The following is a 144,179-nucleotide window of genomic DNA, read 5'->3' as shown; positions in this document are numbered from 1 at the left end:
TGGGGTACACTCTTGTACTCATCATCAAATACCTTCCCAGAGCCCATTGATAGGGTTGTCCTTCTGTGTATATATTTATTTTATTGGTTAATAAATAAAACACTGTTGGCCAATAAGGCAGGAAGATCAGTGAGACTAGGAGAGGAGGAGAATTCTGGGAAGTGTAGGCAGAGAGGAGTCACCATGCTGCCAAAGGAGTAATAACATGCTGGGGCATTACCAGGTAAGCCACAGCCTCATGGAAATACATAGGTTGATAGAAATTGGTTAATAATTAAGACAGAGCTAGCCACTAAGAAGCCCTAGTCATTGCTCAACAGTTTCATAATTAATATATGACTCTGTGTGTTTATTTGGGGGCTCCAGGGTGGCAGGACCCTGATGGGTCACAAAACTCATGCTTTTAGCCCATGCAGATGCGTCAATAACACTTGGTCTTGCATCTCAGTAGAAGAGCTTACTAAATGCACCATCCTCTGAGGAAGGATAACAGCAGGAAAGAGACATGAACATCCTGGAGTGGAAGGTGAGGGAGCTACAGTCATGCAGAAGAGAAGAGATTAGATAATGCCAGGGAGATTCAGGCTCAGAGGTGGGCAGTGAGCTTGTGGTCATCTCTGAGGAGAATGCTAGCTCACCTGCCACAAGAGCATGGTATGAACCCAAGGTCATATGCTGTGGGATCATCTTTTTGAAACTATGAAGATGTACTGTGTTTAACCTCATCTGTCAGGGCACCTTCTGATTGGTTTAATAAAGAGCTGAACAGCCAATAGCTAGGCAGGAGAGAATAGGTTGGACTTCCAGGCAGAGACAGGAACTCTGGGAAAGAATCAGAGAGGTGGAGATTCACCAGATAAATGTGAAAGAAGTTGGATGTGCAGTACTGAAGAGAGGTAATGAGCCACGTGGCAAAATGTAGGTTAATATAAATAGGTTAATTTTAAGTTTTAAGAGCTAGCTGGGAACAAGCCTAAGCTAAGGCCAAGCTTTAATACTCAATAAAAAGTCTCTGTGTCATTATTCAGGAACTGGTGGTCTAAAGAAAGTCAGAGTACAGCCATAGCTGCTCTTCCCAACTGACATGCTGATTATCTTCCTACTTTATCAGGGCCCTCACTCTGGAGAAGGACCCAGGAGATCTCAATGGCTGCATCCCTCTGTCACACTATCAGTCTTGGCCTAGCCTGTTCTACAAAATACGGAGGTGTTCAGAATGCCATAAGAATTTGAGCGATGGTGTAAAATATCCTTGACTTTTAAGTTGATGAAAATTCTCAGTCTACATAGGAGCCACCAAAGGTAAGTAAAAAAAAAAATAAAAATCCAATGTGTTAGCAAATCCCTGAAGTCTGCATGAGTGTCCCTCTCTGTTCCTACCTTAGCAATGATACTAAGCAGAACACGCAGGCCTACAGCCTGGGAAGCACCTAAGCAGGCATACTCAGAAATCAGCAGTGCTTTAGGATGGATAGTACTATGCCTCTCAGTATGCTTTTTATTAAACATAGAGTCTTTAAACGCATTCACAAAATCAGTTGTACCCTTCCCATAAAGATGCCACTTGCTCCCGTAATGCAAAACTCTACGATTTCCACAAAGCCTTTGTAGGAGCTGTGGCAGTAACAACCAAAGACATGCCTCTCTCCCCTGCAGTGTTTTATCTCAGGGTGAAGTCTCAGAAGACCTTCTGCCCCTGCAGTGGAGGGTGAGGTCACACCAATGCCTGCAGACAAACTCCAGGAGTTTGAATTAAAAGAGGGATGCAACCTGAGGAAGATATGACAGAACAAGACTTGGGAAAATTCAGTAGATGCAGCTACAGATCTTAAATCAGTTGCCATCCAGAAGACTCAAAGGTGAGTGATGTGGCAGAAACTGTAGTCAAGACAACCAATCTCCAGTGTGGGGAGCAAAATAAACTGGAGGCACCCCAGCCTGATGTAACATTATCCAGTGCTTTCCAAGACAGGAGAGGAGACTGGAGATTCTACTCTGTTGACTGTTCTTGGCACTGCCAATGTATCCAGGATGTCTGGAGTAAAGATTTTCCCAGACAATGAACCAAGAGAAGCAAATTGTCCTTGAGGACAGTGGCCTTTGAGAGGGAAAGGAATTCCACCAAGGGCAAGGAAACCCCTTTGAAGAGTAGACACCGACCTCACTATCTCCTGTGTCTTTCAGTTGAAGCTGCTCTGGAGCCAGAACAGGGGCGGGTGCCACACAGAGCTTGCATTGTGATATTCTGTCTACAGGCTCATTCTTCTAAGTGTACAGTTTGCTAAGATGTATAAACCATTAGGAGTTTTTTTCTCCTTTATCTTGGATGGTACTAATCCCCAGAACCACAAAATTTGCCAGTAGACCTTCCATTATAAAAGAATAACTTTCTCTCTATACTCATGTGTAAATGTGCATAATTTCCAGAACTGTCTTCTTGATCCTCATTTCTCTATCAATCATTGGCTATTGAATGTTCTTCTGAAATTCCCTCTCCAGGTCTGCAGCATTGAAGCTATTGTCTATTCTTAGCATTAAGTTAAGATATATGAGCCTGTAAGCAAGTGAAATCACTGTGCTGTCCATGCCTGGGTGCTCCCTCTTTACTTAGCTGTCTATTTGCTATTTGAACAAATCATGGACCCTTCACTTTATAACAAGTGTCCAAGGAAAACAATGCTGTCAAGGAGAAAGAATCAAGAAACAATTACTACCCAGAAACAATCACTCTTAGGCCAGCCATCCCACCGCAAACATTCTGATACCCTAATCAGAGTTACAGGATACACAGTTGCCTTCCTGAGGTGGCCACAAGACTAGAATCCCAGGTCCCACATCACAATGGTCAAGGTCATATTAAATAGCCCCCTCCATGAGTGTCTTCATGTCTTTCCTCCTCCACCATCCCTCTTCGCTCATTCCACTTGCAGGTCACTTCTACAGACACATGGAAGTAAATAACGTCATCGACTCTCAGGCCCGCTTTAAACTAGATCCTCCACTAAACTCCACAAGTTTCCCGCCTTCTCTCCCATCATCCAGAGCAATGGGACCAATCTGTGCTTTTGCTAGGAGAATATTCCAATGGAATCCCTGACCTACCATGCATGAATGACTATTTATAATCCATCAAGTGTGGTCTTAATGATATAATCCTCAGAAGCATGGCTGCCTCCAGACACCACCATATGACTCTCTCCCTCCCACCACATGCTTCTTTTCCCATTGGGCTCTGGGCCCTTCCTGAACTATTCAGTGTTGCCATCTTGACTCAGAAAAGCCACCTGGATGGGCAGGGCAGCTGTTCCTATGGGATGATGGGAGACAGGGAAAGATGCCTGCCTCCATTTTCTCTAGCACTAGTCTCCTACTAGCCCTTCAGCAGCTGTCTTGAAGACTACAGGGATGCCTACCAAGGGATCTGCTAGGTATGAAGCTGGGGGCTTTCAGAGCATAAGCTGATGTCATCTGCAGCTGCCTCACCTTGCTGCTTCCTTTATTCTCACCACTGCTAATGAATCTGCATCTCACACCTCTGTTCTCCTGAGGACCCAGGATGAGACCAAAGTGCTGCCTGGTAATGCAAAGGTCCCTTCTCAGCTATGGGGCTTTGGGGCACACAGGCTAAGCTGTGGGAGGATCCAGCTTCTCTGGATCCACACACCCTATCCTGTTGCAGAGATGTCTTGTAGGGAGGGAGCAAGAATGAGGACTCTCACTAGCTTCAACATTCTCATCCTGATCTCAGATTTTGGAACTGTGAGAAAATGAATCCCTGCTGTTTAACCCACATGTGGAATTTTGTTAGGGCAGCACATGCTGAGGCACCCGCTTCTCAGAGGAGGAGACTGAAGCCCCTGAGGGATTAATTATCATTGTCTGGGCGCACAGCCAAGGAAGGACTGGGCTACTCATTCCCTCTATGTTAGCCAACATTCGAACAACCAATTAAGCTGAAGTGGATAGAAGCATTCAATTTCTATTAACTTTAGATAAAAATCACTTGATTTTATGTGAGGGATTTTGATCCACTTTAAACAGACTTTTTACAAGGTGAGAGATAGGGATCTAGTTTGGTTCTTCTGCATATGGATATCTAGCTTAATGCATAAAGAGCAGTCCATATACACAGAGGAGCTTTATTAAGCCATGAAAGACTGTCATGAAATGGATGTCATGAAATGGAAAATGGATAAAACCGGACACTGTCATGTTAAGCAAACTAAGCCATCTTGGAAAGCAGGGCTGCACATATAGGATACATCCAAACAAGACCGTGGCAACTAACCCCATTAGTTTGTAGCCTACTTTTTAAAAATAAGTTAATAAGATCACTTGGTATTCTAGCTGATTCATTCACATTGAGTTTTTCAATTTTGAAATAGACTTTAAAGGAATTTTGGGGCCGAGGCTATAGCTTGATGGAAGAAAACACTTGCTTAGCACAGTGTGAGGCTCTGTTTTCATCCCAATGGCAAAACCAAGAAAGTCAGCAAAGATCTTTCTCTGCCCCATTCTTTCATGAGTTTCAAATGTTCATTTGGGGATAGTATTAGATTTTTAGCGTTACAAAGACTTTCCAGGAGACTTCGAACCGACTTGCCCCCATGTAATCAGCCTGCAAAACTGTAGAGGTTTATTAAGTAGGAAAGTGGTATGAAAAGTGAAATGACAATATATATATATATATATATATATATATATATATATATATATATATCATAATCAAGCCCATCTCTTTGTATGAGACCTTAAATTAATGCAGATCCTCAAAAAAAGAAACACTGACAAGGAAATCAGAGAAGGAAGAGCATGGTGTCTCAATTACAGACTCCCAGGGTTTCACCTGCTTTGCCACTTTTCACTTCCATCCCAGGATGGAATCCAGGCACCACAGAGCCAGGGTAGCCTTCTGAATGTCAGCCCCCAATGTGAAGCCCAACCATTCTTCATGCTGCGTTTGGTCCTGCTTCTCTCATATCCCAATCTACATTCCCTCCAACTTGATAGTTCTAGGGTGTCATGGCCATCATTGTCCTTCAGCTTAGATCTGCAGGATGCTTTTTCGTGGTTGGATTAGAATAGATAGATGATTTGGAGATGCTATAGGCATGTGTTTGCATGTACATATATATTTTATACAATAATATATATATATAATTACATGTAATATATGTTATATATAGTTTTATATGTATATGAGTACAAAAATTTTATATATATATATATATATATATATGTAAAATTGCTTTTTAGTTGAAGTGAAACAATGTCAACAAAAACAATGTTTAAAAAAATGACATTGTGAGGCACGGAAAAAACGCCATTCTTTACAAATGCACTCTTCCTTGAGTAACAAAAATAACCTATGCCTGTGGATTTTGCCAGTCTCTGCCAGTTTGCTTATGCTGAGACAAAAGGTGTGGAGTCACCCACCTCCACCAGCACAGCTCAGTGCCACTTAGGCCATTCCCAGCCTTCCAGCCATGCACTCTCTCAGCAGAATGTTTCTTTCTGCCTCCCGCTGTCTGTAAGGAGACCCCATATATGCTAAGCAGTGGCTCCTGTCTCACCGGACCTACTTTCTGGATTTGGAAATTTACCTGCCTGGATACTTCCATGTAAACAAAATAAGAATATTTTTCCTTTTGTGTCTGGCTTACTGTCCCAGCATAAGGCTTTTGAGGTTAATTGACACCATGGCACAGAACGGCTTTTCATCCCTTGTAGGCATTGCGCAGATATATCCATACAATGTTTCCCTGGTCCCTGTTAAGGAGCGTTGGTGGCGTTCCACCCTATGACTGAGGAGTACTCCTCCTATGTTTTGTTCCCACCCCTGCTTTCAGTTTCAGTTTTGGGGTTTTAGGCTCCTGAGTAACATTCCAATTCACTCTAATAGGAGATTTTGAACCTTCAGTCACATGAGAAGAGTTACAATAGTTACCACCAGAAGGACCTTCTGAATCACACAGTAAAAGTGGGACTAGAGAACTTCCAGGATGGTTAGACATAGAGGACGGCACAACCCATCACCAAAACTTCCTGTGGGCCTCCCACTGTCTGTAAAAGGATAAAATAAAATAGATTAGGTTGTCACCTCAGAGCTGTGTCTTCCCCAAGCTCTCTGAGAAGAGCCGCTGTGGGACTATGTCAGGGAAAGAGCCACTCTACCATGGGGACAACAAATCACACCTCTCGTGCTGCACGTTTCCACTCTACTCCTGCCCAAGCAGGAAAGAGACAAAGCACACCAGGAAGGTGTCATGGTGGTCACTGTAACTGATTCTCCAAGACAAGTAAGCAAGTCACTCCTTTCCAGGGAATCTGAGTAAAGCTGCTTAGTCATATTTGGTCACCACAGCCACTGACTGCTTAAGGTATGCTTTGATCTCCATAGCCACTGATTGCTTAGTCATAAGAAAAAAAAATCTAGATTTCAATGTGTACTTTGCTAACCATCACTGTGAGCCATGGGGCCCACATCTAGCTTGCAGAGACTCTTCTGGTGTTCTTGGATGTGGAACTTTTCAATTGCCAAGAGTAGTAACATGAAAGAATTTGTCGTGAAATGCTGAGTGGAAGGCAGACTCTGGTCTTCTAAGTACATCTGAAAACTTTTATGATGTAAATACACAATGTCATTTCTTTACTGAATTTTTCAATTCCCAGCTATCCCTCACCAGGATACCTGGTGTTGTAACAGAAGGCAGAGCCATTTGCCTAGTAATCCCAATCTAGCACATCATTTCCTAAAGGAAAACTTAGCAGATCTGAATCCCCTCTGTCTCCCAAGGAGAGCTATTCTCTGTCTACTGAACAAGGTGCTGGGCCTGCCTTCCATCAGTCAGCAGGAGAAGGGCTCAGACCTTTGTTCCAGGGAGTGTGGTGATATCTTGCTTGTACAAATAAAGCCTGTCTGAAGGTCAGAGAATGGAGTTTGCCAGTAGTTAACCATAGAGGTCTGGAGGTCTGTACAAACAGACAGGAAGTGAGATGGCTAGGTGGAGAGAGAAAAAAGAGAAAAGGGAAGAAGGAAGTAAAGGTGGCAGTGACTTGCTCCTTTGCTCTCTCAGCATTTCCTCTATATCTGACTCCGGGTTTTCATTATTTAAACCAATTAAGAACTTGATTTATAAGGGAGCCCACCTGGTTGCTCTAACCATGCATTTCTGGAATTTATTTGATCACAAGTTGCTTTAATCAAGAAATGACTCCCAGGAGCCCCAGGGAGGATCTAAAGATTCTTTGTAGTGAGAACTTAGATACTTTTCATGAAGTTCAACTTTACCAAGGATTTTTTTTAACTCTAAGATAAACAAACTCAACAAGGCATAGGAAATTCAAACAAAAGTGGGCACACACCAAAGCACATTCACATGGACAACTAAACTTAAGGGCATCCCAGGAACAGCATAACATGAGGATCACACATTTACTATGACTTTTTTCCCCTTAACTAAGTGCCCATCATTCACTTTCAAGTCATTCCTAGGCAATCCAGAAGATTCCCCAGAAATTAGACCAGCATCCCCCCAGAAGAAACCAATGTTTTGCCAAAATAAATGTGCAAAACCTGAAACAAAAGTTGGTGACTGTTGATGTCTTGATTGGCAAACAAAGTCATATTTCACTGGAAGAAAGCCAGACTGTTGATATGATGATTCCTTCACATTTCCTCATTTCTAAGCAAAAACATTAAATAGTAAATAAAGTAAAATAGCAAGTTCGAACCATGTGTTTGGCACAACAACTTGTTGGCAAAGACTTAAGCAGCAACAAGAAGCCTGCTTCTCTCGGTGATGATCCCTGGGAGGGCAAGTGACCATTCACAGAAAGACAGTGGGTGGATGCATTAAAAAAAATGGAAAGTCACCAGAAAAATGGGGAGATAGATCTCAACAAACTGTTCTTCAAAAGACACTCCTTTATTGATGAACAGTGGCCAGGGAACAGCCACAGTAAGAGTGATATCCTCATGCATGGTCAACCAAATCAATTGAATATGCTGGATGGCAAGACTCAGAAAACCCAGCGTGACCCAGAGAGGGTGAGCACCCTTCAGAGGGTGAGGGTGAGCACCCTTCAGAGGGAAGTCCAGTGAGCCAAGGTTCGGAGCCCAGGAGGAGCTGTCAAGCCAAGCAGGGTGCCATATTGTCCTGCTGTGCCCTTGACCTAATGTAACTGTTAAGGTAAGCCACAGCCATGAGATGTTGAGAGAGCTTCAGTGGAGGGGGTAGGTGGGGGGAGAAGTCATGATAGTTAACCAGTAGAGGTGAGCTATTATCTGAGCTGTTTCCTCATTGCTGTGATAAAACACCCCAACAAAATCAGCAGGGGAGACACAGCAGCAGGCAGGGAAGTCTTGAAGGAGGTTGCAGGAAGGCTGCCTGCCAAAGTGCCTCTGTACTGTGGCAGCCAAGAGCAAACAGGATGTAACTAATGCTGAATTATAAAGTCTCTGGGTTCACCACAAGTATGCTGGTAGATCCAGGCTCAGTGTCCTAGGGGCTTCTCACCCTTTCCATATAGCAGTACCACCTGGGGACCCAAGTGTTCAGTCAGTGAACCTATGGGAGATTTCATATTCAAGTCACTCCAGATATGCCCTGGGAGTTAATCACCATTTTAAGGATGTCTCTGCCTGTGGACAAGTATGGAAACCTTGGAGTCTCCAGATTCCCAGGTTGATACCACTGCCGGTGCCCACTCTTTTCCGCAGGACCCACTGGCAGATTTTCAGAGTGGAAACAGAACAGCAACACCCTTCTCCAGCCTGAAACTGCGGCTTCCAGAGGCATGAGCAACTTCACTGTCTCCAGGAGGGATGTGATGCTGGAGGGTGGACATGGCCCTAGGAGTAGCAGTCTGGACCCATGCACACAGAGCCTGGCTGGCCACCTGAAGGAGTTAGTGTGTGAGCTGCTGTCAGGCCATCTGCCTAACCCTGATCATCCTCCTGGGCTTTAATTGCTGTGGTCTTCAGCACACACCTACTATTCCACTGTGGGTCCTAACTATCCTTCAGACAGCTGGAAGGAAGAGTGTTATGATAAATCTTTCCACCAAAAGCCGCCGAGCCCCACTGCCACATGTGCGCTTTACGCCAGCTGCCTGCCCAAGTTAGGGCCCCAAATAATGCACAGAAAGACTTGTATTAGGTTCAAAGCTGCTTGGCCAATGATTAGCACTTCTCATCTGTTAGCTCAGTCTTAATTATCATAAATCTATATATGTTATAAGACTTATCTCTATAGAGGATGCCTTTAGCTGGCACCCTCTCTTGTCGGTGGCTCACATCCTGCCGCTGGAGGATGTGAAGGGGGAAAAGGGACACTTCCTGTTTCTCTTTGCTTAAATATGAGTCTCCTTGCTATGTCACTTCCAGCCTGGATCACCACTTCTCTACTACATTTCCCAGAATCTTCTTTGAATCCTAGTCCTGTCTAACTTGCTGTCTCATTGGCCAAACTGTATTTTATTCAATAATCAATAAGATGAATATACACAGTACATTTCCCCATCATCTCCTCTTTTCTGTCTAAATAAAAAGAAGGATAACTTATCTTTTATAATAACTGAAGAAAACTATAACCATAATTATTTGCCTTCAACTCTATCAAAGACCACAGAAGGATAATATATAAACTCTAGAATTGACAGAGACATCTCACTACCTGGACAGTCACCCAAAGTTCCTCTGTAACGTTGGGGCATCCATCTTCAGCCCATAGGCCACAGTGTGTCTAGCACACTTCTCCATTTCAACAGGAACCCTTCAGTACTGTCTTGTTTTATAAGTTTAGCAGTCACTTTCTTGTGGGTCCTGTATGTCCAGTTTATACAGCAACAAACAGTCAAGGCAAGAGCAGTTTCTTGCCCAAATGGCTAATCTTGCCATGTTGAAAGTAAACTCCATAACGAGTTTTTCGATGCCCATCCTCCTTTCTGACGTAATTGGTGTGCCATTAACAGTTGTGTCTCATTGCCAAGATAAACCTTAAACCATTTAAATGCCATATTTCTGTAGGGCTTTGAAAGGTTTGAAGAATACCTATCTTAAATATATCTCTGTTTATCTAGAAAACCTAACTAACCTAATTATAAGTTCTGACTATCATAGGTGACTATATAACTTGTATTTAATTATGTCTATCATTTTAAAATATCTGTATAAACACAATACCTAAACAAGAGGAAACATACATATCACAAAATTGACCTTAAAGTTGTATCAATAAATGAAAATCCATATCAATGCAAAGTATTCATTCCTATATCCTATTTCCCCTTTTCTTCTTTAAAAAGAGATTGACTATGCTCATTATTATTTATAACCAACCCCATTTAAATGAAAACAAACATTTGTAAACAATATTTGGGGATTTGGGCGTCGTTCCTTCTAAACTGCTTTCTGTTGATTGGGGACAATGTTCATATACCATAGGGATCATGATAAAACATAGAAACCTGACCAAGTCCTTGTTTTTGTAGTCTGTAAGGCTGTATCGTCTCAGCTTCAGGGGGTCTTGCTTGATCAAACCATATTAGTCTGGAAGGAATCCATAGCTTTTTATTTTCTGTAGAAACATAAACAGAAATTCTTTTTTCAAGTATCCTGTCCTTAGACTTAAATTTTGAAGTCAAAGCATTTTTAAAATGTGTAAGTTGGATTGATTTAGCAGCATTTATAATCAAATGTATTTAACAGCAATAAGTCTTTACTCCGCAATCAAGCAATTTAAAGACAATAATATGGCATAAAGTATCCAGATTCTCTGTGTATTTTTTATCTTTTTTTTTTCAACACAGGGTTTCTCTGTGTAGCTTTGGAGGCTGTCCTGGCACTCACTCTGGAGACCAGGCTGGCCTTGAACTCACAGAGATCCACCTGCCTCTGCCTCCCAAGTGCTGGAATTAAAGGCGTACACCACCAACGCCCGGCTATTTTTTATCTTTATGTGGCTTTTTTATTACTTTATTTTTACTTTTCTTTGTTTCTTTTTTCCCAAGACAGGGTTTCTCTGTGAAAATCTGCCTGCCTCTGCTTCCTTCAGCAAATCCTACCGGCATTGGCCACCACAATCAGCTACTCTATTTCCTCTTGTTATTTTTTCTCTCACAAGCCTAAATATATTTTTAAATGTAGCGTAAACCTTTAGAGGTTTTTCTTTACCTAGATCTGTCTTTATCATCTCGATAGTGCCGAATCCAACGCCCAAGAGCACCCTGACAGCGTGAGCATATGGAAGCTGCTCCAATGTCTCTTAGTGGCCCGACAGGGCAGGCTGTGGCGGCAGGTTTCCCTCTATCTCTGGGAACCTTGGGGCTTAGAGTCATCCCACTCCTGACACCATTCTGTTACGATAAATCTTTCTGCCAAAAGCCTCTGAGCCCTACCACCATGTGGGCAGTCTCCGCCAGCCGCCCAAGTGAAGAGAGAAACCACAAACCCCCTTCATAGACAGGTATCCCAAGAAGGTAGACATACTGCATCTCACGTTGTACCTGACCAAACAAGACCTGTTCACTTGACCATAACAAGCTTAGGGGGAAATTGGGGAATGTAGTTTTTATTTAAGGTGGCTACATGCACAAAGAATTAAAAACAAGGCTCCTATTACTTAGGAAGAAAAACGCAACCCCCCCCCCACACACACACACTGGTTTGCTTGAAAATGATTTTGGACAAACACTTAAACCTTTTCAATATTGCTATACTCTGACAACTTATACACTGATGTGCGATAGCTACTCAGCTGACAGAGAAACCCCAGCATTGCCCCCTAAAAACCAACATTGAGTGGATGTGGTAAGCACACTCTGCCTCATGTCTCTTTCTGTTACCACATAGAACGCTTGGCTGCAGAGGCCCAGCTGTACCTCTCCAGGCAAGGCCCTTATAGCCCTGTCCTCTCAACCCACCAGCAGCTCCCTGCCAGGTTGGCAGCTGAGGAACTGGCTTGCTCAGAAGCCTGTATTACAATTGTCACTGATGAGCCAGCCACCTTTCTGACTATCCCAATGTTCATTGTACAAGGATGAGGGAGTCAGCTACCAGGGGAGGAGAATGGAGTTTCCAGCACGATCCATGCAGGGGGCCCTGAAAACTTTAGAGGGGGACCAGTGTGTACTTTGTGTAAACCTGCAGTTACTTAGTGACGGGGCAGTCAATGGAACCGTGGAAAACACCACTTGGGGTTAGAAATAACTCATGTGATGAGTAAATGGTTAACCCAGCCTTGAGTAGCACCCTTCTCTTCGGTGTGCTAATATTATTGAACCAAGCGATTCAGCCATGGCTAAGGTAGGAGACTCTCCCTTACAAGGTCTGTGCTTAAGGGCTGTAAGAAGCCAACATCGGCATGCTATGCCACATATTTTCCCACTCACGTACTGGGTGATGTCACCCTGCAGGCAGCACTAAAATCCTGTTCAGGGACTGAAGAGATGGCCCCACAATTAAAGTGCTTGCCGTGCAAGTGTGAAGGGCAAGGTTCCGATCCCCATACACCGGTGTAAATGCCAGGTGGATGTGGTGGCCTGCCTGTAATTGCAACCTCAGAGGGCAGAGACCAGGGATACCCAGATCAAGCTGGGTGGCAGGACTGAACACATGAGCGATCTCTGTGTTTGAGAAACTCCACATCAATGATTAAGATGGAAAAGCATGGATGATATTCCTGACTCAACTCAGGCTTCCACATGTGCATACGTCCACACAGATGGAGGACACATACAAACATGCACATGTGTATAAATACACAAAAAAGTGAAGAAGGCCATTGAATCGCATGGATTCTTTTCCTTAAAGGTGTTACATGTTTGGTAAAGTTATTTCCTCAGTCACATTTTACAGATGTGACAGTGAGGCCTGAAGATGTTTAACTCTTGGTTCATTCAAGTTGTCATAAGTGATGCTGTAGGGAGCTGGTCGTTCAGTTTGTGCAATATGAATTCTGAGCCATAGTTCCACTTCTACTCTTTCTCATAGCTTTGAAACAATGCCGAACTAAAATGAACCACTAGCAAGATGTCACAGGATTTACCCAGGCCAATTCCCCATAAGCAAGGTCATATCAAGGTGATCGTGGCATCCTACCCAAACCACTAATCATCTTCTCTCTGCTGTGGTGTCCCAAAGTCAGTGGTGGATTCGTTCATGGCTCCTACACATGCTCATCTTCTCATCAGATTTCTATGTTGGAAGAAGATTTCCTTTCATTGTAGGAAGCATATTTTTAATATGCTATGCATATGTCTGTGAATGGGAGTATAGAAGTGATAACAACAGTCTCTGGAATCTGCAAGTGTTGTGTTTTTTCCACGCCTGGTTACGGGTTGTAAGCTGCCTGATGTGGTTTCTGGGAATCGAACTCAGGTCTTCTGCAAGGGTAATATGAATTTCTAACTGCTGAGTCAGGTCTCTAGCCTGAAGTATTTTTTGTGTGTGTGTGTGGGGGGGGTGTAGAAGTTGGTTCTGTCCTTCCATTATTTGAATCCTTATAGTTGAACTCAGGTCATCAATCTTGGCAGCAGAAGCCTTTCGCTCATTGAACCATCTCACAAGTTCTTCTGAAAGCACATCTTTAATATGTGTTTTTTGTCTTGTTAAGTGTGTTGTTTGGCATGTCCAATGTTTGTAATACAATTTGATAACACCTGCCTTCCATCTCCTCTTATCCCCCTGCTGTCTCAACTCTCCCTCTTCTCCACAGCTGCCCCCACTGTTTTATGTCTGTTTTTGCTGTGACCACTGAGGTTTTTTTTGAGACATTCTTGTGTGACCATGGATATGGAGTTAGCCACTGGGGTGTGATTAACTGACCAGTAGGATCATTACTGGGTATAACTGACTCTCCCTCCCCTGGACAATCCTCGGTGGCTTTGTAGTCTCACATGTCAGATTGACAAGGCTCCAAAGTCAGGACCTAGGCCTCTATGATTGTCACAATGAAAGTATATCTATAGATACAGTTGACTACAGCTTAGCAAAATAAATGAAGAAACTGTATCTATAACTATAAGCATGGCTTATAAAAATAATAAATATGAGGAAATTAAGAGAAAAAAGTACACATTTTCAGTCATTTTATATGCAAAGGTCTTCATTTTTGCCATTAGGAATCTTAAGAGATTAATTAGCCTTTCCAAATGCAAAACAAGGGTCCCACAAATAGACATCTAAAGTCATCTAACCATGTGTTGGCTATTCTGGACAGAAAATATGAGACCTATGTTTGATAGAGCCAGTTGGCAAGCCTGAAGATACAAAAGGATCTCTGACACAGATGGGAGGGCATGTTCATGAATTACCAGAAATGATCTTTCCATATCTATCCATGGATTTCTGTGTCTCTCACTGATGGCTGGGCCACCAGGATTAATTCTGAAACATTATAATATAGAGGGGTCTCAATCCAGGCAATTGATAGGCAGGGCTCCCATGTACAGTAAAGGTGTCCATGTAAACTTGAAGCCAGCTGGGTCCTTGGCTGACCTCTGATAACACCATCATGTGAGACTTATGTCCTGCCTCTTAGAGAAGCCTTGATGGTTCTGTCACAATAGTGACAAACTAGAGAACTTTTACATATGGACACAGCTCTAGAAGATCATAGCTGCCTTGATGGATTCAAGAAACCAAGGTGCTTCATGTGCTGGGAGGTACTGTACACACAGCAAGGGCATTTCTTCAACAGGCAGTTCCTAGAACTGATTCCCTCAGAAGACACAACCTCCAAAGGGACCTTGAAAAGAAAACAGGCATCTCCTGGCCTCCCATGAGCCTAGGCTTAACTCTGTGGATATGTATATGGAGGTGTGATCACTCAGCTTCTAGGGGTGTTGGTATTTTGTAGTTTTGCTTTGGGGGATTTAGAATACTCAGCCCCCTTCTCTAAGAAATTCTCCATAAAATCTATTTGTATATTTCAATAATTCTTAATGGATATATTTTGAGCCAGATTTAATGATGTTATTTTCATTATTTTGTACTATGCAGTTTTCATGTGCTTTTATATGCTAGAAAACTACCCACTAATGCTGAAACTCAAACATCAAAGAGAAGAAAACTTGAGCCAACATTGTGAAGTGGCCATGTGCCAACATGAACTCAGAATCCCATTTGCTAAAGGCAAACTGGGCATAGCAGGGAGCATGCAGATCAATTGGCCAGAAATTGGTTAGCAACTCATGCAAGAACTTGCCCCGTTATCTGTTCCTTGAAATTTTTTCTAGCAATTTATTCTATACACACACACACACACACACACACACACACACACACACACACACACCTTACAAAAGTCTCTATGTTATTGTAAATGAATTCAAGTTTAAAAGATCTTGCTTCAACCACCACCCCTATTTAAATTGTTTTTTGCAGACTGTGTTTTGGCTCTCTACTGACCACAGGCAAGTGGATTTAAATACCTCCTTAAGTAACTTGTTTGCAGGTAAGAAAATGGTACTCACTGTATCCGATTCCAGAATTTGCTCCTCTTTTACTGTAACTTTCAGCTGATGGTTACATATTACAGAATCTCAACAAACCCATAAAACTAACAAGGTGATTCCATTCACCCCCTCTTTTCTCTGATGGGACTAGGGCGAGTAGGGGAACCCCTACTAAATTGCCATAATGGGATGGTTACTTTGAAATGTTAACATGCCACAACCTAGAAATTCCTGGGAAGAAGATAACCTCAACAAAATGTTATCTAAATCAGGTTGGCTTGTAGGCCAATTCTTGAGGGATTGTCTTGGCCGTTAATTGATGCAGGAAGACCAAGTCCACTGTGGGCAGCACTATTCCCTAGGCTGGGCCTTGAACAGTGTAAGAATGAGGAAAGTTAACACACAAGTAGGTAGGCAGCATGGCTGACTATTTTATCTCAGCTCTTTATTCAGAATGTGATGTTTTAAATTTGATGTTTAATATCCAAGCAATAACTGGACCCTAACTTGGAGTGTTAAGCCAAATAGATCCTTTAATTCCTTTTTTTTTCCTCCAGGATATTTAAAACAGCAACAGAATTGAAACTAGTTCATACATTTCTATGCCGATATTTTTCATTAGTTTTCCCAAAGAACTGACTGTAAGACAAGAGGTCAAATACAGAGAGCTTGTAGGCAGGTTGAAAAACGTACTGGCAGGGAAGCCTGGAACACAGAGAGAAGACTAAGAAAGGCAGTTAATATGTGAGCCAAGAGGTTCCCAGTGGGGTGACTGCACTAACTCCAGCATTTCTGAACATTTCTGTGGAGCCCACACCACAGGGAACCTCCTCAGGAAATGGGAAATCTCAGCATCTGCCCTGGACAACTCACCAGTCAGCAGGGGCACATGTAACTGCCCACCACCCCTCTCCCAAGCACTGCACATGAGTGGTTTGCTGATAGGGCAGGGTACCAGTTCCATGACTCCACTTCTGCTCCACACAGGTGTGTGTGTGTGTGTGTGTGTGTGTGTGTGTGTGTGTGTGTGTGTGTGTGTGTCCTGGGTGCTTTTCAGCTATACAGAAAATCAATTGTCACAATACCAGTGGGGCACTTGAGCTGAAAAAGCCTGCAGAAAAAAACATTGTCCAGATCCAGCCATGTTCTACTTGCACTATCTCCTGCTGGCTTCAGCTAAATAAGTCAAGGGGACAAAAGCTTTGGCCATTGCCCAAGTGTGTACAGTTCAGGGATGCCCTGAAAGCAGACTGGCTTTCATCTCCTGCTTGGTCCCTGGCAGGAACTAGAGATGAAAAAAGTTCCAGACATTGCTGTGCCCTCAGGGATGGTAGCTGGGGGAACCCAAAATCCTATTCCCTGGGGAATTTAGCAAAGAAGAATAACACTACAGATCCTATTGGCAATACACCTAGGTGGTGCCATGGGTCCTGCTGTGATCCTGTGGAACACACAGGCCTGTACCATTATCTAATCAGAGAGAATATCCTTTAGGTGTTTCACCACCCCTACCACCAGTATCATAGTTCCTTTAATTAACAAAGCCAGTGTTAACAGGGCTTGAGGAGACACTCATCGCTAATGGAGACTACCATCCCCCATCATCACCAAATGATGTGGATTCCCCATGCAGCATGTCCATACCACAGCTTCCTGGATACATTGGCACATAGTGGATGTTCCAACCCTGACACATTATACTCTGTACTTAAACAATTAAACTCATCTATAGGGATACTACCCTAAGGTGCCAGGTTGACAAGAAAGTCTTCTTTGTTGCTTAACAAATTGGTACCCAGGAAACACCTTTGGGACAAAGTCATTTGGAAACACCTTTGGGACAAAGTCACTTAAGAAGGAATCTATTCCATAAAACTAGTGGACATATCCAGTCTACCAAATATGCAAGTCTCAAGACATGTAAGAACTGGCGAGCAAGGTAAGAGGACAAGGAAAAAGTTACCTACAAAAGATTAAAGCTCACTGGAAACAGTTCCAAAAGAAATTTAGGTTAGGGGGATAAACATTCAAGAGAGCAGTGTTATACTGTATACCTATAATCCTCTCAGGACTTGGAAAACTGGAGTCAGAAGATTGTGAATCTAAATCTTTACACTCTACACCGCAAGACCCAGAGATAAAAAAAATACACAAAGAAAACAAAAAATGATTTTAAAAAGACCTATAGAATGTAAGAAGATTTGGTTAAATAAAATTAAGAAAACTACAAAATGTGAATGAGAAAGCCACGATGCTCTTTGACAAGGAACCAAATGGAAACCTTCTAAATGAAGAGCTCAATATGTCAAACCAGAATTTCAGGTGAAAGTCTCAGCAACAGGTGCTGCAAATAATAGGAAATGGAACTTGAAGTCAAGTATTTGTAAATACAAGGTAAGAAAGAGTTTTGAAGATATTTGCAAAAATATTAGAAGATAGAATATCTACATAGGTGGAATATCTAATTTAAAGCAAGAAGATAGAGGATAGTAGCATAGAAAACAATTCCATAAAACAAAAACAAAATTACTTCATCTTGAGAAAAACATACATATCATGTGTAAGAGGTTTGTGGAACTTCTAATAGACAAGGCCACCAGAATCAGGAAAGATCTCTCCACCATCACAGATTACAACACAACTGACAAATGTGTGGGACAAAGAAAGAATCTTAAATCATAAAAGAGAAATACGCCCAGGGAATCCTCAACATTCCTAATACTTCGACCCTTTAATACAGCTCCTTATATTATGGTGACCCTCAACCATAAAATTATTTTTATTGTTACTTCATAACTGTAATTTTGCTACTGTTATGGATCAAAATGCAAATACCCATGCTTTCTGATGGTCTTAGGAAACCCTGTGAAAGGGTCATTTGACCCCCAAAGGGGTCATGAACCACAATTTGAGAATAGTTGCCTTAGACTAAGAACAGATTTTTCAGTTAAAATTCTGAAAGGCTAGAAGGAAAAGTAATGACAGAATTATAGCTTCTCAAAAAAAAAAATAAAGTCAATCTGAATTTTCATACTCTGTAATGTTATCCTTCAAAAATAAAAGTTAAAGACCTTCCAAGATGAGCAGAACCAGAGGGAAATTATAACCTCTAAGCCATTTTACAGAGGATACTTAGCAGGGGTGGGGGGCATACAGAAGTGACAGGAAGAGAGCTAACCTCGTGGTGATGGTTTTTGAAAGGATAAAAAGACAATATATCGACAGACATTCAAGTGAGAAAGGATTGAACACTCTAAGTCATTCAAATAAGAAGAAAAGGGGGGAAGATCCTACAGACTAGAAGAAAAGAAACCAAATGAATTAATTGTGACTTTCCAGAAAGAACCTTGAACAACAGTGCCATAGATCATATAAGAAATACAGGTTTAACTAAACCAATTTTACAAATGATTCATCACTATGTTTCCAGCAAGAAACCCAACTCACTAGTGAAATCACTCAGGCTGAGTGTTCATGGCAAGACAATTAGATCCTAAAGTGAGCAGTTGTAGCTAGCTACACTTAAGACCTAAAAAAGCAACTTCAAGGAAAAACTATAGACAGTTTTGTAATCACAAGAGTGGATTCATTAGTAAGACAGAACAGTTGTGAATCTCAATGCACCTAACAGCATGAAGTATATACAATAAACAGCCTTAGACCTAGAAGGAGACCAATGCACAGAGGGAGACTTCAGTTACCCACACTGATCAATGACCACATCATCCATACAAAAACAATCAACATGGAAACAGCACAGTTAGGGCTGGGAAAGGGGACGTGAGTGGGGAGAATGGAAGGAGAGGAGGGATACTTCAGTTGAGGTGTAAGAACAATAATAAATAAACAAGTAAATAAACAAAAAGGAAGAAAGGGAGGGAAGAAGAGAGAGAAAGGAAGGAAGGAAGGAAGGAAGGAAGGAAGGAAGGAAGGAAGGAAGGAAGGAAGGAAGGAAGGAAGGAAGAAAGAAAGAAAGAAAGAAAAGAAAGAGGGTTGGATAAACAATAGGGAATAAGCTAGTAAGCAGCACTCCTCCAGAGCCTCTGCACAGCTTCTGCCTCCAGGTTGCTGCCTTGAGATCCTTCACTGAATTTACATAGTGACAGACTGTGATCAGAACACATGTAAGCTGAAAAGAACACTTTCCTCCTACCGTTACTTTGGGTTATGATATTTATCACAGCAGTATAAACCATAAGACATCTACACACACACACACACACACACACACACACACACACACACACACACACACACACACTTATCCAAGTAAGACTGTTAAGGCGTCAACAGATTTGATCAAGTGGCAGGACAAAAATCCAATATATTCTTTAGGATACCAGCAAATTCAAAATGCTGAGCAAGAACTAGTGGACAGAAACCTATTCAAAATGATTAGAAAATACAAAAGACCTAGAAGCAAATTTGTAAGTAAAATTGCAAAACCCTGATGAAAAGAACCAAAAAAAATACTAAAAGGTGGCAAGACATTCCTCATATTAATGGGTAACTACAGTCAATATTGTTAAAGTATCTTTATTATTCAAAGTATTATCCTTATGATCCATTCAGTTCAGACACTATCACAAGCACCAGTTGTATTATTTACAGAACTAGAGAAAAACACTGCTAAAATCCATGTGTGAAACACAAAGGCCTTGGGCAGTCAAAGTGATCATCGGAAAACAAAATCAAAGTGAGAGGTATCACACCAAATTATTTTAAATCATACTGTAACATCACCGTTACATGGCAGGCATGGTGCTGACAGCAACCAGGTTATGGACAAATGGAGCAGAATACAGAGCCCAGAAATAAACACATGCATTTACAGCTAGCTGATGAGACAAAGTCGCCAAAACAATACAGGATAAAAGACAGCCTCTTTGCAGGAGGTGCTAGGAAAAAATGGATAGGTACATGTGGACTGAAGGTTGACTCCATTCGCTCACTCTGTTAACAAAAAAAAAAGTAAATTATTGCCTTAAGGCATGAGCACTGAGAATCAATGATGCTCAGAGTAAAATTCTGAAGCCTTAGCCATGTCCTCTGGCTGGTATTATGGATTTGCCTGGCCCTTTGTGTGTTCTTTCTCCTCCTCAGGCTGCACAGCACCTCAAGCTCCATAGCTTAACCCACAGAATATCTTTCCTTCTTTTTCCCTTTATTCTTGAAAACTCATACAGGCATATAATGTGGTTTGAGCAAATCTCACATCATTTCTTTTCCTCCAATCTGTCCCTTATCTTTCCCATGATTTTTCCCTCCCAACTTCATATACTCTTTTAAAAAAGAGAGATGGGGGAGAAGGAGGGAGGGAGGGAGGGAGGGAGGAAGGGAGGTAGAGAGGGAGGGAGGGAGGAGGGAGGGAGGGAGGAGGGAGGGAGGGAGGGAGGGAGAGAAGGTGAGAAAAAGAAAAAAGAAAGAAAGAAGAGAAAGGGAAGGAAGAAATAAAAAAGAGAAAAGGAAGGAAGAATAAAGAGAGAAAGAAAGAAAGAAAGAAAGAAAGAAAGAAAGAAAGAAAGAAAGAAAGAAAGAAAGAAAGAGAAAAGGAAGGAGGAAGGAAGGAAGGAAGGAAGGAAGGAAGGAAGGAAGGAAGGAATTCTCTGAGTTAGTGCTGCATGTATGTTCATGAGTAGTGGACCATCAGCTTCAACATGGTAGTTTTTGGAGGTCTGGAGTCCTGAAGAAAACTTACTCTCCCTCCTCCAAATGCAATCAGTCACCAATAGCTCCTCATCTGCCAATAGTTTCATTAGTCTCTCCCCCCATCCATACCAGGGTCTTGGGCAGGTCTTTAGCATGCAGTCTTAGCTGTTATGAGCTTCACTGTAGACATATCTGACCTTAGGCTCTTACAATTGTTTTGCTGTCTTTTGATCCATGAGCCTTGGGGAGGAGAGATGTGACATAGAGATCACATTTAGAGCTGAGAACTCCACAGGCTTATTCTCTACATTTTGGGCATTTGTGGGTCTCTACTATTCTCCATTTACTGCAAAAACATAAGCTTTTCCAGTGAGGGCTGAAAGATCCACTGATATATTGGTATAAAGACAAGAACGTAAGAGCAGGTTATCACTATGTCCATTTAGCAGAAAAATTGTGCTAGATTCTCCCCTAGGGCACATGACTCAGCCAGTCACAGGGTTTTGGCTCAATAAACAGTACAAGGCATGAGCTCTGAGTTTTTGGTGTGAGCTTTCAATCCAATCAGAAAATGGTTGGTTACTTCCATCATGTCTGTGTCGATGTTCTCCAGTGGAACTTCTTACCAGACCAACATCCAAGCATCAAAAATCACTGCAACATTATTAAATACTTATATTTCTTGGGCTAGAAGACCGAGATAAAGGCATAATGGGATTATGGTGTCTGGTTTTTTTTCTGGTTTTTCAGAAGACCACTATTAAGTGTGCTCTCAGCTCATGTACAGAAATAAGGGAAGGTCTTATGTTTCTCCCTGTTCATATGGTGGCTCCACCTGTATCTTTTGATGGCCCATCCTTGAGACAACAATAAGCTTTCACCAGCTCACATATCCTGTACAGCTACATTAGTGGACTGGGCTTTAACATTGGGAAAGCATGTTTAGTCCATAGAATTCTATTCTTGGACCCCATAATGCACGTCCTTCTTGAATGTCGGGTGCAGTCGCTCCATCCCAACATCCCCCACATGTTGACTCCCCAAAATATTGATTGTCCAGTATCAACTCTAAAGTTAAACACCTCGTTTAAACATTACCTAAGTCAGAAATACATGATAATCTTGTAGCATGGATCTCCCAGGGCTTGAGACCCAGTGGGTCACTGTGTAAACAGAACCCAGCACAACTGAACCCAGCACAGGTAAATGAGGCAAGCTTCCAGGAACCTGTCAGAGCCAATAAGGTCTGTGGGGCTTAACCATCTGAGATAAGTGACCTTGTATCCCTCCCCTCCATTTTCTGGGATGCTTGAGAAATCAGGTAGCTTGTCCTCAAATGGTCATCGCCCATCCAAGCTTACCTTGCTACAATTCCTCGTGTTATAAAATGAGAGCCAGACCCTGTAACACAGTGTTGACATTTTTTATTCTTCTCAAAGATATCAGAAAATATATTCTCTGAAGCTAAATAAGTAAATTAATGAAAAAAGAAACAACACAGAAGCTGGCAGGCTACACCACAATTGTAATTCACCTGATATGGGTTTGTAGTGTTCCAATGGGGGTATCTAGCTTATTACAGAGAGTGTGATTACTCACTATAGAGAGGCATAGGGAGTTCACTTTTTGTTACAATAAAAATGTAAATATATAAAGGAATTGATGAGCACAGGAATGAAGAGCCCACATTATGTTTGTAGGACAGACATAAGCACACTGACAAGAGCTGAGTTTAAGTGACCTCAGAGCCACTTTGGGGGGAGGAAAGGCCTCCTGTTGTGTTCTGCATCACAGCCTTTGCCCTGCCTGTGAATTCCAGAATGTCCACTGAGAAATCATGGAATGTCCCAATGTGTCATCCTTGGGAATATTTTACTTCAAGCATATACTGTGGGAAATCAATGGGGCTAGAAATAGAAAGACAAAACGTGATATTTCAGTAAATAGAAAATTATATGCACCCCAGCTATGTCTTCAGTAATCCAAATATGTAAAACATTATATATATACATATATATATATATATATATATATATATATATATATATATGTGTGTATAACAGAGGAGATAACATGACAATAATAGAGAACAAATCTCCACCAACTGATCCCTTGTTGAACCTTACTGATGTTCACATGAGTGAGAGTCAAAGACCTCCCCTCTCTGCTGCCACAAAGGCATTCATACCTGCCCAGATGGGAGCAATAAAGAACAGGTGGACATCGCCAGTGTAACAGCTTGGCCTTTGGCAACTCCAATTGTCAGCCACTTATCTCTACTCCACACTTAGCAGTCATTAGCTTCTACCCATCTCACCTGTCAGTCACCAATATCTGCTCATCCCACTTGTCAATCACAAACCTCTACCACAAGTACACATATATTACTCACTAATGCCACCTCGCCTGTCAGTCATTAGCCTGTGGCCACTTATCTCTTCGTGACAGATTTACAACTGACCACAATTCCCAATGTGCATAAACGAAATGGGACTTCAATCGTTGTCCATATTTGAATTCTCCTCATGCCTCAACTGCTTGGCTAATTGTAATAATAAAAGAAAATCACACTAAGTATAGTCCTGTGTTGTAAATGCATTTATCTCTTAATTTAAAACAAAGTTCCCAGTCCCCATCAAGCAGCCCCTCCTGTTGTCTTTCTCACTTGCTCAAGGTGGCAACCAAGTTTTGGCGCTAGAGGCATTGTTGCAGTAACCTAACCTGGGGTTCCTGAAGTACCCAGGAAATGCTCTCTTCCCTGTGAGTTCCCTGGGCTCCTTAGGTATACTTATCCTTCTAGCCCTGACAGTATGGGCTTTAGGGTGTAACGACTGACTCTGAGTTCCCCCTCCAGGCCAGGGCTGGTCCCAGTCCCTTGTAGGCAAGAGGAATTCTTTGTGCATTAGCCTAGGATGTTCCCCTTCTCCAACGTTTAGGCTGAGGCCTGTGTACACTGCTTCTAGCAGTGACAGCACAGTTTCCTGACTCTTTGAGGAAGATCATCTCTCCCAATAACTGAATTTCAGCCTGAGTATGGTGACTGCACTTTTATAATCCTATCAACTGTGAGGATGAAGTAATAAGGTTGCTGGGAATTTAAAAATCAACCTGGGTGCCTCTCTTCTCTTCTCTTGTCTTCTCTTCTCTTGTCTTCTCTTCTCTTGCCTTCTCTTCTCTCTCCTCTCCTCTCCTCTCCTCTCTTCTTTTCTCTTCTCTTCTTGTCTCCAGTTCCTAATCAGACACTTTCTGTTCCATAGCCTAGACTCTCTAAGCCCAGTACCACAGACATTCTTTATCAGCCCATGGGTGCCAGGTGCTACCAGCAGGTATGCCTACTGATATTCATACATGACAAGTGGCTTCAAATGACTGCAGGGCCACTGTGATCACCTCAGCCCATTGCAGAGCCACCATCAGGTTTCCTCAGGATTGGTGGCCTAGGCTGAGGGTTCAGTAACCTCATAGGCCACCTCCATTCTAGACATCTTCAACTCCATTTTGGTACTGCTGACTGAGGGTAGCACAGTTTCTCTCCAAGCTGACATATGGCTCACCCAGCAAGGACCTAGATCACAGTCCTACCTACATCTTTCTGGGAGTGGAGCCCCTTGACTGATGCCAGATCTTGAGAGCAGTCTGTGGACTCCATTTTCTAAAGTTGACTTTCTGTAGCAAGCATACACTCTGTTTCTCAGTAGTGACACTCTGCCCCTATCAAGCATACTGTTGTCTTCTAGGGAAATCTCTGATCATAGTAGTGTGCCTGGGTGACAAAACAAGTCAGTCTTTTTGACATAGACTCCTTATTGGTATCTGCCAGGCTTTGCCTGTAACAAAGCTGACTCACATCTCTGTCTGTCTAGTCTTTCTAACCCAAGCTGGAGGGTAAGGGTTGGATTTGACACACCATTACCCAGAACTCTCTCAAGCTCTTGAAGCTCGGACCCTCAGAGCTCTTAGCAGTTTGGATGTGGGGTGGCTGTACCAGGTCAGGGCTGGCTTCTCAGTCCCTTAGCCATCACACAAAACTGGCCATGACACCAGCAAGAATTCATTCACATTCACACATAGAGATTTGGGGGTATACATTTTTCTCAGCCAGAGCTCCCAGAAGACAGCTCATAAAACACATACAATTAGCACTTCCTACTCAGAGTGATTGAATAATTGAATGGTGGGGCTCAGGAGATCTGTCCTCACTCTCAAAACCCATGAATTATTATTAATTTTCTTGATAGGCATACTGAAATAAAGATTTTGAGAGAAAAACCCCATACTTGGCTGTTGTCTTAACGTAAGTTATTTTATTACCAATAAAGACTTAGGAGTCAGATATTGGGGTAAAAACCTGATAGAACAAGGAAGTAGCAGAGGAGCAACTATCTGGCCTCAGTAGGCATGCCTCTCCACATGTCTCAGACCAAAAATAGAACACAAATCTTTAAATCCTTCCCTATTCCTCCCTGTGCTTCTCTATCCATCTCCCTGGGTCCTCCATACTCTCTACTGCTAATTCTTGTCAACCATTCACTGACTCCACCCCCTGATCCAAGGTTAATTTTATTAACACAGTCTCAGAGTTTCACAGTGCGGTCAAATGTCCCACAACAGTTGGTCACCTGGTCTGTATAGGCACAAGATACAATCACTGATGCCCTTAAGAAAGGGAGGCAGAAGGATCAGGCCTAAACCAAGGAATTCTGGTTGGCTACTGGGCACTACTAAGGATAACAAACAGGATTTCCCTGGAGCCCATGGTGACATTTCCATTTCAGTGACACAACACTTCTTGAACCTGTGGCTTTTGGAACTATTAGGGAATGAATGTGAGACACTTACAACCATTGAAGGTGTCACCATTTGTTACTGCATTCTCAGGGAGGGGGAAATGTGTTTATATGCAAGAGCCAGTGTAGTCCTCTGGATGACTCAATGGGCTTCTATCACCATCCCTAGCAGTTCTGAGGTGTATAAAATGAAACCCAGGGAGTCCCAGAGCCAGGACTAACACTCAGGCCATCTGTTATAAAACATCTGAGGTCAAAACATCTGAGGCCTGGGTAGAGATACCTCAGGGCCAGGTCTAGTGTTGCCTGTTGAACCCATCCTGTCCCTGTGTATCCACATGGTTCTGAACATTTGAGACTACAGAAGCAGACTACCCAGGGTCTAAACTCATAAAAAGCTTTGGTACCTCTCCAGCTGCCCCAACCAGCCACAGCATCCTCTTGAGAAGCACGGATTAATTTGTCATTTCTGTACAGAGGAAGAGCAGGCACATAGGAGAGATTTGGTGAGCTGATATGTTACAAATGACATATTGTGGCTTTCAGCTTGTGGAATGTCAGAGTGTAGGACACCCACAGAGTCTAGTAGACCCTTGGGAACACAGACATTATCCAACTGCCAATGGAGTTTCACCCAATAAAGAAACATCTGCTTCCTTAGTATTGCCTTATCTCAACCCATGGTCCCACAGAAGCAGACTTATTGTAAAAGCCCAACACCCCCCCCCCACACACACACACTAAGGAACAATGTTCACTTTGTAACTTCCAGGTCTGTAAGGAGTGTGCTGGCCAGAACTGTCTGGAGAGAGACGTAAGTCATTAGACACTGGCCTATGAAGGGTACTCATACACCCAGCGGAGATTATTGACCATGAACTTTAGGACCTCGTAACAACATTGTGTGTGATGCTGCAGTGGGTGTAGGTACTGTGAATGAAAACCCACCCAGCTATAGGAACCCTATGTACATTGAGAGCTACATCAAAGACCACAGGTAATCTCAGAGATGGAGGTAGACAGTGGAAGAAATTGCTGACTACGAGTGTAGCCTCAGCCTCACTGTCACTTCACTGAAACCCTAGGACACATCAAAGACAATATGGCCTTTTCTGGATAGCTGTCATCTGTCCCAGGCAGGAAGGTGCTCATGGCTCAGACCTCCCCTTTGCTCAGAGTTTGGGATCAGCATCTGCCTGTGCTTGAGTGTTCCATCTTAGACTTGGACGGCTCCTGCCCTTTGACCCTGCATCATGGCTATTTTGTGTGTAACTTGGTTGTGTTTATTGTAACCAAAGAGTCCTTGTCAGACACCTGCTCAAGTCTGCAAGTAGATTGGAACCCTTGAAGCTACACAATGTTTTTTTTTTCTCTTTTTGTCAATCTACCTTGAAGATGACAAGGGTGAAATCTAAATGACAGGAAATAAGTGGATATAGAGTAGATTGGAGGGCTTAAATTTGTTTCTTGTTCTAAAACATGAAGGTCCAACCTAACTGCTGAGGGTATATGGATGGAAGAGACCAAGAGTGCAGGTGAGGGAAGGGGCCAGGGATTAAATACCTGCAGTTAAGACACATCCCACCAGAGAAATGTCTTCCACGCTAGCCCTTTGGGGGCAAAGGAGCTTCAAGCAGTCTACACACTAGCTCTGTGTGTTATGGAAGCATCTTGAAGACATCCTGAGCAATACCAACCTTTCCTTTTTAAATATAACATTTTATTATGTATTGGAGAATATATCACATTATATATTTTTATCGTTTTCAACCATCACTCCTCCCCAACTCCTCCAGTTCCTCCTCCCACACATGTCTAGCTCTGTACACACACACACACACACACACACACACACACACACACACACACACACAAAGGATCTATTGGCTACTTCCCAGGGAAGGGAACACTTGACTTTTATTATTTTTGTTGTTGTTGTTGTTTTAGTGATATAGGAGGTGACTTGACTTCAGACCTTTTCTGACATCCAGGCAAAGAGCAGGTAGGGTTCATTCTATATAAAAGAGAACAAGGATCAAAGGATTCTGAGATAAGCTCAGTAATAAATGAGGAGGCAGTGATCCTGTGTAGTAGAAGAGCAATGAGGAAAATAGATCAGGATAAGGAGTGGGTGGATTATTCATAAAAAACAAGCAATTAATCAAACCCTGGGCTTAGAAAGAACTTGGGAAAATGAGAATGCCATCGCCCGTGGCAGTTTCACGAAGGGTAACTAACTGAGGAAAAATGATCTCTTTTTCAGGGTTTGGCTTAAGGGTAGCTTAAGAATTCAGAATTTCTGATTTGTTAAGAATGGTATGCCCCAGTTGCTTCAGGGAAGAATAGAAGAAAGGGTATGTGATAGGTAGCCTTTTAGTTGGGAGGGGTGTTAGAGGAGGATGGGAGGGAGAAGGGAACTGGGATTGTCATGTAATTCAATCTTGTGTCTAATTCAAATAAGAAAATGATAAAAAAAATAGTGTTATGCTGAGTATTTGAGTGAGAAAAATTGTTAAAGAGGCATAATCTACATTTCCACTAATTTTCCTTGTTTTAATTGCTATATGATCAACTACTTTCCAATTCTAGGTTACATTATAGGACATTTTAAGACCTGGATGTCAAGCATGCTGGTCAAATATGTTCATCATCTTGACAGCAGAGTCATAGAAAACTGGAGCTGCTGTGTTTCAGGTAAGATACTAGAACTGAGTGGGTGAATTTCTCAGGAAATCATGTCTCAGTTAACAGAAGTCAACAAAATTTGCATATTTAAGGGACTTTTGCAGATAATTTTTCTCACAAAGAAGCATGAACAATGAGGGGGAGTAGGATTTATATAGAGAGCAGGATAGAGAGAGAGGAAGAGAAGGAGATGGAAAGGGAAAGGGAGGAAGGAGAGTGAAGGGTAGGGAAAGAAAGAGGGAGGAGAGTCAGTCCCAGGCTTGTCTCCAACATACAGCAAGTGCTGGGATTTTGATGTGAACACTCTTTTCATCATGCCCATTATAGAGATGAGAAAATGAAGACTCCTCCTGGGACGTAAAAATTTATCCAGGGCTATGTCCCATTCTCCACTGTCCTGTTCTCCACTTTACCTGGCAAATGAGTTTAGTGTTCCTGGACAATTTTCTTATATCTTCCTAACAAAATGCAAATTAACATTTACTATTGTTTAACAATATCCCACATTGTTCAGTAATGTGCATTTTAATATATGATTAAATTTTGCATCTGAAATGAAATCTAAGACCTTTAAGATACTCTACTTCTTGAATCAGACCCAACAGTGCTTAAACATCCTCTGTCCACAACCTTGCCTATTTTTGTTTTTTGTTTCCTATTTTGCTGCCTTGTGTTTTATTACTAAAAAAAATCTCTTCATGCTTTTATCTTCCACATATTCTGTGTGTCTTCTTTAATTACTGTGGGGAGTTATTCCCAATCAGGGGTTGAAGGCTGAGCTCAAGTTAAGATATCACCCAGGAAGAACACTGTGGGTTAGTATCAGTGTTAATTTTAAGATGAATTTTAGTCGATTCCTCGGGTTCTTAAGCTTTACAATGCAGCTCTTTAATAGGAATTTGAGTTCTCATTTCTGCCTCCTCTTCCCTTGCTGAGTCTTGAAAGCATTTTAGGAAATAATAAGCACAGCATTTTATTGACCTTGTTTATTCATACGCTCATAAGTATCATGGTTATCTCAGTAACTGCCCTGGTCATTTTAGGGTTTCACTAGTATCTACTCTCTAGTTTATCGATCACTATTCACCATCTAATGCTATCCCTCCCCAACAACAAACATGCCCATGTGTAAAAGAATGGTTCCCAAGAAGGAGGGACAGGATCTGAGCACAGAGTGTGACCTTAAGACATTCTGGGCAAAAGTGATGGCAAGATAGTCCACCAGACCCATCCTGAAAAGCTAAAACTCAAAGCTGATTGAGAACTCTCTGACTTATCAACAAAACTATAAAGGCTTGATTACATCCAGGTTTTCCTTCCACCAAAGTAGGGGCACGGGGGTGAACAAGGACATCTCTGTGAAAAAGGCAACAAGGTCTGGAGTTTTTATTCTGAGTCAAGTTTTTGGTGGTTGGGATGTAGGAAGGAATACACACAGAGAACCGCAGCACCAAATGTAACCCTGTTCAAGGATGGGGTTATTTAACAAAACATGGTAGGTTGGAGGTGAGAAGAACCCCTCCTCTTCACCCTCTTCTTCCACATGAACCTCCACTGCAAAGCCATAGTGTACATCCCCCTGCATCAGGGCAGCTTGTGAGAATCCCTTGGTCAGCAGCATGTGGCAGAGTAGCAGTGTGACAGCCTCCAACTGAAGCCACTCATGTCTCTCATGCAGCTACTTCCAGGGAACCTGGCAACCACCCAACAACATTCCCATGCCAGTCTGCAGGGTAGGACCCGAACCACAGGCCAAAATGAAATGCAAGAGAGTGAGCCAGATGTCCTCTCATGGGAGGCTCTTTCACATCCTGATGGTTTCTGTGTGGCGGCAGCTGAGTGACAGCCAAGACTGCCCAGTCACTGCTGCCTCTGGGCCCAGTGGAATAAAGAAGGTCGGCTAAAGGCCCCAGTGTGGTGGACTACCGGCTTGGCTTGGGTGAGTTTTCACTTCCAAGGTGTCTTAGCGACAGCTCTATTAGAGAGTCCACATTGTGGGAGGTGGATTGAAGACATCACTACAAGAGAAAGTGGAACGGTGACACATTATTTCATGTGTGATAGTGGGTATCTCAATTTATGATGACAAATTAGTACAATAACTGCGATATGTGAGAAAGAGGAAATACAGGGGACAAACACAGGAAAGAGGAGGAACCCTCAATCCGGAGTCCGATTGTGGCATCTCACCAGCTGGGTGTCAACAATGGCTGTACAGTTCAGTTAGTGTTTGCCGTGAAGGCTATCAGCATGGACAATAATACTCTTTTCATACAGAGATGTTTCCTAACAAGAATGTTAAAACAGCAGTGAATCACACCTAATGCCAGGTCTTGCATGACCTTGAGTGTGACCTTTCTCCTTTCCCAGATATTTATTTTTATGAACCTCACAATCACAAGGTTACATTGAATATATCTTAACTTCCTGCACACCCTTAGTGATGCAGCATTTTACCTTGTCAGGCATAATTCTGAGCTGGCCCCTGCTCCTTGGGCACCGTCCTGTGAACTCATCCAAATCCTAGCAGGCTTTTAAAGACAATAGCTTCAGAACCCATCAAAATCATGTATGTCACTAATACAAAGACAATCAAGTGTGACCCTAGTTGGAACATGATTTTGTGCAAATCCTGTTCCTCTACCAAGAGCCTCCCTTCCTAGAAACCATACCCCTCTCACACCAAAATCTATGTGCAAAAACAAAAAACAAAACCAAAAAACCTCTCTTTAATAAACTCGAACTCTACTTCAGGCTGACACATTCTGAAATTTCTTTCTGTAGTGAAATAATGAATCCCAGTTTCACCTGAGTGGAGGCCTTGTTCAGGACTGTGGGGCTGTTGTCTCCTACTACACCATTGCTTATATGATCAAAAATTATATACGTTTACTATAAATACTTATAGATTGACAATATGCAGTTACTATTACAGATAGTGTAAATCGAAGGGGTAGTATACCACAGTGTAAATTGTGATTCTTATCAGTTAATCCTCACCATACTTAATAAGGAAAGTAGATCACAAGTGAACAGCCCAAGCCCCAATATCATTTGTCTTTTGTTTTCCATTTTCCTTCCCTCTGCCGACTTTCCTTTCCTTTCCTTTGCAAACTGTGACATCTCAAAGAGATGTGGAATGAGAGACTTGCTGAATGGAGAGCAGCAGATGTCAGAAATCCAGTATGGTTCTCCACTCACCTCTCAGCCATCAGCACAATTCTGGTTTGCCCCCAGAGGCCCAGGGACCACTATCCTGTCACCACTGCTGTGGCCAGGTTGAACAAGGTATCTTGACAGGATGTAGATCTGGGGTAGCACTCTCCTTCTGGTGCACCTTGATCTCCAAAGCTAAACTCTGTGCTCACAGGAAGCCCTAATTGATAAGATACAAGGGACCAACCCTTATTTTCTCCCAGACTGAAATTTCAAATTTTCTTCCATATATCTAAAAATTATTTCTTATTATACTTAATTTTCATAATGGAGGAAAATTCTATTCCCAGTTCTAGAAATCACCCTCTGGTAGGGTCAAAGGAATGGTTGGGGTAGAAGTGAAGGTAGACCTGGTCCCACCCTTCCATGGCACAGTAGAGTCAGGTAGTGTCAGGTATTGTCACTTGAATTGCTTTGGTTCCTCTGCAGGACAGCTGCTCACCTGTGACATGCAAGGAGGAGCCTGACACATATGTCTGTGCCAAGGGAATTGTGCTCTTCCAATCTGCACAATGTGCTAAGTACTGCCACAAATATTTCAGAAAGAACATGAACTTCAAGTTTTTCCATCATCACCTTTCATTGGGTCCCCCCTTGGAGTACCCATGACCACTGAGATCCCAGTTACAGGGCAGACTTCTGTGCCAGATAAACCAGGAACCACAGTACAGGCTCATCAGCCCTCGTACACACACACACACACACACACACACACACAGCCCTCTGTCAAGTCAGTTGTGTGAATGTAAATGGCAGTTTTGTCTTCTAGGTAATATGTCTATACTGGCTCGTATTATTTGAGTTCAAGCTTATTTGCTTCACCAAAACCTAATGACCAAGTTAACTCCTAATTTAAAATGCTGTTTCCTCATTTTAAAAATGCCTCTGCTTCTCCAGTCTGGAAAGGGTTAATCAGCATGGGGGAAAAAAACTTCAGCACCTTGCAGCCCTCTTACGCCAGAAGCTTGCCTAAGCACTTTCTATTTTTCTCTTTTCCATTCTCTTAAAGGACTGTTTCCCATAAGGCTAAGAATGGAACCTGTAGCCTCCCACATGGTAGGCAATGTCTACATTGAGGTACATCACCAGTCCATCACAAGGACTTCTTAAATGAGCCCCTGATGTCAGGAGGGAGAGGATGTCACATGTGATTAGAAGAAGCAAGGCATGGGCATCGTTCTTCCTCAAAGCACCCACAGTAAGCCCACTGGGATCCACAGGCCTCTGATGTTAACTGCAGTCAAAGACAGTTTGTAAACCAATGGGCCAAGTTCCAAAACACCTGTAGTCCCAAACCAAGTGGCAAGGCAGATTCTATCCAGGCTGCAGCATATTGGCCTGCTGCTGAACAGACGTAACAGAACGCCCCCTAAACACGGACCACAGCCTGTCAAGTGCTGACTTCTCAGGAACCTGCAAGGTGAAGACTGTTTGGGTCCTGGAATATGTGTCCCCAATGATTTGAGTTGGGACATTTACATAATAGAGCAATTCACATTCTGATTTGCACTGTATCTTCTCTATATACATTTACAAGACCTGGCCCCAATAGTTAGTGTAAGGCCAAACCTCACGAAATGTGGCCATTGAATCCCACCCATCCCTTTGGAGGAGGACCTGTTTCCACTGTTTGCCCACCCTTCCCTGTGGCTCCTCCTAAGACTGAGGGTTGGGTAACTGCACTGCAACCTATGACCTTCTGCTTTTCTTGGTCTCAATCTGCCCACGTGCTGTCCCAATAGACTGGTTCTAGGATGAAGACTAGATTCCTTGCACAGCCAAGGGAAACAAAAGGGACCCCCCTGTCCTTGTAAAAAGTATTTCATCTTACTTCACAGTGGAAAGAGTCTCATTAAGACTTCGTTAGGTTACATTGTAAGACTGAATGCTTAATGTCAGCCATTCATCCTTCTTTGTGACTGTTGGAACTTGTGGAAGAAAGCCCCAGGCATCTACCACAGGACAGTCTGGTTCCCTTCATGTTGCCCTGGACAAGACTGGGGATAAATAGAAACCCCACTTACCAAACACATGAGGATCTGCACCCAGAAGAAAGAAAACTTCTCCTCTTTATGGGGAACCTTTTGGAGAACTTCAGGCACTGCCCACCTTAGTCTGTCCCTACCGATGGATGAGAGTGTATCTCTGAGGTGCAAACTAGGACAGACACCCTCATGGCACTGAGGGAGAAGGCAGAGAGGAGTGACAGGTGTGTTTTTAAGGCCAGTCTCAAACTCAGATCTTTATATAAAAGTACAAACATTTATTGTGACTAAGGATGAGAATATTCTGTGGGTTTGCAGGCTGGCTTTAACTCAAAACAAATTGGAGCCACCTGGGAAGAGGGAATCTCAACTGATAAAATGCCCCCAGATTGGCCTATGGAAAAGCCTGTACTATATTTTCTTGGTAGATAATTAAGGTGAGAAAGACAAACTCTGTAGGCAGAGCCACTCCTGGGCTGACAATTGTGCTTGCTATAAGTAGGCAGGCTGAGCAAGCCGTGGAGAGCAAGCCAATAGGGCAACATCCTCCCTCCATGGCTTCTACACCAGTTCCTGACTCCAGATTCCTGCCCTGACTTCCCCAGATGAAGGCAGTTTGACACTCTGTCCGTTTAGCAGTAGTAGGTCCCTTCCTGAGGCCTCTGAAAGCCCCAGCTGTGAGTTGTGACCCACTTTATATTATCAGGTATGAGTTCCTCCTGTGGAGTGGGTCTACAACCCAACAAGAAAGCACGTGATTATCCCCATAGCAGTCATGCCTCCATTGCCCCAGTGGGTAATTCATTCCTGACAGGCAGACCAGTATTAGGAACTCATTACATCAGTGGCTGCTTACATGAAACCTTCTTTAGACTGGGTCCATCAATGTTCCACCACACACAAATCTTATGGGCACCTCCTCTCCCAGAGGAACTGGACAGTTAAAGGTTGCACGAGTGAGGGACTCATATTCCTCCATGACACAGCCACTGGGACATTGTTCATGCTTCAATGAATAAGCTCCATGTTCATTCAGGTAACCCTAATTAAATGCAGTGGATCTCTCTGTCTCTCTCTGTCTCTGTCTCTGTCTCTGTCTCTCTCTCTCTGTCTCTCTCTCTGTCTCTCTCTCTCTCTCTCTCTCTCTCTCTCTCACACACACACACACACACACACACACACACACACACACGTGTGGAGGGAGTAGGTGGGAGACAGGAATAATGGGAACAAGGGTGATCTGGAGGAATGGGGGATTAAGAGAAGATAATGGGGAGCTTTGATAAAAGATCATAGTATATGTGCATGAAATTATAAAAGAATGAAAGAATAAAACAAAACTTCTGAGGAGATTTCCATGTGTGACACAGAGAAAAAGAGAGCAACTATGAAAGAGGAGAGAGCGGGAGAGAGGGCTGGCAGTATGAGTACGCCTACATAGACACATCAGTCCATCTCTGTCCTGCTCTGTCCTTTCTGCAATGTCTGACACTTCAGGCTGATAAAGATCCATCCTGGGGAGCCCCAGATCAATGTAGGCCTGGGCAAGCATCCTGCAAGTCACAGCCACTACTGCCCATGCATCCCGCCCACCTTTACAGACCAAGCAAGGTCAGTCCAACCGCAAACAAGGGACTGTAAACTCAAGGTGTATGGGAGCCTGGGACCTGGGACCTGCAGAAAGTAAGTGGCAGGCAGATGTTGGGGTGGGCAGTCGTTGGGGGTCACATATGTGCAAACACCTATCTATGCACTCAGGGCTGTATGTATCTGTACCCACACTGCAGCAGACACCATCAGTCATTGTTGGGCACACATGATCAAAAACATACACAGGTCATGGGAGGACGGGAACACAGCCCCCAGAGGGAGAACATTCACTGGTTGCCTTGGTCTTGTCTAGGTTAGGGTGCCTAGAGTTCCTAATGGGATGCCCTGGTAACCCAGTCAGCCCTCATCTGCTCTCTCAATAGGCCAGCCAAATGCTAAGGTGAACCTGAAACCAGCCATTGCTGCCCAATACCATAATTAATGACTTGGGAGACCCAGCTTCCTCAATAGCTTGCCTTGCCCTGCCCTGCCCTGCCCTGCTCTGCCCTGCCTTGCCCTGCCCTACCCTGCCCTGTCCTATCTTGCCCCATTCACCCCTTCACTTCACATGCCCCAGGACAGTTAAGGACTCTCATTCATAAACAGATCCACCCCTCCCTCCCTGTACCTCCCCCATCAAAAGGGAAGGCAGGCTCCGGGTTGGGCAATGGCCAGGGAAGGGCAATAAGCGCCCTGCCCCTAGGCTGTGCAGCAATCCTGTCCTTAGGTGAGAAATCCCATGGAGCTGCAATAATAGCATAGCACTTGGAAGTCCCACACCAGGACAATTAGCCACAAAGGCACAGGGGCAAATGGCTGGCTATACAGTCCTGGCTTCCATGTAGGTGGACAAAACACCCCTGTGCTTCGTTGTATGCGAGAAGGATGCCCACTCCCTTCCGTGGATCTCCTGTGTCTCCATCTCTCCGCCCTGCCACTCCTCCCTGGCCTTTTTCCTCCTGGTACCCCTCCTCCCAGCTTCACTCCCTCCTTTCTCCCCCCTCTCCTCTCCTTTGCCCTCCCTCGCCCTGCCCTCTCCTTCCCTGCCCTCCTCCCTGCTGTCCCATGGTTGGGGCGGGTGCTCCACCGCCCCCGCCACCACTGCCACTCCACCCCTGGTGCAGCGGGAGGCTACAGTGATAACTGTTGTCGCTGCCTGGAATCCCTGTGCTTCTGTGGATCCGGTCCTCTGCTCCCTAGCACGCTGCTCGCACCGGGACCATCCGGTGACCCTGCTGCCTGCTGAGACCCGCTTAGCTGAGTCCTTTGAGCCCTCCGGGCGGTGGGGCCATGCAACCCCCTGGTTGTGCAGCGCTCTGGGTGCTGCTGCTGGCTCAGGTCAGTGAGCAGGTGAGTAGCTCAGGGACCAGCAGAGTAGCTGATGGTGGGAAGTGCATTCCTCAGGTGGCTGGGCTCTCCAGTCCCTCATTCTCTCTGAGGTGCTCTCTCACTTCTTCTGGCAGACACCTGCGTGTGCCCTGGGACCCTCAGCTGCAGTCTCTGGGAGTCCAGGAGACCAGCAGCCTCCGCCATCCTCCCGGACGGACTGGCTGGAAAGGCTGGAAGCCGAAGGTAAGTTCGCGAGGTGGGGAGCTCTCGGATCCTGGCAGGTAAGCACTGGTTCTGCAACCCCCTGAAACTGGTCTGTAAGTCCCTGGGGGCTCAGAGCTTTAAAGATGCGATCTTGCTTTTTCTTTACACTGTGAGTTCCTGCTCACAGATGACCTGGTACCAATATCTGCATCATGTTTTCCCGCAAAACGGTAATGACTTGCCAGCGTTACAATGGAGAAAGGGTTAATATATCTGAATGTAGGCAGACTCCAGATCACCTTATATATTAACATAACAAACCTATCCTAGGCAGCATAGCCCCCCTTCCCCCTTCGTTTCTTTCCCACCGAAGCCTTCTCCCCTTTTGACTGTCACTGCGGGAGACAGAAGGTGACCACATTAGTATCACTAGCAGGAGGACTTCCCAAGGCATGTTCATTCCCTGGGCTACCTGGGGCATGAACTCGAGTCCTAGTCTTCTGCAAGGTACAGCTGCCCGGTGTGGTTCACAAGTGGCTTTGGCTTGTGAGGTGTCTCAACAATGACGCCTGGTAACTGAGAAAGCAGGCTAGCACTGGTCGTTAGGAGGTTCTAGTCCGCACTGGTTTCGCAGCAGCACCAGCAGGATGTTACCCTTATAGTGTCCTTTGCCGGGACGAATTAGCTCGAGGGTGTTAGCAGGACTGGCGAGCAGCGGGGTAGCCAGGTTTAATCTTCTTGGTGGGTTTTCGGAAATTTTACAGGATTAAACAATCGACACTTTGAAAGTGCTCGCCATCGCTTTCTTCAACATGGTAAACATACAAGAACTGAATGTGCACTTTGGATGCTGAAATCCTCCCTTCTGAATACGGAGGGGGCAGTTAGGACTCTGAGCACCACTGGAGGGCGCCAGACGCAAACAGTCCAGTGCGTTAGAGCAGTTTTCTCAGAGCCTTTGCCCTAAGAAAGTTGTGTTTGAAGCCCACCTTCTGTCACCTTTATTTCCACCTTGCTTCTGCCTCTCTCCGCATTCTGCAGCATCATGACCTATTGGAGGTGTTACTGCTCTAACTCCGGACTTTGCTCTATTTTCAGAATAAAATCATGAAAATTCCATAGGGACTCGTGACGTTTTCGGCATTTATTTTATTGTGTGTGGAGGGTGCAGGGTGCTGTGGAGGTCAGAAGGCAACTTGTGGGAGTCCAGAGATCAAACTCTGGTTGTCAGGCTTAGCGTGGAGCAGGCTAGGCAATCCAGCCAGCACACCTGGGACATGTTTATTGCACTAATGAAGGCTTTTCTTAGATGATAACATTGTAGACAGAGCACTATTCAGGAAGAGAAGATGAGCTCACTGCCTGAGGCTACAAGCCTCTCCCTGCCTGGCATCTTAGTTCAGGATCCTAAGGGCAGTGTTTCCATGGCAGACACTTACGGACCTGATCAGAGCATCCAACAACAAGAGTGTGAGTGATTGCCAGGGTGGTGCTAACTTAGTGGAGACAGGACGCCTGCACACCTCCCTCCTGGTGCTGTCACCCCTTAGTTATCAGAAGACAAAGTGAGAGAATGGACAGCAGTCACACAGCAGAAGCAAGATGTGGCAGAACAGAGTAAGAGGGCCAAGAGCACTGCATGACCTTCCGGTCTGCATGTGGTGGAAAGCCCGGTCTCTATGATTCCTGCTGATTGTTTAACTAACTCCTTAGAGCTATGAGTTTGGCCAATTGTGAGACTTGTAAGGGTTCTTGCTACTTTGCTGGGTGTGTGAAACAATTATGCAGTAGGAAAGAGAGCCTCACGTGATCCTCGAGGCAATGATGAATAACTAAAATGAGATAAATCTGATCATCAAACCCGAATGTATTGATTTACTTTTTTGATGACTACTGCTTTTTATTATTTTTATTGCTCAATGGTTTTCTTACATATTTGTCTTTGTAATAACATCCATGGTTACCCTCAAGAGCATAGCATAGATTTTTTAGCTCTTAAAAAATCCTTGGGCTTCCAGATCCAAGGCAAAGTTCAGAAGTTCTTTAGCATTTTAAAGGGAAGGGTTGCTAGAGAGATGGCTTCCAAACTATCCAAGTGTTACTGCTTTTCCAAAGGTCCTGAGTTGGGTTCCAACAACCTAGGTGGCTCACAGCTACCTATAATGTCAGCTCCAGAGAATCTATCAATCTATCAATCCTCTTCTGGCACCTGCACTCACAGGATACTCTCTCTTCTCTCTCTCTCTCTCTCTCTCTCTCTCTCTCTCTCTCTCTCTCTCTCTCTCTCTCTTCTCTCTCTCACACACACACACACACACACACACACACACACGTGCATGCACAAAAAAATACTTTTTTTAAAAGCACTTTACCAAACTAGACATAAAAGATACATGTTTGTGCTTGTATATTCTACGTTTACAAGACTTATTGTAAACTTTTAGACCTATTGATCCTGAGATAGAGCAAGTCCAGGCTGTGCTCATGAAGTTTTTGAGGCTTACAGCAGGGCATGGGGCTCTGACTCATGGTGTGTGTGATTCCTGTGCGTGGATATTTCTACTATGGCCAATTTCAAACAACCCGTGTGAACACATGTGAGGAGTGGGTATTCCAGACCAGCCTTCATAGGAGTGTTTGCTGTCCTCTCTACTGGGTGTCCTCTGCTGACCTGGCACACTCACTGGTATGCCTGAACTTCATGCCATCATTCCCAGATGGGAGCCTCCTCACACTTAAGGTTGTGCTCAAGAAACCTCTTGTGTTCAAGCCACAGGGGTTCTGAGTCAGGGAGCCCTTTGTGAGCTTTTCCTCGTGGTGAACATCTGCACAGACCAGGCATTATTTAAAAGATTATCAAACTGCAGGAATCTTGTCTCTTTTTAAATCACAAGTTGTTGGTTTGGGGAGTGATTATCTTCACACATTAAACAGTAAGTTAGGTTATACCTTTCATTTCCCTGCGGTTATTCTTTGGCTTCTCTGATCCAGCAAGTACAGACCACCACTGCATCCCTTACCCATTCACATGCATTTGCAAGTATATGATTCTAGGCATGACTTTCTTGATAAAATTAAGGTTTTTCAAGCCCTGGCGGGAGGAACACTTTGCTCTTGAGGGCCTATACTGTCAATGCTCATCGTCCACCAGCCTCCATAGATGCAAGAGCAGAATTCTCCTTTTCCCCCTTTTGTGACAGCTAAGACCATCTCCACAGAGAGCAGGTCACTTTCCTGAAAGCAGCAGCCTTGGTGAGACCACTCTGCTACCTGGAAGGCAGATCCCAGCCACAGCAAAACATTCTGTCCCAGGTCCAGCACACAGTTTCTCCTGAGTCCTGGCACTGACCATTCCAGAGAGTTAAATAGAATGAAATGAACTGTATTTAAAAACAATTATTAAATATCAAAATGCTCAAGGTCTACAACCTAAAAGTTTGGGAACATTTAAAGCTCCCTTGATGCTTAAGTTAATGAGCCCGTGGTGTTTATATCAGGGTTCTCCTGGATGCTTTTTCTCCCTGGTGTCACACTGGTCATTAAATCTTCTCCAGTGGGAGTGTTTGCAAATGTTTATCAATGCTACACACCAGGCCACTCACCCCAGGCAGCTGGTTGTCAGACATTTATCAAAACAAGGCTTGTTTATATAAAAGGAAATTATCAATAGTTGCAGGACACAATACTATGTGCCCCCTTCTCAAATGAAACATATTATCTCTCCTCCAAAATAAAGGCCACAAGAATATAGGTTTTATCATTGGAGAGTTCTTCACACTGTTAGACAATGGTCACTTCCTTATCTATTGAGTGGCATATTTTCATCATATCTACTGGTGGGCTTCACAAGGGCTTTTGCACGTGAGTGTACACAGTCACTCTCTCACCCGCTCCTTTCTACCATCTCTGCCTCTCACCAGTCTCATTCAATGCCCAAGGTAGTCTCACTTCTAACTTAAATATTATATATGAATATAAGAGCTACACATCTGTGGAAAATATAGGCTCCACATTAGAGAAAATATGGTGTATTTGTTTTTCTGGGTGTATTTATTTTACTTATTGTGATGATCTATGGTTACACACACACATTGTCTTGCAAGCAAATAGCTGTTTTGTTTTTTTTTTACCTCTTCTCGTGTGTGTGTGTGTGTGTGTGTGTGTGTGTGTGTGTGTGTACATGTGTCTATCATTTTCCATATCTGTTCACTGGGTGGCCAAGATGTAAGCTGATTGTGTGAAAAGTGTTTGGTGTCTCTGAAGTATGCTGGCTGAGAACTCACCGGGCACATATTGAGGAGTGGTATGGCTGGATGATATAGCCATGATCACCTTTCTTTGTACAATGGAGCTCACTAATTAGGTTTACAACAAGATTGGTGCCACTACCTCTGCGGGAGGGGGGAAGAAGAGATATGGGGGACTCCCCCATGAGGAGCCATGTGTGGTAGCCAACACCACCCCAGCAGACATGCCTGTCCCACAGTTCACAGAACAGTGGAGGTGTCAGTCTGAGGAATGTTCTTTGGGGAACTACAGTGTGCAGACTGAGTATGCATCCTCATTCTCACTTCAGATTTGCTCAGTCCTGAAGTGCTTGCCTGTCCCCCCATCACCGTGTCTGATCCTTACACCCCTACACATAGTATGTCTTACCCCACCACAGCTCAATCCCCTGTCTGATTCCCATGTCCAGATCAGGGAACCCTCTGCCTCTCTCATCTACAGGCTGCTGCCCAGCCCAGCTGGGTGTCCTCACTTGCTAGACCTGTAGATTAAGCTCAGGACTGGAGAAACAGGGAGTTCTTGGAGCAGAAGCCTTGATCTACCCTCTGCTATCTAGCAGGTGCCATCGTCTTTCTGTCCTTGTGTTCTCACTTAGCATGGTTGTCAGAAGAACACCCCAACAAGTCACCCTGCCTTTAAACTCCAACCTTCTTCACCTCTCCTAAACCCAGCTGCTGTCTGTTTCTTCTGTTCACCCTGTTTATTGCTTGGCAGAACAGAACAGCATCAGACAAGTGACTGTGTCAACTCTAAGTTGGTGGTAAGTGCCTGGATATTGCTTCTCTATAGTCAAATAATACTTTACACTCAAGTTTAAAAAGTGTGCATTTGTTCATGATGAATCAGAAGAGGAGCCCTGATGACCAACATGCTAGTGGAGCTACCTCTAAGAACAAACATGTTTATAACCCAGGGAGGAGATGTGTGCTCAGAGCATTGGAAACAGTACAACTCCAAAGGTGCTTGGTCTCGAGTCTAAAGGATGATCTGCCTGCCGCATTGTCAGATTAGATCCTCCTAGTCCCCAGGCTTGGAGTGGTGTGCTTTGCAAAGACACCTCACAGTGTGTTCAGAGGAAATGCATGAGAGCATGCTGACATGCTATTTTTTAGCTACTAGAAAAAAGTGCAGGCACAAAAGCCAGCTAACACTCATATACAATTGAAAACACACACACACACACACACACACACACACACACACACACACACACACAACCATGTTTAATTAAATATTTAAAACACATAAACCAAGCTAGCTAATCTCAAACTAAAATATTTTTTTAACCTTGGCCTCAACAAAGCTACCTTGGCCACAGGTCTCAGCTGATAACGTGGCTGAGAAGCCAGCTGTGACCCTGATCTAGAAGCCCAGCCCTTGGCTCCTGCCCTCCTGGAAATAGCCCGCCTAGATTGTGGACACAAAAGAGATACTGTAAATGCTGGTGAAGTCCTGGTTATCATCTTTAAAAGTAAAAGATGATTTTCCGGAATAGCAGAAGACAATTTGATGTAAATAGGGCCGTGGTGGAGCTCAAAAATGAACCCCCACCACCACCACTGTCTTCTGAGGGTGGTGACTCTGGGTGCAGTACTAGATGACTCTGTGGTCTTAACCCTGCAAGTCTGACAGTATCTTAGGGGGTTTCTTTCACTTTAAACCAAAACACCAATAAGTGTAGTGGTAAGACCTGACCCAGAAACATGCCACTGATGGTGTCATAAGAACCCAGATGGACAAAAGGGAAACTCGGGCAGCAGGAAGGTCTGTGGTGGTTCAGTATCTCACATTCAGTATATGGTGACTGTCTCTCTACAGTAATCTGCAAGTCCTAGGGTGTGTCTCTAGTCTGTATTTCCTCCTGTGTTTTCAATGATTTCAGAATTAAATAAAGAGCAGGAATATCTATCGTGTTTTTTTTTTTCCTTTTAGTTATGGCACTCGAAGCCAAAATTTCTTGTCAGTTCAGTATAGGTTTTTGTACAAAATTTAAAGTGTACAAAGAAAGGAATGTTTTGCAACTATCATAACACATAAGATCATCTTTCCAATTCCACCCAGTAAGAAATGAGAGGCAGGGAATTCAACATCCACCTAGTCTCAAATCCACAGGGAGAAGTAAGCAACAGAGCTAGATGAGGAAATGATGAGAACAAACTTCAGGTAAATCTCCACTGCCCACACTTTATTCCTGACACAGCAAATTCTGCTATACATAAAAGAGAGAGCAAATGCCACATCAAAGAACAGCTGCTCTTTCAGGATTATATTCCACTACTGACAGAATGCCTGCTACATGTAGTCTATCTGAGGTTCCTCTCAGAACTCCGGGATTACCAGCCTCCTCTCCTTTCTCAATTTCAGAGTATGACCTGGTGTCTGCCTACGAGGTGGACCACAAGGGATATTATGTATCCCATGACATCCTGCACCACCAGCGGAGGCGAAGAGCAGTGGTCCAATCAGGAGGAGATGCCCTGCACCTGCGCCTGAAGGGCCCCAGACATGATCTCCATCTAGACCTGAAAGCTGCCAGCAACTTAGTGGCTCCTGGATTCATGGTGCAAACTCTGGGGAAGGGAGGCACCACATCTGTGCAGATGTTTCCACCAGAGGAGTTCTGCTTTTACCAAGGCTCCTTAAGGTCCCAGGGGAATTCTTCAGTGGCCCTTTCTACCTGCCAAGGTTTGGTGAGTACTGACAGCACAACTGTCCACAGGGAGTGAGGTGCCAGTGGAGGTGGGAGAGAAGAGGCAAAACCAGGTTCCCTGAGACCATTTTCACCTGTTCTGTTACCCCAGGAGACATTTTTGTGATCTGTGACGTCAGGTGGAAATTGCCAAGTAACTCTTTAAAATTTTCTGTGCTCTTTTCTTGGGCCAATAGAATGGTGTCTACCCCCACCCCTTTGTATTCAAAAAACAAAATGTAAGAACATGTCTGTTTGAAAGAAACACATAAGAAATTGTGCCCATGTCTGAATACATTAATGGTTTGTTGTTGTTGTTGTTGTTAGTTTCGTGTGTGGTACCACACTGGAAACTTTAGAAGTCGTCACTGTTAGAACCAGTCACAGTGTTAATGACTTGGTTGTCTTGGCTATTTGGTGAGTTGTCTGAGCCCACTAGAATGGTGTATCTGCCATCTCAACAATGGCTGTGTACTTACAAATCAGGGCATTCATCCATGCTGGGGCCATGCTGGTCCCATCAGACTATGAGTCTATCTAAGGGTTTCCCGGTCTCTGAATATCTAAGCAGAGCTTCATCCCAGCTTCAGGGAGTTCAGAACAAAGGAGCAAGTGTTCAAACTTGGATTTTCTGTCTTTAGTTGTTTGTCTGGTTGCTATGACAAGATGCCCCCCCACAAAAGCGAATTAAGGAAAAGATGGTTTGTTTTGTCTCTGTTTTCAGTTCAGTCCATCATGGGGGGAGGCCACAGTGGTAGGGCTTTGAGGCAGCTGGTGACATTACATCTACAGTCAGGAAGATGAGGGAGATGACTCCTGGTGCTCAGCTGGCTTTCTCCTTTGTGTGCAGTGTAGGCCCATAGAATGGTGCCACCCAGAATTAATATGAGCCTGCCCACCTCAGTTAACCTCATCTAAATGGTCTGTCACAGGCATGGCCAGAGGTATGTTTCCATGGCAACTCAATCCTGTCCAGTTGAGTAAATATTAACTCTCACCACCAGTATCCTTTAGGCTCACACAGGTAGAAATCTGGATGGATATTTTTTTTTACTTTGTTTATGTTAATTCCACATTTTAAAGAAAAAATAAAAATAATTTAGGGGATTGAAAATACATGGAGTCAAAGTGTTTCTAGGTCTTGAGGAGGTTAAAGATTTAGTATAATATCTGGGCATCAACTTCTCCTCTAGGAAAGACTTATGCTGAATTTTCTCTTTAGAAAGGGAGATTTCAGTCCCTGTGTCTCATAAGAAATCTGTATATGTGTGTGAGAGTAGGAGATGCCAAATGATTGTTCACAGCCAGCTCCTTATAGCACATACAAAAGTAAAATGTTTTAAAAATGCTTTTAAAACATTAATATTTTCTCTTTGGTGAAATCTGATATGACTTGATTTCATGATTGCTTCTATTTGTAAGAAATTTTGGTTAGCTAGTAGACAAAGCAGTGGCCCAAATGAGGGGGATTGTTCAGCATTCTAGTTAAGCATGAAGATACACAGGTGATTTATTTATTCCACATTACCAAGAAAAATAAATATTCTGCAATTAAAGACCCTAACTTCTCAGGTAATACACACACACAAAAAAATTAAGATATCCTTTGCTTTCTTCCTAAGAAACTTAATCCAGAAAAGGAAAATGTTTGTGAGCTCTGCCTTTCAGAATTTAGCCACCGTGGGTTTGTCCATAGAGATTGGGGAAAGTACTTCCTGTCAGCCCTGGGGATGAAGATACACTGATGATCTGGCTGTTCCCAGCAGCAGAGCCATCCCTAGTAGCTTAGTTATTCCCTGGAATCTGCCCCTGAGTCTAGGTAGCTGACAGTAGTTGAGATGTTTAATTGTCTTTGAATTTGATGGGAGTTAACAGCAAAACTTGTAAACATGCATTGTTGGAAGATAGAGAAGTGATAAAGGGTAGACCAGAAGGCTTCTTCTTGGCTACAAACAATGGAAGTTGATAATGGGACCATGAGAATGTGATTTACACTTGAGTTTCCAAAAGCAGAGTGCAGTTTTTCTTTCTCTCCTAGCAAACAAATTAGAGGTGTTTAATGTAATACAGGATACATCAAAGGCATTTTTCTTTGGTTTTTGGAGACAGGGTTTCTCTGTGGCTTTGGAGGCTCTTCTGGAACTAGCTCTTGTAGACCAGGCTGGTCTCGAACTCACAGAGATCCAGCTGCTTCTGCCTCCCAAGTGCTGTGATTAAAGGCATGAGCCACTACTGCCCAGCCATCAAAGGCATTTTAAACAAAATCACACATGTCTTCCATCTTTAGACAACACAAACATTCATCTGGTCCCCAACAAACTGTATGCTGGCTACTTTTATATCAGCTTTAGAGGAGCCAGAGTTATCCAAAAGGAGGGAACCTCAATTGAGAAAATGCTTCCATAAAATGCAGCGGTAGACAAGCCTGTAAGGCATTTTCTTAATTGTTGGGGGGAGCTTCCAGACCACTGTGAGTGGTGCCATCCTTGAGCAGGTGGTTATGGGTTCTATAAGAAATCAGGATAAGCAGGTCATGAACAGCAAGTCAATAAGCAACACCCCCGCATGGTCTCTGCATCAGCTTCTGACTCCAGGTTCCTGCTCTGAATTGAATTCCTGTCCTGACTTCCTTCAGTGATGAACAGCAACGCTGAAATGTAAACCAAATAAACCCTTTCCTCCCCAGCTTGCTTTTGGTCATGGTGTTTCATCGCAGCAGTAGAAACCCTAATTAAGACAAGCTGTCAAGTCTGTTCTGCATTTCTGATTGTGGTCACCCTATCTTTCAAATCTGCACACATTGAATGACAGCTCCTTTCATGTTTGTTGTCATATTAACCTCATATTCAACTGAAGTCAATGGTAGATATCCGCTCTCTGATGAATTCTCTATGTTTATTTGCTGATTATATTGAGGATACAACCAGTGCCTCCCTGATACCAGGCAAATTCTGTTCCCTATGTAATGCCTAAGACTTGAGCTGAGATTTGCACAGGTTTCTTCCATTGGCCCCACTGATGGTCCTCACTAATGGGAGGCAGGAAGCCAAAGAAGCCTTTGCCCTATTCTTGATGTGAAGCCAGAACTCTCTGATGTGCATCCATGGTAATGATGAGATTTCCTCCCTTCACTGACAGTCAGCAAGGAGAGGGAAACCGTAAGCTCAGTTAGGCCTCTGGGTTAGGTCTGTGATGGGATTTTGTGAGGTAAGAGAGAGAAGCTGTTGTTAACTAGATGATGAAGTCAGGCTTTATACTTCTTTATGCAAACATAGATTGTCTCTGTGGTTTTGTGAAGGCATGTCAGGTTCTACAGGGGAAATTTGGAGCTTGCGATAGCCAAAGGCCTTTACATAGACAGCCTGATTTCTGTGCATATCTAATCTTGTAGAGACAGCTCTAAATTGTCCTCAAGTAGTATCTGGAGGCCTTTTCTGGTAAGACAGCTTAAGCACTTTGTTATTTAAAGGGTTTGTATCTAGTGAGCACAGGCCATAGCTATTAATTTCACTATTACCCACACTTTGTCTGAGTCCAGTGGATATGCTAGAGGGAATATCTTGTCTAGCAGGAAATACTGTGTGGCCCCTACTTAACCCACAGGATGAAAATACTACTTCTCATTCAAATACATTGCTTAAGAATGTTGTACATTTACCATTCAGCTAGAGAGAATGGCGTACGGCTGTAAGGAAGCACAATTTTCAAATAGGTATGTGCAGAGCACTGCCCTTCCTGCCTCCTTCCTCAAATTTTGATCTTGGAAGCATTCTCCTAAAAGTCCTCTAGGGAATGAGGGTGACTGTGAACGTTAACTGATGGTACTATCCTGTTAGCAATTAATAAATATTCACAAGAAAAAGATTTTAAAAGCTAAAACAAGCAGTTCTTGGGAAGTTACAGTCAGATCATTGGGTCCTGTCCTGGTTAGTGTTTATTCTCAGCTTGAGAGTAGCTGGAATCACCAGGGATAGGAAACTATCAGCTGGGTAAATCACCTTGCCTGTGAGAGACTGTTTTGATTGGTGATTAATGTGGGAGAGCCCAGACCACTGTGGGTGGCGCCATCCATAGGCAGGTAGGCCTGGGCTATTTGGAAGAGAGCTGAACATGAACAACAGAGCAAGTCGGTAAGTAGCATTCCTCTATGCTTTCTGTTTGCATTCCTTCTTGAGTTTCTGCCTTGATTTACATTAGAGATAAACTACAACCTGAAGCTGGGACGTGAAATAAACCCTTTCCCACCAAGTTGATTTTCGTCATTGTATTTTATCATAGTAACAGAAAAGCAATCTGGAGCAGTTTTAATAACAGATGCCGCCCCCTCCCCCAACATGGTAACTCTTCAGCTCACTCACTCTGCTTCCCAGGAGATGTTTGCTGTCTGAGACAAGGGGACAGGCGAGAAAACAAGAAGTGTAGGCCAGAGGAGAACCAGAAGGAGGGTGCCTCAGCCCATCTTGGTAGGAAGTGGGGCAATGTCCAAAAGTATAGTCGAAGCTCTGGTCTCATGTAGAGATGGGTTGTCATGACCAAAAATAGAGACACAGCAAGCAATGTGTGTGGGGAGGCTGCTGCCCACTTCTAAAATATGGTACCTGATAACAACACAACCAGGGAGCCCTGGGGGACTGATTTTTACGCATGAAACTTAAGAATATTACACTGGATAAGATTTCTAAGCATCTTGGTACTGCCCCCAAGTATTTCTATTGGAAATACATTTTGCTAAATAAACATACTTTTTTAAAAATTTATTTATTAGTTCCAGTTAGGGAACCAGCTTGTTTCACATGTAAGTCCCTTCTCCCTCTCCCTCCCCTGATTCCCATCCCTCCTCCCCCACCCCCAGCCCACCCCCCACTCCATCCACCCACCACTCCCCAGGCAGGGTAGGGCCCTCAATGGGGGCTCTGCAAAGTCCACCAAATCTTCCTGTGCTGTCCTGGGCCCTTTCCCATGTGTCCAGGGCCAGAGTGTAACCCTTCACGTGGGATGGGCTCTCAAAGTCCCTTCTTGCACCAGGAAAAAATACTAATCCACCACCAGAGGCTCCCTGGAGTGCAGAGGCCTCCTTATTGACATCCATGTTCAGGGGAACTGGATCAGTCTTGTACTGGCCTCCCCTACAGCATCTGGGGTCGATGTGCTCTCCCTTGTTCAGGCCAATTGTTCCTGTGGGTTTCTCCAACCTGGTACAGACCCCTTTGCTCTTTATTCCTCCCTCTCTTCAACTAAATTCTCAATTTCAGCTCAGTGTATATCTGTGGATGTCTGTCTCTGCTTCCATCAGCCACTGGATGAGGGCTCTAGGATGGCATAAAGAGAAGTCATCAATCTCATTTTAGGGGAAGGGCTTTTAGGTTATCCTCTCCACCATTGCCTGGATTGTCAGATCGTGTCATCCTTGGAGGTCTCTGGAAATCTCCCTGGTTCCAGATCTCTTCTTGAACCTATAGTGGTTCCCTCTGATATGGTATCTCTCATCCTGCTCTCTCTCCTCTATTCTTCCCCCAACTCAATATTTCTGCCCCTCCATTTCCTCTCCTCTACTCCTCTTTTCTTGCTCTTATTGTAGCAGCTCCCTCCCCCCTACCCTCATGCTCCCAATTAGTTTAGGAGTTCATGCCACTTCCATTCCTTAGGACCGCTTATCCCTTAGAGGCCTTCATGTTTCCTAGTTTTTTTGGTGAAGAGGATTATAGGCTGGTAATCCTTTGCTCTATGTCTAAAATTCATATATGAGTGAGTACATACCATGTTTGTCTTTTTGTGACTGGGTTACCTCACTCAGGATGGTTTCTTCTAGTTCCATCCATTTGCCTGCGAATTTCAAGATTCCATTGCTTTTTTTCTGCTGAATAGTATTCCATTGTATTAATGTACCACATTTTCTTAATTCATTCTTCAGTTGAGGGGCATCTAGGTTGCTTCCAGGTTCTGGCTATTACAAACAATGCTGCTATGGACATGGTTGAACATATGTCCTTGTTGTATGAACATGCACTATTTGGGTATATACCCGAGAAAGATATGGCTAGATCTTGAGGTAGACTGATTCCCATTTTTCTGAGCAACTGCCATACTGATTTCTAGAGTGGTCTTACAAGTTCGCACTCCCACCAGCAATGGAGGAGTGTTCCTTTTCCTCCACATCCTCTCCAGCATAGATTGTCATTGGTATTTTTGATTTTAGCCATTCTGACAGGTGTGAGGTGGTATCTCAGAGTTGTTTTGAGTTGCATTTTTCTGATGGCCAATGATTTTGAGCACTTTCTTAAGTGTCTTTCAGCCATCTCAGCTTCCTCTGTTGAGAATTCTCTATTTAGTTCTGCACCCCACTTTTTAATTCCATTGTTTGGTGTTTTGGTGGCTAGCTTCTTGAGCTCTTTATATATTTTGGAAATCAGTCCTCTGTCAGATGTGGGATCAGTGAAGATCTTTTCCCATTCTGTGGGTGGTCGTTTTGTCCTACTGACTGTTTCCTTTGCCTTGCAGAAGCTTCTCAGTTTCAGGAGGTCCCATTTATTAATTGCAGACCTCAGTGTCTGTGCTACTGGCGTAATGTTCAGGAAGTGGTCTCCTGTGCCAATTTGTTCAAGGGTAGTTCTCACTTTCTCTTCTAGAAGATTCAGTGTGGCTGGATTTATGCTGAGATCTTTGATCCATTTGCACTTAAGTTTTGTGCATGGTGAGAGGTATGGATCTATCTGCAATTTTCTGCATGTCCAAATCCAATTGTACCAGCACCATTTGTTGAAGATGCTATCTTTTTTCCATTGTATAGATTTAGCACCTTTGTCAAAAATAAGGTATTCGTAGGTGCATGGGTCAATATCAGGGTTTTCAATTCAATTCCATTGGTCTATCTGTCTATTTTTGTGCCAATACCAAGCTGTTATCAGAACTATGGCTCTATAGTAGAGCTTGAAGTTGGGGATGGTGATGCCTCCAGAAGATCCTTTATTGTAAAGAGTTCTTTTTGGCTATCCTGGGTTTTTAATTTTTCCATATAAAGTTGAGTATTGTTCTTTCAATGTCTGTGAAAAACTGTGTTGGGATTTTGATGGGGATTGCATTGAATCTGTAGATTGCTTTTGGCAGGATTGCCATTTTTACTATGTTAATTCTACCTATCCAAGAGCATGGGAGATCTTTCCATTTTCTGGTATCTTCTTTAATTTCTTTCTTTAAAGTCTCAAAGTTCTTATTGTACAGGTCTTTCACTTTTTTGGTTAGTGTTACCCCAAGATATTTTATGTTGCTTGTGGATATTGTGAAAGGTGATGTTTCCCTGATTTCTTTCTCATTAGATTTATCATCTGTATATAGTAGGGCTACTAATTTTTTTGAGTTAATTTTGTATCCTGCTACCTTGCTGAAGGTGTTTATCAGCCGTAGGAGTTCCCTGATAGAGTTTTTCGGGTCACTAATGTAGACTATCATGTCGTCTGCAAATAGTGAAAGTTTGACTTCATCCTTTCCAATTTGTATCCCTTTGATCCCCTGTTCTTGTCTTACTGCTCTAGCCAGAACTTCAAGTACAATATTGAAGAGATATGGAGAGAGTGGACAGCCTTGTCTTGTTCCTGATTTTAGAGGAAACGCTTTGAGTTTCTCTCCATTTAGTTTGATGTTGGATATTGGTTTGGTGTATATTGTGAAATAAACATACTTTTCAACAACAACAAAAAAATTAATCTGTTATACTGCGTACTCTATCAGATTGACATCACATCTGCTGTCATCACCTCCCATAAATGCACTAAGGTGCTGCACTCTGTGGGCATCTTCTGATTCTTTGACAGTGTAAGAAACAAATTTAAGGGCAAAAGGACAGGCATGAGCCCTGTCGTCTCTTTTCAGATAAGGGAATGTTCAGTCACTAGACTTCCTGGGCTAGAGGTAATAATGGAAATGCAGTGAGTGTAATATTAACTTAGAGGATGTGTGTGTGTGTGTGTGTCCATGCAACCTGCTCAGAGATAAATACTACCTGTTTGGTTAAAAAGCTTTTCTGGCAATGTATGCAGCCCAGTCTTCTCATTTCAAAATAAACAATTCAGTGTGCTTTAGTGAAATCAGAATTCTGCAGCTAACACCACAACTCTAACCTGACATAGACACATCAACCCCTTCCCCAAATCCATTTATTCTGTCTGTTCCCCTTTCCCTGGTCTCCAGCTCCTGGCTTCTGTCAGTGCCTGTGTGCAGCTGCCCTGTGGTATCTAGAAAGCACTGTTTCATCGTAGTCATTCACTGTCTCTGGGTCTCACAGTTTCCCACCCGCCCTTCATAATGCTCCCTGAGAGTGGGAGGAATGAGCCTGAGACCGATATTTTCCTCAGGGAAAGTGCTCTGCAACTTCTCGTTCCCTGCTCAATGACCAGATGTGAGTCTCTGTGATGATTGCCACCTACTGTAAAAACACACAGGGCTGAGAGGTGCACTAATATATGGGCATAATAATAAGACATTAGGAGGAGTTGGTTAGGTGCTATCTAAACTTTAGCACAGTAAAAGCTTCAGGTTCTCCTGTGACTTTCCCAGCCATATGTTCTTAACCATATTAGAGAAGCCAGGCTTTTTAGACGAGCCTATGAATCTTCCAAGAGTATTTGCATTCTCATCTTTGTGTCCTCGAACTGTTGCTATTTACTAACTAAAAGCATTTTTCTTATAATGAATTATTGTCTTTCAAACTTATAAATAGAAATATTAGGTCTTGGAGGGAATATGGGGGCTGAATATGAGCCAAACACCTGGCAAGCCCTACATTCAAACCAGAAAAACACCACTAATGGGGGGTGGGGGAGGAGAAAAATAGAGAGATACAGAGATAATGAGGGGGGAGATTGTTCCCTAGATTTATTTTGGGATACAAATAAAGATAAAATTAGTTTTATAATCCATTCCACTTGAATTCTTTCTATGATGAATGCTAAACACTCTAAATTCTCCTCTGCAGTCTGTAGGTCTGTAGTTGGAATGTAGAGTGATTGACTGGCCACTAGGAGTTTTGATAAAAACTATTTTATAAACCCTGTCAATATTTCCAAATGAGTTGTTTAAATCTGTCCTGTTGCACATGACAAGATTATATTTTCTTAAAGTATTTCAGACTAATTCTGTACTTGGATTTGCCCTTTATCTAAAAAGTAAATATGATTTCTAAATGACATTTGGCATAATATTTACATGAAATTTAGTTCCCCTGATGTAAGGCATTATTTTTGTTTTGGCATTTCTGTGTGGAGTAGGTATCATTTCTCCTAAAATCAAATTATTCTCTCTCTTTCAAAAATAAGAACACATGCATGTCACAATGATCCTTGGTGTTTAAGAATACACTCACATGGTTGGAGAGTTGCTTGGGGAACTGGCTTAAATTGTACTAGGTTGTGTTTCCAGCCACAAACTCCAGGAATTCCCTGGAAACTCCAGCCATTGAGAGCTTTTTCTGAAGCAGCCAATAAATCCTAGAAAATGCTGAAGTTCTGCCAAACTTTCAACTGATGGAAAAATCCTCTTGGGCCAAGAAAATGAGAAAGCAGGAGTAGAAAGAAAGGAATAAGCAGTGAGGAGACAACAGAAATGGATGATACAAGTTTTAAAGTATTGCTTGGTAATGGCATCTGCAGATAGTGACTCCACCTTGGGAGGCGGGGCCTGTACTCAAAGTAGGTTATGATGAAGTTTGTTAGATAGCTATGAGAAAATGCCAGAAGATCACAGAAGCCTTGACTGGTTACATTGGCTGCATAGGAATAGATACAATGGTTTAAAAAGAAGTTTGTTTGATTTTTAACTCTTTTTTGTCTTTAGATTATAATTGAATTGCAACACTTCTCTCCCTCCCAAACTCTCCCATATAACCCTCATGGCTCGCCTTCGAATTTATGGCCTCTTTTTTTATTTGTTGTTATTGTATGTGTACGTGTGTGATTCTAAATATAACCTGTTGGGTTCACATGACACTACTTGTTTATATGTTTTCAGGACTGATGATTTCATACTGGACCAACCAGTTGGCATGCTCTTAGCTGGGAAAGACCACTTCTCCCTCTCCTGGATTTCTTTAGTTGCTGGTAGTTCATTGTGAAGAGTTGAGGACTCACGAGCTATTCCTTCTACTTTGACAGGCCTATCGGTGTTGCCTTTGTTCATGTCACATTTGGGCAGGCATGCCAATGAGACTTTTTGAGTATAGCTTCAGATGTTACCAGGAGACAAGCTTACAGAAAACTCCCAGCTTTCTGATACTTCTTCTTCAATGCTCCCTAAGACTTAGATGCAGAAGTGTGTGTAGATGCAGCCACTGGGACTGGGTACCACAACTCTGTGTTTTGGTTGGCTATGGCTTTCTGTAGCATTACCCATCAGTTGAAAAGAGATGTTTTCTTTATGATGGGTGAAAGCTACACTTATCTGTCATTCTGTGAACAGATATTGATAGATTTCAGTTAAACATAAAGCTGGTTTAATAATTTAGCGGTTATAGATTTTTTTCTCTAATAAAGTGACTTCACTAGCATGAAGTAGCTAGCTGGGTTTCCAGTATCAGGCATGGTTTCCTTCTTGTTGAGAGGAACCTAAATCCAGTTAGATGGCTGTTGGCTGCTACCAAGATATATACGCCACTTCTGCACCCTTAAGTTTTGAATTGGAATGTAAGCATCATCACTGGAAGTAGACCAACGTCATGTTTCATGAGATAACCTTTGTGTTTGAACCGAATATGGATTTTCCTAGGGTCTCAACATGGGATGCAAATAAGATTTAGGTAGTTAGATAAATTTAACTTAAAATCATGTTCTATTATTCTTACCTCAGTTTTTGAGGTTATGAAACTGAGATCTTAAGTGATAGTGTGCTTTGCCCGCACTCCTAGCAAGTGTGGAGTTTAGACAGTCTAGGATGAGGCTACCAACAGAGTTTGTGTGTGTGTGTGTGTGTGTGTGTGTGTAGGGTTCTGTTCATTGAAATGTTCTGTGTGATATTCTATTTGTGTTAAAACACAAACAACTGAAAGACATAAAAGGGTAATGTGCTTTGCCAGCACTCCAAACTCCAAGCCAGTATAGATTTTATAGATTTTAGATAGTCTAGGATGAGGCTACCAACACTGTGTGTGTGTGTGTGTGTGTGTGTAGGGCTCTGTTCATTGAAATGCTCTGAGTCATATTCTATTTTTGTTAAAACACAAACAATTGAAAGACCTTAGATGGGAGATTTTGTATAGAGGCCTTGATGGTAAAGCAAATTTGTCAGCAGCATGCTCCAAGCAGCAGGCTGGGAGGATACAGCGACAGGCTTCCCTCATGGTCACCCTGTGGAGATTCTAATGTCCTTTGGTTTTGAAGCAGCACCACCCCTGGTACTACCCAGGGAAGCCCCATATGCTTTCTGATTGTAGTCAGCCTCATAGCAACAATTTCTATGGCGGTCATTGGATTCTAAGTCCTCATGTGGAGTCCCAGGGTAGCCACAAGATCCTCCATGACCAAGATCTCTCTGAACCCAGCCCAAAGGACCCCATGATATGGAAGGAGCATGGTGACTGTGATAGTGGACTGAGAGGTATGGTTTGTTTGTGGGGCTATTTCAGGAATATAAGGGTGCACAAACATACTGTGAGGTAGTAGATGTGTGAGCAAATCCCAGCCCAAAGCAGAGTCTCAAGAACAGAGGCACTTTAGAGGCCCAGCTGTAGGCTCTTGGCAAAGGAGCTGATTGTACCTGCTTAGCCCACACAATCTTACATTCTTAAACATCACTGATATTGTGAGGGTTTCCCTTCCCTACTCACCTAACATTGCTGGTAACACACGACACACAGACACACACAAGGCATCCTCCCTGCATCCATTACTCTGCCCACAGCTCCATACAATTCATATCCCCCTTTTTGTTTTCTATTTATCATCTTGCATTATGTTCACTAAGGACAGTCCATTAAGGTGACAGAAACTACAAAAAATCAACATAATACTGTGGTTGTACAAATTACGATACCCGGGACTGGGATGATACAGTTTGATTTTACTGGGGAGCAATCACTTACATGAGAAACCTATAACCCAGAATTAACACTCCGAGGATCCAAGCTCAGCTGCCCTCCTTGACCCAACCGGAACCAAGAAAGGGTAAGCCTGTCCCTCACTCCAGATCAAATCCCACACTCTCGTGTACATACCTGTCACCACTCCCAAACGGGCGTGGTCAATGCTACAGGTTCCTCTGATTGATCTCTCACTACATAATTCAGTAAGAAGACATGAGACAACTGAGAGTTTAAGAGACTCTGAAGTCACCAGGGAACACCAGGAAGTAGTGACGGCTGAGGGAACCAAGGCAGAGTTTTGCATCATTAAAATTCAGAAACTGACCTCAGACCTCAGAATATAAGAAGCTGGCTAGTTGTTGCTAGAATTATGAGGCAGCAATATGCGTTAGGAGCTCTGGGAAAACTGCAATCCAGAATCATCTTCACTTACTGGAGCAAACTGCACTGTCAGGTGGAGGTGAGTCCAGTTGAAATAGGAAGCAAACAGGAAGTCCGTAGGAGACAGACAGGAAGTGAGAAGGAAGACTGGAAATACACAGGGTCACAGAGGAAGAATCTAGAATTCTGCCTTCCCGGATCCAGTCTTCCTGGTCTCCTTGCAAGGAACTAGCAGAAGTGATTAAGAATCAGGGACAAGGCACAGTGAGATTTGAAGAGTAAAGCTATCAGCACCAGAAAGAAAACATTGACTGTAGACAAGCTCTTCACTGTGATGATAGTGAGAACATAAGGGAGGTCTGTCTGCATTTCCCTTTTTTGTATCTTATATTTTAATTGTGCAAAGAGTACAATAAAGCCTTCCATGAAAGTTCATCAAATGAAGGAATTGTTCTTAACACAGAGGCAAGAATCTGTTGCCTAACAAAAATAATACACACAGCCACAGGTTTGTGGGGTTAAAGAAGACCCCCACAAGCTACACACTCTACTTTTACACAAGGGGCGGGAAAGCCTGTCTCAAGGCCTAGGCCTTGCTAGGAAGGGTGGGTGTGTCTGTAGGAGGGATGGAGCTGTAGAGACCTGGCCTGCAGAGCTGTTTCTCTCCAGGTAGGCTGTGCTTGCCCTGTCTTCCTGGTTAGAGAGTGTGTCTTTTGTGTGAAATGAAAAGCAGTGTATTTTTTTCCCAACAGATTTTGGGGCTGTATCTAATGACATGTACAGGGATGATCTGGTGCTCAGGGGACTTGTATGTACAAGTGTATGTGTGTGTTTTCCATCTGTGAGTTTGGCAGAACTAAATCATTTCTGAAGGAAAGACTGAGGAATCAGGAGCAACTGGGGAGTCATTATCCTTGACCTGAGGCCAGAGTCTGACTCAAAGTGAGTTATACATCAGCAGAGGCCTGACCTTCCTCCTTGTGAACAGTTGTCAGGCACCCACACCCCAAGAGTGAACCTGCCCTTCCTCCTCGTGGACAATTCTTAGGCGCTCACGCCTCAGGAGTAAACTCTAAACCACCAGCCACTGTTTTTCTTGTGTTACTGCCCCCAGTTTTTTTTAGGTATCATTAATATACCAGATTTTACTTGGCACTTACTGTTGTCTTATGTTTTCTTGGTGGTTGGCTTTTATTTTTATTTTTTTAACTTTTAAGAAACTCATTTCTTTTAAAATTTTTATGAAATAATATCAACTGTTTTAAAAGGAACTAGATCAAATAAATCCCAGTTTAAGTCATTAACAAAATTGGTGATAATTTCACATTTTTTCTTTGAATGAATTATAGGCAACTAAATAAAAGATAGCTAGTTTAAAAAATTATCACTCTATTTTTTTCATTGTGAACCTAGCCTTTAAAAGCTGAGCCATCTCTTCAGCTCAGGAGGCAGAGACAGGTGGATCTCTGTGAGTTCAGGGCCAGAGTGCTCTACAGAATAAGTTCTAGGACAGCTAGTGATACACAGAGAAACCCTGTCTCAAAAAAAAAAAAAAATGGATGTCTATTTCTCAATCAACAGTAAGCAGACCTAATAGAGTGATCATCAGATCAAGTCTTAAAAACTTTGAAAAAAAAAAAGATCCAATTTGTCACAAAACTAAACATTCTGTAAGCTGATTGGTTTTCAGCTCTATGTGTATAATGAAATGATTGACAGAACAACTTCATTAGATAACTTCCAAGATACAAACCTTGAATTGATCTTTGGCTGACATAAGGTATTGATTAAATATGCTTTAGGAAACTGCATGGTGGTATCTGTCCAGTTCTGTCTTTGTTCCTTCTAGAGGGCACAGAGACACCCCAATGGCTGTCACTCAGCTCTCAGACTTGTATCTTCCTTAATCAGAAGGCACAGGGCAAGGATGGTGAGTCACATGGGTTAACATTCTGAGAATGGGCCTTCCTGGCATGCTGAGTCCTCTGTGAAAGTGCAAGGTGACACATGTTCTGTCCTAGCTTTCAGGGGTGGAGAAGCCACTTGGTGTAAGGTAAGAAGAACACTAAGGATTTGCTTCTTTCTGTCAGAGATGTGAGTCATACAGTAAACTGTTCTTCAACAAGCAGGACTATCAGAGCTTCCTTTCTACTGCTGAGACAAAATACTCTGACAAACTGCAATGTAGAAGATCACAGGCTTGGTTTACCTCACAAGTCTAGAGTACAACCCATGACACTGTGAAATTAAGAAGCTAAAATAGATGATGACATCACATCCACACTCAGTGGCAGAGAGAAATATGTGTGCACATACCCATGCTCACCTCACAACTGCTCTACAGTTCAGGATCCAAGCATAGGGGATAGTGCTGCCCACTTTAGGTTGGACCTTCTCATATCAATTAATATACTCCAAGAGACGTGGGCACAGACCATCTTGATCTACACAACTCTTTACTTGAAACTTCCCAGGTGACACAGATAAGGCATTAGCATCACAAGGACTGGATGTGAACACTCCATTTAGAGCACAGGCAACCAAGAACCATGGCCCTTACCTTGGAGAACAGATGAACTGGGAAACTTGATTGATCACATAAGTCAGAGAAAAGGCTGGTGGAGAGAGGATTCAATCATATGCACTAAGAAATGAAAGTAGGGGGGGAAAGCATCCTGTGTGGGGCTGATGCTAACCCAGCTGCTTTCCACAGAGCTTCAGTCTCCATTATTGGTGATTAGTGGGGAACTCAGGTGAGTGTATTAAGGCTGAGTGAAGCTAGTCTCAGTCCGTACCAAAGGACATAGTGCACAGGAACTGTGTTCGTGCTCTCCTCAGCCTCTCCCTGCCCATTAGTGAAGGATATAGCACAGATAAGGCTAAGAAAACCATCACACTTTGTGATTCAAATATGGCTGATGTTAGCCTTCAGTGAAGTCCCACAATGGAATGTAAACAGGATTCCAAAAATATTTTATTTTCACCAGAAACATTATTAAAATAATAATGATCAATTAGAAGTATAAATGTCAACCCTTTGGGCAGGCCTTCCCAGATGTAAGGTATTGTTTACACACTTTTAGGACTGTTGTTTATGACCACACTTTTGAAAGAAGGTTCTGTATCCTCAACACCTGGGAGATCACTTTGTGTGCAACAAGGAGTCGTAAATTAATAAAGTGCTCAGAACAGCTAACATCTGACTCTATTCCCAGTGCAGCAGCCAAAGGAGCTATAACCCTTGTTTTATTTGCAGAGATTATGTAACTGAAGCCTGGGGAGTTTTGACTATTCTTTCTGAAGGTCATCTCTAGGCAATAAAATAAAGAGTGATGGATTATGGAATAATAAGGCAAAAGAGAAGCTTACATGTTTTATAGCTCACTTCTATTTCTAGTTGAAATGTACACATGTGGAAGACTCAAGAAAATAACTAGTAAATGCTTAATTAGAAAAGGCAGTACACATGCCATGTTCAGGGTCACAGTCATTATCCATTTCTGAAGGCCAGTACTATAATTTAACATTTTCTGTGCCCATACCTGGCACTGTCTTCATCTCTGAAGTTGCTGGGATCCATAACATGGCTGTAACCAGCTAAGAGTGGTTTGGTTGTAATGTCAATAATGGCTTCCCACCTCTGCTACAGCAGTTTGATATGCTAGTTAGGAAAGAGTCCCTTCGGTTACCCATTTTAATAAAGTTTAGCATCCAGATCTCCCATGGTTGGTTGAGGTTTCCTGCCCTCCTAACAAGTAGGAATGGCTACTGGGTTCTAGTCATGCCTCCTCCTCCTGGAAGGAACACAAATACCTCTTGGTTCCTGAAAGTTTTAGGATTGAAAATGCATTTGTTTTCTAAACAATCTCAACTCTACTGTTTGGAAATGATAGCAACATTAATATAGGACTTAATAGAGCCACGGTTCCCAAAGAATTTGAGTCTAAAATACTGACTGGAATTATGTAAAAGTTGGCATTTACTTAAATTAGGGAAAGTACTACTAATGTTGACTGAAAACTATAGAAGGTGAAAGGTAGACAGTTGTAAAGCCCCTAGCAAAGCATCTGGCTGAGTCCTATCAGCAGTGACCGATCCAGAGAATCCAGCCTAGACCACACCAGTGAATCTACAAGCCCTGTGTGCCCTGTGTGCCCTGTGTGCCCTGTGTGCCCTGTGTGCCCTGTGTGCCCTGTGTGCCCTGTGTGCCCTGTGTGCCCTGTGTGCCCTGTGTGCCCTGTGTGCCCTGTGTGCCCTGTGTGCCCTGTGTGCCCTGTGTGCCCTGTGCTACAACATTCATTTAGGGATCACAGGGTCTGAGACAACTTAGACACTTTTGTTTTCAAGTGTGAGAAAGTCACTAATCTCCCAGAGTGCAAATTAATTGTCAAAAGATCTTAAAGGCCTGCACAATTACAATATTAAAATATTATAGTTAAAATCACAGTATCAAGTGGCAGCTTTCCTAAAGGTATCTTATGCCATGTGCAAAGTGATAATGCTATCAATGACAGCAACACTGTAATATGGATTCTATCCCAAATCTATATACAACCATGAGGGAAGAGCAATAGCTTCATTTTAACAGTGTATCCCATTCATTTATATCATTTGCAACTTTAACCTCTTATTTGGCAATTATTTGCAGATTACATCTCTCTTTCATGCCTCTAACTGCAAAGTGGATTGGATTTGGAGACTTCTAAGAAGTCTTTTCTCTTTGATCTTGGTTTCAATATCAACCCCAACCACTTCTGCTTTCTCTAGTTTCATCCTTCCATCCACATGTCCAAGGTGTAACCATATTAGGCTCTGCCCTGGGGTGGAGTGGCCATGACTTCTCTGTGCTAGATGCAGTGCACACACTGGTGAGGTCGTGGAGTTGTAGGTGTGATTGGTACTTTATTTTTGGGTGAGGACATGTGACTAAAGAACCAGTTGATGGCATTGCAGCTGCTGTCAAAGAGCTGAAACCAGAAGCTGCTGCTGTCCAGCTGGCTTTCTCCTCTCTACTTATTATTCAGTCTGGAGAGCCACCCACACTCAGGATGGGTCTTCCCTACTCATGGCATTCTCTTTGGAAGCACCTGGCAGAAAGGCTCAGTGGTATGTCTAGTAGTTGATTAGAACTGGAGTCAAGCTGATTATGAATATTAAGCATCACGCCATCTCAAATAAAGGGGATGAAGCATGTGACCTGCCAAAAGCTGACATCTAACAGGAAGAGCCCAAATTCCAGCCCCATGCCACTGGACTCTGGAATGTGAAGAATTTTCCACCCAGCGCATGTTCCTCCTCTCAAGGACATTTTCCATCAATGTCTTTGGAGTCTTGATGACTAGCTAACAAAGGATCCTATTAACCAAAGAATTTAAATATATACACCCCATGTCTTAATCATTGTGGTGTGCATATGGGGTGCAGTTTGGAAATACTTTACAACCTAGCTCAGTAAATCATTTCCTTGAAAGAGTTTGGAAGGCATCTGTGACAATCACAGCTCTAGCCATCATACTCCTGACACAACATTAATTAGATTATTTAGTTGGGGGAGAAGAGGGACAAAGAAGAGAGGAAGAGGAGGAGGAGGAGGAGGAGGAGGGGGAGGAGGGGGAGGAGGAGAAGGAAGAAAGAAGCAAATAAAGAAAGTAATGCAATGCATTACATCAAAAAGCACTGCAGAAGCCAGGAGTTTAAACCATATGCACAGTCATTTCTTTATTTCACGACTGTCTTGGCCTGTGCACATCTGTTGACCTAGTAGTGTGGCTGTGCCAACAACAGACAGTGAAAAAGTGCCATGCTAACAGCACACCCATATATTCTAACCTACACATCCACACAGCATACACACATCACACATTCACATACACATTCTTGCTCTATGAGCACACACACACACACACACACACACACATTGCAACCCTCACATTCACACTCTACTGATGCTCCCACACACACACTTCTCACACTCACCCATGCCACACCCACCCACACTCACTCTCACACACTCGTGATGGCTTCACAAGTCTGAGCTTTCAGGGACTTCATTGTGGTGAATGACTCTGGAGTGACTTGAGCAGGAAAGACCTTGCTAGCTGAGAACTGACCTGAGAACACCAGGATTGATGTCTGGGAAAGAACACACATGACTCTCCTCTGTGGATCATTTACTGTTCTGAGGTTTTACATATACAATGATCACAATATTTAATCATAAGGTTTGAAAGGAGCTTACTCTCCTGAAGGAATGATTGCTGATTTCAAGCATTCTATTTCAACATCCCCTCAGTCTGTTTTCTTTATTGTCTCTATTTCTGCTTTCTGTTCTTCAATTGTTTGAATTGTTTCCTTCACCTGTTTGATTGTTTTTCTTCTTGGCTTTCCTTGATTTCTTTAAGAGATCTGTTTATTTGTTGCATTTTTCATATCAGGGCTAGCTCAGAGCTCCAGCAAGGTGAATATGGACTATGGCAGAGAATGCATACATAGGGTCAGCCTTCAACAGACATGGATGTGTGTGAGGTGTGATTTGTTGCACAGGGTGTGAGAGAAAGAACAGCATTTGGAGCAGGTGGATCTCTCCTTTGAAATTCCACCCACCATTCCCCAGGGTTCTGTATCTGTGTCCCAACTAATAACTTGGAAAGAGTCTGTGGAATTCTTTGAGCCAAAAATGTATGAAGAGCTGGCAAGTCTGTGGGGGCTGGACGGAGCCATGGTCATCATCTTTTGAGTTTGCTGTGGGTCTTAACTCTCATGATGACCACCAAAGCCACCAGATAGTCACTGAGTAAGATTGTTATGGGAGAGATGACATAGATGACCCTCAGCTGTGTTTAGGTTATCTGTAGTTGAGACAACTGCTATTATAACAGCTAATAAAGGAGCTATACGATAAAGAAATATATAATAAATTAGTTATAGTGCTGGTGTAAATAGCATTCTGGCCAACCTACTTATATTATCTCCAACAAGATTGGCTTTCCGTCCCTAAGATGGCAAGAAGAAAACATTGCCATGTTTTTGTGGTTCTCTTGAATCTTTCGGAAAAAAACCACCCTCTCCTCACTGGAAGCAAAGGCTCCCAGAGACAACACCATAGTGGCTTAGAAAGACAGCAGTGGCTGACTGCTGCAGCCAACCTAGACTGGGTGGTTTTTTGTTGTTTTCTGGGTGTTTGTTTGCTAACCTTAGTTTTTACCTTTCTTTTTCTTGTTTTATTTTTCACTTTCGTTCTTCTAGAAGCAATCAGTCAGTCTAGGCATTTTAGCAGCAAATAAACATCCCCCAGATGAAGAATACCCCAGGTTCTTGTAGGCTAATTGGGCTACTGTGGTATCAGTGCTTCAAGGAGAAAAAGAAGATACTATTTGCATACTAAATTCTTGACAGCAGCTTATTAGGGAGGTGTTCTTTCAAAGTCCACTTTTGTATGCATTGTTACATCTACAAAGACATTGTCACATCTACAAAGACCTTCTTGAGTATCAGTGGCCACATCAAGTTACGTGAAGATCAGGCAATTTGAGTTTAAAAGTCTGAAAATACCATCTGTCCTAACATTTATAATCCTCCTGGGATGCTGATGTGACCAAGAACATACACATAACTGAGTCTGGAATTTATGAATGGTGCAATTTGGTCTCCATAGTAACAGATGTTTAAAGCAACTGCCTAGGTTTTTGCATGTGTAACAGAAGCAGAGTTAAACAGTGTTGGCAGAGATTATCATCTCTAGGCCATGAGGACTGTATGCTCAGTTCATACAGTGAAGCTAGGAGACAGTGGCCAGCTTGCATTTTGAAATTCCTCAGTGACTTTTGCATCAGGAAGCTTGAGTGTCTAAAGCTAACTTGTTTGAAAATAGATTAGGGAATGCCATTATATTGAAGCTCATATAAAATAGGGTTGTATTTGGTAGATAACTTAGAAAACAATGCTTTTTCCTGCAGCCATAGCATCTGCCCTCAGCTCCGAGAAACACGGACAACAGAACACAGGGCACGTACGTGGGCAAGGCGCATGGCTTGTCTTATGAATTTCAGGGAGCATTCATGCTTTTGTAACATGGCCCACACCTGCTGATTCAGATCATCCAGAGAAGGGAAAAGCATCTCAGATCCCTTCGATAAAAGGGTTTGGGATGTGGTCTGACATGGAGGAGGTGGCATGTTCATAAGTAACACTCTTCATCTCATACCTTCTTCGGGGTAGCTTTCAACCCCTTTAATGTCTCTATGTCAAGGAACTCAGGGACTGTCTCACCACCTTCCACTGGGGTAGCATGGGAAAGGTCATATGCTCTCAAATCCCAGCTGCCTTCCAGCAGGATGGTGCTCAAAAGCGTGACAGACAGACCCTTCTGTCCTACCCAGAGTCATGGGAAGCTACTTGAGTACACCCCTTGCTTGCTCATGGGGCTGACTATGTCCCCACCCCTCGTTGCTTTTGCAAGTGCCCTTTTGTAGACAGTGTGGCCCTCCATCATCATTTAGATATCTGTATGCTGCTGGCTAGCTTGTGTGCCTCCCAGGATGCTTTTCATGATGACTTCATCTTAGCTCTACTGAACTCCCAAGAGGCAACTGACATAGAGGAAGGTGTCAGCATAGGATACCAGAGGTACTGGATCCCCAGTTTCTCAGTCACACTCCCAGGGGCTCATGTTTCTTTCTTTTCTAAATGCTTTCTTGAGTTATAGTTGATGTAACAAGACCTTACCACTTCACGTGCATAATTCAATAACATTTGAGTATTTTACAATACCTCCTGTATAATCTGTTTTTAAAGGTTTATATCTGTGTGCATGTGTGTCTGCCTGTCTGCTGTGCGATTGTCTACCACTCATGTGCAGGGACCCACAGAGGCCAGAAGAGAGGGCCACTTCCCCTGGAGCTGGAGTCATAGGTGGTTGTGTAGCTGACATGAGGGCTAGTACCTGAACTCAGGTCCCCTGCAACAGCAACGAGTACTTCTCTCTGGTCCCCAAAATCTGATTGTAGCCATTGCTGTTGCCCCAAAAAGAGCCCGTTCATTTACCTTGGCACTCATTCCCTGTTCTCACTCAAGCATGTCCATCATGCAACCTGATCCCCACCTCTACTGCCTGCTTTAGGTATCCCACCAGCTGTGGATTGCTGCTCCGACTCTCCTCTCTCAACACGACGTGTCTGGACTCGTCCACAGGGCAGTGTGTCTCAGTTCCTCAGTTCATCTCGTTGCTAAGGGGCATCTATTACATGAGTGTGTTGAGAGCTGTCACTTCCCTCACTGGTGGAAAGGCATTCAGATTCCTCCATCTTCCATTTCTGCATAACAATAACTGCTAAGCAAGTGCCACTGTGCATCTGTTCCCCAGGCTCTGGGTGATAACAAGGGACCTAAGGGATTACATTGTAGGTAATCAACAAAAGAGCACAGTCATCTGCCATCCATAGACACACAGTACACCCATCCAGGGGGCTCTGCTGTAGCATGACTTGGTAGACACTGTCTCAGGGATTGTGTTGATGGGGGTGGAGGAGCAGCTGACTCATGAGCTAAGTGTCAGCCACATGACTCCATCACAGACTTCCCCACCCTCTCCTTAAGAAGAGGGACAGGAGCCCCGCAGTCACACAGGGATGGTGCAGTGTATAGGAAAAACATGCTTGAGTTCAGAACCATTCTGCAAAGCCAAGTGTCAATAGCCTCAGGACATACAGTTTCTACTAGAAAACATGTGTGCTGTCCCAGCTTTTTCCAGAGTCCTCTTGCCACTGAGGCCAACTCCTGCCAGAAGGTACCTAGCAATAGGTGTCCTCCTTTGTGACTTCCCATATCGCCCTTGAGATTTTGGTAATTTCCTCGCTGCACTGAGTCCCGCACAAGCTATGTCTATCTCCTTTGCAGGTCCTAAGCAGCACTTCCTTCTGCAAAAATATGTCCTGTGATCTTGACTGGTAACTTTAATTTTCCCTTCCTTTGCAGTAGGTATATTGACATGCAAGGCGACACAGTAAAACAGCTACAGATTTATCCTGTTTCTAAAAATAGAAAGCAAGTCTTTCAACACAAACATATGCTCTGCTACACACGGGTGACACACAAAGACGCATGCACAGCTCAAGCCCTAGAGAAAAACATGCTAAGTACTGGAGTCGTGTCCAGTGGAAGCCACTGCTGGCAGGGGAGCTACAATACAAACACATACCTGGGTGTATGCTGGTAAGTGACCCACTGAAGAGTGAGTGAACAGATATGCCCATGAACTTTGATTAAAAGGACTGAGTTTCTTACACTCAATGGGCTGGAACTGATGTCTAATTGTCAGATAACTCTGCAAAGATAAGTTCCATTGTGACATATTTGTTAGATTACATTTGATAGCAGCAATAAATGCCCACTGCCTTAAATAGATGGTCACTTGCTAGAACATTTCTGTCTATTGCTGTTAGTTCACATAGCTTTGCATCAATCCAGAGCTGTTTTATTAAGTAAGCAATCTAGTTAGCATGCTCTGAATGTTTTAACCAGGACAATATTGTTAAAATTCGACATTGTGTGGTTGTGAAGACTCTTCTTGGCCTGAGGCTATTCCTCAGTGGCAAAGCATCTGCCTACCATGCATAAGGTCCTGAGTTCAATCCTCAATACAGCCAAAACAGAACTGTTCCTTATGTATGTCATATGCTCTCCATCACAGATAAATGCTGTAAGATAACCTCAGGCAGTTTTCTAAAGCCTGTCAATAACTAGCTGTTCAAGAGCGGTGCTCTGAAACTGTCCAGCAGAGCTTTATTCTGTGATAGGAATGTGTGCTGTCTGATATGGTGGCTACATCTGAGGACTGACAGACTAAAGTTGAAGTCTCACTTTTGGTAAAGTTGACCCTGAATGCCTACTGTATCTATTGAGCAACCCAGAACTAAATTTTAATTTGTTTAAAATTATCATTAAATTTAAGTTTGCATAATGGAATGCGATGATAGATTGCCATATGTATGTGACAGGACAGATAGAAGGTTTTGTGTCATGGACTAATTGCTTGCAGCAGGTTGATCAGAGAGAGATCATAAAATTGACAGGCGTGGCAGATTAATGTAGAACGCAGGTAATTGTGTGTTTAATCTCTCACAGTGAGACCTGCCACTGAAATTCTTGGTCATATCTCATCACGCTGTCAGCTCCCTTGTCTCTTTTTCAGGGTTTTGCTCACTAAGTTTCCATGATGGTGTACAATTTAGCATAAAAGCCAGATCTTGAGTTGTTGGACATCTTCTGTTCCTTAATCAATCCACTTTTACTATTTCCTGATTCATTTATTCAATGAATAGATTAGAAATTCTAATTACTGTTACATCAACACTTTCCTGGGTTTTGTTGGTCATTCATTGTGTTTTTAAAAACTCTTAAGCTACTGAATAGTTTATAACCCCATGTGGTCATTCTTGACCATATACGTGTTAGCAATGTTAAATTGACTCGTGCATGTGTGTGTGTGCTGCTATGTACATATGTAACAACGATAATTATATACGAAGATGCCATGAATTTAGAAGAACACTCAGGAAGGAGGGATTGGTTGGGAGGGAGATGGGAATGATGTAGATATAGTGCTCATGTGTAAAATACATATTGTTTATGGGTTTTTTTGGGGGGGGTCGTTCAAGACAAGGTTTCTCTGTGGCTTTGGAGGCTGTCCTGGAACTAGCTCTTGTAGACCAGGCTGGTCTTGAACTCACAGAGATCCATCTGCTTCTGCCTCCTGAGTGCTGGATTAAAATAAAATTTTTAAAACTGTTCCTTGGCCTCCTGTAGTAGTTCAGTACTTATCCCTAGCACAGGTGTGGACTTTGGGAGCCCATTCTACATAGAGGAATACTCCCTGAGCCAAGACACCTGGGGGGGGAGTGGGGGGGGCCTAGGCCCTATCCCAAAGAATATGACAGACTCTAATGACATCCTATGGAAGGCCTCACCATCCAGGGGGAGCAGAAAGGACATGTGATAAGGTAGGGTTTTAGTGGGGGGAGGGTGGTAGGAGAGGAAGGGAGGGAGAGAGAACTGGGATTGTCATGTAAAACAATCTTGTTACTAATTAAAATTTTAAAAATCTGCAAAAAAAAATTGGCTTGAATCACAAAAAAAAAATGGAAAAAAAAACTGTTCCTTGGTTTTATTAATAAGAGTGTTTTGAGGCCTTGAGAGTCCATAAAAGCAGAATATGCACATTTCACACCTACAGTGTGCAAAGACTTCTTTTCCTATGTATCCTCAGCCTGTTTTTGAGCTTTGCTTTTTGGACCACTGATTAGTAACTGACAAATAACTCCATGTTGCTTGTGGAGCCTCTTTCCTTGTTGGTTATGCACCCTCAGGGCCTGGCTTGGACTCTGATAGTGGATGACAGCACATCAGCTCTGCAGAGAACAGTCATACTCTTGTTTGCTCTTGCTAAGCTGGTGTGAGACATTGCCCCACATCAGCTAAGTTTAAGTCTCTGACTTTAAGAGACTGGTGTCAGACTGGGGGAGCTGCCTTAATGTCCCGCTCTCCTTGTATTTACCCACTCCAAAGCTACCACCATGCTCATGCTGCTTTTATTTCTAAGGCAATTGTATTTCCAGGGAGTCACATGTGACCCTACCCCTTCTGTTGCTTGATTTTATCACCCATAATAGGTCGGAAGGAGGGTACTTAAGGGGGCAGTGGCCCCTGATTCCACAGAATTCCCTAAGTTGTAGCAAGTCGGGTTGTATAGCCTGGGTCTATACTGGCTCTGGTCCAGGTGGGCCTTGAACCCTGACCAGAAGAGTCATGTTGTATAGCCTTGGTCTCTTAGTCTCTGGTATCCCCTGCCACTTCTCTCTGAAAACAGAGCTGCCTATTGACTGTGCTTTATGGTCAGTGGCTTTGTTCTCAGCAGGGAAACTGCTTCATTCCCCAGGCAGAGTCAGTCTCAAACATGATGCCTAAACATTTGCCATTTGTATTCTGTGTATATGACTTCCATCTGAACCTTTTTTACTGTAAAATTAATGATTTGATATGGCAGTGAACAAGCTAACAAGCAGCCATGATTTTCTGATGTGTAAACTGAAATTTAGGGTATATAACTAACTTAAGAGACATAGGACATGAGTGAGCTAAGTGATAGATGTGAAAACATTAGTGGTTTCATGATGTTTCAACCCTGAGCGAACCAAGGATTTTCACCACAAGGTTCAGTCTCCTGGATCCAGTCATTTCCTGCCTGTGCTGGTTGGTTTTTGTCAGCTTGATACAAACTGGAGTCACCTGGGAAGAGGGGACCTCAAATGAGATGGTGCCTCCATTAGTAGGCAAGTCTGAGGTTCATTTTCTTGACTAATGGTAGATATTGGAGGACCCAGCCCACTGTGGGTAGTGCCATCCTGGGCAGACAGAACTGGATTATGTGAGAAATCCAACTACACAGGCCATGGTAGACAAAGCAATAAGCAACACTCCTCCATGGTCTCTGCTTCAGTTCCTGACTCTAAGCTCATGCCTTGAGTTCCTACCCTGACTTCCCTGAATTATGGTCTATAAATCATGAGGTAAGGTAAACCTGTTCCTGCCTAGGTTGCTTCCATCATAGTGTTTACCGAGAAGCACACCCGGACACTGCCTGTCCTTGTTTAGAAGACTCCCTTGAGAAAAGCACTGACGATTGGTATTTTCGACCTAGAAAAAGCTTGTTTTGTATGTATTATGAAGAATGTCCAAAGAATATTTGGTGTGAAAGAAAAACAATTACACGGTGCATGGTTAAAAGAGTGTATAGGGAAATTTTTCAAGAGCACTGATTAGGAATGGACTTTAACACAGTGGGGCAGAGGTGGAGCTTGTTCACCAATGCAACAGTCCTCTGGGTCAGTATTCGGCCACCCAGATCTTCATCAGAGTGTCCATGCTGTGTTGGTTTTTGATACTGAATGTGGATGAGCTCCTGAGCTCCAGGTTCATTTCAAAGCTAACTGCCTCTTCCAATCTCAGGGAGTGGCTCTTCACTCTCACCTCCACAGCATAAGGGACAGGTGACTTTGCAGTTACCTTCTAGTTCTGTCCTTTCATGGCTTTTGAATGTACATGGAATATTTCAGCCATGTTGGATTCAGTTTCTGCAACTTTTAAATCAACTGCTAGGACCTTCCTAGTGCTGTGACCCTTTAACACAGTACTCATGTTATGGTGACCCCCCCACCATAAAATTAATTGTGTTGATACCTCATCACAATTATAGTAATAATACTACTGTTATGAATTGTAATGTAAATATCTGTGTTTTTCAATGGCCTTTGGTGACCACTGTGAAAGGGTTGTTACTACCTACAGGCTGAGAACTGATGACCTATGTGCTAATAAACAGACAACATCATCCTGATGTAGATTATAAATTCAGGAAATGGAAACTATATTAATGATGATTAGAATGTTGCCATGATAAATTTCCTTGTGATGTGTATGTTGGGGGACTTAGTAGTGATGGGGAAAGTGTCCAGTCTTGGCTGCTCTGTGCTCTTATGATCCAAGTCTTAGGTGTTGTAACTGTCATGTGAGCACCCAAGAAGTTACCATAAAGAGTCTCCACATTCACTGCCCACTGCCTTTGGGGTAATGTCCATTTATACACACAGCTTAGAAATAAGTTATGTTTAAAGATTGTATAATGTTATTGTGAAATTTATAAATAAAGATGACTGCAGGTGATAACCCAGTCTCTGACCACACGTGTCTCTCTGCCCCTTTCCCCCATTCTTGACTTTCTAACTTTGTTCCCTGTCTCTTTTGTCACCAGATACTCCTCTTGCATCTCAGCCCACATAGTCCATGCCAGTCCCTTCCTGTAAGCCTCCAGCACCAGGTCCTACGTGTACCTGGATGCTTATTCACTTAGAACAAGGCCAAGGTGGTGGCAAAGAGGGAAGGAGGCATGGAAAGGACAGGATGCAGGAGTCGCACAGACCTGAGCTTCTGTCAGCTGTTACACTGACCCCTCTGTTGTCACACTTCTTCATTTATTGTCCACTTCTTTAAATAGAAACACCAGAACAAGGCACTGGTATGACACGTCTTTAATTCCAGCACTCGGGAGGCAGAGGCAGGCAGATCTCTGTGAGTCTGAGGCCAGCCTGGTCTACAGAGTGAGTTCCAGGACAGCCAGAGAAACTCTGTCTGGAAAAACAAAATAAAAATAAAAAAGTAAAACAATAGAAACACTAACGTCAAAGTAAGGGAGTCCACAAAGCCTGAACAAAAGAATATCAAATATTTATTGGGGAAACACACTCACAATATAAAGGTAGAGAGCCTCAGTGGTTGTTGCCATGTTCAACCACTGCCACAGAAAGCATGAGAACCAGAGAGTCACACACCCTGTCCTTCAGCCTTTAGGTTGTCACATGGGCAGGCAAACGAAGGTATGAATAGCTTGCTGTCCCAAAAGTCATTGGCTAAATGGATTGAAATCCCACAACAAAACACCATTTCCCACCTTATATATTCTTTATTTGGAAAGAAGTAGTAAATACTTCATAAGACTTACTGCACTCCCTGTCATGTAGAAGGTGCCAAAGACAAGGGTACTTAAAGCAGATAAAAGAGGATGTGATTTGGGCTAGATTAATACATTTTCCTTTATCTTTACTATGAATCAAATAAAAAAGCATGAACTTAAAAGACTAACTCAAATAGTAGAGCCTGTAATCATGTCATAATATTGTTAAATAGTTTTGGATAAAGTAAGATATTCATATAAGTGAAGTTTCTGAAGCTGAACTCCACTTTTAGAGCATGCTCTGGGTTTTAGAAGGCACCACATCTCTGGTTGTCACCCATTTTAAGTAGTTGTCACCCAGAACTGTGCACATGGTAGATAAGCTTATACCATAACCAAGCCCACTTATAATATGTATTTCCTTGGGGCTTGCTTCTCCTGAGGGGAAAAATGCTGTGCTGGGCATGTTCTCATCTGAACTCAAATCACACACCAGTCAACCTCTCCTTGAAGAGCAAGAACTAAAGGAGAAGCCTTTACTCTTAGCAAATCAGTCTAGCTTTGTTCTTTAGCCAGAATCCTACTGGAAGTCACAAATGTCATTCCTGTCTAAGCTTCAACTGTACATTGTGCTTCAATTCAGTTGTAGAATAGGTCAAGAAAGGCCAAAGTGAAGAAAGTACTACAAGCTAAGGATGTGAAAGCTACTTGAGCCTTAAGGGTGAAGCCTGGAGAGTGCACTTGAACCTACAACAATGAATCTTTAAGACAAAAAGAACAATGCTTCACAGTAACTAAGGGAGGTATATATTCTAGAATATTCCATAATAAACCCGAGAGGGTGGTGATTAAGCACAGCCAGAGAACCAGGGTGTGTTCTTTAGTTGTCCAAAGAAATGAGAATTCTGCTCCCTCCAAGGTTCCTGATGCCTTAAAACATATCCAGAGTCTGAGTAGCTCAGATTTGAGATGAGCACATTTGTGCAGCATGGGAGAAATTACCCAGAATTCAACAAGGCTGATACATTTGTTAGAATCATAATTTTGGAGAAGGGCTCTTTGGAGGTCTTCTTGGAAGGAGTGGAGTGATAAGTCTTTATGAGTATTGCCAATCAGCCTGAAGATGACTCCCAGCAGTCAGGCTTCTCTTCCTGTGGTTTTCTCTCCTTTCTCCTTCCCATGTCCCAGCAGTCAGTGCTCCAATGCTGGAGCTGTAGTCTGGTGTCACTGCATCAGTAACTCAAGTGTGTGAGAAACCTAGGGTTGAGTCCTCTTCATTGCATTCTGGTGACATGAGTAATGCCATAACTAACAAGATTAAACTTGAACTAGAAACCTTGCTAAGGTGTCAAGTGTCAAAATATCAGTGCTTCAAGTTGACAGACAGGCAATTGGAAAGTGTCCAGGAACCAAGTATAGACATGACTAAATCACGGAAAGGCTGAAGCCCAGGTTTGTTTGGGTTCAGGCTGACAGTGGTCCCTGTCAACAGCACATTGGCCCATTGTCTGAGGCAGTAGTGTTGAGAAAGTCCAGAGCCTTAGCCAGGTGTGATGGTGAGAGAAAAAGAACCCAACTGGAGACGCCTTGGGGAGGGCAATTGCTTGTGCTTCTTTAGCTTTTACAATGGCTTTGGCTCAATTTTTGTTTTCAGACCATCATATGTCACCTTGGAACAAACTGACTGTGGTCTGGAGCAAATGTGGCAAGTGATGTGCCAGTCGTGGGCCAGGTTCATTTTGATCCTTAAGGTATGAGAAGATAGTGAGCAGCTGGGCTTTAGTAGATGCTTGTTGAATGCTGAAACTGTTATAGAGTTTCTGGAGTATCACTGAGGACTCCTGGATTGAGTATAACGTTGCACCTCCATTCATGCTTTTGAGAACGGGGGGGGGGTGGTGTTCAAGTACCATCATTTAGGAGTTAAGCATGGCGTGTGTTCATGCTGACACAATCATTTCTTCACTGTATCTGTGGGTAGACAGCTCTCGAGAACAGGCACCTGGTATCATCTGAGAGCCGTTCATGTGTAACCTAGTCAGAGGGACTCTAGCAGAACACAGGAGAGATGGCTCATGGATGGGGCATACAGCCGTTTCCATACCATTTCCAAATATGTTTGATTCATTGAACTTCATGTATAGATACCTTAAGTACCCGTATCTATGTAAGTAGTCAGCAAGTGCACAGGTCATAAAAATCAACCAACTTCTAATTGTGAATAGCAAATACCAGAAAGACAATTTTCTGTTTTGACACTTTAATAATGTGCTTTCATTGCTGAGAAGCAGCTGGCTTCGGTGTTAACATACCTGTGTCCTTCCCTCCTGAGGACCTCAGGAGACTACTATGTTTCCAGGAACGATGACTGACAGAGCTGCCATCTGTGAGGTTCAGGCCCTGGGAGGGCTCCTTATACAAACTCAGAAGGCACCAACTTCAGATGAAGACTGGTTAATAACCCACCCTCTGACAGCATTGGGAGGAGGTGTAGGCAGAGTATGCATTAGCTATTTTATGAGTTAATAAATTAATCATCTTGGTTCAGCAAAGAAACACTTTCATAGGGAGGAAACATTCATCTTCCACGATTTACCTATTCTCCTGAACAAGCTGGCGAAAAAACAAGGAATAGAGTAAATATTTAAAATATTTCACCATCCATTACTTTTAAACCGTTACCAAAATACCATTTTTATCAGTTACTGTGTGCTAGATGGTTAGTGAAACTGGAACTTAATTTAAATACAAGATATCATAGCCAATTGAGTTATTAATTAAACAAATGTGATGCTTGGATACTTGTTTAGTAAAAAAGAAAACACAAATTCCTCTTGCTATCTCGGGGACCACTGCCTGAATGTGAAGCCCATTAGCCCAAACACCAGAGAACAGCCTGAACCTGAGAAACTGAATACGATATTAATCTAGACAGCCATCACGGAACACAACATCACACAAGGAACCTAGAGTAAGCCCACCACGAAGATAAGTGGAGTTTGATTGCAGCATTAGATGCTACAGGAACCAGGGCTTCAGAAGGACTGGAAAAACCTTCAGGGACCCCAGAGGACTCACTGGAAGAGATACTCACATCATCAGGAGGGAAGAATACCACATTTTGTTCTTTGTTTGTTCACCATCTTTTCCTGACTCTTCACCAGAAAGTGTGCTTGGAATAGACTACGAGCTCTTTGTCTCCTTGGTAGATGACCAAATACCAGGAGAGGCTGAACAACTCATCCAAGGTCACGCAGCAAATATATGTTAGAACCACAGGAAAAGGCTGGAGCATCTGCCTTACATCCACACTGGGCTTTCCGGAGAGGCAGAGGACCATCCGTGCTGGGCCTTGATGATCTGAGGGTCTGTTTTTCCCTAAGGGTTGGTTTGGAAACCAGGGGATTGTCCACAGATGAGAAAGCTTATAAAAGTAGACCATGATTTGTCTTTATATTTAATATTTGCATAAACTGTTTGCCTTTAATAGTGTGGAAAGCCAGTGTGAGTAGAACATGAAGCTGAACATTCCATGATGGCTTATGCTACTTTGGGGTCTGCTGAAATACCAAAAGAATGAAACTCAGCTGGCTAGGGCTGCTGTGGAATTCCAAACGCAGCTGCTCCCAGGTAGAACTACAAAGCAGAGCCCTCTTTCAGCTGAAAGTTCCAGAAGACCAAACTTGCTGTTCATGGGTGGCAGCCTGCTCTTGCTCTGCCTGGTTCAGATTAGGTATTTTAAGCATTACCACCTCCCAGACCTGGAGGGAAATCTGGGCCCCAGGAGGCCAACCCCCCATGGTCCTGATTGCTCCACTGATAGTTTAACCAAGTTTTCCTTTGTCCTTTCTGCTTCTCCAACAGGAGCTGTGTAGCTAATGCTTAACCTCCCTGGTGTGGGAAGCCTGGGCTTTCTGCTAACCCTCCCCCTCCAAACCCCTGTTCCCTATGACTGAAATTGGCCTTTTCCCAATATCTAGAGAATGTTTCTCCATCCCTGTCAACCCAGCCTGTGCGAATCGACAAACTCATCTGGGGAGCACAGGATTTCATTTGGTGCATCAGTGTGTGAGAGAGATGCCCCGTCCCCAGCCTCCCCATGAGAATGGGTCGCAGGCTCCTGGGATCATGGACAAACTTAGGCGTGTGTCCATTTCATCCAGCATGTTCTAAATCGTCAAGATAGACTTGAATAACAACAGCATTATATCAATGCAAAGTTCCTGAATACTAGGGCAAGTTAGACGGAGTTTTGATTATTCTTCAGCAGTCATGAACCCTAGTGACACTTTTCTTTGTGTCCTCCTCAGTCCTCCATTAGTGTGTGACGATTCTTTCTCTTTGTGCCTATCGTGTACGATCCCTTTTCTGATTTTCCAAACCATTTCCCAAGGCTACTTTCCTGCGTTGACTTTGTGCCCTGCAAATATTTTGTGATGGACTCTGGGGATTTTCTGTGTATATCTTTTGATAGTGAGGACAAATAGGCAAAGGAGGAGACTAAGACCACTGTCATCTATACACCTAGCATGATGACTTTCTCCTTTCCTATTTAAATGTCCTTTCTTTCTCTTACTTGATGGCTCTGGCTAAGATTTCCAATAATTTATTGAATAAAAGTGGTGAAATGGCATCCCTGCGTTGGCCCAGGCCATTGCACATACACAGTTATCATTTCTCCAGTTTTAATACTGGTGCTAGGTCTGTGTTTGAGTATGGCCTTTACTACATTGGGGTTCATTCCTTCACGCCTAACTTATTCAGTGATTCCATCATGAAAGGAAATTGAATCTTATCCAGTGCCTTCCCTGCATCTGTGGGGATGATCACATGGCTTTGGCCTTTGTTATCCTGATAGGATGTTATTAACTGGTGCATAATGAACCATCCTTGCATCTCTGGGGTACCCCAATTGATTGTGGTGAATCAGCCTTCTAGCATGCTATGTTTTCCAACACAAAGTCATGCTTACAAGAAATATTTGGCAGGGGTTGTTAAGGCTTAAATCCCAGGACTGAGCAGTGTGTTTATAATGTTGACATGTTGGATAGCCAGGGAGCATGTCTTTTGAGTGTAACCTAGGCTCCTAATTTCAAATGGTTGTTCTCATTGTCATCAACAGTCATGTTATCAAACTTTAGAAGTATTTGCCATTCTAAAAGGCTGAAAGTATAATCTCTCAATCTTGTCTCCTGAACTTATTTTAAATGTTAGTTTTCTTATTCAGCTATGCTATTTAAGCATCCTATTGTTTTCATGAAATCATTTATCTCTCATTTCCTGAAATATGTTGTCTAGAAAAATCTTCCTGTGTGCTAAGAGAAGTCTTCATGTTTTGTTCTGGGTTAATTCTGTTACCATATTTTCTGGAATGCATCAGATGTTACTAAAAACTTGAAGTTCATTTGAATGAACTTTTGGAAGTTATTAGGATTTTAATTTCCTCTCTGTATACTGAGAATATATGCCATTATCAATATCTAACCCTGTGTGGATGCTTTCTCAAAGCTCAAGTAATTGTGGCTTAAATTCACTCTCTTTGGTGTGTGGTGACACCCTCCCCCATGCCATCTATACTCAGGTCACAGAACAATTCTGTGCTCCAAGCTCTCTGGGAAGGTGCAGATGAGGAGAACTTGGGTTGTATGCAGGGAACTTCCTCATCAGCCCAGGCTATTAAGCCCTTCCTACACAAGGTTCCATTGGTGGGGCAGCCATATTGGAGGAATGATGGTAGCAAATCCAGTATGGAGAACTAGTGCCGTTTCTAATTTTGGTGTATTTTCTCTCCCCCTCCCCTTTTTCCAGTTAGGCATGATAAGAACAAAGGACGCTGACTACTTCTTAGAGCCACTTCCTCCCTACCTAACAGGCAAACCCATGGGGTCTGCACAGGCTGGCTCTCCCTCCCATGTACTGTACAAAAGATCCACAGAGCCCCAGGTTCTCAGAGCAAATGAAGTCCTGATGGTTACCAAGAAACGAGATCTAGCAAGATCGCACCTTCACCATAGTGGCAACTTGCACCTCGGCCTCCCACAAAAGCAGCATTTCTGTGGTAGACGCAAGAAATGTACGTAAGGGCAATTTTGTGCATTTTAATGTTTTGGATAACAATGTAAGATAATGGAACACTTTCATTAAAGGCATGTCTTCCCACTAGGCAAAATGTACTGATTGTCACTGCTGCCATCAGGGGTGGGTCTACTGATGGTATTATATCTCTCCTGAGTGGTGGGTGGATATGGCAGATGACTTTAAAAAAATAATTAATATGCAAGTTAAAATGACACACATCTCAGAAGTATAGAACCTGCCAGACATCTTAAAAGAATAAGAGCCTTGGCACCCCCCTCAGTAACTCTACACTTGAGGTTTAGACTTGTGAAAGCTCGCATACTTTTCCTGCTGAGGTAACTTATTTATATGCATATGTGGAGCTTTGTGCCACCACATCAAAGAGGTGAGCGGAGGATAGAGATTACCTGCAATTTGTCAGCAAGCCTTTATGAGCGTCCTGTCGTTTTGATCCCTTAGTGAGAACTCTTGTTTGCATGTTGTCTGGTTCTTGTGATCCAGGAACCCAAAAGTTCTCTGGAGTCTACTTTTTTCCTGAGTCTCCAGGCATCACCTGGTTGGCCCTTATCCTTTTTGCCTGAGCCTTCAAACATCACCTGGTTGGCCCTTCTCCTCTTTGCCTGAGCCTCCAGGCATCACCTGGTTGGCCCTTATCCTTTTTGCCTGAGCCTTCAGGCTTTACCTGGTTGGCCCTTCTCCTCTCTGCCTGAGCCTCCAGGCATCACCTGGTTGGCCCTTCCCAGGCAACACAAAGAAAAACTAAGCCTCCAGCTCCAACCTTCTCTGGCTCTCATGTTTGCTTTATATGTCTCTGTGAAGCAGAAGAGAGAGAGTGTGCCAGGTGTTCTGTGGACCTTGGTGGATAGAGAGGATGGACAAGGCCACTGGTGCTTGATGAAGGAGCAAGTGCCACTGAGGTATCAGAGCCCATTCAGTGTCTGAACCCTTTTTGCCCCATGAACAAAATACAAGGGCTGTGTGCAGATGGGCCTGGAAATCTCATGGTTAATCAAGTTCAGTGGGATTTCTCTTTTGCCTGCTTGGCTTCTTATGAGTGGTTCCTATTAGACTTCTAAGTGGATCTTACTCATAGAAAGGCTGTCCCCGCTAGAACGCCTGCTTTCAAAGACATGTGAGAGTGGTTCTCTGCACTCCCTGAGGCATCTGTTTGGAAAAAGATGCAGATGATTTGTTAAAGTGGATGCTGAGGCTGGGGGTATGATTGGTAAACCAAATTTTGTCATCTCAGCTGTGGACATCCTCTCTCCTGGGTTCCCAGGGTGTTTGGAAAGCTCTGACCTAAGCCAGACAACATGTGCTCCCAGGGCCTTCTGAGAGTTCTGGTCCATGAGACACAGCCTCGTGGACCTTCTGCTCCTGTAGCCAGCACTGGGAATATGATTGCCCCGCCCTCTGATGTAGCACACATTTTCTGACCACTTGAGGTTAAGACTGAGGGATCTAAGATCACACCACACATATCTGAAATCCTTCCTAACACTTTCTAGAAAAGAACCAGGAATTGGCTATGTTGACTACCTCTGGTTCTGTGGTCCCACAGCATCCCAAACAGTAGCTGATAGAGAGGCTGAGTGACCCAGGACAACTCCTACAAGGGTGTCCATGCATGTGCAAGTTACAAAGCTCACAAAGGTTCCATCAATGTTAGCTAGGGCTTGTCTAGGTTTGAGATGCAGGCTGAGTTTACCGCAGATAAAATATCTGTGACGGGAAGTTTTACGTATTTCATCATATTTTGAATTGTTGAACACTTGAGTGTACACACAACAAAGGGTCTTGGGGATGGATCCCAAAACTGAACTGAGATGTCATTATTGCCTATGTGACTTAACATGTACCCTGGGGTGATTCTAGAGAATGTTCTTAGTGTACATGGGTTTCGGGTGCAACTTGTCACAAAGACATGGCATAGGAATTCTACTTGTGGCTTCATGTTTAAATTCAGTTGTGGATACTGGATTACTTCTGGATTCAGAGCTTTTAGTTTGGGATTGCTCAATCTGTATTTCCAACTACCAACCAAGAAGAAGATTTAAAATGCTTTGCTGTGAGCCCCAGTCAGGCAGACTCATTTCGTGTTCTGAGCAGGTTCCATGGGTAAACCTGTACAGCTGGAAGTTCAAGTCATCGGGATGAGAGATTGAAGTATACTTTTCCATGAAATGATCCTGGGTCTGCTTAGCCATCTTCTAAAGTCAATTGTTTTTAATGTAGCATTAATTATCATAGTTGCAAAAGCACGTTAAAGGAATCACTCCACAAGGGGAGTGTGCAGTTTTCTTTGTAATTAAGTCTGCTAAGTATCCATGACATTTGTTAGACTATTGTTCACCCATGGAGTGCAGCTGCCACCAACAGTGTGTGACTGACTGGGAAGACTATTGGAACATTGGTTATGTTCAGATACCAGCATCAGTTGTGAAAAGAATGCAAACCGCTTGCTGCTCAGTCCGTGACGGAGTGGAGGAGCCCTGCTCTGTAAATCCCTGTGTTCTCATGCCCTCGGTCTTAGGACATGCCCAATAGGGTTCAGGTCACCTTTTAAGTCAGAACAAAACAATGTGAAGTAATTTCTGGCAATGGTTTCCAAGATACCCAGATTATACGAACCTCATTTAAATTTAGAAGATGACCTTTAATGCATCTTGTGTTGTTAAGATTTGGCAGTTCTGTGTTCTTCTAATATGAGAATCCTATTGCTGTGTTTTGGTTTCTTTGTGCAGCTCATGTTGTCTTTAAACTTGGGGTCATCTTTCTCAGCATGGACATTCATTTTCCAGACATTTCTGTAGGATTGGGTATGCCTCTGGTTCTATGTTTGCTTTAGCTTTCTCTCCATACATCCCTCCATAGACATGCCCCAGCCTCCCAAGGATGACCTCTACATCTTGCCTGATGAGTACAAGCCTAGCTCCAGACTCAAGCGTTCCCTCCTGAAATCCCACAGAAATGAAGAGCTGAATGTGGAGACACTGGTGGTGGTTGACAGAAAGATGATGCAGAACCATGGCCATGAGAACATTACCACCTACGTGCTCACTGTGCTCAACATGGTAGGACTGGCCTCTCTGAAGTCACAGGCGTGTGTGTGTGTGTGTGTGTGTGTGTGTGTGTGTATGTGTGTGTGTGCCCACATATGTCCTTGTGTAATCATGTGCACTTGTTCATGTGTGTATGCTTGTTTGATTGTGTGTGTGTGTGTTTGTGTGCATGTTGCTGTGTGTGTGCACCAATGTATGTTTCATTTCTTACTTGTAAACCTGTGTCTTGGTATAAGAAATTCTTATTTTTACTAATTTTTAATTAAAAGGTGAAATTTCAGAACTTTGGGGAATTAAATAGGGAAAACCTAATTGGGTCATCGTTGCAACTTGGTTTGTTTCTGAGGCACTTAGGGTTCACTGACACCTTTGCATACTGAAAGTCTCACGGAGACATTGATGCATTTTGAGGCAACAAATCTTTATCAGATTAACATGCAATTTTAGGTTCAGGTAATTCCCACCTTTTAAAGAATGTGAATGGCCTTTTGTGGCTGGCGGCGAATGAGGATGGATCCACCATGTACTCCTCAGGCACCCTTCGAGAGTACAAGGTGGTGGGGCGCTGCTTGCCCACCCGGAAGTTCGACACACCATCCCTACACCTTATGCGCATCATCGTGCCGAACCATGTGGTGGCCACGTCCCGATTTTGGTCCATGCAGCAGCAGCAGCAGAAGAAGAAGAAGAAGAAGAAGAAGAAGAAGAAGAAGAAGAAGAAGAAGAAGAAGAAGAAGAAGAAGAAGAAGAAGAAGAAGAAGAAGAAGAAGCCATCACACAGTGCTACCGAGACAAGGGTGCCCGGCACCGTGCCCGTGCACACTCCATCAGCATCATGAAGGTGGAAGAGATTGGAGAAGGCAAGTGCCAATGGCTGGCTGTCAAGCAGTTCCAGGGCTCCAAGATCAAGTTCCTGCTTCCTCACCATGTGTTGCGACACCAGCACAAGCCACGCTTCACCACCAAGAGGCCTAACACCTGCTTCTAGACTGACTGCATAAAAACTCAAGAGTTCTGAAAAACAAAAAAAAGAACGTTAATGTTCAGGTGTTTAATATAAATTACTTTATCTGCAGAAACTGAGAAACACCTATTTTAGAATATCTTCCTAGATAAAACATGTCTTAAAGATCACCTGTGGGAGTTATTGAGGCATCAAGAGAGCTGCTCTACCCCTGCCACCTGTGAACTAAATCCACATCACACAGAGAAAAAGTGGACTGCCCACATGTCAGAAAAAGTTAATGACAGTGTTTTAAATATGTATTTTGACCTCCTAAATCTGTGAACTGAGTACCCTACATGGATCTATGTCTCCTCAGAGTACCCCAAATATGTCTCACTCCCCACAGTAACTCCAGTTTTCTCTCTTCTCACAAAGAAACTTACTGGATATCTCTCTCCTCACAGAATATTCACATGGCTCTATCTTCTCACATGGCTCCCTTCACAGAGTACCCTCATGGCTCTCTCCCCACAGAATATACCCATGGCTCTCTCCTCACAAAGTGCCTGACTCTGAGGCTATACCCTGTATAGAATCTCAGGGCCCTACACTCCTCATCTGTGGTAGCTATCACTTGCCTGTAATCTGGAGAAGTGTTCCAATATTTCTTTACCTTGATAGCAAAGAGCTCCATGATTACCACACTACTGCTCCTAATCCTGAATGCCACTCTAGGCCTTTATTTCTGCTTCTGCTTCTGTGTGCCATGCCCTCTTGTGTTCAATCTTTCCACCCATCCTCTCAACTCTTGTTCCCTTCTCTCTGCTGTGTCCCCTTGGTTTTGATCTAAGTGTTTCTCCTGTGCTTCCAGAAGTCCTTGTGGTGCACTTGACATTTGCTGTCACCACTAAGAATAGAATCCCTCTAGCATGAGCCTCTGTGTCTTGCTAGATGATGATGAGGAGGAGGAGGGTGATGGTGATGATGATGATGGCGAGGAGGAGGAGGTGGGTGATAATGAGGAGGAGGAGGAGGAGGGTGACAATGATGATGAGGAGGAAGGTGATGATTAGGAGGAAGAGGGTAATGACGAGGAGGAGTGTGATGATGGTGGTGATGATGAGGAGGAGGGTGATGATGATGGTGAGGAGGAGGAGGAATGTGATGATGAGGAAATGGGTGATAATGATGATGATGAGGGTGATGATGAGGGTGATGATGATGATGGTGAGGAGGAAAAGGTGGGTGATGATGAGGAGGAGGAGGGTGAGGAGGAGGAGGAGGGTGAGGAAGAAGAAAGGAGAATTTCTGGAAGCTGTCTCTGCTGCCTGTTAGGTAACTGATTGGCCTCCTCCTCCTCAAACTCCAGCTTTAGTCATCCAGACTTCCACAGTAAGGATTCCATCACCAGCCTTCCCACATGTCTGTACTATCTGAGAAATGCAAGGATGTTATACTCACTTAGCTAAGGCACTGAAGAACTGGGGTTTGCTCTCACAGGCAAGAAGCTCGGCCATGGCTAGGCTATGACACATTCTTGACTAATGCTGATTTTCTGTTTCAGGTGTCTTCTTTATTCAAGGATGGGACAATTGGTGGAAACATCAACATTGCCATTGTAGGGCTCATTCTCCTAGAAGATGAACAGGTATTCCACTTCAAAATCAGAGGCTTCATGTCCGCTGGAGGAAAATGAGTGTGAAATGCTTTTTGTTAAATACGATTGCTCTGTGTAGTATATCTTCATTTCTCTTTTATTTGGGAAAAGAAGGGCTTCATACTTTGTGTTTAAAATGACTCATTTATTTTCAGTTCTATTAGTATATGTACATGTATGTGGTGTATGTATGTGCGTGTGTGGGAGTGTGTGTATGTGTGTGAGAAAATACATGTGTGTGTGGTGTATATTTGTGTATGTGTGAAGGTAGTGATGGTGTTGTATGTGCGTGGTCTATGTATGAGTGTGTGTGTGTGTGTGTGTGTGTGTGTGTGCGTGTGTGAGTGTGATGGTGACGGGTGTGTGTATGGTGTATGAATGTGTGTGTTTGGTGTGTCTTTTAGTGTGGTAGTGAGGTTCTATGTGTATGTAGTGTATTATACATGTGCATATGTGTTCGTTTGGTGTGTGTTTTTGTATGTTTGAATGTGGTGGTGAAGTTCTGTGTGTGTATGTGGTGTGTGTAGGAGTGTGGGGAGGTGTGTGTGTGTGTGTGTGTGTGTGTGTGTGTGTGTGTGTGTGTGTACCTATGTGTATGTGTGTGAGTATCTGTATGGTGTGTGTGTGTGTGTGTGTGTGTGTCTGTGTGTATGTGTGTGGTGTGTGTGTAAGAGCATATGAGTGTGTGTGTGAGAGTGTGTGTGAGTGTGTGTGTATATTGGTGTGTGTGAGTATGTGAGTGTGTGTGTGGTGTATGTGGTATGTGTGTGTGAGTGTGTATGTGGTATGTGTATGTGTGTGTGTGAGTATGCATATGTGAATGTGTGAGTGTGTGTGTGGTATATGTGGGCTCATGGTGAAACAGAGCAGAGGATGCACTTGTCATGAGACTGTGGGAAGGAAGCACATGGATAGATGTGCCTTCGGCCACAATGAGCTTCCGTGTGTGCTTTGCTAGAAGATTCACTATGGATGGATGGATGGCAAACTATGCTATGCATCACCACACTGTATTGTTTTACCCTCTCCTCCAACCCAAGCCTCCTGTTACCTCACACAGCTCTATGCTGTGCACCCCAAGGAGCACATCACACATTAGTAGTATGGATCGTCATTAAAAACAGGTTCCATTTCTATGTCTCCCACGCTGATTACTGACTCAGCAAAGGCATGCAGGCCCAAAGACTGAGCTAGACACCCAGCATCTACTCCCACCCTTGGTGACATCTTCAGTGTCTTGTGATAGCTATGCCATCCTTGTTTATAGAGCAAAGAATGTTTTAGATGGAATCAGAGATGATTCATAACATCTGTGAGACACCCCACTTCCACACAGGTGGGATGCAGCAGGGCAGTCTGTCTGGCCAGTCTAATGCCATTGTCTGCTCTGTGAGTGTGCAGCTGGGAGGCTTTGCTGAGCCAGTCGGTCTTCTCAGGTGACAGGTTAATTATTCCCTGTATTAAAACGTTTTTACTTTGGAATCCATCCAAGCTGAAAGAATAAGCAGCCAGGTTATCGTTTGATCGTACACCTGTGTTCACTTTAATTAGCAACAGTTTCCTGGAAGTCACCAGCTGAGGAATGCAGGCATGTTTCTGCACTTACGTGCTGCGGGTCGCTTGGGTACATGTGACTCCGAGAAGACAAACATTTAAGTGGAGAATGTCTTTAGTGACTAAGAGACAGCTTTTTCAATAGTGGCTAAAGCTTTTTACAAGACAGCACTCTGAAACAGGGTCATGTAAACTGATACTTTCTAATTGCACTTATGACACTGTAGCAAACCTACAAGTGGGTTCAATAACTCAACGCACCTGCTGTCACGGTGCTGCGAGTCCTACATCCTCCATCCCTCATAGTTCTAGACTTTATGCCCATAGTTCACTGCTGCTCTACCAGCACTTGCTATGAATGGATAGATTTAATGGTATTCTGTATTGTTTCCTTGATGCTGATTTTTCAGAAATAAAGCTTTAGGATTTGACTTCTTTCTGTAAACAGGTTGCCTCTGTGTAGAAAAGTTACTGTTTTAACACTGTTACAGTACAGATGGAAATGCTGTTGTTTACTCTGGTTGTGAATTCACCACTGGTAATGTGTGTGTGTGTGTGTGTGTGTGTGTGTGTGTGTGTGTGTGTGTGTGTGTGCTGTGCAAGCCATACACAAGAGATTCTATTCTTCTATTCTACTACAATTTTGTGAAGTATTATTCAAAAGGTTCATACTCATATTTTGTCTTTCTTGGTCATTGAATCCAAGAGTCAGTAAGATACATTCCAATTGATTGTGTACAAAAATGCATGTAAGTGTGTTCTCTGAATCCATGCAGATTTGTAGAATACGTTGTCTTTGGGACAATAATGCACCATACATAACTCTTATATTACATACCTTCTGGGTCCATCTGTGTATTTTAAATCTCCATTAAGAATATCCTTCTCTGTTGAACAATGGCTTCAGCACATTTTCTTTACATTTCCATGGGTATCTTGGCCTCTCTTGCCTAGCCAGGGCTGGCGATTAGTCACCATGCTGACCACACTTTAAGCAGCTTCTGCCAGTGGCAATCTGGACTGATGGGGAAAGATGGGACTCGCCATGACCATGCCATCTTACTGACTGGTCTGGACATATGCTCCTGGAAGAATGAACCCTGTGACACATTGGGTAAGATTCTCCAGTATGATTTAGAGGGATGTGGAAGTGTGTCACATAGTCACCAAAGACTAGTTTTCTTTTATCTATCGACTAATGTGTTGCAAGCAAAGTCTGTCTCAAGTTCTAGAGTTCCTACCCTTTCTCAGGTAAGAACTGTCATTTCTCAGGTCTTCTACCCTTCCAAATGGGAGCAGGAGATTCAAGACTGTCTCATGATTGGGTTAGACTAGTGGATTTGTTGATCCTGATGGAGAGACCACATTAACACCATAATGTCCATTTCCATATTTTTCTATAAAGACCTGAGCATCAGCAATCCATTTGTGTTCCAGGTGTTCTCAGAGTGACATTTTCCCACATGGCCAAAGAGTGTGCTACTGGAACGAGGACTCCACAGAAGTTTTAGTTTTACTCTATTTCTTCCCCCAGTTCAGAGGGTAGTTTTATTTTAGAAGCTTCCAGATAGGACTCAGTCTAGCGGAGGTTAGCTCAGTTTCTCACCAAGGCTGACGCTTAGCTGGCCTTGGAAGATGTATGTTTTACCCACCATAGTCAGCATGACTCATAGTGTCTGGACTGCTTGCACACTATTTCCCATCTACTTTCTTTCTCTGGAGGTATGAACATTTTCTGTGTGTCAGGTACCAAGTGTCTCCATTACCAGCTCCCGGGGACAACTCCAGACACTGAGAACCTAGTGATGTTTCTGGGTAGATGGCCCTTCATAAATGTTACCTTTCCATGCTGTAACTTTCCCTGTGTGACTGCCCAGGAGGAAGTCTCTGAAGCCCAGCATGGTTTCTCCTCATGTCTACCCTGAGCTCCTCCTTTGCCCTTTGTCTTTCTGCAGCATGAAATCATGAATCATAAATGGCCAGTGCTTATCATGGCAAAAGTGAATCACCCAAGCTTGGAGTGCGATCCTGGGGAGCTCACAACACACCCATTCTCTACTGTTTTTCCCTCTTGGGGCTTTAGTGCACAGATATTTCTAGGAAAAGGCAGAAAACACCCTCATCTGCCTTTAATCCTCTCTTCAATCTTGTGCCAACTTTAGTCTTTTCCAGGAATATTGCACAGAAACTTAGCCTGTTTACCAGAAGAGAGAGTCCTGGGGCTCCTGAGAACACATAAGATACATGCTCTTCTTCCACATCAATGCATCAGATTTACATAACAGTCCGGGGCTAGCCCATCTCACATTTCCCCAAATGAAGATGAGAACCAAGCTTTCCCAAACATTAGAAAATAAATTCACAGTCATTCATTATATATCAACACTACTGTGTGTTCTATTTATCTTTGTGTCCGACAGGGTTCGCACCCATTAGTGGCATGTGCAGTAAGTACCGAAGCTGCACAATCAACGAAGACTCGGGACTTGGACTGGCTTTCACCATTGCCCATGAGTCTGGACACAAGTAAGTCTGACTCACTGGGAGGGAGGTCATGGTCTAACTACATGATTGCCAAATTTCAGTATCAGTTCTGTGGTTTCATCTCATTTTCTATCTGTCTGTTATGGTGGTACTACATTTAACTAAACAAAGGAGCAAGCCTTCTTGTCGATGGTAGATACTCTGGAGTTTCTCTCTCCCTCTCTCTCTCTCTGTCTTCCTCTCTCTCTCTCTCTCTCTCTCTCTCTCTCTCTCTCTCTCTCTCTCTCTCTCTCTCACACACACACACACACACACACACACACACACACACACCACACACACACACACACACACACACACACACACACACACAATTAATAGACACATGTACACATAGTCACACATACATATATATATACATACACACACATACACTAACTCATATATGATTTGTAGACATTGGAGGAATACAAGTGGAGTTTGGGAGTGTGGCCACTGAGAAGTTGCCCTGGTAGGACATGGTTGACTTCCCATGTTCTGACACTGACTTCTGAGCTGTTGTTTATGAAATGAAGTGACATCGGGTTGTGCCGTGAACTGGGTGGCTCAGCCTGGATTCACAGGGCAAGCAGCAATCAACAGTGGTGATTGCTAGTGAGATGGCCCAGCGCTTAAGACGCTTGTTACCAAGCCTGACTATCTGAGTTTGATCCCAAGACATACAGGGTAGAAAGAGAGCTCCAACTCCTGCACATTGCTTCTATGGCTTCCACTCTCAGGCCTTAGCATGTATGAATCCACACAAAGACACACAGTAAGAAAGAGAGAGGAGGGGTGATAAACAAGGATGATAAGTCATTTGTGGTAAAAGATTCTTGCAATTATACACACAATGGCTTATAGAAATTGTTATTCTTATATACGATTCCATCCTCATAATCATGTCAGCTGTTTCACCTTGGGGCATGGTTGATTGAAGGTCCCATTTCAAAGGCCCCATTGACTTCCACACTGATGGGGACATCCTCTGAATGCCTGAGGACCAAGGATCTCAATTGTCATCATACATGTTATTTCTGCCCTGTTGAGAACATATTGAAATTTCTCTTAGAAAATGTACAACTTGGGGTTCCCCTTTTGTGCTAGTTATCTTTCTTGAAGCTTGATTCTTCTGTCAACTGAAAAACATAGGCAGTGTTTCTTATTGTGTTTTTGACGAGCTAGTTTTCCCCTCTCCTATTGGAAAATGAACTTGATATACATGTTTTCAGAATAACATGCACACGTGTGTGCTCACACCAATGCGCACAGACACACACACACACACACACACACACACACACACACACACACACACACACTCACGCACACACACACCTCACAGGTGCAAGTGTGTGTTCCTTTGTCCAATAGAATCCCACGGAGGCCCCTTAGGTTTTGGCTTCGTGTGAACTATTGACCTGAAGACAAAGCTGTACCTCCTATTACCAACCCCTTCATTATCACAGGTCGTGATTGATGATTTCATTGCCTAGAAAATTACACATACACTCTATAAGACTTTCAGTTAAAACGTAATTGTATTTTTAATAGTCTGCTAGAGTTAAAAAAATTTTCATTATCATAATGACACTGGGCTCCTGTTGTCCTTTCAACCGTACCTGAACTTAATTAAATAATCAAGGCAGGAAATATTTAAGTCACTGGGAATTCAGCCTGCAAGAGTTTGATAAGCAGTGAGATAGAGATGCAGGCATTGGCAGGGCTACCCACTATTGCAGGTGTGAAATGTAACTGGAATTCAGCTTGATTCTTCTTAATTGGAGTTCTCGGTCTTCAGTCTCAACTGACCCAGTCAATGGATTTGTAGAACATGAGAGCAAGCCAGCTATAAAACCATCACCTAGCCTCGTGATTGCCGCTGCCCTCACAGAAGACCCCAGTGCTTATGTCGGGTTATTTGTTGCCATTCCTCTTATATTTGAAACCTCCTGGCGTTTGACTATTCACTCCGCTACCCTGCCAGCACACATATTCCCCACTGTTAGTAGGTGGAGATATCTCGCTGTTGGGTGATGAGTCAGGAGCAAGGTGCATGTTCAGTGTGTATAGAAAGCTTTGTCCTCTCAATTTACATAGGGGGAAATGAGGTTCAGCTAGTTAAACAATTTGCCCAGTACCAAACAGCTCATGTATGATTGAGCCAAGATGTTGAGTAAACTCCCTCCCCCAACACACACACACACACACACACACACATACACACACACACACACACACACACACACACACACACACACACACACACACACACTTCCATAGCTACTGCTCCCTCCAGAAACCTATTTGAGGTCTTCTAATCTCAGACCAACTGTTGTTTCCACTTCTGCTCCTGCCTCCTGATGAGGCTGCTTCTTGTCTAGGGAAGTCTATCTGAGCTGTGGGCATCTTGGTCCTTCCTACAGTCACCCCTATCTCCCCAAGGGGAATTGGAATGTGGCTGGAATTGCCTCATTGCCCCACTCAAGGTCATCTCACTTCCTTAACCACACTGTTGACTGCCTACACCATTTACTAAGCCTGCTTGTTATTCATCACCATGGAGATAGGTTATCGATGTAATAAGTACTGTCTGATATCAATGGGACCACTCAGAGAGGATAGTGGAAAGCACAAAAGGCACCAAATGTTGAGTGTACTTCTAAAAGCCAGTTATTCTGAAATTATGCTTGTAATTTTCTTTTTTTTCTTCATGTTATCATTTTATTATTCAGTTTTGTACTTAGTGATGGGTTTGTGATGAGATTTTCTTATACATATATTGCTATATTCTGTTCTTATTTTTACTTGCTGCTGACTTTCCCCATACTCCACCTTGCTAGGAAGTCCCATTACTCCCCATAGCCTTTCCATAGCACCATTTTCTCCTTCTTGTTGCTCACCTCTTTATATCTCTTCCTCCACCCTCATAGTCCACCTTATACTTCCATTTCATATTGCATGTATGTATGTATGTATGTATGTATGTATGTATGTATGTATGCATGCATACATATGCACATATCTAAAGCTAGACTCCAAATACAAGATAAAACCAAAACTATTTTGCCTTCCTGAATCTGGCTTATTTCACTTAGCAAAGTGACCTCCAGGCTAATACTTTTGTATTTGAGTCCTAGTCATTGCTGGGAGATTGTCCTTTATTCAACATGCAAAAATGGATAAGCTGCTATGGATTGCTGTCTTCACAGGCAGCATATGTGTGAGCATGGGTGGGAGACGTCTAGATCATTCAGAAACAAAATATAAAGGATGAAGGGACAAATACTAATTATCATTTGTCCTACAGGATAAAAAGCATTTTAAATGGAGTGCCATGGTTCATAGGAAAAGAAGAGTCATCTGGCAGGCATAGCTTGAATTATACTTCTTGGTGACAAATGCCTATCTTATCTTTGAGATGTGTCTACTCTTTCTTTCATGACTTTCACCTTAATATCGTACGTGGTTCCTGGGCCATTTTTATGTGACACTCACATCCATCATGACTGTCCATGATGCACTGATTGGAAAGAAAACTTAATGATTCAGTAGGGCACAGACATTGCAGGCACCAGGATCATATGGGTTGGGTGAGTGTACCATCAGATGCTCACTCCTATCTCACAACCTGCTAGTGTGCCAGAAGTGTCCCAGGGCAGCCTTTGGGCAGCCAAAGTATGTAGTGTATTTCTCTGGCATTTTAATACTAGCAGAATTTGGAATTTGATCTTTGAAAATACCTTTGATGAAAAAAAAAAAAAGAAATGAAAACCAAGAAACCTCCAGCCTCCAGGCATTGTTACTTGCGTCCCTCAGCATGGAGGCTGAGATGGTGGTAAAATTATCTAGGTCATGTGTGGGGCTGTAACATTCTCCACTGAGAGCAGGTCAAGGGCCAGCCAGGACAGCGTGCTTTGGCATTTGCTTGCCATTGCTCTCTCCCCAGTGCAGCCTCCCTTCTGGGATTTCAGCCCAAATCCTTCTCACAGCCATAACACCTCTCCCCTGCCATGCGGTTGCCTTGGCCTTGATTAATGGCCTTTAAAACAACTTCAGAGAATGGGTGGAGGTTAGAATGACCACATCCACGTCACCCTTGGTACTGACTAGGAATTTTGCAGAAATCTGACAATATTTGCCTGCAAGATCTCCTTGGATACCCCCCCCATCACATTCTACTTAGACCTTTACATGGATCCTACGGGCCTTGATATCTGAGTGTCTGAGCTCCTGGCTTCACTCCAGATAAAAGGCTCCCCCAGTTCTTAATTCATCTTCATTGGGGTCTAACATAGTAAGGTATCAATTACAGGCTGTATGTTTAATGCCACGCCTGTAAAATGGTGTTAATAAATGCTGCCTGCTTTTTAAAACTTACATGATCCTATGGTTCTAAGCAAACATCTAAATGCATGCTTGTGTTCTCAGCTTCTGTAAAAGGACATATTCTCTTGTACCCTTTAGAGCTCACCCCATCCCCATGGAGGGTCTTCCTGTCCTCATTGCCTTAGACTCACCATGGGAGTCTTGACAGTGGCCCCCTCATCAATCGGCCATCTTGCCAATTTGTGTTTTCTCCCACCAGTCTTTCCTCTTTCCCATGGGTCTCGTTCACTCAGTTCCTGTTCTTGGAGCATCAATACAAGGACAGAGTATCACATAGCAGCAGCCAGTAGAAAATGGTCCTCCAATATTGTGCTTGCACTAGTAGGGCTTTCCAGGACCAGGGGGTTCTTCCAGGTGCCCCAGGCTTTCCTTCAAGGCATTCTGAAGTACTTTCTGGGATTGCTGAAGATGGAGACACCAGTCCTTGTGCAGGCAAAACTCTGGGAATGTGAAAGATACAGAGCTTTGGTAGGAGTTAGCTGCTTGAGTCACCAGTATACTATACCTAGGTTCAGGACTGCAATTGCCGCAATGCTCCTGAAGAAGATGCTGTTTGGCAGTGAGGAATACATGGGCATCTGCAACACCCTCGTTCACAGCTGTAGCTTGAGGTGTGTCCTTACAGGAGGCCAGGGTAGAAGCTCCAAACTGTTCTGGTTTCCACCATGGGTGCCTATTTAACCAGTTTCCACTTACACTCTGAACCTTTGCAGAGAGATGCCCTCTAGAGCAATATAGGGGTTTGGGTCAGGGAGTCTAGTACCGCCCATCTTCCACAACCTCCACTTATGAGGAACCAGCACCAAAGAGAGGCCTTGAACAGTTGCAGAGACAGATGTTACCTACCTGACAAGTACTAGTGGCTGCTCAGTAGTACTAAAATCGGTCTAAGCATCCACATCACTAGGGCAGCTTATTTGAAAAACTCAAATGCCTGCACCTTTTTTTAATCCTGAGTCAAGAACTTTGAGCTGGAAACCTGACTTCTATACTTCTTTTTCTCATTTAAATTTTTAATTCTTTGAGAATTTCATATGTGAATAATTGTATTCACATAATGTTTCCCTCTTAGCATCCTCCCCAACTCCTCCTGTATGTACTTCACTCCCTGTCAAATTCATGACTTCTTCTCCAATTACTCTTGTTACATATATACACATGTAAATATACATATGTACATGTAAATACCATCTGCTGAGTCCGCTTAATGCTAAGAAGTTGGAAGTTATCCACGTGAAATGTCAACAATATGACCACCTAAACAAGACTAGCACAATGAAAGCATCAGCTGACATTCCAACATGGATGGGAGGCACCCCCAGGTCAAGAGTTACAAGTAATCAACTGAAAGAGAGAGATTCATTGTGTTCTAGGAAAACCTCTCTGATAGCAAATCCCAAGTTGTCAGTCCTAAACACACAAACAAATGACTTTTGTGTTTCTAACAAATATCTCTGAAAATTCTCCCAGTCCTGACAGTATCTTAAGACCTCTGTGACTTGATGCTTTGCCCTTTCAAGCTATGTGATACATCATTCATTCTTCAGAAAGGCTCTATAAACTACATCATTCATTCTTCCAAAAAGCTCTATGAACACACACATATTCACCACAATTTGTCTTGATACAATTTTTTTGAAGATGGGTGCCCTTCACATGCTTGATTTGCTCCCACAGTGTGTAATAGATACTATAACCCCATCTCTGATTTGAGGTAACCATTTTGTCTCTTCCTTAGCTTTGGTATGGTCCATGATGGAGAAGGGAATATGTGCAAAAAGTCTGAGGGCAACATAATGTCCCCAACACTGGCAGGACGCAACGGTGTCTTCTCCTGGTCCTCCTGCAGCCGTCAGTACCTCCACAAGTTTCTAAGGTATGTATCCCTTGAGCTGGCTCTGTGGTCACTTTGAACATGGCAAAGGGTTGGCCTTTTCTTTGTCAAATCAACATTCTTGATTATTTTGCATTTTTATTCATGTGTTTTTATTTTGAAATTTTGTTTGATAATTTCATACTTGTACATGAACTGTATTTTCATCATTTATACTCTCATTATCCCCTCTCATTCCCTTTCACTTACACTGAACCCATTCCTACTCCCTAACAAGTACACTGATCTCTGTCTCTGTCTCTGTCTCTGTCTCTGTCTCTGTCTCTCACTCTCTCTCATGTTTGCTTGTGTGTGTGCGTGAGTGCACATTTGCATAAGTGTGGGGTGTGGGGTACACATGGGTATGAGGGCCCGAGGTTGACATCAAGTATCTTCCTTCAATTGCTTTCCACCTTCATTTCTTGAGACAAACTTTCTTTCTGAACCAGAGGTTCAGGTTTGACTATGTTGGAATGCCAATGAGCTTCAGGGATCTGTCAGCCTTCTGGTACCACTGCTACCCACCCCTCAAGGCTGGGGTTACAGACACCTGCTGTTTAACCTGGTTTTGTTTGAAGGATGCGGAGACCTGAATTCATGTCCTTGTCTTCTGTGTCTGGCATGTTTCCAACTAAGCGAGCCCCCAGCTTTCCACATCCCTTCTGTTGCTGGTTTATTTTCTTGTTGCTTTAATTTTGTGACCCACTGAGTTCAATTGGGACGGGTTCTTTTTGTAAGGATGGGATTATTTATTGGAGCATGGGTAAGTTAATTGTGGCTATACCACTGAAAAAGAAATTATCCCCCCTTCCAACAGTGATCTTTAAGTGGCCTCAGGTCCTCAGAGATAGCTGGGGCTCCATGCTGGGATGTCAACTGGTCCCAGTCTTGTCTTGCCTTGTGCAGAGAACCACAGTTTCTATGAGTTTATAAATACAATGGCCATGCAATTCTCAAAGGACATCAGTGTTTCATAACTACCCACCTCCCTCCAACACCCCAAATCCCCTGGCTCTCACATTCTTTCTGCACCCTCTTCCACTTAGAGGGGATGGGTTTGGGGTGCCATTTACAGCTGAGCACCCATATCCACTTATTCTCAGACTTACACCACTATAAGACTCTCTAGCTGCTGCCACATTAAACAAGGTGAGATCTGCTTTGATCAGCCTCTCATCTGGATTCCTTCCCATCACTGAGAGTTCCCTGTGACTCCTCTCCCACTCTGGGGACTGGTTGGAGTGTCTTTAGCTCTTTCTTTCAATTATTCATCATTTGCTAGTGTGAATGAAACTTCCTGTAATGAGGAAGAGTTAGCCCTTAAAAGTCACTCTACTCTTACTTGTATTAACAGGGGGATTTTCAGTTTCTTTACTCAAAAGTGTTCCCATAATCTTCTTGGTTCTTGCTCCAGATTTGACAAAGCTCTCTTTCAGCTCAGAGTCTGTGAGACAAGCATCTCAACATTTTTAGAATTTTAAATTATAGTCTGACGCCTTGGAAAACTAGACCATGAAAATTTGGGTATGTAGTAAGAGTTTGCATCACGAGACAGCCAAAAAGCAGGAATGAAGAACCACGGCAAGGGAAACCATTGCCCAGTTGCAGAGAAATTATTCAAGGATATTAGAAGTGTGCCACAACCTTCAAATCAGAAAGTGGTTCTCAGAGTTATTATTAAGATTGTAGGGTTAAAATCTGGTTTTGGTCAGCAGTACTGAAAGAGTAAAATTAGATGCTGATGCATGCTGGTTTGGTTTTACGTTAATCAATAAAACATTTTTTCAGTGATTTTGTAATGAAACTATCTTCGGGGAATTTACTAATTTGTAGATCTTGCAATTTCAGGTAAATGTGTGATATTTTGCACGATATCATTCTTTTTTAATATCCAGCTTTCCAGGAAAGCATCTCCTTGTCAAGTGAAGGTGGAGGTTTGTTTAAATTGAAAATGTAGCTACAAATTGGACAGCCTCACATGTGTGTATGAAACCTAGAGTTTTCATAGAGTTTTAGTCATCAGGAACCCAAGGCTGCCTGTATGCCTGACATGGTTGCTGGCTTCCTGATTTCCACATAGTCAAAATAGCATTCTATCCTCCACCAGTTAGGTAGTTGTTGGGATGCAGTCCCAGCCATGAGTAAGCTGCTGCTGTGGTCCTCCGTCAGCAGCCCAGCATGTGGGAAATGTAAAACCACATATTAAAAGGGACCCAATGGATCTGGGGTGGTCAGTGCAGCAGCATTTCTGCATTCTAGGTGGGGTTGAGAAGAACAGACACTTGTTTGGAGAAATTCACCCAGTGAAGTCATGTGCCATTTGTGCCATTAATACACACAAAGATCTTCAGTTACTCATGTCTGAATCAGTGAGGTCCATGACCCAGGGAGACTACAGCCCATCATTCAGTTACTCATGTCTGTATACAGGAGTCAGCGACCTAGGGAGACTCTGGCCTGTCTTGTTGCATTTCAGAACATAGAGTCATCTCTAGTTTATTATTTTTCTTCATTTGGGATCTTGCCCTATGGACCAATGCCTATGCCCATCCCCTCTCCAATGTGAGACTATGACTTTGGTAAATGATGCATCAGAAAGGGACCGTCTTGAGGAATTGGAGATGTGAGGGGGAGCAGATTCCACTGCCCTGCTCAATACCACTCTGTGGGTGAAGTAATGGGATTCCCACTGAGAGAGACCAATGTTTTCTGGTTCTGTTGTGTCCAGATGCTGCCTAGTGCTCCCCCTGAGGAATGCTGGCCATGGCAGACATTGATGCTGAAGATACAGGATGAGAAAACTGGGACCACCATGTAGGGAAAGGAAAATAGAGGGATAAGAGTTAGCAAGCAGAGCAACACCCACCTCTCAAAGGCATCTGTGTTAGCAGATGATATGTATTCTGAGAGTCCCCACTTTCTCATTTGGATAATGAGGAACTATGACTAAGCTGATCAGTGTCAAGCTCTTTACTTCATGTGATGTAGTCGTGAGAGTGGCAAACGATTTTGAAACATCCTTATGCCGTCTCTGGCCTCAGCCATTGTTTTCACAATATTACTACTGTTGTGGTATCATACAGACAGACAGCAAGGATGTAACTCAGTGGCTTTCTATGGTGGGAAAAGCTCTGTAACTTCATTCAAGTCAAGCTATAGAGTCTTGATCTAGACCCCTCACTCTTCTCTAGCTAACATCCCCCAGCAATGGCCAGTCTCCAAGCACAGAGGGGGTTGCTGTTCCTTGTCTTTTTAACTTGCTATGAAAAGAATCATGAGATGCTTGCATGAGATTCATCCTATTTACTACATGAAGACATTGGATTAGTTCATTTATTTTCATTGTATGAGCATATGCCATCTAACAGTTATGAAGCATTGGACTACTTTATGTACAGGTCAAAATTATTTTGCATTGAAGTTAGTGAAATGGTTTAAAAGTTAACTGGCCACTTAGAGCTGACATAATTCTAGAGCCTTTAGTATCTGACACTTTTGTGAAAATGAGAGAAGTTTAACTACTAGGAGTTTATAGCAAATCTTGAAATCAGATGACGTAAACCCTCTAACATGTTGAGAATCGTGTGTGGTGTGTGTGGTGGTGTGTGTGTGTGTTGTGTGTGTGTGTGTGTGTGTGGTGGTTGGGTGTGTGTGTGTGTGTGTGTGTGTGTGTGTGTGTGTGTAATTTTGTGTGTGAGTATCTAGCTTCACTTGTTAAAAATGTTATCCTTTCCTTTCCTTGCTCCTCTGTCAAGGATGAGTTGAGTACATCTATATGTAACTTTCTGTGCTGTGCTATCTATTTTGTTCCATTGATTGAGTTCTCTGCTCTTTTGCCACTATAACCTTTTTCTAATTTTTGTGAGTGCCCGGGAAATATTAAGATTGGGAAGTATCATCCTTCAACCTTGCTCTTATCCTTAAATTTTGTGTTGATTATTATGGATCTCTTTCTTCTCCATATAAATTTGAGATCCAATTTTCATATCCACAAAATAACTAATTGCAATTTATCAATCAAAGCAAGAAGAACTGTCAAACACTATCTCCATTTTATTGGCTCTCCTTCCTCTCTAAGGACATTGAGTGTCTCCTCTTTCATTCACTTCTCTGATTTCTTTCATCAGAGTTTATTGCATATCAAGTTAAAGATATCAAACATACTTGTCCAGATTTATACTCCTGTTTCATTTTTAGAGTATCAATGCAAATGACACTATGCTTTTAATTTCAAATGAACTTTGCTTTTCCTTGCTGGCTCATGTAAAGCAATCCATTTTGTGTATTAGCCTTTCATCTTGCAGCTTTCCTGAATTCACTTATTAGCTCCAGTAAGTTTTCTTGTAGTTCCAAATATTCTTCAGACAGCCATGTGACATGGGAGATCCTTCTGTATGCTGCAAATACGTATTGCTTTTATCGGTTGATGAATAAAGTTGTTTTGACGAATGACCAGGCAGACTATAGCTAAGCTAGAAATTCAGAGTTACAGAGAGAAAGAAGGCGAAGTGGGGGGGGGGGCACGCCATGTAGTCAAGGTAAAAGTAAGATGACAAAACAGTACCAGTAAGCCACAACCATGTGGTGATACACAAATTAGTAAAAAATGGGTTAATGTATATGCAGAGCTAGCCAGTAAGAAGCTTGATATTTAATATTATAAATAATATTAAACCTTAGAGTAATCATTTGGAAACTGATGGGCGGGATGAGAAACCTCCAACTATAGCCATGCCATCTGCACATACAGACATCTCATTTCCTCTTTCCATATCTGCAGACACCCCCTTCTCCTGCTTTCACTATCTGCTTAGCTAGGGCCTCTGGCCCAGTGCTGTGAATGATCAGTGGTAGCTTACTCTGTGTCTGGTCTTAATGGCAAGGCTTCATCATTTCACACGACTGATTATGACTTTAGTTTTTCAAGATGTTCCCTATGAAGGTGAAGGAGTTTTCTTTTCACCTAGTTTGCAAGGAATGGGTGTTGGATTTTACTACATGTCTTTCTTGCATCTATTGATGTCATGTCATATTGACAAAGTGGATTATGGCAACTGACGTTTAACTTTTTTAAATTTTTAATTGGTGTTTTATTTTATGTGCAAGGGTGTTTTGCCTACATGTATGTATATGGGCCATGTGAATGTCAAAAAAAGGATATTAGATCCTTTGGATCTGGAATTACAGACAGTTGTGAGCCACCTTATGCATGCTGGGAAATAAACAGTAGACAGTTCTCTTAAACACTGAGTTATCACTCCAGCATTCCCCTCCAAGATTACGTTTGAATCTTGAATTAGCATTGAACCCACATGGCTGTTATATATGCTATATTTTTGAACATAGGATTCAGCTTACTTGGCTGTAGTATATACTTATTTTATGTATTTTTGAACTCTTCACTACCATTTTATTAAAGACTCTTGCTATCTTCATGATATATTTTGGTCTGTAGTTTCTTCTAATATCTTCCTCCGGGCTTTGTTTTGGGTAGTGCCTACCTCATAGACTTAGTTTTGCCCCCATATTCTAAAAAAATTTCAGAGAGCCACTATAGTTTACCCACAATGCTTGGTGAAATCCGTGTTGACACTTTTGCTGCTATAGTTTACCCACAATGCTTGGTGGAATCCACGGAGACCCCTTTGGGACTATAGTTTACCAATAATTCTTGGTGGCATCCACAGTGAAACCTTTGTCACTATAGTTTACCCATAATGCTTGGTGGAATCCACAGTGACCCCTTTAGGTCTACACACTACTCTTGCTGCAGACTGATGAACTATAAAGCATGGGATCTGGAAGCACCATCATGGAGAGTACAGCCAAAGTTTTCACAGTCCGGGATTCAGTCTGTCATAATTAAATCACTTGGGTTTAGTAAGATGTTCTGAGAGATGTGGGCTCTTAGAACTTGTAGGCATAGCTTATTTACTACTTGCAAGCACAAAACGATTAAATACTCCCCATAAATGCATGTTACACCAGGTGTTCTGGACCTGGGAGTCTACCCAGTAACCACCCTGAGTACAGACAATGGCTACTGGGAATGCATTCCTTGAAGAAGAAGAAGCCATAGATGCAGTAGAAGTGGCCCCCAACCTGCATAGAAGTGGAGGGAGAAAAGAGAAAAGGGGAAGGAAGGAAAGAGAAGGGAAGGAAATGAGTCACCATATTGAGATAGTTTTATTATGATTTGATTTGCACGGCAATTTCTGTAGTCCAACTGTTTCTGGCAAGAAGTGTGTGTAAGTATTTCTGTGGTAGAAACCTCTCACATTAAACATCTGGTTGCAATTATTCAGTTTCATTTTCCTTGATGATAAGCTTGATACATCTAATGAAGAGCAATTTGTCTTAGATAGGTAAAATGTTTTATGAATAATTTCAGAAAAATGTGGCTTCTGTATTTGAATAGGGTTAAGAAAGATATTGTGCTGAGCTTTGGGGGAAAGGAAAATAAACTTCTCTCTAAACACAATGTGTCATCAGATTGTGTGTATCCCTTGATAACTCCTCCTGTTTGCTTCAGCACCTCCCAAGCGATATGCCTTGCTGATCAGCCGAAGCCTGTGGAAGAGTACAAATACCCTGAGAAGCTGCCGGGACAGTTGTACGATGCAAACACACAGTGCAAGTGGCAATTTGGAGAGAAAGCCAAGCTCTGCATGCTGGACTTCAGAAAGGCAAGTGGTTACTGTCACATGCTCACTACACTGTGATTCATAAAACCATTTTATTTAGTGTAACTGACAGTGATGTATTCTGCGTTTATTGGGCACCTACCAAATGTCAAACCCTATACGCCGGGACTGGTCAGATATAACAGGAAACACATGCTCTCCTGGCAGAGCAGATGCTGCTAGATACTGCTGTGGGTATCAGTTTTCGTTTCAGAGATGACTTGGCTTGTTAGGTCAGATCTTTCTTTCTGATTTATCATGTGGGATCATAGTAATAGCTTTTAGTTGGTGTAAGTTGGCAAATTAATACCCTGCATTTTTTTCAGATAGGAAACAGTGTATCCCCCACCCCCACCCCCATCCCTACACAGCACAATCTACTGGAAGACAACAGTGCATCATGGAGCTTCTGACTATTGAATTTCCCAAGTAAAGTATTTGTAGAGCAGTTCCTCACTGAAGGTGATGTCTTTGTAGCCCTAGGGAATGTCTTCCCGGTGATTTCCCGCATAAATCCTTCACAGAGCACAGATACACACTCTGGCTAGACAAGGAGTGTTCAGATTTAGGAATTTGCTCTACTTAAAACCACAAGGAAATCTACTCATAAATCAAATGAAAGTAGCCAGTTTGAGGTTGCTTTTATTCTAATTTATAATGAAATAAAGAAGAAAACACACAAAAATATATGCAGTCTTTCAGAAAGCCCTCGACACTTCAGAAGTGTTAGTCATGCCCCTGCCTCTCGGCTTACAGAACAATCATCTCCTATTCTCAGCTGGGGTTCCACTAAAGGCCAGTTCCCTTTTGGAGGGGAATACTAAGAAATTTCCCTATGCTACTTTTATATTTATTACTGGGGGGACGGGTAAAACTAAAGTTGTTGGAAAAATAAAACACCTAGAGATTCTGTTAAAGATTAGACTTTCTAGATAGCACTCCCAATCTCCATATCATTGACTTCATGATGATGCACTGATGGGGAATGTATTTCTGTGTATGTTCATCCTATTTTGTTGAATAAAGTACTGTTTGACCAATGAGACAGCAAGTTAGATGGGACTAGGAGTCAAGGAGGATTCTGGGAAATGTAGTAAAGAATTGGTGATCCAGGCAGGAAGTAACATAGCAGGGAGACTCATATTTAAGTAAGGACAAGCAGGAAGTGGTCCCTTTCCCCTTCGCTCTTCCTCCTGCTCTTTGCTCTGAGCCACCATGTGATCCGGGAGATGAGGACGCCAGCAGAAGGTGTCTGATAAGATAAGTCTTATAAAATATATAGATTTATGATAATTAAGACTAAGCTAGCAGATGAGAAATCCTAGTCATTGGCCAAGCAGCATTTGTACCTAATATAAGTCTCTGTGTATTATTTTGGCCATCTATTTGGTGGGCAGAACTCAAGCAGGTGTCGGAAAGATTTATTGTAACAATGCACCATGCCACCAATGCTATCCCAATGCCATTTACAAGACATAAACAATATCAAACTGACTGTAGGTTGTCTTTTTATTATTGATGAAATAGTTACACAGAATGAAATGAAACCACTTTAACTCAAATTTGTTACAGGACATGCATTGCCATCATTAGCATCCCAAACAAGGTGTTTGTTTAAACAAACTACAGGCATTGAGAGATCAGTTCTGCCCATATTTAGTGTTCAACAAATGACTCATATTTTCACATTTGTCTTTGGTCCTCCATATAGCCATCTGTTTCAGTACTTCAATAGAGAGGGATATAAAACCTCCCTGGCATTCCCATTCTTCCTCTTGGCTTTATTTCTGGTAGCTGCTGCTTTGTATAGCCAGAAACTCTGCAAGTAGGTGCATCTATGGTGAAAATGCTGTGTCTCCTTGGCTCCAGAATGGATGGATCGGTGAATGGGTAGATGGATGCTTGTATACACAGGTGAATAGATGATAGACATGCCAACAGTGTCTTGATCATTGTTAGTTCAGTCGGTACAGGGCTAAGTATCTATGGTCTCAGACACTTAGGAATCTGAGGTAGGAGGTTCATTTGATCCTGGGGGAGTGGGGTTTGGGGACACCCTGAATAACAGAACAAGACTCTGACTCTAAATATAAAGGAATTGATAAAGAAAGAATAAAAGTTAATTTTCATATGTGAGAAAGCTAGTGGAAATTGAGTTAGAGAAGAATACATGGTAAAATGGTATTTCCTCAATGCCTAGATTAATCCTATTTTACCTTTTGGCTTAGAATATATGATATGCAGATTTTAGGACTGCATAAATACAGATAGTAAAGTTGCATGAATGGAGTTCAGGGGAGTGGAGCCAGAGTTCCTGTTTTCTGACTTCTTGATGTTTCCTCCCTGTGGCTGAGGGGACATCTCCTCCCTTTGCTGACAGGCTTGGGATTTTTATCACAGGTATGTAGAACATTTATAACACTAATGGCTTCTTCCCCTTTAGGATATCTGTAAGGCCTTGTGGTGCCATCGGATTGGAAGGAAATGTGAGACTAAGTTCATGCCAGCAGCGGAGGGTACCCAGTGTGGGCAGGACATGGTAAGGTGCTGACTCCAGAGCATCCTCCACTTAGACCTCAATCTCACAATCCATATACCCCTCCTCCTCTTACACTGGCATTTGAAAGTCAGTATTTCTCACACACATGTGCACACCTACATCCTTGCTAAAACCCTGTGACACTTCTATGATGATATCTCTATTAATAAGGCATATAGAATTGGTAGATGGAGCAGTCAGACAGTAGGTGTCTATCCACAAAGGGAAAGACAAACACCCAACCCTAACCAATGAAGGACCAGTATCAGTTCAATGCTGCTTTGGCCTCAAAGATATTGGTGAAAACAGAAATACATTGTACCAAAGTTATCACTGCCAATGTCCATTTTCTATGTAGTAGGTCTTTTTCATGATGCTAGTGGAATAAAAGAGAAATGAGTATGTAAACATGGCACTCATCTGCCAAGTTCAAATTCCCAACTATGTCACAGGCCAAATACACTTGGCTTCAGGCACAAAGCCAAAGCATGCATTCAGATTGGAGCACTGCAAGGAAGAAGGAGGTGAACTTCCCTGCAACTACCATCCAACAACCACTCAGTCTAACATAGTAGTAATTAGCTCTGAATTTTTAGTGTGTGTGTGTGTGTGTGTGTGTGTGTGTGTGTGTGTGTGTGTGTGTGTATGCATACACTCATGTGTAATGTGTATAATTTTAGGTCAATATAAAATAACCTGATTGATTCCCTTAGGCTTTAATCAAACGACCTGGGCGTCATTTGTCCCTCTTCCCTCCTTCTCTTTCCATATTGACCTTCTTTGAGTCCCTGGTACCATTTTTTTCACTTCCTGCTTTGTCTTCCACGTATCCTGCTATTTCTTTAATATTGATGGAAACCATTTCCATGCATCAACAAAGGTCAGATGTCAGTAGTTGATTTGATGTGTTTTACCCTATGCACCAGTGTCATTTTCCTTTTCCAGAGGTAGCATTGCTTTCTCTCAGTGCCAATCTATTGGCTCAAGTCCTAGAGACAGGTGTTGCTTGCACCTACTGCCCATAAACCAAGCTCTGTTTATTTAATGCAGACAGCAACCAGATAAGGTTGTCTTCCCTCTTCTTAATAGATACCCTGGATCACTGTGCTCTCCTTGAGGTTAATGCCGTACTACAATACTACAGGGGTTCAAGAATCAAAAAGTAGCAGTGTGTGTACGTGTGTGTGTGTGTGTGTGTGTGTGTGTGTGTGTGTGAGAGAGAGAGAGAGAGAGAGAGAGAGAGAGAGAGAGAGAGAGAGAGAGGGAGGGAGATGAGATGAAGGTGCCATGTGGAATTCAATGGGAATTCAGATCAGTGAGCCAATTCTTTTACAAAAGGGGAGCTGGTAGCATCCCTAGTCCTCATGGGAAGTTACAGGGGCTCCTGAGCAGTCTCCTCATCTCTGCAGAAAGCTGGGTGACATCTAACCTGCCATAGATGAACAAGCTGGCTTCCCTGAGCCCAGATGTTTTGGAGTAAAATTCAGGTGCTGACCAGAGATGATAAGGTTACCTCCAACTGGACTTTTCCATCTGAGACTCTTCAAAATGCAAGCTGGGAGAACATTTTTTTCCTTTATAAATCAGGGGTCATGACTTTAGAGATGAGTAATCAGACCAGATGTTCATGTCAGTTTTTCAGTTCTGTCTGCACTGGCACTGCAGAGCTCAGCCATCAGCAGTGACTGATCCATGCATCTTCCATTTACACGGATTCATCGGGTGATGCTGGGTTTGCAAAGATAAATGAAAAAAAAAAACACTTACCATGTGTTTTTTAGACGCTGCTTGAGTGTAGAGATGCCAATGTTTGCATATTTTACAAGACACCTTCCCCTTGGTGTTACAAGAGAAATGAAATGACACAAACTATGCAGGACTCATCTAAATTATATTTAAATTTATGTTTAAAATATTTAGTGGTGCCGTGGAGGACAGTGTGTGAAGTATGGTGATGAAGGCCCGAAGCCTACCCATGGCCATTGGTCAGATTGGTCCCCCTGGTCCCCCTGCTCCCGGACCTGTGGGGGAGGAGTGTCTCACAGAGACCGTCTCTGTACCAATCCCAGGTATGTGCATGACCTGATTCCTTCTGAATGAGCCTTCCCACAGCATCCAAGCTTGTGAACAGCAACACTGTAACTCACACAATACTATAGAGAACACTAAGAAGGGAATTCCACTCCATTCCCTAAGCAATTCTCTCTCTTTTTTGTGGCTTATCGTGCTTACCTCTTCTTGACTCCTAGCAAAATATCACTGTGCCAGCAGGGCCAGGGCAGAACTGGGTTTTAACTACATATCTTGAAACTAAGATGCTATCTAACTGGCTACTTTATTTAAAGAAAGATAGGAAATAAAGTATAAATGAAAAACTCCAGTAAGAACACTTCTTTCATGAAAAAAAATATTGCTTTTCCACTAAATAGATTCACTTTTACAACAAAGCAGCCTAATTGTAGGGACTAGACAAGGAGAGATGGTCTCCTAGTCAGGGAAATAAAGGGCTCTCTGGCTTGTTTCAGAAACAAGTCATGTTATTCTGTTGCTTTTATCTATAAATTACAACTTGATCCACTGTCCTCTTGAGTGTGCCCACCCAGGAGATTCCCCAGGAACTAGCAGGCTCATGGGTTGTCCATTGACTTGGTCCACAGGCCCAGTGCCCTGGCCTTGTCACAGGGATCTGGCAGTAGGAAGATGATGTTGACTTTCTGCCTTAGTATCTCATTTTGCCTGGGGCATCCTGGAAAGCCACACCTTCTTTCTCAGTAGCAAACAAATCCCCCATAGGGTGTGAAGAACAGCTCACTTTTCTGCCTCCCCCGAAGGATGCTGGAGGACAAGGAACAAGTGCACACAAGCCTGAATCTTCAACTCCACTTTGTCCTCCATCATCAGGACCACAACACTCACGATGGACCCAAGATGCTTCGCTTCAGGGCTCACTCTAAGTAGTTGATATTAGCAGCTACGTCACCCCAGGAAATGTAATATTCAGGAACAGCTAATCTCTGGCTACAATATGCATTCCAGACCATCTCACGGAGGGAAGTTTTGCCAAGGCTCCACACGCACTCTGAAGCTTTGCAACAGTCAGAAATGTCCTCTGGACAGTGTAGACTTCCGTGCTGCGCAGTGTGCAGAGTACAACAGCAAGCATTTCCGAGGGTGGCTCTACAAGTGGAAGCCTTACACCCAAGTGGAAGGTAAGTTTCCAGCCCTGCTCTGTGGGCTACTCCATGCTTGTTACCTGTTTTAATATATAATATATGTCTACCACTGCCATGTTCAGATGGGCAGATACTATAGATCTGGGAGGCCATGATGACATCTTTTGGGGCACAGGTTTGATCTGGCCTACCCCATTGCCATTGTATCTTGCCTACATTTGACCCATAGCCAAAAGTCCACAGGCCAAATATGTTAAATGAATAGTTGTTAAAAATTAACAATGACTGGAGTTGATGCTGGTGTTACCATAAATATGCCACCCACTACATACTGAAAGAAAATTCTAGTATGCTTTAGAGAAAATTGATACTTTTTCAGGTATACTAGAGCAATAAAATCTTATTCTATAACTACACAATAAGAAATATATTCATGGAGTGAATTAGATTTACACTTACTAGTGGGAAAGAAGCGAGCATGGTGTTAGGATACAGTAGCTAAAGTTATAAAACTGTTGGTCCATCAAGAGTCATGGTTCAAGTATATTTAAAGAATATCTAATTATCTCATTCCATGGAACTGAGAATTCTATCCAGGCAAGTGGCAGATGTTCTGGAGAAGTGAAAAACCAGAGATGTTCCTTATGGCTATACATTCATCCTTTCAGTATGCACGCTCATGGTAGTGGGTTTTGAAATTACTAAAGCCCTCGGTAGGGAATCACAAGCAGGCTCACACAAAGCAGACTTGGTTTGGATCTTGTGCATAAACTGTAACACTAAAGCCCATGGGAAGCACAGCACTGGGCCAGAAGAAAACAATCTGTGGAATATGATGGAAACAGGGCTGACCTGTGACATCAGGGTGAAATGTGTGCGCTACCCTTGACTTTGCTAGTTTGTGCCAAAGGATCACGTTACACACATGCAAATTTTATTTTTCAAACCCTGGGGTAATTCTCTCATCTTAAAAAAAAAGAAAATAGCACAAGAATCTATGAGTGACTTTTAGACCTGAAGAAATCCCTAAGACAGTGAGGTTTCACAGAGTCGGCTATCCTGTTTTTATCCAGAGAAAAGAAAGAAGGTCCCTACAAAAGCTTCAGTTAGCCATATGAACTGCAATGCCTTGAAGCCCGAGGGAATTCAGATCCCTGGGGCCCTACCAGTGTTCCTGCAGAACATATTGCACCCTGGAGTTTTCATTTAGCACTTCTACCAGTTTAAAGACAAAGTTTAATATTTATTGCATCTTACATGTAAGGATTTTGCATAGTGTTACAAACCACTACAGATGAGTGTGCATTCCTGTAACAAAGTCATTATACAGTAGATCTTGAATGTTGTATTCGAATCAACCATTGCTTATTGAATACCTATTATGTACCGGAAACTATATAAAGGAACTGTTAGGCAAAGGTACTAAAGAAAAAAATTAACTGTGAAGCATTAATAAATAATAATACATTTGAAGGATTTTACCAAAGATCAACATTAAAATTTCCTTACAAAGCCTGGAATGGTAGCACATACCTTTTATCCTGCACTTGGGACATAGAGGCAGATAGATCTATGTGAGTCTAAGGATAGCCTGGTATACTGACACATTCCAAGCTAGCCAGACAGGGCTACTTGGTAAGGCTCTGTCTTAAAAATAAAAAAATAGAAATGTCTTTGAAATGTGTTATTGTGTGGGAATTATTTTATGGGGGGAAACAACTAAAGAAAAAAATCTATCTAAACCTCAGAGAAAAAACAACCGAGCTTAAGTATCTTTCTATTTGTGTTTGTGTGTGTATTTCTTTTTAAGATCAGGACTTATGCAAACTCTACTGTATCGCAGAAGGATTTGATTTCTTCTTTTCTTTGTCACATAAAGTGAAAGATGGGACCCCATGCTCGGAGGATAGCCGTAATGTTTGTATAGATGGGATATGTGAGGTAATAACGATTGCTTATTCATTCAACAAATGTCTCCAGACAGTCTGCTTTGTGCCAGGCATCCTGTGAGGGCTAGAAAGACCAGGCATATGAGAGGAGTCCATTCCCTCCAAGTCCCAGCCCAGGGGGAGAAAAGCCAGAAGAGCTCATGTTGATGGCACTGCTTTGTGACTGAGGTGTGTACAGAGCCTGAGCAGAGGGGAGAGCTGACTCTCAGATCTGGGTTTGGAGCATTTGTGGGGACCTAGGAGGAGGGAACATCCACACCTGAGCTCTGTCTGGAAGGGTGCATTGGGACAAAAGGGTACTGAGAACAGAGTGTGGTGGCTTCAAAAGGCCTATGGGGTGCTCAGAAGACAGTAGCGATTTTAGGATTCTGAGGGAGTAAGGGCATGGACAAGAACTCACCAAGTGTGACCACTGCCATATAGATTAGGAATAGAGTTTGGGAACAGCAGATCTAGAAGGGGTACAGTTTCTGGGCAGTGTTATGAGCAGTGTGGAATGGAGGTCATTTTTTAGCTTTCATAATGATCCCCATATGATGGACTACCCAGACCTCAGCTGCAGTGGGGCAAAGGGATTCGAACAACTCCAAAACCTAAAAGTCTGGAAAACTAACCCAAAAATCTATGGGAAATTTGGGAAACCTGAACTCATTTGGTGGCATAATCTTCCCTGTGCTCACATGTAACTGTTGGTGAGCTTTTCTTTTTCCCACTTTATGTAGATATTTGCAGTAGAAATAATCAATGTGTAATCTATAGAGCATGGACTCAAGCCCTGTGGGGACCCATACACACTTGATAGAGTTGACCTTTCTAAATTCACACAGCATTACAAAATATGTCTGGCCCTGAGGATTTCCAGCATGAGACTAAGACCATGCCTGCTCTGTTTGTGAATGAATTTTATTCTTAGACAATACCTTGATAGGAAATAGGAGATCAGCGAGCATCATAGAAACAGTGGCAAGCTCCTTAAATCAAAGAACCATGCAAGGCACTGATGGGGAGAACTTCCATGTCAATCACGTCCAGTCATAAGCCCACTTCCACTGAGCCTTGTGTGAACACACTGATAGTCATCTTACCATGTACCAGTATCGCTCTGAAATTCACTCCAACGAAGTCTAGAGGTTTCACTTAGGGCTTAAGTGCTACAACTGGGGATGAACACTACAGGAGACAGATAGCATATCAGAACAAAAGATGCCAGGAGACCAGGACCAGCCATGCTGTCCACATGGGTATCCAACACCTATTTGTTAAGTATTCCCCATTGGAAACTTGTTCAGCTGGAGTGGGAGGAGGATATTGTCATAAGGTTGGTGATGTTGTTGCTTGTATTGTCCTTTTTTTCATGAATGATTTGTGACCTTGTGGGGCCTCCAGAAAGTTGGCTGTGACAATGTCCTTGGATCGGATGCTGCTGAGGATTCTTGTGGGGTCTGCAAGGGGAATAACTCAGACTGCATGATGCACAGGGGACTCTACAGTAAACACCACCGTACCAACCGTGAGTACCTCTAAGTTGTGTATATCCGAGCCGGGGGCGGGGTGGAGGGGACGACTCAGTCAGAGCTTTTCTTGGGAGGTGGTAAGACAGAGTAAGCAGCGAGAGCTTAGAGTGCTGAGGTTTTCTCTGTGGCTTCTTCTCTGATTCTGGAACAGTGGTTTGAAGGTGGGGTATTAATGACTACACAGGACCCAAGGTAAATGATAAATGGGTGTTTTATTGAGGAACAACTTACACGGATAATAGTAAAGAACCTCTGGGGCGTTGCTGCTCCAGAAGATGTAGTCTCTGCCCTTCCGATGCTCTCCGTGACCCAAGAGAGAGAGAGCCCGTCCGGTGCTTCTCTACCTTCTGGTCCACAGCCAGCCCTATCTGAAGCCATGCCCAAAGAGGTGTGGCCACTAACACAAATTCACTGGCAAGGCCAGATGATTCTCCAGTGGTTCTCGACCTATGGGTCGCAACCTCTTTGGGAGTCAAATGACCCTTTCACAGGAGTCACCTCAGACCATCAGAAACACAGATATTTACATTACAATTCACAACAATAGTAAAATTATAGTTGCAAAGTAGCAACAAAACTATTATGGTTGGGGGTCACCACAATACAAAGAATTGTATTAAAGGGTCACAGTGTTACGAAGGTTGAGAACCACTGCTCTGGGGCTTCTGGTTTTGTCTGGAAGAGGATGCTAGGAACTCCAGATTAAAATGATCCTTGGGAAGGCTGCAGACTACAAGACCTCTCCTCCAACTCATCAAAAAGGACACCCAGAGCTAGCAGGATATCCACTGGCTCTAAACACGGGCTCTCAGATCCAATGTGGAGAGGCTAAGTTAAACTAAATGCTGCATTCCTCTACCCAGAGTACTACCACGTGGTAACCATCCCTTCCGGAGCTCGGAGCATTCGGGTCTATGAAACGAACATATCTACCTCCTACATCTCTGTGCGCAATTCTCTCAAGAGATATTACCTAAATGGACACTGGAGTGTGGACTGGCCAGGACGATACAAGTTTTCAGGTACCACCTTCAACTACAGACGGTCCTACAAGGAGCCTGAAAGCTTAACCTCCACTGGACCAACCAACGAAACACTGACTGTGGAGGTAGAGACCAGCTTTTGGTTCTGGGGCTGGATTTGGTGGCCTGGAGCTTTTGTCAGCTTATTGTTGTGGTCCAAGTTGGATGTAGAAGAATTGTAGTTATCAGAAATAGGAACAATCCATCCAGCAGGCTCAAGGGGGCAGTAGACCTATTGCTATTCCTTCCTTTGTTTGGTGTATGAGTGTGTATATGTACTTACCTGTGTTACCATCTCTGGATCTTTATTAATAGATTTTATGGGTGATAGCTGTTTTACTCTAATTAATATTATTTAGCGCACAGGCTTACAGGTTTTGTTACAATATTTTTGGACATGTGTATCCTTGTGCCTTGTGTTTGCTCCCTCATTAACCTCTCTTGTATCGATTCCCCTCATGCTCTTCTCCATCCACATAATCCCCTTTCTGATTTAAGGTCATGGTTGGATAGAGAAAGATGATAGAGAAATAGAAATAGATGCTAGATAGACAAATAGATAAATTGATTAATATAAAGATAATAGGTAACATATATTATAGAGAGATGAAAGATGGATAGCTACACATATGAAATATGGATTGTAGGTAGAGATATATTGTAATGGTAGGTGAATAGAGAGAGAGATAATAGATGGATAAATGGATGGATGTTAGACAGAAATCACATATGAAGGAGTTATTTTGTCTTTCTTCCTATTCCTGTGACTTGATTCCCCTCTTTCCAATCTTATTATGTTCATTCTGTCGATACATCATCCTTCTACTTTCATGCCATATATGTGTGTGCACATATTTGTGCATCACAGATGGGAGAGAAAACATGAATATTTGAATCCTGAGATGGGCATATTTGCCTGTATTGTAATCTCCAGTTCTGCTAAATAACATAATTTCATTTTTCTTATGGCTGAATAAAGGCTAGTTGAGTATATATACCACATAGTATATGTACCACTTGCCTGTGGATGAACAGCTAGACTAATTCCATTTTTTGGCCATTGTGGATAGTACTACAATAATTATGTATGTACACACATCATCTCTGTGGTGTGCTGACTTAGATTTTTTTTTCTGTATATCTCAAGGAGTACTATAGCATGTGGTATTATAATGTTTGTTCTGTGAGGAAACTTCACACTGCTTCCTGTAGTGGCTTCATCACTTTTCTTCCCAATAGCAGTCTATCAGGGCTCCACTCTTTAACAATAACTCTTCCCACCAGCTGCCTGGGTTCTGCCACTGCTTTAGGGCCCCCAAACATACAGAGCCTTATATTAGTTACAATGCTGCTGGCCAATAACTAGGATTTCTTATTTGCTAGCTTAGTCTTAATTATCAACCATAAATATAATCTATATATTTTTATAAAGACTTATCAAGGATGCCAGCGACATGTATCCTCTTTTCCCTGGGATCAAATGGCGACTCTCTTTCCTGCATTTCCCAGAATCCTCCTTCTCTCCTAGTCCCATCTAACTTGCTTCCCTATTGGCCAAAAGTGCTTTATTGTCAACCAATAAGACAAACATATACACAGAAGGACCTCCATTACTTTTCTTTCCAAATGCAGTCTATCAGGGCTCCACTCTCTCCATATCCTTGACATTTATTAACCATCACTTGTTTTTTGTTTTTGTTTTTGTTTTTGTTTTTGTTTTTTTTTTATGCTAGCCATTGTCTGACTGCAGGGATAAACACTGCAGGGAAAAAAAGTTTTAATTTGCATTTCCTTGATGGCCAAGGATGTTGGACATTTTCTAGCATTTCTTGGTCATTTGTATTTCTTGTTTTTGGTAACTGTCTACTCAGTTCATTTGTTCATATATTGACTGGATCATCTGAGTTTAGGCAATTAATTTCTGTAGCCCTATATACATATTAGATATTAATCACTGATCTGGTGTATTCTGTCTCTTTGTTTCCTAATGCTGAGATTGTTTCTTCTGCTGTGCTGTTCTTTTATTAATTGATTTTTTTCATACGATGTATTCTGATTACAGTTTTCCCTCCCTCAACTCCTCGAAGATCCTCCCACCTTCCCACCCATGCAATTCCATACCCGTGCTTTCTCTCTCATTAGAAAAACAGAAGACATATAATAATAATAGTAGTAGTGGAAATAGTAATAATAATTTGTTTTGCCCTTTCAGATTTGTGTTTATTTTATCTGCTATGTTGTTTTTTTTTATGTACTATGCAGTTCCATTCTTCAGCTTTTGGTGTTTTTTGAACTGTAAAGGTCTTTCTGAAATGTTTACCTACAACTATATTGTAAACATAGTCTCTACGCTTTTCTGTAGCAATTTCTGAGATCCTGATCTCATAGCTAAAGTCATTGACCCATTTCATGGTATTTTTTTAAAACAAGATGAAATCCATGGGTCCAATTTAGTTGTTCTACCATGGATAGGCAGTTTTCCTAGAAACTTTGAAGACACTGTCATTTCTCCAGTGTAAGTTTTAGAAAATTTGTTGAAAGTCAGGACACTCTACCTGAAAGTTATTTGGTTCTCTATTTTATCTCATTGGACTCAATCCATTTTTGAGCAGTAACAAGCTGTTTTTGTTACTATGGCTCATATTAGGCATTGTGATGTCCCCAGTGTCACTCTTTTTGTGTGAGTTGTATTGGCCTTCCAGGATGCTTTATGATCCTTGTTAAGTTTCAGAATTATTTCTCATGTCTTTGTGGAGAATACCATTGGAATTTTGACAAGGATGCTACTGCATCTATAAATTGCTCTTGATGATGTAGGCTTTCTCACAGTATTAGTTCTGATGAACCATCAGGACTTTATGCATTCTTGTTTATTTTTCAATTTCCACATTGAAATTTTCCACATTGAGGTCTGTCAGTCACTCAGTTAACTTTATTCCTAGGAATAAAGTTATGAATGGGTTTGGTTTCCTGACTTCTTTCTTGGCATGCTCACTATTTGGAGAAAAACAACTTCTTTTTGTGTGTTTTTATAATAATCACCATTGGCTACCGAGGTGGGTTTATTCTATCTCTTGGATGATATGTTTGGTAGATAACTGTTAAGTTCCTATGATCTATGGTATGGTATGGTATTGTTTGGATTTTCTTTGTTGCTTTTTGTTGCTGTCTCTATGCTCTATTTGTCAGTATGTTTTCACAGTTGTGGGAAGGGTGGTATTGAGGTCACCTACTGCTACTGTACCTGGACCAGTCAGTGTCTCTATGTTTGTTTCATGAATTTGGATTTATCAGTGTCCACGGCCCATGCATATATGATTCTTATATCCTCTTGATGGATTGTTTTCTTCATGAATATGTGGTAACATTCTTTATCTCTTCTATTTTGACTTAGTTTCAGTTTGTCAGAGAGTATAGCTGTCCCTGCATTTCTCTGCTTCACTTCCATATCTTTACTCTCAGTATGGATGCATCTTTGCCAGTTCCTTACAAATAATCCATTCTCACTGTGTAGTTCAACCAGTTGCTCCACGTCTTGCAACTGGAGATCTAAAGGTTTTCTACTGAGAGGGTTTTATTGAGTGCTATAATTTTATTGGTTCTTTTCTTAGTAGACCCATTTTTTCCATTTGTTTCTTCTTTATTCATATTAGTGTTGTGGTGGCTTACTGTGTGGGACATTGTAATGTTTTCCTATGCTTCCTTTTTACAATCTCTTCCCCCACGTGGAACTTATTCTTTCCTTTGTGTTTTAATGGATTCTGCCTTTCTTCATTGTCTATGAGTAAAGTTCCTCTTATCTACCCTCTGCAATAGCTGCCTGTAGCCATGTCTTGCTTCAGTTGTACTTGTCTTGAATGTCTTTAGTTCTCCATAAGTTTTACGATATTTATTTACTCATTCATTCATGTGTATTCTTCCTCATTTTAGAAGATGATTTTGTTACACATATCTGACAGACATTTTAGAAAATAGACTGTTTTATCATATTATTAGTTTTGTAAGTTATTATCTTATATAGTTTAAGGCAAACTAGTTATCAGGTAATCATTGATTTTACTATAATTCACGTAGTGTTTTCTCTTTCTTCTTTTGCAGCTTTTGTTCCAGGGCAGGAACCCTGGTGTGGCCTGGGAATTCTCATTGCCAAGGTCAACTGATAAGAAGACCCCAGCTGCCCAGCCCAGCTACACATGGGCCATCGTACACTCAGAGTGCTCTGTCTCCTGTGGAGGGGGTAGGTCATTTCTCATGCTGCTCCAGAGCTGGGCTATGGGTATTGAATGAAATCAGGCCATGAGTGATTAGAAACAGAATCATATATGGAAAATATAGTGATAGTGAGATTTTAAATTCAGTCTTATCCATGAAATTAACTATAATTTGCCACCAACTCATTTGCTCAAATCCACCAAGAAACTTCATGAATGTTATAAAAATTATACTGTCCATGATAGAAACATCATGACAGAAAGACATAGAAGTTCATAGACTTACTACTTTAGTATCACAGCAATTTAATAGTGTGAGATCCAAGAAGTTGTTCCATTTTTTTGTGTTTATTGGGATTTTATTTGTAGTTTAATATATCATCTGTCTTTAGAGAAAGTTCCCTGAGCTTATGAAAGTAAGTTTGCTGACTCTTACCTTGAGTGTTCTGAAGGCACGTTTAGTCTCTGGCCTTGTGCACATACATGATGAGGAGGGGGTACCAATTAACAATCACAGCCTGGTGCTCAGGTTACCTGAGACACCCACCTCTGTGTTGATACAGACTCACAGTCTGAATGTAGTTTATTGAAACATTGAGCATATTGCAGGAAACTCACAAAGCCTTAGATAGTACATGTATGAAGGCTGAGTGTCAAACTCAACTTCAATGGTGCTCTTTTGCTACAACCCCTAAGCCATTAACTGTCTGGCTACAGGCTCTCAGCTGATAAACTATGCATCATCTTGTAGTTTTGTTCTTCCTGATTTATTCATCAATAATTGGTTCATCTTGTCATTTCATGCACATAAACATGAGACCAACATAATAAACATTAGTATTTATTTGAATCAACTCAGTAGGTTACATATGTCAACAACAATAATTAAAGATGATGAGGTCATGAACTTGAGATTGACTGGGGGGCATGGGAGTAGAAAGGAAAGGGATGGAAATGATATAAATGTAGAATTCATGTACAAAAAATTAACATTAAATTTTATTGGGAAAATTAAGCGTTTTGACCTTATTTGATCAAATGAATGACAGCATTGGTTATAAAATCTATACTAAGTGTATTTGTTATTTTGTCCATTCATTCATTGCAGTCCTGGAGATTGAACCTCAACTCCACTTTTCCTAGGAAATAACTTTACCATTCAGCTGTATCCTCAGTGCAAAACATATTGAGTTCAAAGATGTTAAAATTTAGGGAGAAGTATGTAAATTCTGGAATGTTTGGCATTACCAAGAAGGCATGCAAGCACAGCTAAGGTTTTTTGCAAGATTTCTAAAATGGCTTTGCTAGTTCTTTTGCATCTTCGTCTCTGGGCATGGCTGCAAGTCTTTATTAAGTGCTCCCTTTCTACAGGCAAGATGAACTCAAAGGAGGGGTGCTACAGAGACCTGAGGGTTCAAGTGAATGCATCCTTCTGCAACCCCAAGACACGACCTGCCACAGGGCTGGTGCCCTGCAAGGTGTCAGCTTGTCCTCCCAGGTAAGAAGACTCATGGTCCAGGGATCCTTGGAGCTCTTGAGTCTGGAGGTTCAGAATTGTTCATTGCCAGCTCCTGATTCAGTGCAGCAAAGAGGCTAATGGAACAAGAGTTGTCTAAATGTAGGACCAGGAAAAAAGACTTTTGGGTGATGAGTAGCCTGGAAGTTCTTTCACCTGTGAGAGGGAGTTTTCCCCTTAGCATCCTGATGTTTTTAAAGGTGTATCTATGGTGACAGCATTGGATTCTCCTGAAGTCTCCTGTGTCAGTCACTACTGTTTGCTATTTACTTACTGGTGACAGAACTGGAAGAGCCACTGCCAAGATCTGCCCAGCTTGCAAGTGATTGGGACTTATTGTCACACTCTTGTGCATATGTGAGCCAGACTGTCTGCCATCTTCTCTCTGCCCTAGAGACTGCTGCCCCTTGTTCCATGAGATGTGGGATTAGAAAATTTCCTGAGACAGGAGCTACTGGCCATATAAGACCTGATCCTGGGACTTCACTCTCTTTGTCTTAATGGGGACAGGTCACAATGGGAGGTGAAAACTCACTTGAGATGATGAAACTCTAACTCCAATGAGCCACTTCACAGAGCCAAGGGAACTCAGACAGTTAATACAGTTCCGCTGGATGGTGGTCATGGTACAAACCTTTAATCCCAGCATTCAGGAGGCAGAGGCAGGCAGATCTTCATGAGTTCAAGGCCAGACTGGTCTACAAAGGAAGTTTTGGGATCTCCAGGACTACACAGAGAAACCCTGTCTTGAAAAACAAAACAAAACAACAACAACAAAAATAAATAAATAAATAAATTTATGTGGAGATCCACAGAGAATGGCCAATGGATTCTCAGTCTAAAGAAACAAAATGCTCTGCTGAGACACGTGACCACTCATGTGTCTACAATAATTAAGTACAGGAGGGCAAGTTGCTAGCTCTCCACTCTCTGGAATCCATGTGAATCCAGGCTTTCCATCTCTCTGACTGTTCCTTTAGGAAGGTCCTTCAGGTATCATGTTTTTCACAGTGTAAGTGCTCTCTCTCCCTGGAACCACCTGCTAATGTAAAGCCTTTCCTTCCTTAAGTTACTCTTGGTCAGGAGGTTTTATCACAGTCACCAAAAGTCACTAATCCACTGAACACTGGTAACTTCTTATTCCTATCCTATTAGGCAGTGAGCCCACAAGTGCTTTTCTGGCAACAAAAGGTGTCCTTGTGACCTCTTTACTCCCCTGTATGGTGCTCTGACACTTTCCCAATCCTTAGAGTCCAGTGGCTTTGTTCAGTGGGACAAATCACCCATGGTTCCTTTTACTGCTCTTGATGGCTCTAGATGCAGGGTGTGAGACCTGATTCTTCATGTACAGCTTGAAGGACAGTCCCTGGGGATATAGGTTGGGACTTTGTAAATGTCTTCATTTGTAACGTAAATGATAAAGCAGACAGGCTCTGGTGGTCAGAGCACTCTCCCCTGGATCAGCATGCAGAGCCTGTCTGTGTAGAACCTAGGGTAGTGGAGGAACTCAGTTAGATGGGCTCCCCCAGAGTCATCAGTCTCTGCCAAGAATAGGGAGTAGGATTCCAGAGTGGGACAGAGTGGGAGTCTGTCAGTCTCCTTAATGAGAGTCTGTGTAGACATATGTATACAGCCAGTTTAAGCACCAGCCGTGTTTACTAAAAAGGTACCAGCGAAGCTTCATGAGCTGGAAGGAAGCAAGTAACATTGCCTTGCTGTGGTCAGGCCGATAAAGTCCCTGACCCCCATCCCCTAGCCCCCATCTTAATGTAAATCGGGCACTGGTATCACTTGCTTTCAGAGTCAAGATAACATGGAACTGTGTTATCACTTGCTTTCAAGCAGCAACTATGAGTCACATAATTCACTCCCTTCATGTTCACCAGCTTGTCCTAATGGAGAAGCTCAAGTGTCACTCACCCGAACAATGTCTGTTTCCATATGATTATTGCATGTGTTGCTAGCCGGAAGCCTTAATCAGAATCAGGACTTTGGGGAGCAGAACATAAGACACTGGCGGTGGCCAGGCACACTTGGTACCTTTGCTTTATTCTCCGATCTGAAATTATTTAAAGCTGTGTCTCTGCCCTTCCAAGTTCATTGAAGTTTCCAGATGGAGATTTTCTCTCTTTCAAGCATTCTTACATTGCAAACGGAAGAGTTAAAATTATATCATTGGGGGGAATTTGTTCAATAGCTGCAGAATGGGAGGTTTTAGGGCCCTGTGGTCTGTTCTTCAGAAAGGCCATTTACATGACCACCAAATGCAACTCCCAGGGTGTTGGTTTAAACCTGTTATGCCCTCATTTCTCTTTGCCTTATATATCAAAACCTCACACTACAATTGGCCATTTCTCATTATTTCCTCATAAACTTACATTCTTAACTGACTTTGAAATTGCACCATGCTGGTAGGGTGGCAGTTTCACTTCGAGTTGTTCTGTGATTAAATAGGGGCCATCCTTAGCTTAGACCACATTCTGTCTTGCAATCTGTTTTATGTGGGATGAGCATTATGGAGCCAGCTTCATGTCCTCTGTGTTTGTTCATGTTGTTGCACCCCAGTTCTCTTTATTTTTAAATGGCTGTTCGTGTTCCTTGAGTGGGTTTTGATTTGATCAAGTGAAGAATACGAATTTAATCTACTTTTATGAACTGTGGCTACTAGTGACGTCACTTTGGATCTATCTGTTTATTGGGTTTTCCATTTACTGAGTGTTTCTTTTGTGTCTCACACTTCCTGCCACATCTGAACAGTCATATTCAGAATGTATATATAGGGTTTGTTTTTACTGTTTATAGGCATTTTTGAAAATTTCATACATGTATATAATGAAATATGGTCACATACATCCCCCATTTCACCTTTCCAGCTCCCCCATATCCTCCTTAATGATTTGTTTTATAGTTTATATTAATATTTTCTAAGAACTCAAGCTACATTTTATTGGCTTGTTAAGACATTTAGTTAATGAACTAACTGTAAATAAACAATGCTTTTCAAGCATCTTTCCTTACATTGAGTGGGTCTACAAGAAAAGGCTAATTCATGACTTTTCATTATATAGTCATGACATTTTTGGCAAGTATTATAAGATGATTGAACCTTAGCTTCTCTCATTCTTTGTCCTTTTCCTGTCAGTGCAATGTGAAGACTGAAGCACTTCATGATGGAGATGCTTCCAAAGAATGATACAGACACTATAATGTCAATATTTAGCTTGTGTCCCGGTCAATGTTTTATTGCTGTCAAGAGATACCATGACCATAGCAACTCTTATGAAAGAAAGCATTTAATTGAGAGTTGCTTACAGTTTCAGAAATTTAGTCCATTATCACCATAGCAAGGAGCATGGAAGCATCCCGGTAAACATGGCACTGGAGAAGTTGAGAGTTCTATATCTGTATCCACAGGCAGCAAGAAATGAGAGACACTGAGCTTGGCTTGGGCTTTTGAAACCTCAAAACCCACCCCTAGTGACACACTTCCTCCAGTAAGGCCATACCTACTCCAACAAGGCCACACCTCCTAATCCTTCTCAAGTGGTACCACTCCCTAATGACTAAGCATTCAAATATATGAGCCTGTGGGGGCCATTCTCATTCAAACAACAACACTAGCTAGATGTAACACCTAAGGTGGTACATAATTAGATCGTCTAATGATATTAGCAAGGTTTTCAAGGCCTGCTTGATGGTGAAGAATCCAGCCAGTGGTTACCTAAGAGTTCCTAATAAAAAAAAAAAGGAAGTAACTAATCTGCAGGAGTCCTAAAATGAGTGAAAGCATCTAAAGAGGTGGTTTCCATAGAGACAGGAAATTATGCCATTACTGTCTTACCTGCCCTATGGGTTTAGTTCCATGACTATCAGTCTCTTCACACAGGGAGACCTGCATCCTGGAAAAATGGAATTATCTAAGCTTTCTCAAAAAATGACAGTTCTGACTTAAAAAAAAAACATAGATTATTAGCAGAGATCTGACCACATGCTGTCTTCTGACAGAATGGCCCACAGTCCACAAGCCCTTTACGCTCAGCTCCCTACTTGACAGCTGTCCCAAAGCTTTAACAAGGAGACTGATGGATCATGAGAAATCCTGAAACTCAGAAGCTACTGTCACTGTGTAGCATCCACAGTAACTACTGCTGGGTCTGTTCCTGCTGCTGCTGCTGCTGCCCAACACTTCCCAATGCTCACACCCATAGCCCACTGTCCAGCTGACTGACAGCTCTCAATGCTCATACCCACAGCCCACCGTCCAGCCCTGACTGACAGTTCTCAGTTTTTGTATACAAGAAGCAGATACAATATGTTCAGGTTTTATTTTTCTTAGCATTTTTCTTTCCCTGAAGGTAACATGGACTAGTGCTGAGACTGGCATGTCCCTCTTACTGTCCCTCTACATGCCTTGATGCAGATGACTGTGACTAAGACTCAGGGAGGGCACAGGCTGATTTCACACAATATGTCAGGAGGCTGCGGTTTGAGTCTGAGAGCAACCCATCAAATCTGCTTCTTTGGTTTCTGTCTGGAATCTCATTGTATTTATGGCAATTTGTGGTTTCTCAGTCACCACAACTCTAACACAGATTGAGAATGGCCCTAACTAGAGCTTGCTGGATAAAATCCTGGAAGTGTCCCCACTGGCTGTGTTTCCAAGTCTCAGGAATGAAGGGCTGTGCTCTAGGCTCCCACAATTCAGATACACTGGACATGGAACATTGAAATGCACTCAAGAAACTGGAGAAGATCCCTTTACATATTTCCCTATGTATGAACATCCAATAATCCATGAGGAAGTGTGTCGGAAAAGCTTGCAACAGAAGGAGTGATGCTACCATGTTCACATCTTTGTGGTGAAAGGAAGACAGACAGACAGCACACAGCAGGGAAGCTCCGTCTCTAGGATGGAACAAGCTCCTGACACTCTTTCTATAGAATCCTCTGCACCTCCAAACTGCACTTAGAACCTTGAGAGGCAAACAAAGCTTTCTCCTGTGGGGATATCATATATGACAGAAGAGAGACAAATGTACCTGAGTCCTCCATGAAGCCTGTCACATCCATGCTAAACACCTCAGCTTTCCCAGGGCAACCGATAGATCACCCTCTGGAGGAGAAGAAGAAGATCTCAGAGGCAACAAGGCAGGATGGCTGTGATGACTGGGAGGACCTCTGATGGACAGAGAAGGATACTACATCACTGATCCAAGACCGACTGACAAGGAAGTTCTGAGGTCTCTGTTCCTCATGCAGTCAGCCTTAAAGAGCCACACGCAACTCTCACCTAGAACAACAAAGTCTGTATGTGTGCTGTTTATGAAACAGACACATTTGACAAAAAGTGCAAGTGAACACTGAGGATAGGCAAGCCACAGGACCCCTGCCAATGAGCATGCCTAGGCTACTTTAGAGCTGGACCACAAAGAACACTTACTCATGTAGACTGCTTCTCTCTGGCTTGCGGGATAACTTTATAAAAGTCTGATTTTTGCAGCAGCAAATGTAATAGAGGAGGGAGGAACAGAGCCACACTATTCCCCTCTCTGCACCTACCACTTCCGGATGCATGAGCTTGACCATCATGGACTGGGTAGCTTCAGCTAAGCTTCTCAGCATCTCTGGGTCTCAGTCTCCCCACCTGAAAAATTGGATTCAATATCCCCTCATCCCTGAGGTATTATGAAAGTTAATGTAGCTTAGAACTTCCCCTGGCATTTGGCTCTAAGTTGGCTGGCTGTAACTTAATGGGATTCACTGTGAGGTGCAGTGTGGAGCCACCAGGACAAGCTCCTTTAGTTTTTTAATATTTGTCATGGGAATGTCAAGACTTGGTATAAGAGACTTCCGTGAGACTTGTGTCATGGTTGGCACCTACTACCATGGCATTCTTTGTCCTCTTCTCAAAGTAATCTATGACTGTGGTCAAAGCATAGCTTGTCTGATGTCTCAGCTGCTGTCTGTAGCTAAGTTCAATCCTTTTATTCACCAACAGAATTAGTTAAATCATAAGGGTAAACTTTGGTTCTTTGGACCCAATGCAGCTGCCACCAGATTTGAGTATATGGTGACAGTTATGGCTGTAGGGATGTGGTGGGGACATGTCTGCTTCCCAAATGGATCACCAAACTAAGTCTTTTATTATTTGGTCCTTTTAGTAAGATATTTGCCTTCCCCAGGCCATGTGACTGCATCTCATAATGAGTGACTTCATGGAAAGCATTGTGTTTGTGTCACCTTTTATTGAAGACAAACTGTTCCTGTTACCCAAGCCTTGTAGGCTAGGCTGCTCAGCAAAACCTCATAGGCATCTTTTAGGGTGGTTTAGATGATGTGTCCATTAGCGGATTCATCTTCTGAACAATTTGGGTAGCATCTCATCTCAGCCAGGAGCATGGCACATCCTAGGACATGAAAGCTCCCAAGGGAAAAAGCATCTTAGATATGGAATTGTCACACCTATGTATAATACAAGCTCATTTTGTATAGATGTTTTTCATCTAGGACATTCTATAGCCAGCAAATCAGATGCCTGGGGGAGCCTGTGCCCATGGGTATGAGCATGAACAAGAGGAAGAAAGACCTCATCCTCTTTGGGAGCATCCAATGGTGTTACTTAAAAGCAACACAAAATGCCCCAGGGTTCTCATTTATTGACTCAGTGGGCCTCTGCAGCTTCTTCTGGGAGCTGTTCAAGTATTTGGTTGTGTTTTCTATAAGAAACACAGGATTTGTGAAAGCTACGCAGACATTTCTTTCCTACACTCACTCGTGAGCTCTGGAACATTCTTCCAGCAGAGAAGGAGGGCACTTTTGCAGCTCTTTCTGGTATTTATAATTCACTGTACTGCTTCCTCCTCTTTAGAAATGCATCAATACCCCTGGTTTTCTTTACTTGGACTATTGCTTCCCTCATTCGTTCTTCTTTCCCTTCCTCTCACTTGTAGAATTTTGAAATTTACAATATTGGCAAAAGACTGAGTATCCCTACAGGATCTCAGCATCATGGTCTCTTTATTACTTTATATTAATATGTGACAGGAAAACAGTAAGACTCCATACAAGCAGTGTTTGCGCCTCTGTGGTGATTTTTGGCTTTGAAATAATTCATATTGATTGACCATGGTTCTAATGTTCTTTCATGGATTTTTCCAAAAGCATACATGTAAGTAATGCCATAAAAAACATAGTTTTGTCTCCTCGGTTGTGTGTTCAAGGTGTGGGTATAATGACTTCACTAGACCCAAGATAGATGATAAATGTTTGTTTATTGGGGAACACTTACACAGAAAAATACAAAGAACCACAGAGCATTTCTCTGCCCTTCCTTCTGGATTGGCTGACCCATCAGAAAAGAACAAGCAACAAGAAGTCATGTCTCAAGCTTCCCTCTTTCTGCTTCCTTCCACCTGAAGCCACACCCAAAGGGGTGTGGCCACCATTACAAGTTCACTGGCAAGACCACTACAATTCCCATCTTTGTCTAAAGAAGAAGGTTTTAAGCCTGATGCAAAAACTATATACAAAGATAACAAATGTCAAGTATATTCTAGGAAAAGGAAAGGTAAACATACACAAATTAAAACCTACTACCAGCAAGAGCAACATTGAGCAAGTGATAAATACTACATGTCCAGTGTACAGTGTGGTAAATTGATATGAGACTGAGTTCATGGAGTCCTGTGCACCAAGTGGGAGCATCATTACTTTTCTGAACGAGGGCTAAGGAGCAGAGGTCAAGGGGAGGGTAAGCAAGAGAGGATAGATGCCTCCGTGAGAACAGTAGCTCAGGGTTCAGCAGCGCCTGCCATGTGCCAGCCTCTGTTGTAAACAGTGCATGGGGGAGAGGATGTTAGGATGAACTCTGGTCTACAGACAATAATACAGATACTGATTGATGTTCATGATTTTCCAAGGAAGAGGAGCCAAGATAAGATGCCAGACATCCTTACCCAGGGCCACTTTTCTTTCCCACAGCACACTGCTTCCTTGGTGGTCAGAACCCAGAAAAGGGGAAGCAATGTAGCCAAGGCCAGGAGCAAAGACAGGCATCGGTTAGCACAATCCCGTTGGTGCATGCATACAAGTTGATGGATTTCTGTGGGAAAAAAATGAGTTCTCCCCAGCATGAGTTCACTGTGGTGAGCACAAAAGGATACTGTCAGAGCCACCATGATGCTTCACACATAGCAACTTCATGTTTGCACTTGGCTGGTGGAGACTGCCAATTTGTGAGACTGTGCGTTTCACAAACGTGATGATGAAGTAAACAATTCTGGGGCATGGATTCTGTGAACAGTCAGCGTGAGTCACCCCAGTGAATAACCAGCACCTCACCTACAGTCACAGTGGTGTCCAGGGGGCAGACCATCTCATGCAGCACTGTCACCTCACATAGACACAGAGCCCTTCTCTAGATGCCTTCCAGTCAGTCTCCCCACCACCATTTTCTAGAATCCCAAATCCATCTAAGGCCTCTGACCCCCCACAGTCAGTCCTATACTGCCACACTCTGATGCTCTCCAATCCATGGTTCTCTAAGACTTGTCTCTGCTACACTGAATTTTTTTTCTATCATGCTGTCACCTAGGAGGCCCATGACACCCATCTTAACAGTCATGATTCTAAATGTGGCTGTCATTCCCATAGGCTTTTTTTGTTACCTGGTCCATAGGCAAGGGCCCCTGAGTTCCCTTGAGGACAGCATGTACTCAGCTAAGTAAAGTGAAGGCATGAAATGGCATGAAGCCTCATGGCTAGAGTAAGAAGCTTTGCTGGGGAGTGGGATGGTGGCTGTGGTTTAGGAGATAGTGGCTAGGGTCCAGCTGTCCTGCAGGGTCCTGCATGGGTAGCTGGAGCTGAGATAGGCCACTGGCAGTTGAATGAAGTTGCTCATGAGCAGGGCGCCTGCAAGGTGGGCCAGGAGTCATCAAGACAAGGTCTGTCCACCCACTGGTTTTCAAAAATTGGTGAATTCACAAGATAGCCAGGGGTGCTGGATATTTATTTTCACTTGTGATCCATAACTGTGTCATTTGCTGAGTTTCTTAGTCAATGGCCCAACTCTTTTGATGACTAAAGACCCACCTACAAACTCAGAGCACCTGGTTTGCAGTGTGAGTTTCTGAAATGAGTGAGTTTGCCCCACTCATCTCAGTGTGAAACCAATTCAGATTATATTTTATTTTTCTCCCTATTTTACTTCTTCCTCAGCCACACCTAATTTGACAGCAGTCCCGCTTGATGACTGGTCTTTACTGAGTCATTCCTAAGATTGAAGTTCATTTTCTTAGAAGCAAGTCTTTTTTCATACTCAAGTTTCACGAAGTTACACCAAACCTAATTACATTACATCGTTCCAGTGACAAGACCAGTTGGCATAAACAGGTTTTAACAGCTGACGCAGCTGGGTGGATAGAACCCAAGAGACAACAGTGAAAGCAGAGGCTATGGGCATCCAAAGGCAAGTTTGGCATCTCCCGGATGGTGCTTCAGGGGAGAGCAGGGCCAGAGAGCTCCCTCGAGGGTGAAGGGTCTCAGTGTGAACACACACCACCTTCTAATGAGGCCAGTGTGAGCTAATGGGCAGGGAGGAGACCACCCAGGCCACATGACTGATGTCTTGGGAAGAATACAGCAGGCACAGGAACCACCAGGACAGAAAAACATCTGAGTGGTTCTCTTCTAAGAGAGGAACATGAGAGAGCCTGCCAGTGAGGAAGTGCTTATGGGCAGAGTGAAGGGTGGTATAAGTACAGTCTGGATAACCTGGGCCAGTCCTGAGCTATAAACATCCCATTGCCTCAGCCTGCCTGTCCAAGTACCTATCTTTGCCTTTCATGGACAAGAAAGCTCCCCGTTTCCCAAAGTGGATTCTCTGGGAGGATTAGGGGAATGAACTATTGGAGACAATTTCCCCTAACTTTCTAGGTGGCTTTGCCTCAAAAGGGAAAGCCCTCTTCCAGCACAGCTCAAAGGGTGGCTATGTTCCCGGAGGACATCCTAAGCAAATGACCTTGCAGACCCAAGTGCCCAAGGCATAGCTTCCTCCTCTGCAGTAGGCCAAAGGGAGTTGCTGCCACAAACTGAAATTTGAACACAGGAAGCCCTAGGTTATTTCCAACAAAATAAAGGCAAATGTGGACCTCAGTTTTGTCTGAGGACAGAGTCTGGGACTGAGACCATTGCCTGCTCCTGTTCCATCTCACACATGCATTGGCCACCAGACCTATTAGGCTAAACTTCCTTGGATACAGAGCTGGTGAACAGAAGTCACTTCTGCTACCCTACCAGGATCAAAGACGTACCCTCCTCCTCCCATTCCCGGTGGAATCTACGTGGAGGACAGATTCCCCAGCAGCCATAACTCTACATTCACTCAGGAGCTAAGCAGTCCCTCTAAGGAGCCATGGGAAGTTGACTGCAACAGCCCGGTGTTCCAGAGAGACTGTTCTCAGGTGGACACAGTTGGTTGGACCCTGGGTGAAATGAGACCATCCAGAACACAGGGGTCATCTTGCTGTTGGTGTGTTTCCCAGAATTTTCCTGTTCCTACCTTTATCTGTATAAACAAAGCTCTGTGGTCCTTACTGATTAAAGTAATATGCAATGATGGGACAGTAGGAGAAGAAAATCTGGTAAAAGTAGCATTTTGGCCTCTGATAAGTGAACTTTTGCAAGCCTATGGCTCCTCACAGTTTATAAAATTAGTGTCATAGGGACTCCTTTGGAGCAAGCTTTTGATGTTGGGCTTTGCACACTTCAGCAGAGAAATCCGGCATCTAGACATGAAAACAATTCTGGGCCTGTGTCTGGCTCGTTATAAATCTCCCCTTCAGCTCTACAGAGGAAAAAGAGTGGTCCAACTTTCTGAGGCTAAAGAAAATGAAGTAACTGCTAAGTGGAAATCCTCAAGGTGCCAGGGAGGGCTTGGCTTCCAGCACATCCCCCCTGCTAACCATTTGTCAGGAGTGGGCTTTCTGTTCTGACCCAGAGAGCAGAGTTGGACACTGCATGAACTCCTAGAAGGACACGTCTCAGGAGACTTAGAAGGTCCTGACCTTCGGTGTATGTCCGTCATCCATGTAGGAGGAGATTGGAGCAAGCCATGCTGTACCCTGACTTTCTGAGCCTCTAGTGCTTGCTTTGTGTTAGAAGGGACTGGAGATTCTGGGTGCATTGTTGAAGAGATCACACATACCCAAAGACTCCAACCATCTGCCATGCCCATCCACCTGGTTCTGAGTCTCACACTTGAGCATCTGGTTACCTAACAGGCCCACTGGCCCCAAGCTGGAACTTGCTATGGGGCTGGTGTGGAGAGATGGTGACAAAAATGCCCTTTAGCAGAGAGACCAATCCTAAATTCTCATCACCTGAGAAGAAGGGAGATCTATCTTCAGGTCCTTGGCCTCTTTCCACGTCCTCCATGCACTGGCCCCAGCCAGTTTCATCCTCTGAAAAGGGCAGCTGCTTCAAAACGCCTGTGTTTACCACTGAATGGGATTTGTTGTGTCTAAAACATTTCATTTGAAAAGGGTAGCAGATCTCAAGTGGTTTACACAAGAAGATGAGGCTTATGTGGCTTCAGAGCCTGGCTAGCACCCATTCTCTCAGACCACAGAAGCAGCTGGAAGCTGCTACAGGCTGAGTGTGTATGTGCACTGGGTGGGAGGTGTCATGGAGCTCATTAGGGCTCACTCACAAATGTTAAGAAGATGGTTTACTAAGAAGGTACCTGAGGCCGGGCATTGGTGGCACACACCTTTAATCCCAGGACTCAGGAGGCAGAGGCAGGTGGATCTCTGTGAGTTCAAGGCCAGCCTGGTCTCCAGAGCGAGTGCCAGGATAGGCTCCAAAGCTACACAGAGAAACCCTGTTTGTAAAACCAAAAAAAAAAAAAAAGAAGAAGAAGAAGAAGAAGAAGAAGAAGAAGAAGAAGAAGAAGAAGAAGAAGAAGAAGAAGAAGGAACCTGAGAGTTGGGGCAGATGCTGTTCCATGTGAAAGCCAGGTTACAAAAGACTCACCTGGTGATAAGTGCTAAAGTTAGAGCCTCCAGACCATCACTGTGAAAGACCCGCAAAGAGGTACTTTCGTAGAAGGAGACCCGCACCCAGGAATCAGCGAGTCCACCAACTTGGATGCAAAAAGCAAGAGGCTTTATTAGTGGCTCGGGTACCCGGGAGCTTAGCTTCTGTTAGGCCAAGCCCCGAGCCCCGGAAGGAAGGGTCCTTATATAGGAGAAAAAGCACAGTACAGAAGCGAAAAGCATCAAATCAGCATTTTCTCAAGGTCTAGTAGTCAGGCGAAATGGCCTCGGCTTTACTTATCTTTTTCCGCGTCCAGATGGCTGACCTTGGGTCAGAGCGATCCCCGTCAAGCGGGGCCTGGGGGGGGGGCGCCCTCTCGCCGCCTCGGGCTCCTCGGGGCGCGGTGCCAGGCGGGTTGCCGGGGGCGCAAGCCCCGCCGGGGTGAACCGGCTGGGGGGGAGCCGACGGGCGTGCGCGTACGGAAGTGTCCTAAGCCGTTCTGCGCTCATGGGCTGTTGGCTGGTTCCGGCTGGCGTTCTGGGCCCGGCAGGGGCCGGCCTTGCGCGGTGGCGGGGAAGGAGAAGCCGGCGGGTATGGGGATTGGGGGTCAGGGAGTGCAGGGGAGGATGTATCCGCCGCGCGCCCGCCAGCTGCAGACCGGAGGAGGAGGCAAACTTAAAAGAAAAAGCTAATGGGCGGGGGTCTTTCAACTGTTCTCTGTGATGTCATCTGTCAGGTGATGTCTGTCAGTGCTCATGTAACTCTCATCACGGGTCCTTACAGATGTGCTGTGACTGGGATTTGTGTGTTCATCATTCCCCAAAAGCATCTGCTGAGAGTTAACTAGAAAACAAGGAATACAATGCCTAACCTTGAAACGCCAACAGACAACAGGATGGAGTCACATGTTATTTTGGCTTTAAAACCGGACTGGACAAGGGGGGGTCAGATGTAATTGAGAAACATCTAATACATGGTGTGTCCATCAGTGCTCTGTTAATGTAACGATGCTGGGGATGAGCCACCTAAATAGGAGAAAAGTTAGTTTGAATTACAGGTTGTATGTTTCCATAGTTTGTTACCCTGTTGCATGGGATGGTGGGGAACATGGAATCATGGCAGGGATGTGAAGTTGACAGAGCTGCCGCCTCACAGGGACCCGGAAGCAGATGAGAGACCAGGGGGTCTGGAGTCTCAACTTCTCTTCCAAGGGCATGACCTAATTCCCTGTCACAAGCCCTACATCTTTTTTTGTTTTGTTTTGGTTTGGTTTGGTTTTGGTTTTGGTTTTGGTTTTGGTTTTGGTTTTGGTTTTGGTTTTTGGAGACAGGGTTTCTCTGTGGCTTTGGAGGCTGTACTGGAACTAGCTCTTATTGACCAGGCTGGTCTTGAACTCACAGAGATCTGCCTGCCTCTGCCTCCCAAGTGCTGGGATTAAAGGTGTGCACCACCAACACCCAGTGAGCCCTACATCTTAACATGTACTGACTATTCAGGATAGTACGGAGCGCTGGCACCAAGTCTTCAATAACCTGGCCTTTGAGGAACTGTCCAGATCCAAACCTTAGTTACTACTGAGCAGTGCAGGTATGTTGTATAGAGCAAATGATCCCAAGAAACACAACTTACAGTCTGAGAGAAAGCAACTCTCTGTATGACTCAGAGAGATTCACATATGAAGGCCCTGTGAGGAAGTCTCCACAGTGGAGGCTAAGTGCGCCAGTATCCTGTCTGGGAACCCTGACTGCCTGAGGAAGGGCAGCCTTCTTGTCTTCACCAGTAGACATAGACAAATTAAACAAAGCAGTCATTGCTGTGGTCCCTGATCAGCTGCTGAACAAGGCTTGCTCCTGTGTGGGGAACCCTCCCTCAGGCGGCAGTAGGAGAACAGTGTAGGCTGTCACTCTTTTCTAAGCTGTAGTGAAGGCATTCTCCCTGAGCTCTCTCTGTGAAGCAAAACAGACACTTGGCACTCACAGAAGCAATCTGCATGATCTCTCTACAGAAGGCTTTTCCTAATGACCAGCAGTTAAGGAAGATGGGTAGAGAACCGATCAACCCAGTTGGAGTGGCTTGGAATGGTGGAGACAGGAGACTTAGGAAGGAGGTGTGGAAAGCCTGTGGGCAGCCAAGATCTCTTTCACAGCCCCAGTGTGGACACCAATTATCGTTTATAAGGCTGCAGGGCTAAGAGCAAACGTAAGAAATGGGAAAACATAAAAACAACATGAAAGCGCACAGAGGTGGCCAAAGACCAGCTGAGAGGATCCAAGAGCAGAGCCATCACATCACAGCAGCAGACAACAGTCCCTCCCCAGAAGGGTGTGCCATTCACTTGTTTAGCATGTAACAAAAACACTCATCTTGCTGATACTGAGAATCTGAAGTGTTCCCACAGTTGACATGGGACTAGTTGCTAGAGCCCTTGTGCATTTTCTTTTTATACATTTCAAAATTACAGGCTTTTGATGATATGCTTCAACACATAATGGAATCTTTTCAGGAACAAAACAGCATAAAGTTTCTCCAAAACAAAACTAAGCACAAACACACTGATGCTACTGAGTTTGCAGGCATCATGGAACTCAGAGTGGGAGCTTCCCTTTCTCTTCCATGAAGTGTTGTCAGCTTCCTCCCCGCTCAGATTTACCGCCTTAGTCTTAAGACTGTCAAAGGAGGCCCAAACTGGACCATGGAGATGGCTTGATAGGCAAAATCCCCCACCACAGTGTGATTCCTCATGGCCCCTGTATGGCTGAGAATCATGGTCATACTGCAGTATGTGTCCTCACAGCCACTGTACTGGGTGAGAATCATGGCCACAAAACCCTCCTACACAAGGCTGTGCAGTCATAGCCAAGCTTTGCTCACACCTAGCAGGCCACCATTAGGCTGAACTTGGACCCACCTCTCTTCCACCGCCCTGCTCTAGCCAGCACATTCATCAATAAGGATGTTTTCAAAGCAGAGATGGAATGAATCCACAGTGTAGCTTTGGGAGAGAACAGTATGCAGAAACTGAAAAGACGGTGAGATATCACGACATCCTACCAAAAGGGTGAAACAAGCCCTAAGTGACTCCAGGTGAAGTCAAATTGAATCTGAGTTATCCAACCACTCAATAATAAGAAAGACAGAGGTGCAGTGCTCAAAATTCTGTAATTAGGGGGATGGGGGGGCAGACTCTAGGAAGTACTGAAGATGAGAAAGTATTTCCTGTCACTGACTGGAAGTCAGTCAGTCCTTTGAGAACTTCATTGATTCATTCAATGTATTTTGAGCATAACCCCCCACCAGATCCTCCGTATCTCACCACCATAGGCACATGTTAAATACCGTAAGGAGTTAGATATCATAATGGTATTGTGGCTGCATTTTTAAAAACACAAAGAATTTGGATCTTCAAGGAAGGCACATAGAAATAGCTGTCTGGAAGCTGGGCATTGGTGGTGCATGCCTTTAATCCCAGCACTCGGGAGGCAGAGGCAGGTGGATCTCTGTGAGTTCGAGGACAGCCTGGTCTCCAAAGCGAGTGCCAGGATAGGCTCCAAAGCTACACAGAGAAACCCTGTCTTGAAAAAGAAAGAAAGAAAGAAAGAGAGAGAGGGAGGGAGGGAGGGAGGGAGGGAGGGAGAGAGAGAGAGAGAGAGAGAGAGAGAGAGAGAGAGAGAGAGAGAAAGAAAGAAAGAAAGCTGTCTGGAATTTGCACACAGATGTTATATTGAAATAGCTGCATTCAAGTTTGCATTTGCAGGCACATGTCACATAGATTAAGGTCAGGTGTTAATGACTGTTGGAGTTGGGTGGGTGAAAGCACGAAGGCCTTTTATAATTTATAATAAATTTTTATTATTAGATTATTATTAATTTGTTTTTTACATTTCAATCCCAGTTTCCCCTTCCCTCCTCTCCTCCCAGAAGTTTTCTATTTTTTTATAAAAATAAAGTTTAGTTTAGAGGGAGATTAGAGATATGTTCTAAGGTGGGCTATTTGCAAATACGGGGAAACCAGATTCCCCCTTAAAGACTGAGGGACATATCCAGCCCTAATGACGATGGGCAGAAATGGCCTTTCTATGAAAACTGTGACTGGGAAGGATGACATTTGTGTCAGGTGTCACTGGAAAAACCACAGGCCACTTGTCAACACAGACATGTATCTATTGACTTGGAGCCATGACACCATCCCTACCCTCACTGTGGGCTTCCGTGTCCCCTACCAGCTGGTCTGTAGGAAACTGGAGCATGTGTAGCCGGACATGTGGTGGGGGCACTCAGAGCAGGCCTGTGCAGTGCACACGGAAGGCACACTACCGTGAAGAGCCCATCTCAGCCAGCCTGTGTCCACAGCCTGCACCCTCCAGCCACCAAGCCTGCAATTCTCAAAGCTGTCCACCTGCTTGGAGCACCGGGCCCTGGGCAGAGGTAACCAAGCTGTGAAGGGGTGGTGGCTGGACCACACACTCTAGAATACCATACCTGTGCCCTAGATATCCAGCCAAGTCTGAAAATTTTCCAGACATTGCTAAAAGTTTTGCTCACTTGCTCTCTTGTACAGTGCTCACGGACCTGTGGGAAGGGGTGGAGGAAGAGAGCAGTGTCCTGCAAGAGTACCAACCCGTCAGCCAGAGCCCAGCTGCTGCATGATGCTGCCTGCACTGCAGAACCCAAGCCTAGGACCCACGAAGTCTGCCTGCTCAAACGCTGCCACAAGCACAAGAAACTACAGTGGCTGGTGTCTGCCTGGTCCCAGGTATGCTCGTCAGATTCCCCTCAGAATAGTGTCAGCCTCTTCTCTCCAAGCTGCCTGCTCCTGCCTCCTCTACCTTCACTGTGTCTTCTCACACTGTCCGAGTTCAGTTTCCGATGCTTTGAGTCAGTCACCTCTCTCAGTCACGGCCTCAGATCACCTGCTTCACTGGCATCCATGCCCACCTCCCTCGACATCCAATCACTCTTCACAATGACACTGGTAACTAAAGAACAGCGGTACCCTTTTTCAAGCCTTGTGCAGATCAGGGAGAAGATGTGTTAATTCAGAAAGCACAGAACACATTTCTGAAGATGGTCTCTGTGGGCACACGAGCACACATGTACAACCCTCCCCAAAACATATATATATATATATATATATATATATATATATATATATATATATGTTATATAAACATATACAGGTATATATACACATGGACACACATGCACATACATAGAGAATATGTATGTTCACACACAGTGATGCTCACACACACACACACACACACACACACACACACACACACACACACACACAGACAGACTTACACACATACACCAGAGCTTCTCTATGTGCCATACTCAATAGGCCATTTAGCATAGTATTCTAATGGGAACTCTGTCTTGGATGAAGGGGACACAGAAGGCACTTGGAAGCCAACAAGTGAGCATGGAGACCTCTACTCCCTTAGATCCCTTGCTGGCAGCTTGGCTTGATGGTCCTGGGAATGCCCAGCATTGCCCGTCTACCACAGCAAAAGCCAACAGTATCTCTCAGAGTTGGATGCCTGCTGCAGACACCAGCACTGGCTGGAGATAACAGAGGATGTTGCTTCACTTGCCATTTCTGCCTAGCGGATGCTACAGCCTCTTCCGTCCACTTACCAGTCTGTCCAGGACCTCTCTGCTCATGCAGGAGCTGGGCAGAAGGGACCACTCGGGCTTGGCATGCATCCCAGAGGGAGCAAATGCTCTCACCCCCATGCCTGGTTGCTTCCTTTGCAGGAACCACTCAGGTTTCTAGGGAAGGTTTCTGAACCCTGGAATACTCTAGGGGCCCATATTGTGGCTGCAAAGGAGGTATGAGGATCATACCGGGAGATGTGATTCACTGCATATCTTTGTTCATAATATTTCTCTAATGCTGTTACCAATGACAGCCCAACATTTAAATTTCTCAGTAAAAGTGTCCTCAGATTCAGCACCATGAGGTTTCTTTCCACACCACTCCTATTTATTACCCACAATGCCATGCTTCTATGCTCTGCTGTTTGTAGTTTGGTTTTGAGATAGGGTCGTAAGTTTTCCATCCTCCTGGGAGTTACCATGCCACAGCACACAACCTCAAATCCTCCTTACTGCCTTTAATATTGGATATTATAAATGCCTTTTTTTTAATGCCCCGGCCCAAGCCAAGATATGTCTATATTTATATAAGTGTTAAACCTGGTATCACCAGGGAACACTTTGGCTGTTTAGTTCGCTCAAAGGCCCTTCTTCTTTATGCTCTTCTGAACAGTGCTCCGTGACATGCGAAAGGGGGATGCAGCAGAGGGTTCTCAGGTGTGCCGAGAAGTACATCTCTGGAAAGTACCGAGAGCTGGCCTCCAGGAAGTGCTTACATCTGCCAAAGCCGGACCTGGAACTGGAACGTACCTGTGGCCCGTTTCCCTGCCCCAAGTACCCTACATATCATGCTGCAGGCCCCCCAAGAGGCAGCTGGTTTGCTTCACCATGGTCTCAGGTAAGATTTGGATGCTGGTGACTGGCTCACATTGCTCTCTGTCAAGTAGATTCCCTGAAGCCATTGGGACCTCCTGGCTTTTCTCTCCCACATGTGGGTGGCCCCTCAAGGGTGGGTGTGGCATGCTGAGGACAGCCTCCACATGTTGCTGAACCTTATTGGGCCCCTGGACACCACTGCAAATGTCTATGCCCTCAAGGGTAAGGAAATGTAATACTTTTGGTAAAACTGGGGCAGAGATTCCCCCAGAGATGGGTGTGGACAGAAAAACTATGAGATCCATAAAAACATCAGCAGTGGTTAGTTTATAGCTAACCAAGTGGCTATGAAAATGAGACGGGGGTTTTCACATTGTTCCTGGGCCCTTGGAGCAGCAGCCTGGGCTGAGGGTATACAGGGTCCCTCTAGGGCAGTGGTCTCAACTTTCCTAAAGCTGTGACCTCTTAACACAGTTCCTTATGTTGTGGTGACCCCAACCATAAAGCTATTGCCGTTGCTTCTTCACAACTGTAATTTTGCTACTGTTATGAACCGTATTATAAACATATGATATGCAGATGGTCTTAGGCGACCCTTGAGAAAAGGTTGTTTGAACCCCAAAATGGTCACAGCCCACAGGTTGAGAACCACTGCTCGAGGGGCTCTTGGCATCTTTATACTCTCCTCCTTACACACTGCCTCACCTCTATTGTGACTGTTTGGGCTGAACTTTCTCTCCTTGTCTTGTTTCTTCTTGACTTCCCAGCACTTAGTCCCGTGGGCTTCTGTTTCTCCAGCCCTGCTCTCTCTCAGGGTATCTGTCACTCATCTATGCCCTATGGCTGCCTCCTTTCTCACTGGTATTGGTGTTACCAGATTGGGTGAACTCAGACCCTAGAGCTGCCTAGGCCTGCATGCAACTGACATGCCCCCAGCCCCCTGCTCAGGACAGTCCTCTTATGTCTCTCTGTTCTAATAACCAGAGAGAAGCACACATCTCAACCCCCCCACACACACCTCCATGATCCACTTCCTCTAGCTAGGCCCTACCTCTTAAAACTTCCACAGCCTCCAAAAGACAGGACCATCTGCTGAAAGCCACCTGTTAAAACACCTGAATCCGTGAGGATGTTTCACAGTTCAAAGCTCAGCAGGAGGCTGCAGTTAACTTCTCAGCCTGATGACCACCTACCCAGTTTCCAGGGCTAGTGACGATTTTGATGTTAGGTATGTTTATGAGAATTTAAGGGTTAGGCAAAGTCACTGCTCACTGCAGGTAGAACAAAACCGTATCAGTCTTCACACTTTGTCCTGGAGAGGAAATGACTGTAGGAGTAGGTGTGTGGTCAAAGCCTAACAACTAGGCAGGTCTTGTGGTCATGTGACCCAAGTAACTAGTAGAGTTGACCGACCCAGATGGTCACATGCCAGCAGTGACCAACTCTCTCCAGCCTAGGTCTGTCACATCCTTGGAGTGTATAAATGTTTACCAACACCTTATTTAAACCCAAATCTAAAACCCAGCATACCTTTTCAACAGCTTTGGTATGTCTGAAAAGCCTAATTTGTCTGATGGGTCATTTGTATCAACTGACTAAGGTTTATATCCACTGTGATTCACTTGTTGATTCAATACCATAACCTTTACAGCACAAGCAGTAACTCATGCACGTATTTGCCGTAAGCATTTGTACCCTTGACCCTGTGCATAAACTGTGGGAATTTTTCAGGTTGGAAAACCTTCAGGTAGTAATGGATGGTCTGTGACGGGCTGACTCTCTACTGCAGACAGGTTTATTCTTGTCCCAGTTGAAGGACATTGTGGTGATTTGCTGTCTGGGGTGTCTTCAGACTCAAATAGCTTTGTTTATCCTCTCATTTCGTGGTGCACCATGGAATAAGGTTGACCCCAAATCATTTCTGTCATGTGCACTGAGGGCCTGGTAGTTCCTGTGCTGTGGGGTCTGGGAACAGCTTAAATGTGACCACCTGTTGCACTGGTGCACTCTTCTCACTCCACATGTAAAGATGAGTGTGTCAAAGGTTGGCAGAGCAGGGTGCTTCACCAGGACACTACAGATTATTTGGGAAGGACATCGACAATGAGGGGTCAGCAGCTGTGTCACAAATGACACTGTTGGCTTCCATAGATGACAACTGTGACTGAAATGTCATGACAGTTGCAGAAAGAGAGAGAGAGAGAGAGAGAGAGAGAGAGAGAGAGAGAGAGAGAGAGGAGCATACACAGAGTATCCACAGGCTTGCATAGATTCCAGCTAGATGCTGCCCTGTATATATAGTACAGTCACTCATCTGCTCTCATCTCCCAGAGTTCTAGGTGAGGCTTGGGAAACTATGATCCATCTTAGAGCTACTGATGGATAATCTGAAACCTACACCTCTTAATGACAAGGGAGTTCATGTTTGGGACTGAGTGCCTTTGCACAAAACTTCACAACCCCACCCATAATTATATCAGAAGTTGTTATGAGTGAGGCCGTTGAGGTTTGCGCAATCGCATTCTGCATAGCATTGGTCTGTAATCTCCATGGTCCTGGGAAACACTCTAGATTTGGAGATGGAAGACACTACATTAAGGGACTTACTGGTGCCTCTCAATAGAGGCTCTGAGAAGAGAGGTGGCAGAATAGAAACCGGGGTTCCCTGGTGTGTGCTTCTGTATCTGTTGTCTTCTGGGTTTGAGGGCTGACCTTTGCGCTGTGTGAAGCCCATGGTCTCCATCTCCGTGGTCCTACAAGTTTGATGGAACCCAGCAGCTAAACACCCATCCTTACTGAGAGAGTGTTAACTGCCATATCCCAGAAAGACCAGTGTTACAAAGGGGCAGTTTTTCTTTTATTACATTCAAAAGCCCCTAAAGCAGACGCTATCATTTGAGATGCACCTGCTTAGTTTCACCACTGATGGAATGAGTAATCCTCCTTGCCACTCACCTAGCATTGAATACCCGTTGTGTGTGAGTTATTGCTCTCTCATGCATTGGGATCACTTCTGGTCCAGAAGTGTTCTGAAGTCTGAGGAGCAGGGACGTTTTTGAGTGAGAAGTAGTCAGTGAATGTCTTCTGTTAGCGTGTCTCGATAGGAGTAGAAACAACCCCATCAGAGTCTCCCTGAAGTTGTGGGTTTAGTGAGGTGGTCTTCTTATTGATGAAGGGGACATGAAACTGGACAAGATAATCCCATCCAAACCTTCAAGAGAACCTCACTTGCTGGACCCTAGAGAGAATTATCTTCCTGGACACAGTGGTCCATCCAATTCTTGTCACATCCAATCTCCAGAACTGAGCAAAGTCTTCACAAGAGTTCTTGGGTAGTGATCAGTTGTAGAGGGTTCTCCAAGTGCTTCTACCATGAGAGCCACAAATACAATATGAAACCACCAATCCAGGAGGTTTGTACTAGTATCTGCAGTACGTGGCTGTGTGGGCAGTCTATTGAACTGGCGCAGATCAAGGTAACCAGCAGCGGGGTGTTTGTTCCATGAGCAGATTGCTCAGCAGAAGTCCTGAGAAATTACAGGAAGATGGCGAAGCTTTGGGGTTCTAGACTCTACTTGAACATTATTTCTCTCAAAGATGTTGTCATTGACTTGCCTATAGCAAGAATCCAGCTGTGGCCTCTGCTCTGCTGTCTCCCTGCCTTCTCCTGACCCCTGCTGCCTCCATGCCTTCCAGCCCTCCAGCTGCCTGCTCTTGATGACTCCAGGTGCCTCTTATCTGTTTGTAAATTGAAGACCCAATAAGAACTCTGTGATAAAAATTCTAAACAGGCAGCTAAGTTTGAAGCCACTGTGCTTGCATAATTGATAAACAATTTCCATACTTTCCTTTCCTGGAAAGAAAGAGAAAACACATTTTTTAGGCTTCATATTTTCTTTTCATCTCCTTGTGTATTGCAATCTTTATCAGTTTAAAACATTTCCAAAGTTTGGAGCTGAATGGCTTTTCTCTTCCAGCCTAATGTGGAGAAATGCAAATGCTGAAGAATTTGAGAGACCATTTCTTACATAAATATGTTTTTTTTTCCTCGTGGGGAATTCTCAGACTCTCTAAACCAGGGCTGCTGAATCACCAGGGATGGTGCCAAGCCTGAAGCAAGGAAGGGTGGAAGCCTGGGAGGTGAAGGTGCCAGAGCTGGCACTGCTGAGGGCCTGAGCTCCCACCACTGCTGGCTCTGTCTAGCTTAGGACCACACTTTGACTAGTGACTTTTTCAAGTACCCTTAGGCCAGGTGCTGAGTCACCGGTCTCCATCTCTGAGTCTCGAGTACCTAGAACATCACGAGTGATGAGTGATTAGTATGTGTTCATTAAAGGAATCCATGGCAAAACACACCAAACCGCTCATGACTGGTTTTGAAACTGTGAAGTGTGTTCAATCTCTGGGCCTCAGCCAGCAGAGGACAGCTATGAGCTCAGCCCAACTCGGAATCATAAATTTATGTAAGACATAAGATTTTTATAGACTTTATTCTGGTAGCTCGATTGCACGGATCTCAAGGGTGAGCCTTGTAGAAGATGCTACATAGCTGAGTTATAAGGTTGGACACATCTCACTGTCGTGTAACCCTGAATAGCTGTGTTATACAGTTGGACACATCTCACGGTCACCCTGAGTAGACTCCTCAGCTGAACAGGGACAAGTCCAGCTTAAAGGATGAGAGGCAGGTGGATAGAAATGGCTGCAGGTATCCCCAGTGAGACCAGATTCACTGCTGGGTTGGTCCCATTTGCCCACACCCCAAAGAGCTCTCCATAGTCCATGAGCTAACTGGGGAGTGGGGGCAGATGTGCACAAAGCCGAGAACAAAGGGCCAAATTGAGCTTTTGCAGCATGTCAGAGATACGACACACAGTGGGGGAAACATCTGCTGACCCATCTGACCCTGGTGATTCAGAAACGAGACAACGTGCATCTGCCCACTGCGTTATTTGTTCTGGTTGCCATAGTTACAAGTTGAAACTGAGCTGTGGGTGACTTTCACTAATTCTGATCTTGAAATAAAGGAGTGCAATTCTAGGAAATGTTCCAAACACAGGCTCCAGGCCTGACCACACTTTATCCGAAGAGGAAGAAATAAGAAAAAGCAATTCCTGCAGCCTGAGATTCCCAGTACTCTGTGTGTCCAATTTCTCTCCTCACTGGAGGTGGCTAGGTGATCCATTCAGTGTGACACTGGACCCAGGTCCCAGTGAATCTGAGGTCACTCTGAATGCTCTAATGCTGGCAGGCAGCAAGGACAAGTGTAGCATCCAGTTGGCTGATACTGAATGCTGCTTTGGGCAAGTGAGTTGGTCCTTGCCTGATGCTCCGGTTCCCTGAATTGGGACTCCTCCCGTATGTTGCCTTGAAAGTGTGGGTGAGCAGCAGCATCAGTAAGTCATGTGTATCCCGATTTTTCAAGGAATGATCCCTGTAAGTTAAGCAACTTGTCGGTTTGTCTGCCGCACACCAGGACATCCCAGCTGAGAACTGACCTCATCGTCCAGGTGTCCCTTTATTGCTCACATTCTTAACATTCTTGAGCCACCCATCTTGCCTAAACATGGCTTCTATAATCCAGTCTAGACTTGTGCTGTTTCCCCTCTTGGGTAGATTAATCTCCATGGGCCCATGGAAGTCCCTCTGTCAGTCTAGCTGCTCATCCTTACATTGTTGCAAACAGTTAGTGTCAGATGGTTCCTATGCAGTTTCTGTGGAGTGTGCACCTTGACAGCTAGTGAACAGATCTATTTTAGTGAAAGCTCCATTTCCCCTGTGTCGCTGCTGCTCAGGGTGCTGGGACAGGATGCCCTAACTCAAAGAGCTCCTGGCTAGCATGCTGGCCCAGGCACAGGAGTCCTAAACCTGGGGTCCAAAATGGTCTAGCTTTAACACCTCTGAGAGTCCCCAGGCTTCTCAATGAAGATACCATCTTGTCCCTAAAGACACTGTCCTTCACGCCATGAGCAAGTAACCTGGTATCCTCCTGCAGGCACTAACTACTCCCTGTGTCCATCAGACCCTCAGTGACTCATCCAAGAACATTCCAGACAGGTTCCTATCTGCAGTTAATCCTGAATACGGCTACCTCCAGGATACAGGAGAGCAAGGGAAGGGGCAATAGGGTTCTGGGATCCTGGGCATGATAATACCTAGTTCAAGTCCAAGTCCCACACAAGTGAGAAAGCACCTGGCATTTGTCTCAATGTCAATCAACAATTTCATCATCTCAAATACTTTAAACAGAAACCAAAATGATGTGGGGGGAAGCATCCCTGATTTTTAATTGTTTTTAGAGTAAGAGTAACCTGTGAGAACTTCCTTGGACACAAGATCTGAGTCTTTTGGTTTTTCACACCATCTATAATTTGAGGAGATCCTAGGCCAATCCACAGGTACCTGTGTTCTTATGCAACACATTGATGCCTTTAGTAAGTGTGTTGTGCCCCAACATGCTAATCCCAGGAAACCTTAATCAAGGATATAGTATCAAATCCCACCGGAGTGCATCCTGATGGAAGTTGTCTTCTCTTGAGCTCCCAGAAGGGTGAGACAGCAGCAGCCACATTGAAAGGCAATCACATCATGGGCTGGTTTGTGGTGCTCTGGGAGAGGGCCAAAACTCAGTTCACTTCAGGGATCTTTATCCCTGTGACTGCCTTCTGACGAGGGGTCATGACAGTGGTTGAGCTTGTGTTGACATTCAGCCTGCATGTATGTGACTGTGGTGCTTTCCCTCTGCAGTGCACAGCCAGCTGTGGGGGTGGTGTGCAGAGAAGAACCGTGCAGTGCCTGCTGGGGGGGCAGCCAGCCTCAGATTGCTTCCTGCACCAGAAACCAGAGACCTCCTTGGCCTGCAACACCCATTTCTGCCCTATTTCAGAGAAGAGAGGTGAGTACCGAGCCCCTCAGCTGGACCTGGGAGTTTCAGGTGGTGATGTCAAACTTCTGGAGTAGTTCCTTAGAAGATCCCAGAACACAGGGGTGATGGCTGGAGCACCCTGGAGTTGGGGCCTTGTGTATGTAATAGCCTTTCCTTCTCTTGCCTCCTCCATTTTAACAATGAAACAGTTGCAAAGCTATCCCTTTGACTCTCATCCCACCCTAGCATCTGTCCTTTAAAAAGCTTATGCTTACCTCTTTATTGTATGCTGTCTGTGGTGTTTAGGAAGACAGTTTTAACAAAGGAGACCTTGAAATACACAAAAACCTCCTTATTCCTTGGGAAGGCTCTAAAGGCCACCCTTGTGTGTGCACAGAATGCCCTAGGCAATTGTCGAGCCTGAAGCTCTGGCTGCCTGGGCTGAATCTTAGGCCCGATTGTCTGGGAGGCAGCCCTGAGAACTAGGAAGCTGGCATTCAGTGTCCATGTTTTATGTATCATTCCTGGACAAGGAGTTGTACCAGTGTGTTTAGCACAAGAAGACCCCTGTTTTGCAGGGAGGGTTTTATGAAAACAACTGCCCAGCAGATCCCTTTGACCCCTCACATTAGTTATGATCTCGTGCTATGGTCAAATGCCTGACAGGAACTATCTGTAGGGACAGTTCCAAGGGATACAATGGTGACAGGGGTCAGGGAAATGGTGGCAGGAGTTTGTGTGAGGTAGCTGGTCACATTGTATCCATAGCCAGAAAACAAAGGGAAAGGAAGAGAGGTCCAGGCTATACAACTTCAAGGCCCACGCCTTATGGTCTCCCTTTTCTAGTAAGGCTCAACTCTCAAAGGTTCCACAGCCTTCCAAAACAGCACCGCCAACTGGGGACCAAGAGTTCAGACAAAACTGTCAGAAGGGTCTTTCCACATTCAAACAACTAGCCTGGAGGAGGGGAGCTCCTCTTTGGCAATAAAGAATTCACTTTCTTTGTGCAATACAGTTGCAACAAAAGTTGTTCATGGGAGCCTTGGGCTAATACACAATGTGCTTGTTTCTAGACATGGCCTGCAAAGACCTCTTCCACTGGTGTTACCTGGTACCTCAGCATGGTATGTGCAGCCACAGGTTCTACAGCAAACAGTGCTGCAGCACCTGCTCCAAGTCTAACCTGTGAGCTGGGACCAGTCCTGGCAGCAAGAAGATGCCCCCAAGGGCAACAGAGAGAGACCAGACCAGAGGGCTGTGCAGTGTGCATTGGGATGCATCCAAGAACAGACTCTGGAAGTAGAAGAACTGTTGGGCTTTTGACTCCGAGTGCATTCGTGTGTTTCTGAATATGGGGACACACACTTCCACCCACAAAGACGTGTTCTATTCTACAGTTGGGTGGGAAAGTAGGGTCCTGCTGGTTGACCTCCTGTACATGGACATCAGGGCCTGTGCTACAGGGTGCAGGAAGCAGCTTCTCCCCATGTTTGCATTCAGCCAAGTCAAATGCCAAAGCCAGGCAGAGCTAAGTTAGCAAAAGCTGGATATATTTCTAAAAAGAGAAGGACAAGAAATCAGGAAAATATTCACAGCATCTACCATCCAGCACACCGGCCTCCCTCCTACCTCAGAGACCCCACTGTCATCGTGGAAGTTCTGTGGACACTGAGTGTCAGGTGTGAGATAGCTCTCCCCTACCCCAATGTCCCCTAGAGCAGGTACCCTCTGGGGACTCTGAGTTAGGACTTTTGCATAATTGGAAATGGGAAACGAAATCCACATTAAGGTGCTTTATGACCTTTCAGACTCTGGGCTGGCAGAGCAACTTTGATACTTTGTTTTCTTTCTCAGTTATTTACAGTGAGTTCCTATTTCAGCCCATTTCTCAGTGTTGTTTTGTTTTAAATGAGGGATCAGAAGTACAGATTACACTAAAATCTAGGTGTCCCTGGAAGGTCAGGATCCCCAGTAACAGATGTCAGTCAAGTGGCTGATATGCTGTAACTGTTAAGTCCTGGACTCAGGTTTGTGTGTTGGGTGGTTTAAAAAACACATTCCATACGTTTTCATTGCTTCTGAACTGAGAGGAAAGGCCTATGACCTTCAAATGAAAGGCTTCATGGCAGCCCTCCAAGCGACCCCATACCTCTGCCTCCTGTCATTATTGGTGCTTATTTCTGATCTCCCCACCTAGGGCCTTCCAAATAGGCATCTAGATATTTATATTTGCTGAAATTTTATAATAAATTTTATATTGTATGGTGTGCTTTGGAACTGCATCCTGG

At 43.5% G+C, this 144,179-nt stretch overlaps 1 protein-coding gene and 1 pseudogene across 1 annotated transcript; both read left to right on the top strand.

Moving 5' to 3' along the window:
• Positions 1–36,661: 36,661 nt before the first annotated feature.
• Positions 36,662–143,080, top strand: Adamts16 (ADAM metallopeptidase with thrombospondin type 1 motif 16). The gene is made up of 23 exons (XM_027400125.2): positions 36,662–36,721; positions 36,835–36,936; positions 43,558–43,881; positions 77,636–77,900; positions 80,780–80,979; positions 83,478–83,561; positions 86,079–86,238; positions 87,545–87,650; positions 93,775–93,912; positions 100,442–100,595; positions 103,036–103,131; positions 105,052–105,200; positions 106,168–106,340; positions 108,115–108,245; positions 109,640–109,763; positions 110,631–110,875; positions 114,888–115,026; positions 116,372–116,498; positions 132,773–132,974; positions 133,108–133,302; positions 134,824–135,048; positions 141,774–141,921; positions 142,965–143,080. Exons 1-23 carry the CDS (start codon positions 36,662–36,664, stop codon positions 143,078–143,080), a joined length of 3,663 nt encoding a protein of 1,220 aa, XP_027255926.1.
• LOC113833956 lies at positions 81,489–81,955 on the top strand (annotated as a pseudogene).
• Positions 143,081–144,179: the final 1,099 nt, after the last annotated feature.

The sequence above is a fragment of the Cricetulus griseus genome, chromosome 2 (assembly GCF_003668045.3).
Source record: "Cricetulus griseus strain 17A/GY chromosome 2, alternate assembly CriGri-PICRH-1.0, whole genome shotgun sequence".
NCBI lineage: Eukaryota > Metazoa > Chordata > Mammalia > Rodentia > Cricetidae > Cricetulus > Cricetulus griseus.
The sequence above is the reverse complement of the archived record's forward strand: the minus strand, read 5'-3'. Positions and strand labels throughout refer to the sequence as shown.

Excerpts from the sequence above, each read along its gene's own strand:
- Adamts16 (XM_027400125.2), top strand. The coding sequence starts at position 36,662 with ATGCAACCCCCTGGTTGTGCAGCGCTCTGGGTGCTGCTGCTGGCTCAG. Across the intron at positions 110,876-114,887 it reads ACGAAACACTGACTGTGGAG|CTTTTGTTCCAGGGCAGGAA; the intron begins GTAGAGACCAGC and ends CTTCTTTTGCAG. Across the intron at positions 116,499-132,772 it reads GTGTCAGCTTGTCCTCCCAG|CTGGTCTGTAGGAAACTGGA; the intron begins GTAAGAAGACTC and ends GTCCCCTACCAG.